Source organism: Bidens hawaiensis, unplaced genomic scaffold (genome assembly GCF_021521415.1).
Source record: "Bidens hawaiensis isolate Kalapana, Puna unplaced genomic scaffold, B.hawaiensis_p1.1 tig00002553_1, whole genome shotgun sequence".
Lineage (NCBI taxonomy): Eukaryota > Viridiplantae > Streptophyta > Magnoliopsida > Asterales > Asteraceae > Bidens > Bidens hawaiensis.
This window is the reverse complement of record NW_027491139.1, coordinates 1,866,221-1,997,225: the sequence shown is the minus strand read 5'-3', so window position 1 is coordinate 1,997,225 and position 131,005 is coordinate 1,866,221. Positions and strand designations below refer to the sequence as shown.

The 131,005-nt window shown below is 36.5% G+C and overlaps 9 protein-coding genes and 3 pseudogenes across 11 annotated transcripts; 3 read left to right on the top strand and 9 right to left on the bottom strand.

Moving 5' to 3' along the window:
• Window positions 1–11,395: 11,395 nt before the first annotated feature.
• LOC143620275 (F-box/kelch-repeat protein At3g23880-like) lies at window positions 11,396–12,472 on the bottom strand. Its single transcript, XM_077091987.1, has one exon. The coding sequence runs from the start codon at window positions 12,470–12,472 to the stop codon at window positions 11,396–11,398; it is 1,077 nt and encodes a 358-aa protein (XP_076948102.1).
• Window positions 12,473–19,228: 6,756 nt separating this feature from the next.
• LOC143620274 (F-box/kelch-repeat protein At3g23880-like) lies at window positions 19,229–20,433 on the bottom strand (annotated as a pseudogene).
• A 24,441-nt stretch (window positions 20,434–44,874) lies between these two features.
• Window positions 44,875–48,928, bottom strand: LOC143620273 (F-box/kelch-repeat protein At3g23880-like). Its single transcript, XM_077091986.1, has 2 exons — window positions 48,923–48,928; window positions 44,875–46,092 (listed from the first exon to the last, which is right to left on the bottom strand). Exons 1-2 carry the CDS (start codon window positions 48,926–48,928, stop codon window positions 44,875–44,877), a joined length of 1,224 nt encoding a protein of 407 aa, XP_076948101.1.
• A 1,281-nt stretch (window positions 48,929–50,209) lies between these two features.
• On the bottom strand, window positions 50,210–51,392 carry LOC143620272 (F-box/kelch-repeat protein At3g23880-like; annotated as a pseudogene).
• Window positions 51,393–53,041: 1,649 nt separating this feature from the next.
• LOC143620194 (F-box/kelch-repeat protein At3g23880-like) lies at window positions 53,042–77,379 on the bottom strand (annotated as a pseudogene). The gene is made up of 2 exons (XR_013151302.1): window positions 76,276–77,379; window positions 53,042–53,116 (listed from the first exon to the last, which is right to left on the bottom strand). The product of XR_013151302.1 is annotated as an F-box/kelch-repeat protein At3g23880-like (transcript).
• On the bottom strand, window positions 53,829–55,028 carry LOC143620271 (F-box/kelch-repeat protein At3g23880-like). Its single transcript, XM_077091985.1, has one exon. The coding sequence runs from the start codon at window positions 55,026–55,028 to the stop codon at window positions 53,829–53,831; it is 1,200 nt and encodes a 399-aa protein (XP_076948100.1).
• A 2,949-nt stretch (window positions 77,380–80,328) lies between the features above and the next one.
• Window positions 80,329–81,972, bottom strand: LOC143620193 (F-box/kelch-repeat protein At3g23880-like). Its single transcript, XM_077091932.1, has 2 exons — window positions 80,800–81,972; window positions 80,329–80,356 (listed from the first exon to the last, which is right to left on the bottom strand). The coding sequence occupies exon 1, from the start codon at window positions 81,970–81,972 to the stop codon at window positions 80,803–80,805; it is 1,170 nt and encodes a 389-aa protein (XP_076948047.1). The 3' UTR covers window positions 80,329–80,356; window positions 80,800–80,802.
• A 1,269-nt stretch (window positions 81,973–83,241) lies between these two features.
• On the bottom strand, window positions 83,242–85,443 carry LOC143620192 (uncharacterized). Its single transcript, XM_077091931.1, has 4 exons — window positions 85,371–85,443; window positions 83,971–84,276; window positions 83,714–83,896; window positions 83,242–83,472 (listed from the first exon to the last, which is right to left on the bottom strand). The coding sequence occupies exons 1-4, from the start codon at window positions 85,374–85,376 to the stop codon at window positions 83,440–83,442; spliced, it is 528 nt and encodes a 175-aa protein (XP_076948046.1). The 5' UTR covers window positions 85,377–85,443; the 3' UTR covers window positions 83,242–83,439.
• A 1,200-nt stretch (window positions 85,444–86,643) lies between these two features.
• Window positions 86,644–87,177, top strand: LOC143620270 (uncharacterized). The gene has a single exon (XM_077091984.1). It carries the CDS (start codon window positions 86,644–86,646, stop codon window positions 87,175–87,177), a length of 534 nt encoding a protein of 177 aa, XP_076948099.1.
• Window positions 87,178–105,598: 18,421 nt separating this feature from the next.
• LOC143620366 (putative methionine--tRNA ligase) lies at window positions 105,599–110,702 on the top strand. Of its 2 annotated transcripts, none has more exons than XM_077092074.1 (17): window positions 105,599–105,792; window positions 106,099–106,243; window positions 106,342–106,495; window positions 106,587–106,742; window positions 106,817–107,047; window positions 107,121–107,264; window positions 107,338–107,428; window positions 107,509–107,615; window positions 107,725–107,839; window positions 107,958–108,088; window positions 108,173–108,238; window positions 108,324–108,452; window positions 108,525–108,662; window positions 108,763–108,892; window positions 109,149–109,354; window positions 109,776–109,877; window positions 110,221–110,702. In XM_077092074.1, exons 1-17 carry the CDS (start codon window positions 105,660–105,662, stop codon window positions 110,449–110,451), a joined length of 2,409 nt encoding a protein of 802 aa, XP_076948189.1. In that variant the 5' UTR covers window positions 105,599–105,659; the 3' UTR covers window positions 110,452–110,702. The 2 variants fall into 2 exon arrangements, with proteins under 2 accessions (XP_076948189.1, XP_076948188.1); XM_077092073.1 differs by having other exon boundaries at window positions 107,952–108,088; window positions 110,221–110,701.
• A 719-nt stretch (window positions 110,703–111,421) lies between these two features.
• LOC143620191 (uncharacterized) lies at window positions 111,422–113,165 on the bottom strand. The gene is made up of 2 exons (XM_077091930.1): window positions 112,702–113,165; window positions 111,422–111,728 (listed from the first exon to the last, which is right to left on the bottom strand). Exons 1-2 carry the CDS (start codon window positions 113,110–113,112, stop codon window positions 111,558–111,560), a joined length of 582 nt encoding a protein of 193 aa, XP_076948045.1. The 5' UTR covers window positions 113,113–113,165; the 3' UTR covers window positions 111,422–111,557.
• Window positions 113,166–113,656: 491 nt separating this feature from the next.
• Window positions 113,657–114,610, top strand: LOC143620269 (uncharacterized). Its single transcript, XM_077091983.1, has one exon. It carries the CDS (start codon window positions 113,657–113,659, stop codon window positions 114,608–114,610), a length of 954 nt encoding a protein of 317 aa, XP_076948098.1.
• Window positions 114,611–131,005: the final 16,395 nt, after the last annotated feature.

Sequence of the window (131,005 nt, the reverse complement as noted above, 5' to 3'; positions counted from 1 at the left end):
GATTCATAAGGTAAGTAGTTATTGACAGTGGCCAAGTGTAATTAACTATTTACATTACTCCTCAGGTTCTACATATTTTCCTTTATGATTTCACTTGTGTTAGATCCTACTTCTCACACAATCATAACATGCATATAGCCTACATTCTTATCCCTAGCAATTAAGCTAGCACACACACATTCTTTCTTTAGCAATTAAGCTAACATTCAAAAATTCTTTCTATAGCAATTAAGCTAACTTTCTTACGCATTCTTACATTATACGTGAAATTAATCATATACATTACCTTTACCGAGCTTGCTTGAGTGACACATGGCTATCTTGAACTGGAATCTTCTTTCTTTTCTTACTTAAATCCCATTCTCTGTTCGAGTCTAAGCATTTAGGATGCTTAAATCTCTCGAACTTTGCTCTGATACCAACTTGTAAGGCCCCGTTACCGGTGCCTCACATTTGGACGTTGGATTTACTCATAAACATAGTTCTAATATCAGAGTTATTTAAAACATTCGCGGAAACGTTAACTTCGATCATTCGTTACAAAACATTTAATCATTTCCTTAAAACCATAACATAAAACATCGTATTCAAAACATCATTTCTTCCATCTCCAGATGCCAGCCGTTCAATCCATGCCATGTGCCATTCTCATGCCAGCTCAATAAACATATATACCTGCGTGCATACTAAAAGTCAGCTACGCTGAGTGAGTTCTAGTTAATCAGGCAACATACAATATATTCACATTCTTACTTATATACGTATCCGTAGATACATATTATATACTTAACCTATTCATCGTTCTTCCATACACATACTTTCATTCTTTCGTACTTTATTTCTTTAACATACACAATACACACGCAACTAACCCTACATTATAAAGAGCATTTCGCCCTACATACCTCGGATATTATTAGGGTCCGGTCACCCTCCATCCTCGGATATTATTAGGGTCCGGTCACCCTCCATCCACGGATATTATTAGGGTCCGGTCACCCTCCATCCTCGGATATTATTAGGGTCCGGTCACCCTTCATCCTCGGATATTATTAGGGTTTGGTCTCCCTTTGTTTCGTACTATTATAACATACCTGTCCTTTACATACTTTCCTTAACAATACGTGCAATCTCCGAAGAGCGTTCACGTACCAGCAACATATCATACTTACATCATACTTAATCATTCATACATCATTTATACAACATATATATTCATACATACAACATTCATACGTCATATATATCAATCATATCATTATATACCACCTGACGGTCCATGCAATACCCGAACATCGTTCATGCACCGTCAATCAATCATCATACATAATTCATACAGGGCATACACTTACCACTTAAGGTAAGTGTATTAACTATCACATCGAGTATGCACATAGCCCCGAAAACATAACAAGGAAGTGGGGCTAGAAACTCACCTGATCTCGGTTGCGTCCGCCGTTAAGGTTATTCCCTTCCTTTGTTGTGCGCGACTAACTTTTTGATAGATACAATATTAAATATTGTTCTAGCCCTTCTTATTGCTTACTTAACTAATCTTAAGTGTCTAAGCAGATGTTACTCCATTGAGTCATTACCCGGTTAGTTAATCGTTACACGCTAACCTTTAAAGGTATCTTTCATAAATTAGTAAAGTCTAGGGGCTAATATGTAATTAAACCATTCTATATCAAGTCCAGGGGCCATTCTGTAATTATTTCAAAGTCTAATTCGTTATTCAGAGTACAGCCTGGTTCGTTATCTGAACATAGCGAATCGGTGAATAACGAATCACCTAATTCGTTATCTTAACGTAACGAATTGGTGAGTAGCGAATCTCCTGATTCGTTATCTTGACATAATGAACTGATGAGTAACGAATCACTTGATTCGTTATCTTAACATAGCGAACTGGCTTTCTATAACGAACTTACTTTAACGAATGATCATCACGAACTGCTTAACGCATTGAAGCTAGTTCGTTACTCTTCCTTAGCGAATTGACATAACGGATTGACACGCGAATTGCTTAACGAACGAGGCTAGTTATTTAATGTTCCGTAACGAATTAGGGTTAGGGTTCGTCAGGTGTCAGATGTCACATCAGAACATTCCTTGATGTGACTTAACCTCCGGCGCCGCCTTTCCGGCGCCGCACTTGCCGGAATAACGGAATCTCGCCGGAAAAGCGAGATCTCGCTTGTTTTACCACCGTTTTACATTCGTTATTAACCCACCATCAAGAATCAACCTTATTCTAGCATAAAGCTTGAACCTTTATGGCTAAAACGTTCAAAACTAGATCTATGGTTCATTTAAACGAGCCGTTCATAACCATGAGTTCGTTAAGTCCATTTTAATCTTCAAGTTTGCAACTTTAAGATTTGTCTAGACCCGATCTATCATCCTACCAATTTTCATGTAAATCCGTTCATGAAAAGTAAACCTTTTTAACAAAAACGTACCTTTGAGGTTTTTGTATGAATTCACTCGAGATGCTCAAAACCATATCAAACGAACTCCGATTCGAGTGTTCAAGTAGCCACGGAACCGTCTTGTCCCGATCTACAAACCCATCAGATCAACTTCGCCGGAAACGGCCGCTATAGTTGCTCGAATAGTGGAACATTGGCTGCAAATATTCATGTTGAGCTGCTACGGTTTTGCTAATTAAAAGCGTACTTCCCGACCTCTGATCGAAGATCTAATCGGTGGTAATCTTCATTTATATACCGTGAATAGTCAGTTAAAATTTGAGACCGATCTGACGGCTAGATCTCCAGGAATATTTGTGTCTTTGTGGGTGGTTTTCTCCAAAACGAGAATTGGGTTAAGTGTGTGTTTTGATGGTGTAGGCTATGGTGTAGAGATGTATGAAAATGGAAAGGATTAGGGTTTTAAGGGGTATTTATACTCTCTTAAGCCCATGGGCCTTAGGCCCATCTTTCCTTTTTGGTCCATAATTAGTTACATCTAACTAGCCTACTTATCCTTCCACCTTTATTATTTTACCATTTTTCTATTAACTCAAGTAAACTTTTCCGTCTTGAATAAATAATATATTAATTATTTATTCTTGTAAATTTCGGGATGTTACACTTTCTCAAGCTTGTGACATCAACTTTCTACTTTACTCTATAAAAATAATGGGGCAATAAAGGGAGAACAAATCATAGCGAAGCGTTACAGGGAGGGCAACAAACCTACATGATGATGATGTGAAGGTGATGTAACACTTTGGAGGGGCTTTAAATCCCCATTCATAGAGGTACGTTTGGCAAAACTAGCTGGTAGCTGTAGTTGTAGCTGGAAGCTGGTTGGTAACTGATAGCCATAGCCTTTTAGATAGATTTAGATGTTTGGCATATTAACTGAAGCTTTTAATAAAATGTATAAAATGACCAAATCAGACATAACTAAAAATAATAATACTAAATGGATTTATTTTGGAAGGTTATTTAAGGTGCTGTTTGTTTTTGCAGACATAAACTGTCTGCAAGCTGATTTCATCTGTTTTCATGTCTGCAACTGAAGATGTGGTCTGAAGATCTGCAAGCTGAAAATATAAGACTGTTTGTTTTTATAAGCTGATACTGTCTGCATAACTGTCAAACTTATCTCACAAGATAGAAGTCATTTATTCAAGTTACATCTAGTTTTTAGTCTTTGCTTTCCATGCCGATTTGGTTTTGGTGGGTGGTGGAAGGTGGTGGTGGTGGATGGTGGTAGTGGCGGCGGACGGTGGGTAGTGGCGGTGGATGGTGGTGGACAATGGGTGGTGGTGATGGATGGTTTTGGTTGGTGGTGGACGGTGGTGGTGATGGATGGTGGTGGTGGTGGGTGATGGATGGTGGTGGTGGCGGTGATGGATGGTGGTGGTGGTGGCGGACGGTGGTGGTGATGGATGGTGGGTGGTGGACGGTGGTGGTGATGGATGGTGGGTGGTGGACGGTGGTGGTGGCGGTGGATGGTGGTGGACGGTGGCGGCGGGGTACGGGGGTGGTGGTGGCGGCGTACGGTGGGTGGTGGTGTTGGCGGACGGTGGTAGGAGCAGTGGATGAGAGGGTGGCTGCAAAGGGAGAAGAGTAGGGTTTTTTTGTGAAGATGTTTTAAGCAAGATTTCCTTGCTTTTCTTTTAAGATGAAAGAAGATAACTTCAGATCTGTTTTAAGAAAAAAAACAAACAGTCTTCAAGGGTAATGTCTGCGCGCCTGCAGACATTAGCTCCCTTGAAGATGTTTGAAGAAAAAACAAACACCCCCTAAGTAATTTAAAAAACTAAAAACTTGTAGCCTTTTCTAAACACTACTAGTAGGAGCCTCAAGCTTTTTCTCATGACTTAAAAGTTTCAAACTCCTTCAATCAAACAAGGCTTATAATTAAGTAACAGTTTTTTCTTAAAAGCTTGAAGCTAGAAGCTCTTACGAGCTTTCAACCAAACATATCCATAGTGGACGGCCTAAATAAAGTTGAGCTAAGGATAAGAAGGATGCTTTACCAATCAATCACAAAAGTTTGCCAATTTACTCAATTAAGGAATGGACATTATCCGAAGGCATTTGAAGTCATAGAGTTTGGGTCTTAGATCAAAAATAAGAAGAGAGAAATGTAGAATTGTTTAATGTTAAAGGTTTAAAGCTTTAAGAGTGAGTATATGTATATCGTCACTTTTCTTTTAAATGTTTGTTTATTGATAAGATAGAGAAGATCATCGTCTCATGAATAGGCCTAAGGAGGACTTTGCATTTGCAGTTGCTCAAATCGAATGAAGCTTTGAGAATTGTTATATGGTGTGCAAAGCTACAATTCAGGGTGCAAATGAGCCGAGCCAGAGCTCAGCTCGTTTAACTTACATAAAGCTCAAGCTCGAGCTCAGCTCGTGAGTAAATTTTCAAGCTCGAGATCGGCTCGTAAATTATTTATTAATTAGTTTTTATATATTCATTATTATTTTTATGAATTGTTTTCAATTATAATTTTATCTACAAAATAATATTTAGTTATTTTTTCATAACATTATATATATTAATTAATACTTACTAAATGTATATATTAAAAAATGATATAAATGACAAGTCGTTTAGGCTCACGAGCCGGCTCGAGCTCGATGAGTAAAGTTCGGGCTCTTTATTAAACGAGCTTACTTTTAGGCTTAAGCTCGGGCTCGATTGATCTTTTTCACGAGCCGATCTCGATTAGCTCGCTAGCGGCTTGACTCGTTTGCACCCCTAGCCACAATTAACTGCCTTCCTACAAAGATATTTGTTACAATTCGTCAAACTTGGTGCCATGATGGATGAATTTAACTTCAATAATTTGTGTGTATTGTGATCAATAAGGTATTGTTAGAGTTACACAAACCAGGTACTTTTAGGAACCAGTTCCGGGTATGGTTAACAAAAGTTAAAACCGGGTCGGGTAGGAACCGATTTATGGTATAGTCAAGTATTTGACTCGGTTCTCGAGTATGGAAGAGTTAGATAAGGCTTTTCTGAAGAGTAAGGATCCAAATCCATTTAGCGCCCTTAAAAAGAATTTTGTCATTACACTGAAGATGAATATGATAACAACCAAAATGTATTAACGAATTGAAAATCTCCAAATCCATTCATCAAAATACATTAGATTACTATCATACCAACATCTTTGGTATTATACCAAACCTAAGCAATATTTATATAAATTTTAAACGATCTGTTAGGTGCTGAAACGGACTGAAAAATCGCTTAAACGAGCTATTAGGTGCTGATACGGACTGAAAAATCGCTTAAACGAGCTGTTAGGTGCTGAAACGAACTGAAAAACCGCTTAAACAAGCTGTTAAGTGCTTAAACGAACTGAAAAATCACTTAAGCGAGCTGTTAGGTGCTGAATCGAACTGAAAATCGCTTAAACAAGCTGTTAGGTGCTGAAACGAACTGAAAACTCGCTTAAACGAACTGTTAGGTACTGAAACGAAGTGAAAAATCACTTAAACGAGTTGTTAGGTGCTGAAACAAACAAAAAAAATCGCTTAAACGAGTTGTTAAGTGCTGAAACGAACTGAAAAATCGCTTAAACGAGCTTTTGTTGTTAAAACGAGCTGTAACGTGTTGAAAACGCGCTGATTCGTTGGTCCAAAAAAAACTGACCCGAAACCGACCGTTTTGACCCTTTCCGACCTTGACCCGTTCTAACCCGAACCTATTAATCCTAACCCGTTCCGACCCGAACCAAAACAACCCTTTTTAAGTGACCCGTTTCAACCCTAACCCGTTTCAACCCTAATCCGTTCCGACCCATGACCCGCTTTTACCCAACTCAACCCATTTGCCACCTCTAATAACAGTATAACTAAAAGGATTGTAATTTTTTGCAAATCCAAAAAAATAAAATCTGAACATTTTTGCATTTTTTTTTTCAATTTTAATTTTCTAAACTTTTGTTGCAAATTCGGAATTTTAAAATTCTATTTCGCATTTTTACTAATTTTCGCAACCTTTAAAAGTTATTATGCAAAAGATTACATGCTATCTAGGTAAAATATCTATGATTGGAACAAAAATGAAAGTTCAATGACCTGATTGGAACAAAACTATTTATCAGTGTGACCTGACTGGAACAACTTTCAAAGTTGGTTACTATATTATGGAGTAATCCCATAAAAAACGATACTAAACTTGTGTATTTGAACAAACCACGTGTATCATAATGGCACTTAACTCAAAAAATTCTTTATGTCACCAACATATTTTGTTGGGCCAAAGTTTTCAAGCTTAAATAATAAAGCCGAAAACATCGAACCGAAACAAAATCAATCAATCATACCCAGTGAAGTCCCACCAACAGCAAAGCTATAAGTAGGGTCTAGGGAGAGTGGGATGTAGGCACACCGTATCCAAAGGGATAAATAGGTGCCTTCCAGAGAGACCCTCAGCTCTAAAGTACATATGTTTTTGGAGCAATACAAAGGAAATCAAAGTGCAACAATAATATATAAATATTAATAATACTAATATTAATAACAGTAATAATAATAATTCAAATATTATATATATGTAAAGAGAATATCATTCCGGTGTGTGACCAAAATAAGGGAAATATAAGTCCTAAGGTATTCCTTTATCCCTAAAAATCCTTAACTTTAATTCTACTTCTCCAAAAATTCATATCCTCTACCATGTCCTCGGAGAGGTTTAGGTCTATCAAATCACGCCTAATCCTCTTGTCCCAAGTCAATTTAGGTCGTCCTCTACCCCTCCTCCCTTCTATAGTAATGTTTTCTACGGATCTAACAGGATTCGTCGTCTGTCTTCTCTTCACATGTCCAAACTATCTCAATCTCCACTCTCTTATCTAATCTTGTCTGCTATGTTCGCCACCCCTAATCTCTCCCGAAACACAACGTTTGCAATTCGGTCTAACCTTGTGTGCCCACACATCCAACGTAGCATTCTCATTTCTGCTACCTCCATCTTCTGCACTTGTGTCTTCTTGATAGCCCAACAATCTGTTCCATATAGCATTGATGGTCTAACCGCCACCCTATAAAAGTTTCCCTTTAGTTTAGTTGGAAAACTTTTGTCGCACAATATACATGTGGCTGCTTTCCATCTACACCATCCTACCTGAACTCGATGGGTTACATCACTGTCTAATTCCCCATCACTCTGAACAAATGATCCTAGATACTTGAACTTCTTTACCTGTGGAACCACCTGCCCTTCAATGGTGATCTGCGCGTCTTCATTGTCATTAACCCCACCAAAATCACAGTAGAGGTACTCCGTCTTAAAGCGACTAATCCTTAAACCTTTTGTCTCTAAGGTTGTTCTCCACTCCTCAAGCCTCATGTTTAGATCTAGTTTTCTCTCAGCTAGTAACACAATATCGTCTGCGAACATCATGCACCACGGGAGCATCCCCTGAATCGACTTTGATAAACTCACGCAAGACTACTGCAAAAAGAAACGGACTCAGCGCTGACCCCTGGTGAAGACCTACCTCTACAAGGAAGAAACAGTATCCCCTACTGGCGCACGGAAACTTGTTGCACTCCTGGTATACATATCCATAATTATCTCTATGTATTTCCTGGGTACTCCTCTACCCTCTAAGCACTCCCAAAGCACCTGTCGTGGCACACTGTCATAGGCCTTTTCTAAGTCAATAAACACCATATGTAGGTCACGCTTCTTCTCCCTATATTTTTTCATCAATCTTCTTATAAGGTGTATTGCCTCTGTGAAGCAAAACAAAAATTCAAGAAAATCGAAACAGAAACCAAACGGTTTTCAAAATCTCAAAAACCAGAAATTCAGTTTTTGGTTCAATTTTAAGCCAAAACCGACTCGTACACACCACTAATGTTTATCGATTGTTAAAAAAGACAGAGGAAACTGACATTACTGTTATTTTTATAATATATAATCATCCTCGTCTCTGTTTCGTTTTAATTTGGGGCTCCTGGAGCTTGTGTTAATATCGGTTACAAACCAAGTACTAATATACCGGTTAAAAACCAAATTTTGTTTTGTTTTGATTCGATTAACCAATTAGGATTTGCACCTCCATAAGTTTAGGCTTACATTCAACCCAAAATATGTAATAAATTTTCATTTTTTTCATACTAGGGCTAGGCCATTTAACTTTGTAAAATTCAGATTTTAACCTAATATAACTTCATCAAAATCCAAATAATGGGTTTGTATTAACCCAACAAGATAAATATATAAAATCAAATTCAAACAAGACCATTAGAAACACTTATTAGCGGTACCATGCTTTATACCCAATTCTAATATGGGCCTAAATAAAGCCCAATCATAAATCCAGGCACCCCAACATAGGCCATGGGCCAAATCTCACTACTAAATCTTTTAATCTGGCCGGACCCAATATGCTTCAATAAACGTTGGTTGACCACCCGTTGACTATATGGTCAATATTGACCAATATAGTCAACCTTGACTTTTTCCAGCCCTAAAATACCATAAAAACCATTTAGAAAAGAATAATCAAGTTCCAACTCCACCATGTCTTTACTGCAAACGTAGTTCGGAACATCGAATTCCAGTAAGTATGATATCGGGTTAGATATCCACAAACATTCTAAATTGGGCAATTATGAGGGTTGGATCATGGTCCAACCATGTGAACTCTATCAAGTATTTTTGAAAGTTTTTATAAATGTTTTTTTTAGTTTTTATCACAAACGTCTCTGTATGCATGCAAATGCTATTGTTAATGTATGTTTGATACCAGTTAATTTCAAACCTAAGGCATAATTAACACATATCCATAGACTAATAGGTAATAACTAATTTGCTACCAGCCGCTCTATTCAACCTAATCATGGCAAGTTCATACTTCATAACACAAATATATATTATTCCCTCCATTGTACCTACATTTGTAAAATTTCAAAGTAAATCTATATGTTTGTTCGATCAATCCAATCATTACAGAAGTTAAGGAGGTAATGACTTTTTCTCAAAATATGTCCAGGTAACATTGCCAGTTGCAACTATTTTAAATACAACGGATGACCCATTTTGATACTTTAAAACTACTATTCATTTCGACCTTGACTCATTTTGGCCTGAACCAAATTTACATTTTTTTTTACAAAATTAAGGATGTTTTGAAACAAAAGGCTGCTCCAAGATCACACCTATCTAATTAGCAATCCTAGATCACACCTATAAACGAATCCGGTTATTTGTTTTACTATTTTATTAATTTATTTAAAAACTCAATACATTACAGAATATACATAAACTCATCTTTAACCATGTGAAGGCATATACTAATTCACTTTTTTCAGAATTGCTTTAATTTGCTTAATTTTGGGTGTGACTTTTAAAATGATGTGTGGCATTTATAATTAACTGAATAATAAAAATCTCAAACTCGAATCAATCACTTTATTTATTGTAAGGTTACCGGTTGGTGGTTGGTAGGGGACGTCTAATGGTGGCACACACTACTTCTTATTGTAAGGCAATAAATGCGCACAAATAGTTAATACACAACTTCTCCAATCCGATCAAGCCAATGCATAACTTCTCGAATCCGCACCTTCCATAACCGAAACAATTTTTTCCAATCTGGATTAGAGTTAGTATTGTTTCCTATAATATGATAGTAGCAGTGTTATTTCCCTAAAATTTTTATGGTTGATGGTAAGAGTGGTGGTGGTGTGCCTTGGTAGTTTTTCCTTGTAAGGCTGTGAATAGGTTGGTATGTTGAATGCTTTAAGCATGATAGAAATGAACTAAACCTTAAAAAACCACTGTCCTCTCCTGAATTATTCATATCACAATCTCTCTCGTTTGTACTCTCTCTCCGATCAGCCATCCCACGACCCAGCCTAAACTAATAGCAACTAACAAGGTGTAACCCATTGGTTGTCGTTTTAAGTGCACATCTTATCTACATATAAGAAACCAAATGAATGTGTTACAAACCGAATTCAGCGGCTGGTATTGAAGAATAAAAGATGACATGAAATGGTATTTTTCAAATTTGCTCGCTGATAACACACAACATATCCATAACTTAATCAATTGTTCATTTTGAATCATTCAACGACCAACCAATTAGCCATAACTGAAATACACAATTAACATACATGTTTCCCATACACCATTACACAAACTATCCAGCATAAAGCATCAAAGCGAACATTCTGTTTTAGTGTATTCTCTCTCACTTGAGCATGGCCATGGAACACTATAGCTTCCTGCATCCAAAAACAAACCACCAAAAATGAATAACCATCATTAGTTGGAAAAAGAAAACCAACAAGTTAGTTACTTTTTATTTAAATAATTGTGTTGTCCCTAACAATCCAAACAGGCCATGCAAATCAAGCCAAACCTTTAGCTAGAACATAATACTTTCATTGTACATATATATTCTATATCAACTGCACCTACCAACATAGGAATAACAACAATGGCAAGTTCACAGTAGCCATTAATATATAAATCACAAATATTAAGTAATGATCATTTCTCAAATTATGTGTCCAAATAACATTGCAGATATTTAAGGATTAGAAATAACACTTAATAACTTGTATTCCTCTCGATCATGACAGCACGTTTCAAAAAATTTAAGTGCATTCATCGATTCATCAATTATTTTCCCACAATGATAGGCAACAAATTTGTTATCGTTGCAAGTAGCATCACTAAACCATATGAGTAAACAAAATTTATTCTATTCAAAAGTCACAACACAATCTGTATGCAAGCTATCTTCAGAGGGTAAACATAAGTAAACAAACGGTTTATGACAACTGATAGAAAAGGAAAGCAAGCTGAAAGAGCATTTATTACCTATCTTCAAGACACTGCTTGTTGCTGGCATAGGTGAAACCAAACTCTCAACAGAAGTACAAGCTTCATAGTATCTATCTCTGAACTTCTGAAAATGAATTGTTCTTGGAATCATACACAATAAACTTCTTCCACCCGAATTCCAGCAAATATTTTCCATCATTTGAAATACACAAAGGAACTGAATGCAAATCCATCCAAGGATATGCACCACAGAAATATGGGATGGAAACCAATTTAGCCCAAGATTCTTTCACTCCATAATCCTTCATTACCCATAAATCCGCACGAATTCCAGGATAAATACAGACCCCACACAACCATTCTCCCAATGACCCCAACTTCATATTCCTATCACTTGCATCATATGGGGGCAGCAAAATTTCACGGTAAGTCTCCGTTGCTAAATCCAAAGAAAGTATAGTCGACAACTGGGATTCGTTCCTAGCAGACCAATGAAGAGCTCCATTAGAGAACTTACCAAAACCATAACATCGAAATCCTTGAGGAAAACAATAAACTTCCTTCCAACTTCCATCCTTTAACGAGTATATCCTAATGCATGTTTCACAATTAGTTGCATCTTTAACATTACAAGAAAGTTTAACAACTTTGTAATTATCAGTAGAGGCATCATACCCAAAACCGTATATAAAAATCCAATAACGCCCCTTAAATTGATGTTCGCAGTTTGGTAATATGTTAAACTTTCTAGTACTAGGGTTCCAAATAGATAAACCAAAACCCCCATCATTTATGCATACCAATCCATTGCAAGAGCCTACAAATCTAACATTAACTCGACGGATGTGTTTCGGTGGATAATAAATATCTGAAACATTGATGGATAAATTATAAAACACATCAGAAAGATTACATCTCTTCATAATCTTTGGCCCAGTAGTGAACACCAGTTGATGGCGATTTAAGCTTCCAGCTGACATTGCAAGATGAGACTTGACAAATTGAGGATCAGAAATTAAAGAGTACCATGACTTGCAAAGAGACTTACACCTTAACAGCGACTCAACCAGAAGCTTGAGGAGAATTTGGACAATGATCTCCGTAAAAAGCATAAGAACAGATGATTGAGGATCATCATCTTCTTCTTCTTCTTCTTCAGATCGTTGATGCTTGTGTTCGAGTGCCATTTTCAGTGCCTGCTTACCGACCTAGGGTTTGCAATATACTCGTCACTCATAGTATTTACTTTATACCCCTTATAGTTTTATTTTTATTATTATTATTATTATTTGATAATAATAATAATAATAAATATAAAACATGTAATAACATAAATATAAAGTTTAGAGACTTGTTGTCAAGTACTAAGAGCATTCCCATTCAATCCCTCAAAACACCCCCTATCTTTATAATTTAAAAAAATCTATCAAATATTCACTCCATCCTATCCCCTATTTACATTCACTGACTCTAAATAATAGAAATTTGCTACAGTAGATTTTTATTTATGAAAAGCTACTGTACACTCTCCATCTCAACTATACTGTACTTTCACCCGCCCTTGTCACTTTCTCCCGCTCATCTTTATAGGGTTCCTCAGCCCTCTCTAAAATCAAAGAGTTATGGGTTGAATCGAAGCAATCGGTGTCCATGTGTTAATCGATACAAGCTGCAACACGTACCTCTCTATCTTCATCTCTCAATTTCATTATGTTTATTGTAAGATTACAACTATTTTCATGAATTCACCTTCATTCATCCAAAATTAGGAACACCAAAGCTAAGACAACTAGTTTTATAAATTATTAAGAGTGCATCTTCTACAAACTACCAGTTTTAAGGCACCTAATTAGTAGGTTCCTTTTGTGTTGTTGCTAAAGGGATACACCACCACTTTATGAATCAACAAAATAAGGAACTGAACTACGATTTAATGTCAAATTATGGTAGATGTTGATAGAACATAAAATTAGGGCATTGGAGGTAATCTCTATAACAATCATCAGCAGTCTAGGTATTGAAAATTAACAAGTCTAGAATAATTAGAACTAGTAAAATGCCCACCCGCATTGCGGGGAGATCAGTGGCGGCCCAACTATTTTAGAGGCCTAAAGCGTAAAAAAAATTGGAGCCTTTATCCAACGTTAGATAGGTGAAATCACATCATTTATAAGCTTAATTTGTAGAATTTATTGAGTGATTGCCGTATTTCGTATACGAAACTATAAAATTTTCAATTTTTGTTTTCAAAAAGAGTTTGATTTATATAGATTTATTGGATGTTATTTCTTTATTATCCAGAAGTGAATTTCGGGCCCATTTATTGCAGCTGTTATTTCTTTTCCTTTAAATGTCCTTTCTAGCATGGATCTGCAAAAAAAAAATGTTGTGTATCCATTTTACCATACCAAAAACAGATTCAAACACAAACGGTATCCAAGCATGAACAGAGGAAGTAACTAATAGGAAAACGCAGCAGCTAACGCAACATATGTTACCAACGGACATATTAGCAGCTAAAAACAACATATATTAATAACGGACAGTAGGCTAATCGAAACTTACAATAGTACTGAAACATAATATACTAACGAACAGTAGATTTTTTTATTTTTTATTTGTGAACTACAAATTAAAATAACATTAAATTGGTTTTGTTTATTCTTTATTTGTGAATTACAAATAAAAAGCTATATAACTGTTCCTACATATTTCATCTTTACCGTTGATAAAAATTTATGTGTATTTTGACAGGTTGAGTTAATTGCATGTTTGATAACATGCCTCGTACATTCTTTCGCAAATTGTTGACATACATGTCTTCTGAAGATGATAGTGATGTTAATCTTAATACTTTGTCCAAAGAAGAGATCGCGTGGGAAGGCTCGGTCTATCTTCTATGCAAAAGATAACTGCAGCACTTAGAATGATGGCTTATGGGGTTACCGCAGATTTTATGGATGAATACATACGCATTGGTGAAAGAACCGCAATGGAGAGCCTCAAAATTATGCGAGACAATATTAAGTATTTATTCAGCTGAATATCTACGTTCACCAAACAACAATGATATTACCCGACAGGAAATAATGCAAGATATGGGGAGCATAACGTGGAGGTCAAAGGAATAAATTAAAGCAAATTAAGGATCAAAATAATATCCTAAAATAATGCCCCAATAAAGTTTGAATTGCATTACTGGTATTGTATCACAATCCACCAAAAACTAAATACTAATTTTGTTCGATGTAATACTTTTTTTGGGATGGAGTTATTTTGAACCTACATAAAAATTAAACTCATATTAATTATAATGTTTGGTTTTAAATATTATACGAGTTTGAGCCGAGCTTAATTAGACTTGTTTAACGTTTAATGCGATTTTTCTAAAAAGTATTAGAAATTTTTTAGAAGAAAAATATAATAAGACAAAATAGTATGTAGTTAAAATTATAAATGAGTAAAAAAAGAAAAAATAATATAAAAATAATATAGAGATAGATATAGAGGATAGGATGTGGGGTTTTTTTTTTAATGAGTAGCAAATTTTAAAAAGTAGTGATTTTTTGTTAAATTATAGGGTTAAAGATGGTGGATTGAATGGGAATACTCTAATGACTTGTTAGCCCTAAAAAACTTATTCATGTAAAAAAATGTAAATATTTTTTAACTTATAAGTCACTTCATACTAATAAACAACCATAATAGTATACCATCGCGCATCTTTTTCAAATCTTTTATGTACACCATATCCAGTCAAATCATATGGACTGTATGGTATGACGAAAAATTAACATATGGTCAATATGTATTAATCTGTTAGTGTTGAAATTAATTAGTCATTTTTTTGCCGGTCAAAAATAAAAAAACATTATACGAGCCTTGCGAGATTGTCGTGTTTTTTTATGGGTGATGCTAAACGTACCCCCCCTTACAGCATTTTTACTAAATATACACTCTCTTACCTTATTAGATAAATTACTATTACCTCTTAATATTATTTATATACATATTAGTCCCTACAACATATTTTTCACTTAATAATCTTCACTACATATATCAAATTAAAAATTATCAAGTATTACTATTAATTTATTTTTTTAGTATTAATATTGTAAATATTTATAATACTTTTTTTAAATTTTAATAGTATATATTATTATAATATCCTTATTTTACCTCTTTATCTTTTACAAAATAAACCCGAAACTCGAAAACCTAAAACCTAAACCGGAAACCCGAAACTCGAAACTCTAAACCCTAAACCGGAAACCCGAAAACCCGAACCCTAAACCCTAAACCCGAAAACTCGAACCCTAAACCCGAAACCCTAAACTTGAAATCATAAAAAAAAACACAACTTGTAAAAAAAATATGAAATCCTTATTTTTGTGCTAATTTGATAATTATATGCTTTCAAGGGGTAATATTAAAATTAGTTTTTTCCAAGGGAGGGGTGTATGACAAGAAACCAGGGGGGTACACTTAGCCTGACCCGTTTTTTTCTGTCATAACATCTGCCAGTATTACACACCAGTGATGTCTGGTCTGGATATTTTGCTCTGAACATGACAAATTAATGTGTGCCACCATTTATCTTAACTATATTTGGCTTAACCCAAGTCACACATTTGGAATCAAAAGTTTCAAAGATTTTCAACACACATGTTTACCTGGTCAAGATGAATTTGCACTCAAGCGTGAAGGATTGATTGGTTTCTTTTGTATCCGTCTTATTTAATCGTTTTCGTCTGATATTATATCATTGTTATGTTACGAACTGAAACCATTGCAAGGTTGTATGGGCAACTGATGTGGGGTTTATAAGCCAAATGGGTTTCCTCACTCATCAGACTAGTCTTTTGGGTTGAGTTCTTCTGTTTGGCTTGTAACATGTTAATTTAAATTATGATACTTAAATGATATTTTGCATATTTAATGTGAGAATGAACTAAAACGAAGTGATTGTATATTTAATTGAGGGAAACACGAATTATAAAAGAAAATTATGAAATCTGGTTTTAAATTAAAGATCAAGCAAGATGTCATGTAGTTTGAATTAATATGAAGAAAGAACAAATGAAATTTGAACTGTTGGTTAGCTACGGTAGTTTATTTCTACAACGTGCCGCTAAATGGGACTTGCGCTTGAGCATTCACAATGAGAATTAAAAGAAAACTCAAAATATTTAGTGGTGATGAAGATGGGTAGAATGCAGGGCGTTCATTATTCGAATGAGACTTGAAAAAACCCGAAATCATGATTCGAATAAGCGACTAATGAGTTCATAGTCAAATTTCCCCTCTGATTTTTAAAAATAAAAGTCGACGACTATATCATCATCATCATCGTACTCAGTATATCCCGCCAATAGCAAAGCTATGATAGGGTAAGATGTAGACAACCTTACCTCTACCCCATAGGGATAGAGAGACTGCTTCCGGTGAGACCCCGGCTCGATAGTAGTTTTGCATCAAGCCTTGGACATAAGGCACATAACACTCAATTATCGGGACACCGGCTGATCGGTGCATGTATCATTGTCTTTCAGCCGGTGTTCCGATGATTGAGTGTTATGTGCCTTACCAAATCGACGACTATATATATATATATATGAGTTCATTTCTTCTTCGATCTTGTCAATATAATCTTTTTACAGATTGTTACGGTTATGTGATCACAGAGATCAGAATAGTTAAACTTTCAAAGTTATTGTTATTTCTTAGAAGGGTTTTTTTGTGATTATTATAAATCAGATTCGTTACGAATATGTGTTCACAAATTGTTTTGTAACTTAGGTGCGCATAAATCATTTCAAAATTTTGTGCTCCCTAGATCCATATATTATTGTTGGAATAACCTTTAAATTATGACTTCTAATTATCTTGGAGTTTATTTGGTGTCTTGAGGGATTTTCGGTAGTGCAAGAACAAAATTATGAATTCTAATTATGTTGGAGTTATGTGGATTTATGGGTGATGAAGGCCTATGAAGTGAGAATCTAGGACTAAAGCACGCTTTATGAATTATAAATCTAGACGAACTCGGTGATTACAAAGCATACACAACCATTCTTTCAAAATACTGAAGTAATATGTTGGGAATATATTCAGATAAGCAATATATCATCTGTTTGGCTCTTAGATAAAATAGGAAAAGAAAATTGGTTCATGGAGAGTTGTAAGTTAAATGGTGATTGTTCAAAGCTTTAGGATGAATATATGCATACCATTACTTCCCTTTTCTTTTATATGTATGCTTATTGACATGGTAAACAAGTTGGGGTGGAAGATCGACCGCCTCGTAGGCATGTGAAGTACCTTGCATTTGTAGTTGCTCGATTTTATCAACGCGGAGGAAGCTTTCAAATTTATTATATGGTACGATAAGTTACACTTATTTGCCTTCCTACAAAAATATTTGTTAACGTTTAAACAAACTTGATTCTTTAAGAAGAAGAAAAACACCCTTAGAAAAAATCATCACTAGTTATGACTTATGACTGATAAACATGTTACAAATACAATAAATAGGAATATGATAACGACCAGAACGTATCATCGATCACACTGAGAATCTCTAAATCTATTCATCAAGATACATTAGATTATTATCATACCGACATCTTTGGCATCATACAAAACATACTATACATAGCAATATTTATATAAATTTTTAAACGACAATACTCTTTTGGCAACCGGACCCAATTAATACACCCATCCATGGCTATATTGAAAACTACTTGTCAAATTGATGCATAATTGTATACTATGTTTCTCAAAACAAGACTAAACATATCCATATAAAGTATTGTTTCTCATATGAATATGGAAAAGATATGGATTCCAGCTTCCAGAAACATACCACCAAATTTATTACTCAAAACAAACATCAACACATAATCATCTTAATTTTTGGTTACTGATACTTAAATTCATACAACAATAAAGCACAGTTGACCATCATTTTCTCAGTCAATCCAGGGGAGCATTAACCGCTGCAGTAGCCACTCAGAGCCTGCATTAATAGAGAAAAAACCACCTGAGTTAGTTACCTTCTTTCTTAACTAACTTGTGAGTCCCTAAGAGTTCACATGTACAATGCAAATCAAGACATGCTTCTTTCATTAACAAGTACTGTTGTTGGAACAAAAGCTAATTTACTATCAACTTATCCATTCAAAACAACCACCTTTTCATATTCACAGAATCACAGTAGCCATTACCTTTGCAAATTTTCAAAAAAAAGTAACAGATATGTTCAATGTAATCATTACAAAAAACAAGTATTGGACTTCTCTTAAACTATGCGTCCGATTAACATTATAACAGTTTTAAGGAAACAGAATCAAATGTATCAAACTTGTATTATTCCTCTTGATGACAACATCTTTTTTTTCAAATGGGAAAAATGACCAAAATGGCTATTTTGACCCATTAGATTCCTAAAATGGTCAACCAATATATTTTCAAATTCTCTAAGTGACCGTTTTTCTATTCTGTCGGATCCAACCAAATAAATTTGTCGTATCCAACCAAATAAATTTGTCACCTGACAGATTAGACAAGTACTTAGAAAATTTTAAATAAGCAACATATTTGTTCAATGTAATCATTGCAGAAAATAAGTATTGTACTTTTCCTAAACTATGAGTCCAATTAACATTATAACTATTTGAGGATATGGAATCAAATGTATCAAACTTGTATTCTTCTTGATGACAACCTTTTTTTTCAAATTTGCATAACATTAATCCATTCATATATGTTCATACAATAATGAACATTACTATATGAGTACAGTAAACAAAACTTCCTTCTACTCATAAATCACAACACAATTTGTATGCAAACTTCTAACAGTAGACATAGCTTCTTTAGAGGGTATAAAGAAGTAGACGGCGTATGGTTTATTACAACTGACAGGAAAGGAAAACATCTTAAAAGAGCAAATTAAAATTACCTATATATCTCCAAGACCTGCTGCAGGCAGAGGTGAAACCAAACTCTCAACAAACGTACAAGCCTCAAGACATCTATCTGAGTTCTGAATTTCTGAAAATGAACCGTTCTTGGAATCATACACGATCAGTTTCCTCCATCCGAATTTCAGCAAAAATTTTCCATCATCATTTGAAATACATAAAGGCATAAAAAGTTGATCCCTCCCAGGATCAGTCAAACACGGGATGGAAACCAATTTAGTCCAAGAATCTGCCACTCCATAAACCTTCATCACCCATACATCCGTACGAATTCCGCGATAGTTACAAAGCACACATAACCATTCTTTCAAAGACCCCAATGCCAATTCCTTATCACCTTCATCATACACAGGCTGCAAAACTTCCCCAAAAGTCTCCGTTGCTAAATCCAAAGAAAGTATAAACCACGTATAGGATGATGATGCAAACTCTTTCATAGCAGCCCAATGAAGAGCCCCGTTACAATAATTACCAGAACCAAAGAATGAATAACAATGAGGATAAACACCAACCTTCTTCCAATTTCCACTTTTCAATGAGTATATCTTAAATAAGGTTTCATGCTTAATACTATCAGTCTCATAACAAGATAATTCAACAACTTTGTAATCGTCAGTAGACTGTTGGTACCCAAAACCATACACCACATAACCAAACTGCATTTTTTCACAACCAGTGGGTGGCAATCTGTATGATGTTCTAGTACTCGGGTTCCAAATAAACGGAACACCAAACCCAACATTCGTGCATAGCAATCCATTGCAAGAACCAACAACCCAAACACTTTTGAAAGGGTGCTCGGATGGATAATTAAGCTCTAAAGCATTAATGGAATTGTCATACAGCACATCACGAAGACTACAAGTCTTAAATTTTATTATTTTCGGTATGCGAAGGGACCGACTGTAGCTGATTGAATTAGTGTTATAAATTAGTCGATGGCGATTAATGTTTGTAGTTGAGATAGCAAGATGAGACTTAACAAAATGAGGATCGGAACTTAAAGAGTACCATGACTTGCAAACAGACTTACACCGTAACACCGATTCAACCGGAAGCTTTAGGAGAATTTGGACAATGATCTCCGTAAAAAGCAAAAGAACAGATGATTGAGGATCATCTTCTTCTTCAGATCGTTGATGCTTGTGTTCGAGTGCCATTTCAGTGCCTGCTTACGGAACTAGGGTTTGGTAATGTACTAATTTCAGTCCCAACTGCTTATATATATATATATATATTACATGTTAATTTTTCTTGCAGATTAATAATAATATGCGTCTTACCCCCTTCATGTTTTCTTAGTTGTTTTAAATTCACTAGAGAATGTCTATGGACCATTTTGGCCTTCCATTTTTTAAAATATCCCTAAAATGTCCACTAAAGAATCGACGGTCAGCCTCTTTTGTATCTGTAATCCTTAATATTTATGAAAGTTTTTATAAATGTTATGTGTTTTTAGTTTGTATCCAAATATCATTTCCTTTAAATTGTTAATGTTAGTAGTAGCCGGCATTAGTTACGTACTAATGACATAGTTCACCGTCGGTAATTACCATTAAATACCGATAGATTGTTTAATGTACATGTAGGTCCCAAAACGACCACCGAACGGTTTTGCTCTCAATAAACGTGTCGAGACGGGTGCGGTAAATCAAACGACCGAACAAAATAATATAAATATAATAAGGATAATAATTAGTCTCGTTATCGGTAAAAGATTAATACATTAAACTTGAACCGACCCACCCAAGGTGAGCTCCCCTTGGGTGGTGATTTACAACATCAAACACACACATACAAAGACATAAATATGACATATTTATAGCCTAACACAACACGTACATATAAACTAGAAGATTCCCGTTGATGCTAAACTCGTGTACCGAAGCTATCGTCTCGTATTCGGATTTCGCGCACTTTAAATATTAACTTGATCATAATAAGTTTAACAGGTTTCATAATTTGATATTGAAATTCACTAAAATTGGCCTTACAGTACACATTTTTGATGTATTGTTGTTACTAATACTCTTCTGTTTGATAGTGTAATCAATTAAACAAACTCTTTTAAATACTTACCAAAACCATCATAGAACAAATAACGATGAGGACAAACACCAATGTTCTTCCAATTTCCACTTTTCAACGAGTATATCTTAACAAAGGTTTCACGCTTATCTTTATTATTAAAAGACAATTCAACAACTTTGTAATCACCAGTAGACTCTTGGTACCCAAAACCAAGCCGCACATGCCAATCTGGGAGCATATTAATATAACCACTGGGTGGCAATCGGTTTGCTTTTCTAGTACTAGGGTTCCAAATAAACCGAGAGTCCACCTCAGCATCCAGCATGCATAGCAATCTGAAGAAACACGGATCTGCTCCCCACTAATGGGTCCTAGATCCAATGAGTCAACAAGGTAGGATACAGTTAACTGTCAATACGATATGAACACAATTCCCGAAGTCTAGTGACGTGAACCTGCAAAACAGACACCGTGAGCTCATTACAGGAAGGACAAGAGGGGGGTCTTCCCGTAACCACCCTCCGGCATGAGAATAAGCACAGTTCTGACGAGAGTAAAGTACTTAAGTAAATTGAGAGAGTACTGTGGGAGTGAATGAATACCTCTTGGTGATCGAGAGAGTATTTATAGCCGAAAGGTGTGGGAAGGTGATTGGGCCAGCTGTCCTGAGGACGTGGTACCGGAAGCCATGGTCCGTCGCGCTATTAATGATACTCTCATTGACATTACTCCTGCTGCCCATAAGAAGCGCAACTGGTTCCACAAGCTGACTTCCTCACCGACCTCAATGCGGGCACTTCCTAAGGAGTCCCTTGTATGGGCGGGCATGAGCCGGTTATGGCCGTCTCCGTACCTGGAACCCGTTTTCAGTGAGCTAGACGGCCATAATTTCTACTACTCTGTTTTTTGTCTTGTCTTTTTGAGGTTCTATCATTAATGTTTGCATTCATTTTCAGGTTTTGGATCGATGTTGAATGCCCTAGATGACGGCAAGGGCTGCGTGGGTAGGAACATCCGCGACGCGAAGGATACGCCTGCTCTTGAGAAGACTGCGAAGTACTTTCTCTTCCCGATCAAAGTGCGTGCTGAACCGGTTGTTTCGGAGGCTATTTTTGAATCAGGTGCGTATATCCTAAATCCTCCTCCTCTTAACGCGCTTACCTCCGACGGGACGATCGTCATTTTAAGCGACGATTCTGCCACCCTTGAGGAGGAAAGCTCAGATGATGCTCCTGAAATTTCATCTGTCTCACATTTACTAGCAGAACTTTATCGGAAGCGATCTCTTCGCGTTTCCCAAGCGAGCGACGCAGGCGCTAGTTTTGCGGACGCCGAAAAGAAGCCGAAGACGAAGAAACTCCGGACACATCGTCCGAGGAAGCCACCACCGCCCTGCCTTGCGGAACGTCTGGAACGGTGACTGGTTAGTTCTTACTTGTTAATTTTTGTTGTTTATGATAATGAGATCTGACTATGATTTTTCTTATGCAGATCCGTCCATTGCTAAAGGTCATGCGGTTGGTAGGCTATCGACGCCGACACCAAATGTTGAAAAACAGCCGTCGCCTCCTCCAGAGAAGGAAGCGGATAGGCCTGTTACCCCTTCTATTGAAACGACTATTGAGGGCTCTAACGTTCAGCCGGTGACTACCGGATCCCTGGATTATCTTTTCCAGGGTGGGTATGCCACCGGTTCTCAATATGATAACCCTGAAGTCAATGCTGAGGGCTTCAGGGTTAATGAATCTCCTCTACGCTCTGGTCCTCAATTTTACTCTACCTCCTCGCCTTTTACGTCGGGCGGGGAAGGTGATTTCTTATTTGGACCCTCTGTCCATGGAGCTGGAGGGGGTTCCTCACAAGGCGGTCCACAACAGTCTTCCTCCACTCCTGTTCGTCTTAGGACCTCAAGTTCTCAATATTTCGGGAACGTACAGTTGGGAGAGACTATGACTTATTTGTCCCGTCTTGGGACATTGTCAACGGGTCTCGGGTTTCTAATCCCAAGACCTGTATGAGTTTTGTTGAGCATTGTATGCCGCCTGCTGAAGTGGCGTATCAACAAACTCGTTCCCGCCAGGAACTACATACGGACCTGTCTATTTCCTTGACTAACAGCTTAGCCTGTAGTCAGGAAATCTTACAGGAATGGCGAACAATGGGCGGGAAGCTTGGCGCAGCTTCCGAGGCCGTGAAGGTTGCAGAGAAGGAAGCCGAAGAGCAGCGGAAAGCAGCGGTCGCGGCTAAATGGAAACAAGTTGACGCCGAGGCTGCTCTTAAACTGGAAAAAGATCGCAGTGCTGCTGCTGCTAAGAGTTGGAAAGAGGCCTGTGAAAGGTCTAATGCCACTCTTGAAGCTTCCCGAGCTGAAACCCAAAGGAAGAGGGATGAGTTGGGGAAGGCACAGGACGAAGTGTCTAGTCAAAACACCCGGATCCAAGAGCTCGAGGAAGAACTGAATTGCAGAAGGACAATCTGAGCTCAAGGATAAGACTGCTACTGAAATGCAGTCTGCTTATGACTCCTTGCTGCAGTCTAAAACTGAAGCAAGCAACCGCACCTCCGCCGAGTTCCAGGAACTTCGTGGTTGGGCGGAGCGTGCTGAACGGGAAAGGCAGTGGTTCCTCAACCGTGGTCTTGACTTTGTAAGTTTTCCTCGTATACTGTTTATTTTTTGTGTATTCAATTCCATGATGTTGACGAATCTCGTTTACAGGTCATCCGTCATATCAAGAGGAGCACGGAACTAACTGACTGCTTCGTGAACTTGACAACTGCCTCGGAAGGCGTCGGCCGGGTAAAGGGCTTTAATGAAGGGTTGGCGTTTTCCCAATCTGGACATTCTATTGAGAGCCACCCTCTTCATGGCCTTGATGCGGAGCAAGAACTTGGTATGCGGGTCAAAGAATATGACGACCTAATCTTCCCGCTGTAACATATGCTTCCAGAATTTGCCTCGGCTGAAGATGGCGTGAAGCAGTTGGGGTCTACATAGACGAGTCAGAGGATGATGATTCTAATGATGACAAGTCTGAGGATGCTTCTCCAAAAGCTCCGGAAGGCACTTCGGCCCCTAACCCATAGGATAGATGTAGGAGCTAAAACTGAACTTTGTAATTTCTTTTCATGTTTTTTGTAATCACCATTTTTGAATATTAATGAAAAGAACTTCATGTGGATAATATCTTTATGAGATATTTTTGAATTTTGAATCTTTGGTGTAAGTTGGATAGTGTTGATGACGTGGCGGAAAGAGAACTTTAGGCGGTGGCTGACAAGACGTGTAAAACGCCTGTTTGACAGCCTGTAAACACTTTTTCGAGTCTCCTGCCTAATGTGTCACTCATCCCCTGGTCCACATTTCCTCTTTCCTCTGTCAGTCAGACGGTCGCATTAATTGCGATGGGTATAAATAGGCCTTGATGTCTTCAACCCATTCTTATTACTTACAAATTTTCTCCTACGATCAAATCAGAGAACTTTGCTTTCTTACATTCGTTTCCATATTTTACACAAAATGGCTGCCCAGAAGAGAAATCCACCCGCGATCCATGAAGTCGGGTGTGATATAAAAGATAAAGATTTCCAGGATGTTAAAAACGTATATGGCTTTCCACCGGAATGGGAGGTCGAATGTCAATCTAAAGGGGCGTTGGCGACCGCGCCTCCGGCAAAAAAGATTGCCGTTTATCTTGATCATTTTACTATGGGTAATTTTCGGTTACCCGTGACGAAGTTCGTTCGGTTGGTTATGAAGGCTTACGGGCTTCACTTGTCCCAAATTCACCCGTTTGGGATGTTAAGAATTCGAAACTTCGAATTCTGTTGCCAAGCCCATAACTACGACCCATCCGTCAATAAGTTTGCCATTTTTTTATAAAATGACGTACCGTGACGGATGGTATGGTTTCGCCATCACCGGGAAAGGTCCAATTGGCTACGAATGGCTTCGGAGAATTCATGGGTGGAAGTCCAAGTTCTTTTGGATCCGATAAGATGTCATTCAGTTTACTATGACCCGGCGGAAGACAGAAGACGCGACTCCTGAGATCCCAGCCATTGAGTATGAGGGTTATAAATGGTTTGACACATTGACCAAAACATCGACGCCCATGCGCCCTATTCACGAATGAGCAATGGTTCATGCGAAGATGAGTCGGTTGTGGCCGTTTCCTACTTTGGAGCCCTATTATGAGAATTCTGGCGGAGGTAAGTCTTCATTTGCAGCAACCTGGACTTTCCATTTTCTTACTATTAACGTTCACTGATTGCAGGTGAAGGTACGGTTTTTTCTACCCTGCTGGATAGGGTGGAGGCATGATGGTACGCCGCCCTATTGCACGGCATGACGTGCCGTTTTTGGATCGCACGCGGAATAACTTTCTTTTCTCTACTACCCTCACTCCAGAACCTGTTGTCTACGAGGCGATGTACGCGCAAGGTGAGGAATTAGTCAAAAAGTGCGAAGGTATTCCCCAACCCCGCCTTATAACTGTCGTTGCTTCGAGCGGAGTGATAGTACTTCTTTCATCCAATGAGGAGTCATCACTCTGTGAAGAAGGATTATCAAGTGGTGCTATTAATCCTTCACATTCAACTGTAGGTTTGACCCGTAAGCAAGATTCGAAGGCCACCACTGACCCGACTATAGGTGAGGAAGGTGGTCCTCAATCCCTTGAGGGTGAATCTCAAGTTATGGAAGTGGGTGCATCAAAGGTTGCTGGCAAGTGGAAAGCACAACATTCCGATGCTGCCCCTTCCAAGAAGAAGAAAAAGAAGAAGGAGAAGGTCAAGGTTCCGGACTTGGGAGCTCGGCTTCGAGAGCTTTCCGCCCAAGACGTTTCTAAGGGTAAGAGTTGAATCCTTATAATTATATTTGAACTTGTCGCTCCTCGACGACTTAAAAAGTTTTATTTTGGAAATGTGTCAGGTTTTAAGGGTTCAACTGCTGCACAACTTTCGACTCCACCAACCTCTCCATTAAACACTATTCAAGATCCGATCAATTTATCGGATACTTCTCCTACCAAGGAGAAAGAGGTTGGTGAGTTTGAAAATCTCCCCACATCTCCACCTCATCACGAGCACCACTTCCAGAATCAAGGTGGAGTTAGTGTGTTCAAATATGGTGGGCAAGCTTCCTCATCTCGAGTGGATGAGGATACTGCTCCGCACAATCCTCACTGGTCACTGCATCGGAACTCGGTGTTAAGTGATGCGGACGTCTGTCATGAATATCTTCAAGAAAGTCTCCCTCCTGCCGAGTGGGAGCGACAACGTCGTCGCATCCGCCAGGAGCTTTTAGACTCAAATTCTTATCACATGGCGAACACTGTTTCCACCAATCAAGAGATACGTCGTGATTGGTTGGCCATGAATGAGGAGCTAGAAGAAACTGAGCGCAACTTGTTATATGCCAAGAAGGAAGCTCTTAAAGCGTTTACTGACGCCCGGGATAGTCATCGGGCCATGGAGATAGGGAAAGCCGGACACCTTGCTGCTGAGGAAGCTAAGACTGTTCTCCAGAAACTGCTGGATGAACAAGCTGAGCTGATAAAAACCCTTCAAGCTGACTCAGCAGCTAAGGACAATCCGACCTCAATGCCAAGAATCGAGACCAAGCCCTGGAATGTGCTGGTCACAAGATGGATATCATCCGGGCTGAGGCAAATAAGAAGTGGTTCTTGACGACGGCAATTCCTAAGGTATCGAATCTTTTGATTGGCACAAGTGATTCGGACTTATGTGTGCTTACCCATGCTTGTATGACTTAACAGGTTATCACTGACATTCGGAATAGTGACGATCTGGGGACTTGTGTTGCGGTGCTCCTCCGTGCCTCCGAGCAAGCAGGTCGACAAATGGGCTTTGAGGAAGGATATAAATTTGGTTCCGAGGGCCGGGTTCCGGAGGAATATGTGCTGGCCGGCAAGGACACTGCCTCTATCCTTATTGAGAAGGAGTTTGATACTCTGAAGTTTTCCCTTTCCGCCCATATATCGGAGCTCGCGGATAAGGAGGATGACATAGAACAATTAAAGGAGCTACTGGAACTTGATGAGGAGGAAGAAGAAGAGGAAGCCGATAATACTGCGGGAGACGAAAATGTTGCCCCGTAGATGTATATATACTTTCCTTTGTAAATTTTCATTCTTTTGTAATCTCTTTTAATCAATAATAAGAAGTCTTGCTTTCTTCCGGTGCACTTTGTCTTATGTACTATAATATAAGTGTCTGTCCGGAACTTCGTTTTTGTCAATAAAAGATTACAAATTATCGAAATAACATGAAACTAACTCGACATTTTTATACATTAGGAATAAGCCTTCTTACAATAAAAGAACTTGCATAACTTGCTAGTCTATGTAGGCACGCAGGCCAAAATAAAAGAGTAAATGAAACTGCTACATATATCATTTCCTTAGCTGTGCTGCGTTCCAAGTTCGAGGGATTTCAGTCCCGTCTATCTTTTCCAAATTGTAGGCACCTTTAGACAACACTTGTTTAACTTTATAAAGTCCTTCCCAAGTTGGGGCCAACTTGCCCGGAGGTTCCTGACCGGAAGCCTCGTTATTGCGGAAGACGAAGTCTCCCGTATCGAACTCGCATTTCTGGACCCCGGGAGTTGTAATATTTCTCAAGCTGTCGCTTATAATTGTGCTCGCGAATCAATGCTAGTTCTCTTCTTTCCTCCAACAGATCCAGATTCATCCTGAGTTCGTGATCGTTATCATTAATTAGCAGAACTCTTGCCGATTGAATCCCAATCTCGCCGGGGATCATGGCTTCAGTGCCATAGGTTAGGCTAAATGGTGTTTCCAAATTACTGGAGTTCTTTTGGGTGCGGAAGGCCCAAAGTACATGGGGCAATTCATCAACCCAACCCGTCCGTTTAGTACCCAACCTTGCCTTGATCCCTTCTTTGATAGTTCGGTTGGTCCTTTCGACCAGACCATTTGCTTGCGGATGAGCTACGAATGTAAAGACTTGGGTGACTTGAAGTTCTTTCAACCATTCCTGTAGTCCGCTATCAGCAAATTGGGTTCCATTGTCACTTACCAATTCTTGCAGGAGACCGAACCGGCAAATGATGAATTCCCAAAGGAATTTTTCACGCTTGAAGCCGTTATTGATGCAACCGGTTTGGCTTTCACCCACTTGGTGAAGTAATCAATGGCCACTATCAAAATTTAACCCGTCCCGGGGCTTCTAGGAAAGGTCCCATAATATCAATAGCCCATTTTTGGAACGGCCAGGTGGATGTTACTGGAATCAGTTCATTCTTTGGACGCAGGGTGTTTGGAGCATGGCGCTGGCATGAATCACACTTTCTGATTTCTTGCACAGCGTCCAAATGCATACCCGGCCAGTAGTACCCTGCGTTCATGATTTTTGCAACTGTCATTCTTGGTCCCGCATGCAATCCTCAAATGCCTTCGTGAATTTCTCGGATCAAGTAATTTGCATCTTCTGCGTCTACACAACGTAGTAGCAGACCAAGGAATGATCTCCGGTATAAAATGCCATCAGTCAACTGGTAATTCAAGGCTTTATGCTTAATATTCCGAGCCTCAGCCTTTTCTGCTGGGAGTGCTCCGGAAGATAAGTAAGCTTTAATTGGCGTCATCCAAGATTCAACGCATGTTTGGATTACCAGGACTTGATTTTTTGGGACGGATGGATGATCTAGAACTTCCACACGAATATCTTTGGCAAAATGCTCAAAATTCGTTGAAGCTAGTTTGCTAAGAGCGTCCGCCGATTTGTTCTCACTCCTCTTAATGTGAACAATATTGAAAGAGGAAAATTGGCGAATCAAGACCCTTGCTTGCGACAAATAAGAAGCCATGATATCATTCTTGGCTTCATATGTTCCGTTTATTTGTCCCGCAATTAGCATGGACTCCACCCGTGCTTCCAAATGTTTCACCCCAAGCTTTTTCGCTATCTGCGGTCCTGCCAGAAAGGCTTCATATTCTGCCTCATTATTGGTACTTTTAAAGTCTAGCTTGATGGTGTATGTAAATTCATGCCCCTCAGGGTTGACTAGCCTTAAGCCTGCACCTGACCCTTCACTGCTCGAAGCTCCGTCCGTGAACAGTGACCAAACTTGCCCTTGTTCCAGAGGTGATTGGGGTTGTTGTTCAATTAAACATTATTGTTCTTTGTTCTGCAGGACTTCTGTAACAAAGTCCGCCAGCACTTGCACTTTGATTGCCAGTCTTGGTTTATATTCTATCGAATGTTCACCCAATTCGATAGCCCACTTTGCCAATCGCACAGACAATTCGGGCTTACTCAACACGTTCTTGAGTTTGTATCCGGTTAACACATTGATGGGGTGACCCTGGAAATATCTGCGGAGCCGTCTGGCGGCATAAACCAATGCCAAAACCAACTTCTCTAACATCGAATATCTTGTTTCTGGATCTGGAAATGTTCTACTGACGTAATAGATTGGAGTTTGAACATTTTTCCTATCTGTTAATAGGACGGCCACACGGCAATGTCGGATGCCGACAAATATAGTGTTAGTGGTTCACCCGCGTGAGGAGCAGTTAACGTGGGTAATTCCATTAAGCACTTCTTGACTTCCTGGAATGCTTGTTCGGCTTCCGGGGTCCATCTGAACTGTGCCTTTTTGAGGCAGTTCCTCAATGTTGAAATGAACGAGTAAGACTTAGCAGCGTGGTTTGCCAGAAACCTGTTTAATGCTACCAATCTCCCGTTAAGTGTTTGGACTTCTTTGAGGGATACGGGAGATGGCATGCGGGCTACTGCTTGTATCTTTTCTGGATTAGCCTTAAAACCCGTGCCTGTAACGATTACTCCGAGGAACTTTCCTTCATCCATTCCAAAGGAACACTTTGCTGGATTCAGCTTCATATTGATGCTCCTCAAAGTTTCCTCTATATCCCTCAACATTTGATCTTCTTCAGTGCTTTTGATCACCAAATCGTCCATATAGACTTCGAGATTCCGAATTATTTGACCCTTGAAAGCCTGTTCCATCAATCTCTGGTATGTGGCCCCCGCATTATTTAACCCGAAAGGCATCATTCTGTAACAGAATGTTCCCTGGTCAGTGCGGAATGCTGTCTTGTCCTCATCACCAGCTGCCATATGAATCTGGTGATAACCTTTGTAAGCATCAAGAAAGCATTTGAACTTAAATGGGGCCACATCATCTACTTTCAAGTCGATCTCTGGAAGTGGGTAACAATCTTTCGGACATGCCTTGTTTAGATCTTTATAATCTATACACATTCTCCACGTTCCGTTGCTTTTTGGGACAATTACTGGGTTGGCTACGTTTGGTACTTGATTTCCAGTATGATCCCGGCATGAAGAAGATCTTGCACCTGCTCATTCATGGCCTTTGTTTGTTCCGAGCCCATCTTTCGCTTCTTTTGCACAATTGGGGTGATTAGTGGATTTACCTTTAGCTTGTGCTCCGAAATGCCCCGCGGGACACCGGTCATGTCCGCGGGCTGCCATGCGAAAATGTCCATGTTCTTTGTCAATAATTGCTTTAAAAATGTTCAGACGATTTCAGAAATAGCCGGACCAATTACTACAGTTTGATTAGGAAATTTCTTGTTAAGAACCCATTTCTCCGGTTCAGTCCTCTAGTTTTGTTTTGGAAATTTATTTGGCCTTGAACTTTCGGTTGTAAAACAGTGTCGATTAACAAGAATTATTTCTACGCCCGTGCAGGCCGGGACCCCTACTGCTCCGTGAGCTGTGGACGGATGGGCATTGAAGTCACCGATTGCCTCTCGTCCGAGAATAATATCATGCTAGGAAGTTGCCGGTAAAACTAAAAATTCTACCTCCTCGGTTCTTGAGTAGACCCCGTCACTAAGTGTGACCGGGAATGTAATGACACCACGTGGGTGCATTATTTCTCCACCAAAACCAGAAACGGGTGCATGAATAGGTCGTAATCTTTCTTTATCATCTTCCTTGAGCTGTTCGAAGCATTGTTCGTACATAATGTCGGATGTACTCCCAGTGTCAAAGAACACATACTGCGACCGATAGTGTCCAAACAGAGCAGTGATTATCAGAGGATTATTATTGCACGGTCCTCCTCTGATACGCGGAAAAATGACGGGCTCGTTTTTCCACTCTTCGTCCGCAAATTCTTTTCTCTTACCACTGATTTGTTGACCTCCCTGAATCATGTGGACGTTCAGATCTTTTATTTGCCTTTTGGCCGCCCTGGTTATCTTTTGCGGGAGGTTTACCAGCCCCTGATCGTACACTTTTGACCAAATGATCTAACTTCCCGTTCTTTACGGCTGCCTCTATTTCATTCCTTAGGGCCACACATTCATTTGTATTATGCCCTATATCATTATGGTACGTGCAATGTTTTTTTACTGTCGAGGAATGACTTCCTCGGTAATGGTTGTGGTTTGCGGAAAGTCAAGTTCTCCGTGGTGAGGATTTCTGAGGGGGATTTTGACAACCGAGTCCGACTGCTGTTGGAAGACCGCCCCGGGAAATTACGTTTGTTTTTGTTGCCAATCAAAGATCTCGCATCGAACTATTTTGGTTGTTATGTGGTTGGTTGTAGTCTTGACCAAATTGTTCCTTTATCTTGTCTATTCGGCCTTGAGGTTTGGAACTCGACCCTTGGCAATTGCTTCTGACTACCGGAACCCAATGTTTTTTCAGTTCTTGCGTACAACTTAGCTGCTGTAATAACTTCATCCCAGGAATCAGGCATTCCGTCTTTTCCGGTTAGCGTGCGAATCAAGGCGTCACTATGGACATTTTTACGAAATGCTCCTCTCAGCATGTCCTCACTAACCCCTCCGATGTTTAGGCTCTCGTTATTAAAACGAGTAATGAAGTCCTCAATGGATTCATTATTTCGCCTTTCAACATCCAATATTTCCGAAGGATCACGCGTATGCTTTCTTTGTTGGCTGAAGTGTTGAGAGAATTTTGCTACAAATTCTTTCCAACTTTTAATCTGTCCACATGGTAATTTCTCAAACCATTCTCGCGCCGCCCCGGTGAATGTTAGTGCAAACATGTGGCACCAATATGGAAGAGTCCAACCACTGACTCCTCCGACTGCTTCAAACCATAACAGATGATCACTAGGATCAGTCATTCCATTATACGTTCCAACCGATGTTGGAATCTTTGCGTTAATCGGGAATGGAGCTGTCGCGATGCTTGAAATATATTTTGATTTTTCTACAAAAGATTCCTAGCGATATGGTTTGGAAAAATCATGTTCAGCACTACTATAGTACTCCGCATGGCGGACGGCTGGTCTTGGGTAGCTAGCCCCTCCATATGAGGGGAGACGACTATCCCGCTGTACTAACTACCTTCCGGACGATATGTTGAATCATGTCCGTCTAGTTCGTCCTCATAAAATGGTACTCGCATATCTATGCGGGGGCGAGGACGTAACCTTGGGATTTCTCCCAGGTTTTGCTCCACTGGTTGACTATATTGAATATGACTTCCCCTTATGGGAGGAGAAATGGATCTCCTGGGAGAGTCATTATACGTTAGGGTGCGAGCATGGAAACGCTCGTTTCGTACCCTACGTTCATACTCAGCTACCAGACTTTCTAGTTGAATGCGGAGCCAGTCATCTGGAGATAAGAGTCCTCCATATCTAGAATTATGCTGCCGAACTCTCCTCTGAGCAGAATCACCGGAATTTTCGTCCAGGCCTAACTCTGTGTGAGTTCGATTAGCATATCTCATAATTCGGTCCAGATCTCCAAGATCGGAACCTCTTGGGGCTGTAACGTGCCCCAAATCAGTAGTTGGTGTAACAACATTTCCGGTGTCTACTGGGGTAACACCTTCTTGTTGAGCAAACAAACCCCGAGCCGTCGAACCTCCTAAGGAAAAATTGTCGTGTTTCAAGGTTGGGAACACGTGAAGATTGTGCTGGAGTCTCCGTCGGCCCTTTAGGTAACCGATTCATATCGTAAAAGAGGACGGAAATTTTTTTTTGTTGTTCTAACAAAGACACGGATGGCGCCAATGAAGAAACACGGATCTGCTCCCCACTAATGGGTACTAAATCCAATGAGTCAACAAGGTAGGATACAGTTAACTGCCAATACGATATGAACACAACTCCCGAAGTCCAGTGACATGAACCTGCAAAACAGACATTGTGAGCTCGTTACGGGAAGGACAAGAGGGGGGTCTTCCCGTAACCACCCTCCGGCGTGAGAATAAGCACAGTTCTGACGAGAGTAAAGTACTTAAGTAAATTGAGAGAGTACAGTGGGAGTGAATGAATACCTCATGGTGATCGAGAGAGTATTTATAGCGAAGGGTGTGGGAAGGTGATTGGGCCAGCTGTCCTTTTCAGAAGATGCTCTCCTAACCGTCTGGACACGTGTCCTCATATGATAGCTTCAGTTTATACGTTGCATGTGCATGTATAACAACCTAGACACGTGTCCCTCAGGTATTGGTTAAAGGAGTAATATTAGCCATGTGCATGGTTATAACGGCCTTGCCAGGTGTCACTGGCTGATTGGTCAAAGGATCACGTATTGCCCAAGAAAGCATCTTGGCAAATCTTCTAGAATGTAATTGGTTATTGACAGCTGTCCCGGAGCATTACCTCATGGTTATTTACGCGGAAGGGTATTCCTTTTTGCGGATGACTTTTGAGCATGCTAGGATGCTTCTGCATGTGCTATGAGAGTGTTTCTTCCTCAAATGATTATGCGGATGGTTCATATGCCCCGCGGGTGCCTTATGAGGGACTTCTGGTTGACCCGCGGACATTACATAAGGGTATTTGGGTCTTTTTGGTACCCTACCTCTATACAATCCATTGCAAGAACCAACAATATAAACATAGTTTGGGAGTACTCTCAATGGCTAATCAAGCTCTAAAAGACTTTTAATGGAATTTTCAAACAACAAATCATGAAGATTGCATGCCTTAACTTTTAGTATTGGCTGACATGTAACATTTTGAGAATACCGACTCATGTCGCGGCTTCTAGTTCTATAAATTAGTCGATGGCGATTAATGTTGGTAGCTGATATAGCAAGATGAGACTTGACGAAATGAGGATCGGAAATTAAAGAGTACCATGACTTGCAAACTGACTTAAACCTTAACACCGATTCAACCAAAAGCTTTAGGAGAATTTGGACAGTGATCTCCGTAAATAGCATAAGAACAGATGATTGAGGATGTTCTTCATCTTCAGATCGTTTATGCTTGTGTTCGAGTGCCATTTTCAGTTTTTTGCTTACGGACCTAGGGTTTTCAACAGTTGTTGGGGTAGGTATATATATATATTCCTCATTTGTTTAGTTTATACTTTATAATATGCCCCTTGTAATTGGCTTGTTTGCATATTTTAACAAAGCATATCTAGGGTGGCAAAGAACTATATCATTGATGGATTTATAAATAAAGCTTACTTTTTTTCCATTTTGGCATTAATCAACATTATGTTAAGTTGTTCATTTAAACATGGGAAAAGATCATAGATGAGTTTTAAATTAAAAAGACTTGTAGAAATGGTTAACTTTGAAGAGGAGGATCAAAGCCATGATTCCCGTTATGGTACCTAGCTTTTGTTGGTGGATATTGAGAGAGAATAATGAATAGCTAGAGTTCTTAATTAGCTCTCTACTCTTAGAGAGGTGGAACCCAATGTTTGGATCTACGTGGTGTACGATAAACGCGGTGGGTTACAAACTTTCTTGTTGTGGAGCAAAGTCTTTGGACCAAGGTTTGCTCCTACAGACTAGTGGTAGGCAAGTGATGCGGACCACAATCTCTCTCTATCACTCACATACACATATAGATATATTATATACATAAATATTAATTATATATTATTTTAATAAGGTTTGTTGTGGAATAAAATTAGGATTTTTGAGAAAAATTTGAAATATGACATGAAACTACGTGACTGTTTGTCAAATTTGTTGTTTTAAATGCTCTTATGATCAATACTAATTATCAGCTATGATGATCGGTTATGAAAACGTTTTAATGAAATATGAATTAAAACATGTAATAACATAAATAATAGAGTTTAGAAACTTGTCATCAAGTTCTAATGACTTACTAGCCCTAAAAAACTTATTCATATAAAAAAGGTGTGTGATTTTTTTAACTTATAAGTCACTTAATTCAATATAGGAATATTTTTTGATTTGGTTCTTCAAATCCAAATATTTGTATTAGTATCTAAAAAGTTCAAAAACAAAAGTTTAATTATATGTAATCTCAATTAAGATCAGATATAAATGACTACATGTCAACATAGAGACGTGTCATATTCTTTCAAATCAGTTAATTATGTGCACTAGATTCGATCAAATCATATAAACCATATGGTATAACAAAAAATGGTCATACGGTCGGAATCTTTTAATTTGTTAGTGCTCAAACTTCAAATTGTCATTTCTTTGTAAGTCAAAACTTTAGTGGTGTTTAGACAAGACAAACTTTATGCATCTAACAAAAGACGAGGGTGTAATTGAAAATATCAAATTGCATACCAAGCTTATCATCACCGTGGGCAAAGGATAGTGATATCCCCCCCCCCCCCCTTCTTATTTTGCACAGTAATGTAGTTGTTTTCGTCAAAAAAATCTATATTCAGTGTGAATTTACTCGTTTTCATCAATAACGTAATACACATATCTATTTTATATTAAATGTGATAAAAAGTTATACGATGATATAACTGCATAATCTTCTCTTTTTTTTCTCCAACTACATCACTACATGGCTATCTATTTAAAAATTAAACTTGAATTAGGCCCACCTCTCCTCCTCTTAACACGCAACGTAGGCGTTACATATGTACTATAGGATGACCATTTAAATAAAATATCCATGTAGTAATATCTCATTATTTTAATAATATAACAAAATGACCCGAAATTAAAGAGTGCCATGACATGCAAACAGACTTACACTGCAACAGTGACTCAAAGGGAAGCCTCGATAGAATTTCAACAATGATGTCCGTCAGAAGCGTGAGAACAGATGGAGGAGATGTTTCGATTACATTTGGCTGTTCTTCGAGTGCCATTTAATACACCGGTAAAGTAACCAGTATTTCAGTGATTAATTACAAACTCATGCTTTGCTCATTTATCATATATTATTAATTTAATTAATAATTAAATAATATAATTCTATATTTTAATAGTGTTTATCCAAATTTACCTAACATTTTTTTCAGCTCTCACAACCACGCTCTAAAAATAGAGCAAACTCACATCTTATAGAAGAGCTATGTGTGAATTCTCTAATGCTTATCGACCAGTATACATCACGCATAAGGGAAAATAGTCCTACGTGACCATTTGGTCATTGAGTGAGACCCCTGGAACACTGCCCACCATTTGGTAACTAGTGACATGAGCTTATTAACCATGGTTACGCTCCTCATTTCAATTGTGGGGGGTGGGGGGGGGAGGGCAATCACATGTTTTTTTTTTCAATTTTTTATAGACAATAACAATGCTTGTCTTTTAAACATAGACAAATTATGGATTGAGTCCTTTAAAAATTTTAGTTTCACTCGTTGTCCTTTATATGAGAATTGCCTCGCTTTTTAGTCATTTACACTAACGATCATTCAAAAACTCAGTTAAATCTGGTCATGTGTCAAGAACATTAAGGTATTAGGGTCAATCATTTTACTTTTTAATATATATTATAAAATTATAGTAAAGAAAATAGATGAAATTATAAGGTGGAGAGAGAAAAAATAATGATTTTTTATAAATCTGGAGAAACAAAGTTTGCCCCTAACAGAAGGTGTTGAGAGGAATTAAGGGACCGGGTGTTTTCGAAACCCATACACAAGTGTGGTTAGGGGTCTTATAATGTTCGCTATAACTTGTAACGGATTCTGATTAATTATGATGAAGTGACGGTTTCAAGTTTGTTCAATCCGAGTCAAGTCAATGATTTGTTAAAGACGTAAATTAATCGTTGTAATGACCTTTTAATACATTCGTATTGCGTTTGAATAAATAATTAACAATTAACAAGGCTGTCAATAATCGATTTTGTATTTAGAGATGTGGCCGGATGGGAGCTGGGTTTAGCCGACACCGAGAATGATTGGCAGTTGGGAAAACAGGAGAGAAAGGAGGCGGGGGCTGTTTGGTTTGGGATTTGACACCATTAGTCCCTAGGCTTTTAAAATGTTAAAACTACACAAAGCTTTAACAAAAGGGGCGTTTGATTAAAAATATGATAAAATAATTGAATTCACAAGTTTACCCTGACTTAAAGAACAAAAATAGACAAGGTTACAAAAAGATACTAAAGGTGGAATGTTTTAGAAACGTGAAGTAGTCATTTGCAATAAATTCAAAAAGGGATTACCCCATAAAAATGGTAACCAACTTTGAAAGTTGTTCCAATTAAGTCACTAATAAAAACTTGGGATATTGGTTTATAATACCCCCAACTTTCACACGTTGGTTAATACCACTCCCAAATTTCGATTTGTTATCCACCACTCCCAACTTTCATCACATTTGTTTTTGTCACTCCCTCACTAACTGAAGACTAACGATGTTAGTTTTTTTTGCTGATGTGTCGTTTTTCAATGACGTGGAACGCCTATGTGGCGGGTTTTAAAAAACTTGTGGGGCCCATCCATAATCAAAATCACCCACAAGCCATCTCTACCACTACCACCATACAATAAACAGCTACCTACAACTAATCAATTTCAAATCAAATAACTATAACACTTAGTGGAATTCTCACTTGAAGTTGAATTAGTTCTTCAAATTCGAGCACCCATCACCATTAATATCAAACCTCCTATCATTGTCATGCCGTTCATGGTGGCCGATCCGTCGTTAATTTCACAAAATACATCACAAACGCCCCTCTAAATTCCTTCTCCTCACCTTCCTTCGTCATCTTCTCAAAATACCCAACCCTAACACTCCATCTTCGTCTGCATCTGATGGCCTCAAACAACCATCTCTCCACCTTAAGGATCGCATGAAACCTACCACCAACCACCGCCACCATTTGCTCCGATTAAGGGTTTTTGCCTGAGAAGAAGCGAACCAATTGGAAAACGTTAGAGCTTAGGGTTTCATAAATTGATGATGATTGTTATATGGTGACGAAGAATGAGAGGATTTATTGCTTGATTTGGGGAATTTGTGATGGGATTTAAGTGATTGTGTAATTTAGGGTTGTTACACCCTGCAAATGTTGCTCAACTGATGTTTGATTAGGATAAAAACATAACCCTGCTAAAATAAGTGATTTCCAAGTTAGCATGCCATGTCAATTAATAAAAGCCACGTCAGCATCATCACTAACGTCGTTAGTCTTCAGTTAGTGAGGGAGTGACAAAAACAAATATGGTAAAAGTTCGGAGTGATGAGTAACAAATCGAAAGTTTGGGAGTGATATTAACCAACGGGTGAAAGTTGAGAGTATTAAAAACCAATATTCCTAAAAACTTTTGTTCCAATCAGGTAATTGAACTTTCATTTTTGTTCCAATCCTAGATATTTTACCTGGATAGCGGTAATCTAAGTTTTTTAAAAAAAAACCTAAAAAAATTCAAAAAAATTAATAAATAACCATAATTCAAAATATAAAAAAAACAAAAAAAGTAAAAAAAACTAAAACATTTCGTCCGTTGTCCTCGTTCAACAAACAACAAAACAAAAAAAACCGACCCGAAACCCGTTCTGACCTTTCCGGCCTGGACCCATTTTGGTCAAAACCGACCCGAACCTGTTGACCCTGACCCATTCCGACGCGAACAAAACAACCCATTTTGATCAAAACGTGCTGAAACAAGCTGTTAAGTGCTGAAAAGAACCAAAAAATTGCTTAAACGAGCTGTTAGGTGCTTAAACGAGCTGAAAAATCATGTAAACGAGCTGATAGGTGCTAAAACGAACTAAAAAATCGCTTAAAAGAGCTGTTAGGTGCTGAAATGAACTAAAAATCACTTAAACGAGCTGTTAGGTGCTGAAACGAACTGAAAAATCTGTTAGGTGCTGAAACGAACTGAAAAAATTGCTTAAACGAGCAATTTGGTGCTGAAACAAACTGAAAAATCGCTTAAACAAGCTGTTAGGTGCTGAAAAATCACTTACGAGCTATTAGATGCTGAAACAGACTGAAAAATCGCTTAAACAAGCTGTTAGGTGCTGAAACATACTATAAAATCGCTTAAATCAGCTATTAGGTGCTGAACGGACTGAAAAATCGCTTAAACGAGCTGTTAGGTGCTGAAACGAACTAAAAAATCGCTTAAACGAGCTGTTAAGTGCTTAAACGAACTGAAAAATCGCTTAAGCGAGTTGTTAGGTGCTGAAACGAACTGAAAAATCGCTTAAACAACCTGTTAGGTGCTGAAACAAACTGAAAACTCGCTTAGACGAACTGTTAGGTGCTGAAACGAACTGAAAAATCGCTTAAACGAGCTGTTAGGTGCTGAAACGAACTAAAAAAATCGTTTTAAACGAGCTGCTAAGTGCTGAAACGAACTGAAAAAATCGCTTAAACGAGCTTTTGCTGTTAAAACGAGCTGTAACGTGTTGAAAACCAGCTGATTCGTTGGTAAAAAAACTGACTCGAAACCCGTTTTGACCCGTTATAACCCGAACCTGTTGATCCTAACCCGTTCCGACACAAACCAAAACAACCCTTTTTTAAGTGACCCGTTTCAACCCTAATCCGTTCCGACCCATGACCCGCTTGACCTAACCCAACCCATTTGTCACCTCTAATAACAATATAACTAAAAGGATTGTAATTTATTGCAATTCCAAAAAAAAAAAAAAAATCTGAACATTTTTGCATTTTTTTTTTCAGTTTTTGCAATTTATTGCAATTTTCTGAACTTTTGTTGCAAATTTCGGAATTTTAAAATTACATTTCGTATTTTTACTAATTTTCGCAACCTTTAAAAGTTATTATGTAAAGTAAAAACATTGAAAAATAAAAAATAAAAACCTAGATTACCTGCTATCCAGGTAAAATATCTATGATTGGAACAAAAATGAAAGTTCAATAACCTGATTAAAACAAAACTTTATATCAGTGACCTGATTGGAACAACTTTCAAAGTTGGTTACTATATTATGGAGTAATCCCATCAAAAACAGTACTAAACTTGTGTATTTGAACAAACCACGTGTATCATAATGGCACTTAACTAAAAAAATCTTTATGTCACCAAAAATTTTGTTGGGTCAAAGTTTTCAAGCTTAAATAGTAAAGCCGAAAACATCGAACCGAAACAGTAGGGTCTAGGGAGGGTGGGATGTAGGCACATCGTACCTCTATCAAATGGGATAAAGAGGGGGCTTCCAGAGATACCCTCAGCTCTAAAGTACATATGTTTTTGGAGCAATACAAAGGAAATCAAAGTGCAACAATAATATATAAATATTAATAATACTAATAATAATAACAGTAATAATAATAATTCAAATACTATATATATGTAAAGAGAATACCATTCTGGTGCAAAATAAGGGAAATATAAGCCCTAAGGTATTCCGTTCTCCCTAAAAATCCTAACTTTAATTCTATTTCTCTAAAAATTCCTATCCTCCATCATGTCCTCGGAGAGGTTTAGGTCTATCAAATCATGCCTAATCCTCTCATCCCAAGTCAATTTAGGTCGTCCTCTACCCCTCATCCCCTCTATAGTAATGTTTTATACGGATCTAACAGGATTCGTTGTTTGTCTTCTCTTCACATGTCCAAACCATCTTAATCTCCACTCTCTTATCTTGTCTGCTATGTTCGCCACCCCTAATCTCTCCTGAAACACAACGTTTGTAATTCAGTCTAACCTTGTGTGCCTACACATCCAACGTAGCATTCTCATTTCTGCTACCTCTATCTTCCGCACTTGTGCCTTCTTGATAGCCCAACAATCTGTTCCATATAGCATTGCCGGTCTAACTGCCACCCTATAAAATTTTCCTTTTAGTTTAGTTGGGAAACTTTTGTCGCACAATATACCTGTGGTTGCTTTCCATCTACACCATCCTACCTGAACTCGATGGGTCACATCTGTCTAATTCCCCATCACTCTGAACAAATGATCCTGAATTCTTGAACTTCTTTACCTGTGGAACCACCGGCCCTTCAATGGTGATCTGTGCGTCTTCATTGTCATTAACCCCACCAAAATCACAGGGGAGGTACTCCGTCTTAGAGCGACTAAGCCTTAAACCTTTTATCTCTAAGGTCGTTCTCCACTCCTCAAGCCTCATGTTTAGATCTTGTTTTCTCTCAGCTAGTAACACAATATCGGCTGCGAACATCATGCACCACGGGAGCGTCCCTTGAATCGACTTTGACAACTCATCCAATACTACTGCAAAAAGAAACGGACTCAGCGCTGACCCCTGGTGAAGACCTACCTCTACAGGGAAGAAATCAGTATCCGCGCACGGACACTTGTTGCACTCCTGGTATACATATCCATAATTATCTCTATGTATTTCCTGGGTACTCCTCTACCCTCCAAGTACTCCTAAAGCACCTGTCGTGGCACACTGTCGTAGGCCTTTTTTAAGTCAATAAACACCATATGCAGGTCACACTTCTTCCCTATATTTTTCCATCAATCTTCTTATAAGGTGTGTTGCCTCTGTGAAGCAAAACAAAAATTCAAGAAAACCGAAACATAAACCAAACGATTTTCAAAATCTCAAAAACCAGAAATTCAGTTTTTGGTTCAATTTTAAACCAAAGCCGACTCGTACACACCACTAATGTTTATCGATTGTTAAAAAAACAAAGAAAACTGACATTACTGTTATTAATATAGTATATAATCATCCTCGTCTCCGTTCCGTTTTTATTTGGGGCTCCGGGAGCTTCTGTTAATATCGGTTACAAACCAAGTACTACTATACCGGTTAAAAACCAAATTTTGTTTGTTTTGATTCGATTAACCAATTAGGATTTGCACCTCCATAAGTTTAGGCTTACATTCAGTCCAAAATATGTAATAAATTTTCATTTTTTTCATACTAGGGCTAGGCCATTTAACTTTGTAAAATTCAGATTTTAACCTAATATAACTTCATCAAAATCCAAATAATGGGTTTGTATTAACCCAACAAGATAAATATATAAAATCGAATTTATACAAGGCCATTAGAAACACTTATTAGCGGTACCATGTTTTATACCCAATTCTAATATGGGCCTAAATAAAGCCCAATCATAAATCCAGGCACCCTAACATAGAGGTGCACAAAAAACCCGAACCCGATATGCTTCAATAAACGTTGGTTGACTACCCGTTGACTATATGGTCAATATTGACCAATATAGTCAACTTTGGCTTTTTCCAGCCCAAAAATGCCATAAAAACCATTTAGAAAAGAATAATCAAGTTCCAACTCCACCATGTCTTTACTGGAAACGTAGTTCGGAACATAGAATTCCAGTAAGTATGATATCGTGTTAGATGTCCGCAAACATTCTAAATTGGACAATTATGAGGGTTGGATCATGGTCCAACCATGTGAACTCTATCAATTATATTTGAAAGTTTTAATGAATGTTTTTTAGTTTTTATCACAAACCTCTATGTATGCATGCAAATGCTATTGTTAATGTATGTTTGATACCAGTTAATTTCAAACCTAAGGCATAATTAACACATATCCATAGACTAATAGCTAATAACTAATTTGCTACCAGCCGCTCTATTCAACCTAATTATGGCAAGTTCATACTTCATAACACAAATATATATTATTCCCTATATTGTACCTACATTTGCAAAATTTCAAAGTAAATCTATATGTTTGTTCGATCAATCCAATCATTACAAAAGTTAAGGAGGTAATGACTTTTTCTCAAAATATGTCCAGGTAACATTGCAAGTTGCAACTATTTAAATACAGAGGATGACCCATTTTGATACTTTAAAACTGCTACTTATTTCGACCTTGACTCATTTTGGCCCGAACCAAATTTACATTTTTTTTTACAAAATTAAGGCTGTTTTGAAACAAAAGGCTGCTCCAAGATCACACCTATCTAATTAGCAATCCTAGATCACACCTATAAACGAATCCGGTTATTTGTTTTACTATTTTATTAATTTATTTAAAAAACAAATACGTTACAGAATATACATAAACTCATCTTTAACCATGTGAAGGCATATACTAATTCACTTTTTTCAGAACTGCTTTAATTTGCTTAATTTTGGGTGTGACTTTTGAAATGATGTGCGACACTTATAATTAACTGAATAATAAAAAGCGCAAACTCGAATCAATCACGTTATTTACTGTAAGGTTACCGGTTGGTGGGGGACGTCTAATGGTGGCATACACCATTTTTTATTGTAAGGCAATAAATGCGTTATAAATAGTTAATACACAACTTCTCCAATCCGATCAAGCCAATGCATAACTTCTCGAATCCGCGCCTTCCATAATCGAAACATTTTTTTCCAATCCGAATTAGAGTTAGTATTGTTTCCTATAATATGATGTTATTTCCCTAAAATTGTTATGGTTGATGGTAACAGTAGTGTGCCTTGATAGTTTTTTCCTTGTAAGGCTGTGAATAGGTTGGCATGATAGAAATGAACTAAACCTTAAAAAACCACTGTCCTCTCCAGAATTATTCATATCACAATCTCTCTCGTTTGTACTCTCTTCCGATCAGCCAACCCATGACCCAGCCTAAACTAATAGAAACTAACAAGGTGTAACCCGTTAGTTGTCGTTTTAAGTGCACATCTAATCTACATATATGAAACCAAGCAAATGTGTTACAAAATGAATTCAGCGACTGCTATTGACGAAAAAATAAGACGACAATGAAATGGTGTTTTTTTTCCAACTTTGCTCGCTGATAACACACAATATATCCATAACTTAATCAATTGTTCATTTTGAATCATTCGAGGACCAACAAATTATCCATAACTGAAATACACAATTAACATACATGTTTCCCATACACCATTACACAAACTATCCAGCATAAAGCATCAAAGCGAACATTCTGTTTTAGTGTATTCTCTCTCATTTGAGCATGGCCATGGAACACTATAGCTTCCTGCATCCAAAAACAAACCACCAAAAATGAATAACCATCATTAGTTGGAAAAAGAAAACCAACAAGTTAGTTACTTTTTATTTAAATAACTGTGTTGTCCCTAACAATCCAAACAGGCCATGCAAATCAAGCCAAAACTATAGCTAGAACATAATACTTTCATTGTACATATATATACTATATCAACTGCACCATTCAACATAGGGATAACAACAATGGCAAGTTCACAGTAGTCATTGATATATAAATCACAAATATTAAGTAATGATCATTTCTCAAATTATGTGTCCAAATAACATTGCAGATATTTAAGGATTAGAAATAACACTTAATAACTTGTATTCCTCTCGATCATGACAGCACGTTTCAAAAAATTTAAGTGCATTAATCGATTCATCAATTTTTTCCCACAATGATAGGCAACAAATTTGTTACCATTGCAAGTAGCATCACTAAACCATATGAGTAAACAAAATTTATTCTATTCAAAAGTCACAACACAATCTTTATGCAAGCTATCTTCAGAGGGTAAACATAAGTAAACAAACGGTTTATGACAACTCATAGAAAAGGAAAGCAAGCTGAAAGAGCATTTATTACCTATCTCCAAGACACTAGTTGCCGGCATAGGTGAAACCAAACTCTCAACAGAAGTACAAGTGTCATAGTATCTATCTAAGTTCTGAACTTCTGAAAATGAATTGTTCTTGGAATCATACACAATAAACTTCTTCCACCCGAATTCCAGCAAATATTTTCCATCATTTGAAATACACAAAGGAACTGAATTCAAATCCATCCAAGGATATGCACCACGAAAATATGGGATGGAAACCAATTTAGCCCAAGATTCTTTCACTCCATAATCCTTCATTACCCATAAATCCGCACGAATTCCAGGATAAATACAAATCCCACACAACCATTCTCCCAAAGACCCCAACTTCACATCCCTATCACTTGCATCATATGGGGGCAGCAAAATTTCCCGGAAAGTCTCCGTTGCTAAATCCAAAGAAAGTATAGTCGACAACTGGGATTCGTTCCTAGCAGACCAATGAAGAGCTCCATTAGAGAACTTACCAAAACCATAACATCGAAATCCTTGAGGAAAACCATAAAATTCCTTCCAACTTCCATCCTTCAACGAATATATCCTAACGAATGTTTCACAATTAGTTGTATCTTTAAGATTACAAGAAAGCTTAACAACTTTGTAATTATCAGTAGAGGCATCGTACCCAAAACCGTATATAAAAATCCAAAAACGCCCCCTAAATTGATGTTCGCAGTTTGGTAATATGTTAAACTTTCTAGTACTAGGGTTCGAAATAGATAAACCAAAACCCCCATCATTTATGCATACCAATCCATTGCAAGAGCCTACAAATCTAACATTAATTCGACGGATGTGTTTCGGTGAATAATAAATATCTGAAACATTGATGGATAAATTAAAAAACACATCAGAAAGATTACATCTCTTCATAATCTCTGGCCCAGTAGTAAACACAAGTTGATGGCGATTTAAGTTGCCAGCTGGCATAGCAAGATGAGACTTGACAAACTGAGGATCAGAAATTAAAGAGTACCATGACTTGCAAACAGACTTACACCTTAACAGCGATTCAACCGGAAGCTTTAGGAGAATTTGGACAATGATCTCCGGAAGCTGACATGGTTTTTTTTTTTTCCAATTCTAACAAAACATATGGCAAAAATTATAATCATGAGTTAGACATAACTTTTGTAACTTACTCGTATTGAAACTTCAAAATAATTAACAATCCATCGTTTAAAGCAGGGGAGACTCTGAGGGTGGGCAATATGGGCGTCTGGCTGGGGGCACGTTTATTTTTGGCACAAAAGTTTTAAAATTTTCCCGATATTATGTATATATATTATCAAAATACCCGAAATCTTACGTTTATTGCTATTCGGTATGTAACAAACTCGTTCTAATAGCATGATTTTGCTAATTGTTATGTTTATTGTTATAACTTTAATCGTTGTTTAAAAAATAGTTTACATTATTTAGTTTGTTAAGGCTTAAGGGGCTTATTTTTTCCGGCTCGGCCGGGCATGTGATCGAATTCTCAGAGCCACCATTGGTTTAGAGGGTGTACGCGGTGGTTTTGACTTAGCTCCCGCGCATTAACGGTCCTCTAACGATCAATCATTGATAGATATATAAAAAGTTACTTTTTTCCATTTCGGTATTAAGCAACCTTATGTTGTTGATTCTATATATTTTAAACATGGGTCAAAGTCGTAGAAAACTAATCATAGTTGATAAATCAGATTCTTAAACATGTTAAACTTAAAATACTTACTACTTGTAGAAATGGTAAGAGGAGAATGAAGCCGTGATTCCCGTTATGATACCACGTGTTGATGGATATTGAGAGAGAATAATCATTGGTGTTATTAAGGAGTTCTCTACTCTTATGATCAATACTAATGATCAATGATGATAATCGGTTATGAAAACTTTTTTATGATATTTGACTTAAAAGTTAAAACATGTAATAACATAAATATAAAGTTTAGAGACTTGCTGTCAAGTACTAATGACTTGTTAGCCCTAAAAAACTTATTCATGTAAAAAAAATGTAAATATTTTTTAACTTATAAGTCACTTCATGCTATAAACAACCATAATAGTATGCCACACATCCTTTCAAATCAATTATGTACACCATATCCGGTCAAATCATACGGACCGTATGGTATGAGAAAAATGAGCATATAGTCAGTATGCGTTAATCTGTTAGTGTTAAAATTAATTAGTCATTTCTTTGCCGGTCAAAAAAAAAACATTATACGAGCCTTGCGAGATGGTCGTGCTTTTTTCTCTCTTAACGTCTGCTAGTATTACACACTAGTGATGTCTGATGTGTGATTATTATGCTCTGAACATGACAAATTAATGTGTGCCACCATTTATCATAACTATATTTGACTTAACCCAAGTCACACATTTCGAATCAAGATTTTCAACACATGTTTACCTGGTCAAGATGAATTTGCACTCAAACGTGAAGGATTGATTAGTTTCTTTTGTATCCGTTGTATTTAATCATTTTCGCCTAATATTACACCATTGTTAATTTAAATTTTAGATGCTTAAATGATATTTTGCAGATTTAATGAGAGAATGAACTAAAACGAAGTGATTGCATAGTTAACAGAGGGAAACACAAATTATAAAAGAAAATCATGAAATCTGGTAATAAATTTAAAGATCAAACAAGATGTCATGTAGTTTGAATTAATATGAAGAAAGAACAAATGAAATTTGAACTGTTGGTTAGCTATGATAGTTTATTTCTTCAACGTGCCGCTAAATGGGACTTGCACTTGAGCATTCACAATGAGAATTAAAAGAAAAGTAAAAATATTTAGCGGTGAAGAAGATGGGTAGAATGCAGGGCGTTCATTATTCGAATGAGACTTGAAAAACCCAAAATCATGATTCGAGTAAGCGACTAATGAGTTCATAGTCAATTTACAAGTTCAATTCTTCTTCTATCTTGTCAATAGAATCTTTTTACAGATTGTTACGGTTATGTGATCACAGAGATCAGAATAGTTAAACTTTCAAAGTTATTGTTATTTCTTAGAAGGGTTTTTTTGTGAATATTATAAATCAGATTCGTTATGAATATGTGTTCACAAATTGTTTTCTAACTTAGGTGTGCACAAATCATTTCAAAATTTGGTGCTCCCTGGATTCACATATTATTGTTGGAATACCTGCCTGTACCTTTAAATTATGACTTCTAATTATATTGGAGTTTATTTGGTGTCTTGAGGGATTTTCGGTAGTGCAAGAACAAAATTATGACTTCTAATTATCTTGAGTTATGTGGATTTATGGGTAATGAAGGCTTATGAAGTGAGAATCTAGGACTAAAGCACGCTTTATGAATTATAAATCTAGACGAACTCCGTGATTACAAAGCATACACAACCATTCTTTCGAAATACCGAATAATATGTTGGGAATATATTCAGATAAACAATATATTATCTGTTTGGCTCGTAGATAAAATAGGAAAAGAAAATTGGTTCATGGAGAGTTGTAATTGTTAAATGGTGATTGTTCAAAGCTTTAGGATGAATATATGCATACCATTACTTCCCTTTTCTTTTATATATGTATGCTTATTGACATGGTAAACAAGTTGGGGTGGAAGATCGACCACCTCGTAGGCCTGTGAAGGACCTTGCATTTGTAGTTGCTCACTTTTATCAACGCAGATTGAGGAAGCTTTCATATTTATTATATGATACGAAAAGTTACACGTATTTGCCTTCTTACAAAAATATTTGTTAACATTTACAAACTTGATTCTATAAGAAGAAGAAAAAACACCCTTAGAAAAATCATCACTAGTTATGACTTATGACTGATAAACATGTTACAACTACAATAAATAGGAATATGATAACGGCCAAAACGTATCATCGATCACATTGAGAATCTCTAAATCGATTCATCAAGATACATTAGATTATTATCATACCGACATCTTTGGCATCAAACTAAACATACTATACATAGCAATATTTATTTAAAACGACAATTCTCTTTGGCAACCGGACCCAATGCACCCATTCATGGCTATATTGAAAACTACTTGCCAAATTGATGCATAATTGCATACCATGTTTCTCAAAACAAGACTAAACATATCCATATAAAGTATTGTTTCTGATCATATGAATATGGAAAGATGGATTCCAGCTTCTAGAAACATACCACCAAATTTATTACTCAAAACAAACATCAACACATAGTCTGTACTAATAGTCATCTTAATTTTTGGTTACTGATACTTAAATTCATACAACAATAAAGCACAGTTGACCATCATTTTCTCAGTCAATCCAGGAGCAATAATCACTGTAGTAGCCACTCAAAGCCTGCATTAATAGAGAAAAAAACACATCAGTTAGTGACCTTTTTCTTAACTAACTTATAAGTCCCTAAGAGTTCACATGTACCATGCAAATCAAGACATGCTGCTTTCATTAACAAGTACTTTTGTTGGAACAAAAGCTAATTTACTATCAACTTATCTAATCAAAACATCCACCTTTTCAAATTCACAGAATCACAGTAGCCATTACCTTTGCAAAATTTCAAAAAAAGTAACAGATATGTTCAATGTAATCATTACAGAAAATAAGTATTGGACTTCTCTTAAACTATGCGTCCAATTAACATTATAACAGTTTAAGGAAACAGTATCAACGTATCGAACTTGTATTATTCCTCTTGATGACAACATCTTTTTTTCAAATGGGAAAATGACCAAAATGGCTATTTTGACCCATTAGATTCCTAAAATGGTCAACCAGTTTTCAAATTCTCAAAGTGACCGTTTTTCTATTCTGTCGGATCCAACCAAATAAATTTGTCACCCGACAGATTAGACATATTTGTTCAATGTAATCATTGCTGAAAATAAGTATTGTACTTTTTGAGGATTTGGAATCAAATGTATCAAACTTGTATTCTTCTTGAAGACAATTTTTTTTTCAAATTTGCAGAACATTAATCCATTCATATATGTTCTACAATAATGGCCAACTAATATGTTACCGTTGCGAGTAGTCTCACTACGCCATATGACCATATGAGTATAGTAAACAAAACTTCCTTCTACTCATAAATCACAACACAATTTGTATGCAAACTTCTAACAGTAGACAAAGCGTCTTTAGAGGGTAAAAAAAAGTAGACGGCGTATGGTTTATTACAACTGACAGGAAAGGGAAAACATCTTAAAAGAGAAAAAATTAATTACCTATATATCTCCAAGACCTGCTGAAGGCATAGGTGAAACCAAACTCTCAACAAACGTACAAGCCTCAAGACATCTATCTAAGTTCTGAATTTCTGAAAATGAACCGTTCTTGGAATCATACACGATCAGTTTCCTCCACCCGAATTTCAGCAAAAATTTCCCATCATCATTTGAAATACATAAAGGCATAAAAAGTCGATCCATCCCAGGATCAGTCAAACACGGGATGGAAACCAATTTAGTCCAAGAATCTGCCACTCCATAAACCTTCATCACCCATAAATCCGTACGAATTCCACTATAGTTACAAAGCACACATAACCATTCTTTCAAAGACCCCAATGCCAATTCCTTATCACCTTCATCATTCACAGGCTGCAAAACTTCCCCATAAGTCTCCGTTGCTAAATCCAAAGAAAGTATAAACCACGTATAGGATGATGATGCAAAATCTTTCATAGCAGCCCAATGAAGAGCCCCGTTACAATACATACCAGAACCAAAGAATGAATAACGATGAGGATAAACACCAACCGTCTTCCAATCTCCACTTTTCAATGAGTATATCTTAAATAAGGTTTCATGCTTAGTAATATCAGTCTCATAACAAGATAATTCAATAACTTTGTAATCGTCAGTAGACTGTTGGTACCCAAAACCATACACCACATAACTAATCTGCATTTTATCACAACCACTAGGTGGCAATCTGTATGAGTTTCTAGTACTCGGGTTCCAAATAAACGGAACACCAAACCCAACATTCATGCATAGCAATCCATTGCAAGAACCAACAACCCAAACACTTTTGAAAGGGTGCTCGGATGGATGATCAAGCTCTGAAGCATTAATGGAATTGCCATACAGCACATCACGAAGACTACAAGTCTTTAATTTTATTATTTTCGGCATGCGAAGGGACCGACTGTCGCCGATTGAATTAGTGCTATAAATTAGTCGATGGCGATTAATGTTTGTAGTTGAGATAGCAAGATGAGACTTTAACAAAATGAGGATCGGAAATTAAAGAGTACCATGACTTGCAAACAGACTTACACCGTAACACCGATTCAACCGGAAGCTTTAGGAGAATTTGGACAATGATCTCCGTAAAAAGCAAAAGAACAGATGATTGAGGATGTTCTTCATCTTCAGATCGTTGATGCTTGTGTTCGAGTGCCATTTCAGTGCCTGCTTACGGAACTAGGGTTTGGTAATTTACTAATTTCAGTCCCAGCTGGTTATATATATAAAATGTTAATTTTTCTAGCAGAATAATAATAATAATATGCGTCTTACCCCCTTCATGTTTTCTTAGTTGTTTTAAATTCACTAGAGAATGTCCATGGACCATTTTGGCCTTCCATTTTTTAAAACTGTCCATATAAATCTGAAATCTTTGAAATTTCCACTGAAGAACCGGTCCGTCGGCCTGCCTCTTTTGCATTTGTAATCCTTAATATTTATGAAAGTTTTTATAAATGTTTTTGTGTTTTTAGTATGTATCCAAATACTATTTCCTTTATTTTGTTATGGTTGATGTTAGTAGTGGCCGGAGTTAGTTACGTACCAGTGACTTAGTTCACCGTCGATCGGTAATTACCAATGAAATACCGATAGATTGTTTAATCTACACCTTTTTGATGTATTGTTGTTACTAATACTCTTCTGTTTGATAGTGTAATCAATTATGCAAACTCTTTTAAAGAAGGGCCGGCCTCTCTTTCGTTTTTACCAAAACAGGCTGCTTTTCGAAAAGTATTTATTGTGCCTTTTGATCAACGTACAAAATGTCATTTCGCATAGATTCGGACACATAATATTAGCAATATTATAGATCACACACATATATATACAAATCCAGGTATACGAAGGCATGTGGCTGGAGCGCATATTGTATGGGTAAGTTTCACATTCCACTCAAGCTAATTTTGGTATATCAAAACCTCTAAATAGCAAAATACACAACTTCTCCAATCTGAGCCAATGCATAACTTCTCCGAGCCACACCTTCTATAGTCGAAACACTTATTTTCCAATCTGGATTAGAGTTGGTATTGTTTCATTATCATTAGTAATAGCACAGTTTTTTTCCTTAAAATTGTTATGGTTGATGGTAGTAGTGTTTTTTTTTAGTTTTCCTTGTTCTTTCCTTGCAAGGCTAATAGGCCGGTATATAAGTTGAATGTTTTAAGCTACATAAAAAAATGAAGACTTAAAAAACCACCTTTGCCTGCCCTATCTTTCCGATCAGCCATGGGCAGACCTTAGTGGGGGCGGGCCGGGAGGGGCTGTGGCCCCATGGTAATTATGCTATGCTTTATATCTTTGACCCCTCCTATCCAAAAGCCCATATTCATTTATGAGCAAGAGCATGTTATCTTTTTGGAATTTATGGTCTTTTTTTATGAAAAAAAATTGTTAGGAATCTGATAGCAATCAAAATGTATCAATACGTTGAGAATCTCCAAACCGATTCATCAAAATACGTTAGATTACTTTCATACCAACATCTTTGGTATCATACTAAACATAGCAATATCTATATAAATTTTAAAACGATAATTCTCTTTTTGCAGCCTGACCCGACCCAACCTGCATAGCTATATTGAAAACTACTTGTCAAATTGATGCATAAGTTGCATACCATGTTTCTCAAAAGAAGACTAATTAAGCATACCCATACAAAGTATTACTTCTCACATGAATATGGGAAGATATGGATTCCGGCATCCAGAAACATACCATCAAATTTAATACTCAAAACAAACATCAACATATAGTCTTTACAATAATCATCTTATTTTTTGGTTACCGATACTTTAATTCATACAACAATGAAGCATCGTCGACCTTCGTTTGCTCAGTCAAGCCAGGAGCAATAACCACTGCAGTAGCCATCAGAGTCTGCAATAATAGAGAAACAACCACCAAGTTAGTTACTTTTTTCTATAAATAATTTGTTTTCCCTAACATTTCACATGTGCCATGCAAATCAAGCCAAACCTAAGACATGCCACTTTCATTAATATGTACTAGTTGTTGGTACAAAGGCTTATTCACTATCAACTTCTCTTTTCAAAACAACCTTTTCAAGTTCACAGCCCTTCTGCCAAAAAGTTACAGATTTGTTCAATATTGTAATTATTACAGAAAATAAGTATTGGACTATGAGTCCAATTAAAATATAACTATTTGAGGATTTGGAATCAAATGTATCAAACTGTCATCAAGAAGAATACAAGTATTGGCCTATGAGTCCAATTAAATTATAACTATTTGAGGATTTGGAATCAAATGTATCAAACTTGTATTCTTCTTGATGACAACCTTTTTTTTTCAAATTTGCAGTGCGTTAATCCATTCATAAATGTTCATATATATAATAATAGCCAACTAATATGTTACCGTTGCAAGGAGTCTCATTACGCCATATGGACTATATGAGTACCGTAAACAAAACTTCCTTCTACTAATAAGTCACAACACAATTCGCATGCAAACTTATATTAGTTATAGCAGTGGACATAGATTCTTTAGAGAGTAAAAAGAAGTAGACGGCGTATGGTTTATTACAACTGATAGGAAAGGGAAAACATCTTAAAAGAGCAAAAATTACCTATATATCTCCAAGATCTACTGCAGGCATAGGTGAAACCAAACTCTCAACCAAAGTACAAGCTTCACGACATCCAAATAATTCTAAGCTCTGAATTTCTGAATATGAACTGTTCTTGGAATCATACACAATATAAATCTCCCCCGCGGATTTCAGCAAACATTGTCCATCACTTGAAATACACAAAGGCATAAGAAATCGTTCCATCTGAGGATCAGTCGAATACGGGACGGAAACCAACTTAGTCCAAGAATCTTTCACTCCATAAACCTTCATCACCCATACATCCGCACGAATTCCACGATAATCACAAAACACACATAACCATTCTTTCAAAGACCCCAATGCCAATTCCTTATCACCTGCATCATAAACAGGCTGCAAAACTTCCCCATAAGTCTCTTTTGCTAAATCCAAAGAAACTATTAACCACGAATAAGATGACGATCCATCATCTTTACTAGCAACCCAGTGAAGAGCCCCATTACAGAACTTACCAAAACCATCATAGAACAGATAACGATGAGGACAAACACCAATGTTCTTCCAATTTCCACTTTTCGACGAGTATATCTTAACAAAGGTTTCACGCTTATCTTTATTATTAAAAGACAATTCAACAACTTTGTAATCACCAGTAGACTCTTGGTACCCAAAACCAAGCCGCACATGCCAATCTGGGCGCGCATGAATATAACCACTGGGTGGCAATCGGTTTGCTTTTCTAGTACTAGGGTTCCAAATAAACCGAACGTCCCCCTCAGCATCCATGCATAGCAATCCATTGCAAGAACCAACAATATCAACATAGTTTGGGAGTACACTCAATGGATAATCAAGCTCTAAAAGACCTTTAATGGAATTGTCATACAGCAAATCATGATGATTGCAGGCCTTAATTTTTATTACTGGCTGACAGGTAACATTTTGAGAATACCGACTCATGTCGCAGGTTCTAGTGCTATAAATTAGTCGATGGCGATTAATGTTGGTAGTTGATATAGCAAGATGAGACTTGACGAAATGAGGATCAGAAATTAAAGAGTACCATGACTTGCAAACAGACTTACACCTTAACACCGATTCAACCGGAAGCCTACACAAAATTTCGACAATGATCTCTGTCAGAATCGTAAGAACAGATGGTTGAGGATGTTCTTCATCTTCAGATCGTTGTTGATGCTTGTGTTCGAGTGCCATTTTCAGTGTCTGCTTACCGACCTAGGGTTTTCAATAGTTGTCGGGGGTATATATATAGTCCTCATTTGTTTAGCTTATACTTTATAATATGCCCCTTGTAATTGTTTAGCTTATACTTTATAATATGCCCCTTGTAATTGTTTAGCTTGTTTGCATCTTTTAACAAAACATATATATCTGGGGTGGCAAAGAATTATAATGTTTTTAACTTACTAACTGATACTTCAAAATCTTCATTGATGGATATATAAATAAAGCTTGCTTTTTTCCATTTCGGCATTAATCAGCATTTATGTCAAAATCATAGATGAGTATTAAATTACAAAGACTTGTAGAAATGGTTAACTTTGAAGAGGAGGATCGAAGCCATGATTCCCGTTATGGTACCTAGGTTATGTTGATGGATATTGAGAGAGAATTGTGAATAGCTAGTGTCTTAGCAAGTTCTCTACGTACTCTAGAGCATCCACAACGGGGTGCGGAAACCAAGGCTTGGATTTACGTGGCGTACGGCAGACGGGATGGGTTATAAAGTATAAACTTCATTGTTGTGGAGCAAAGTCCTTGGACCAAGGTTTGTTCCTGTAGACTAGTGGTAGACAAGTGATGTGAACCACTTTCTCTCTCTATCTCTCACATACATATATAGATATATTATATACATATATATATATTTATATATTAATTATATATTGTTTTAATAAGGTTTGTTGTGGAATAAAATTAGGTTTTTTGAGAAAAATTTGAAATGAAGCTGATGTGACTGTTTGTAAAATTTGTTGTTATAGATGCTCTTATTATCAATACTAATTATCAGCTATGATGATCGGTTATGAAAATGTTTTAATGAAATATGACTTAAAACATGTAATAATATAAATAATAGAGTTTAGAAACTTGTCATCATGTTCTAATGACTTACTAGCCCTAAAAAACTTATTCATATAAAAGGTGTATGAATTTTTTAACTTATAAGTCACTTAATTCAATATAGACATATTTTTTTATTTGGTTCTTCAAATCCAAATATTTGTATTAGTATCTAAAAAGTTCAAAAACAAAAATTTAATTATATGTAATCTCAATTAAGATCATATATAAATGACTACATGTCAACATCGATACGTGTCGTATCCTTTCAAATCAGTTATGTGCACTAGATTCGATCAAATCATATAGACCATATGGTATAACAAAAAATGGTCATACGGTCGGAATCTGTTCATTTGTTAGTGTTCAAACTTCAAATTGTCATTTTTGTGTAAGTCAAAACTTTATATGTGCCATAAATATGGTAATCACACAACCCATTTGCCCATTTTCTCTGTCATAATGCCGACAAGTATGACACATTAGCGATGTTTAGACAAGACAAACTTTATGCATCTAACATGGTAATATAACAAAAGACAAGGGGTGTAATTGAAAATAACAAATTGCATACCAAGCTTATCATCACCGTGGGCAAAGGATAGTTAACCACCCCCCCCCCCCCTTATTTTTTTGCCCAGTAATGTAAATGTAGTTGTTTTCGTTAAAAAAAATATTTCGTGTAAATTTACTCGTTTTCATCAGTAACGTAAATACACCTATCTATTTTATATTAAATGTGACAAAAAGTTATACGATTATATAACCGCATAATCTTCTTTTTTTGTCTCCAACTACATCACTACATGCTATATGTTTAAAAGTTAAACTTGAACTAGGCCCAACTGTCACACCCCCTCACCCCCTGGCCGAAGGCGTGCGTAGATTGAAATCATGCACATGGTATTAAATGTAAAAACTCTTATTAAAATAAACCAACACAATGTTTAAACCAAACATAATTCAAATAAGAAGCAAGACATAACAATTTATTTATTTAGACTTCTAGGTCTGACACATCCCTAAGTGATACTTCAAGAATCTTCCTTAATTTTCATTACCTGAAAAACATACGAGAGTGTTAACTAAAAATAGTTGGTGAGAACATAGGTTTTTAAACAGAAAATATGTATTATATTGAAAACATATGTGTTAAGTTACTTTATATACTTTAGTGATTACAACCAAACCTCTGACATGATTAGCGAGTCGCCTAATTCACGATTAGACTATTATGTTTAACGTTTAACGATCGTCGGATTCTGAACACACAGGTCTCTACCCGAGGCCTGAGTGGGCGGGTCGAGCCAATAGATCTATCATCATACTACCACGGGCTTAACAAGTTAATGGTTGTACATGCGATTAAGTATATACTCGTAATGATTACACACAATGAATATTATGAATAAAGCTTGAATCAAATAGCATTTATAAAACATAGAATAAATAAGTTGCATGTTTTCACCCCAAAGTATAAAACATTTAAAAACATGTAAAGGGGGCTATGGACTCACCTTGCTTGATATATGAACACGAACACGAGCAAGAGTTAGTTGAACCGGTCACGGGATGCCCTAGATTAAGTTTCGATTTTTAAATTAGTTAGAGTGTCGCATACTAGAATGTTCTAAACCAAGAGCATGACCTCCAGCAAGTTGATTCCCAGGTAAGAGTCACGGGTCAAATGGGATTATTTACGCCACTCTTGCCTTAGGCAGAACCGTTTGCTCGTCAGATACATACATACCCGGTTATACTCTATTTGTATACTAACTCAAAATGTTTTAAAACGATTTGATTAATCATAAAGTACAAGGTTAAAAGTGTACTATCATATAGTTTTGCGTATTTATTATCATTTAGGAAAGTATAGGGTTCAAAGTGTAAATATTATAGTTTAGGATGTTTATTGACATTTATGAAAGTATAGGGTTTAAAATGTAAATATTATAATTTATGATATTTATGATAACTTTATGAGTTTTTTGAAGATCATAAGAATATTCATAGATGTTCATGGAAAAATTATACTTTTGATCCAAGATCTTGAGAAAATAATTGTGATTTATTGGAATAACATGATAATCATAATCTTTAAAGCAAACAGTAATGGTTTTGTTAACAATTTATGATGATCATGGTGAGAGTTGTAGGGGTATGGTACTAAACCCGGTTTTACGACCCTAAATTTATTATGTTTGGCTTATTTTATTATATGGACTAATACAATGTTATTGGGCTGAGGGGGTTTTGTGGAGGTAACCCTAACTGGGCTAGGCCCATTAGGGTACCATGATGGTGGCCATGAGGCTCTCTATATAAGGAGATCTCCACCTCCTTATTAAGGGGGTCATGCTCAATAAGAGCCACCACCACTTTTTTGTGTCTGTAAACAAGAGATCTTTGAGATTTCTTAGCAGTCACCTCCACACCCCCGAAAAACCATTGCATGTCTCAAGCAACCGGAGAAGAAGATCAAGACGTGGTTCGTTCATCTCAAAAATCCGTGGAAACATCGTCATGGATCAGGTCAGATTCATTTCATGCTTCGACATTGCCGCCATCCGTGGGACGGCAACGAACTACCCTTCGATCTTCCTCTCGGCTGTCAGATCTCTCCCAGGAAAAACCCAGATCTGGAAGTTTACAGAAAAAGGCTTCAAGGCTTGTTCTATTAAAGCTCAAAAAGATCCATAGATCTAAAGGAGACTTCCAGATCTGTGCAAAAAGAAACTGCCTGATTCGAATGATCAAGTCTCCGGATCTGTGATGGTTTTAAATCTGCTCAGAGCTTTAGATCTATCTAGATCTGATTTACAGATCTAGATCTAGATTACAGACCTGGATTTTAGGTTTAAAATTGCAGATCTAACTCTTAAATTGCAGATCCAAAAATTACCAGACTTCCGCCGCCATGTACGCGCGCCCGCGGATTCTCACTCCGCAGCCATGCATGTGCCGCCGCAGGAACCACCATGTGGGTTTCGCGCAAAAGACCTCCACCATGTGGGTTTTGCGCAGAAGACTGCCACCACGCATGCTCGCCAGCGGGTCACCATTCCGCCGACATGCGTGAGCGCCCGTGGAAACCACCGCGGAAACCACCATGTGGGTTTTGCGCAAGAGACCTCCGCCACGCACGCGCGCTCGCGAGTCACCACTCCATCGCCGTGCATGCGCGCATCAGGCCACGCGCCAAACTTAAAGGTTGGGAATCCTCATAATATCCCATATGGCTACGCGCCATACTTAAAGGTTGGGAATTCTCATAATATCCCATATGGCTACACGCCATACTTAAAGGTTGGGAATCCTCATAATATCCCATATGGCTACACGCCATACTTAAAGGTTGGGAATCCTCATAATATCCCATATGGCTACACGCCATACTTAAAGGTTGGGAATCCTCATAATATCCCATATGGCTACGCGCCATACTTAAAGGTTGGGAATCCTCATAAACCCATCAGGCCACGCGCCAAACTTAAAGGTTGGGAATCCTCATAAACCCATCAGGCCAAGCACCAAACTTAAAGGTTGGGAATCCTCATAAACCCATACGGCTTCGCGCCGAATACAAGACCTAACGCGGCTCCGCTCCGTTCAACATGCGCACCACCATGATGCTTGAGCGCAGTCGCATATCACATGCTCATGCACCACATATGCTCACGCATCACATATGCTCACGCATATTACATGTGCTTACGCATCACATGCTCACACATCGCATCAGCGCATGCAACATCTGCGCGTGGCGCGGGACATAAAGTCTACGCGCACGCGCATGCGACATCTGCGCGTGGCGCATGACAAAACCAAAGCCTATGCGCAAGCGCATGAAACATCTGCGCATGACACACAGTCTACGCGCACGCGCATGCAACATCTGCGCATGGCGCATGACACAAAGTCTACGCGCATGCAACATCTGCGCGTGGCGCGGGACATAAAGTCTACGCGCGCGCACGCGCATGCAACATCTGCGCGTGGCGCGGGACATAAAGTCTACGCGCACGCGCATGCAACATCTGCACGTGGCGCATAACACAAAGCCAAAGCCTATGCGCAAGCGACACAGTAAATGAGAATAGTCTAATCCCAAATCAGGATAAGGACAACCTCATTTAGCAGCAATGAACTAGGGGACTATCGTGGTATACCACCACTACATTATCGCGATGGAAGACATCCGAATCTTAGGGCGGGAGCCTAACAATATCCCAAACGGCCACGCGCCAATGTTCGGCTACGAGTCGCACAAGCACCCATAACATTATTACTATGGCCGTTTGTGCCTCCATTATTATTTTGAAGACGAGCTGGGATAGTCATCCTGCGTAGAAGAGGCCCTTGTGGGCCAGTCATTATCATTATTATTATAGCTCGTAAGCCGCAACTCGCGCAAGCTTCATTACTCTTATAGCTCATAAGTCGCCTCGCGCGCAAGCTTCATTATTCTTATAGCTCGTAAGTCGCCTCACGCGCAAGCTTTATTATTCTTATAGCTCATAAGTCGCCTCGCGCGCAAGCTTTATTATTCTTATAGCTCGTAAGTCGCCTCACGCGCAGGCTTTATTATTATTATAGCTCGTAAGCCGCAACTCGCGCAAGCTTTATTATTCTTATAGCTCATAAGTCGCCTCGCGCGCAAGCTTTATTATTCTTATAGCTCGTAAGTCGCCTCACGCGCAGGCTTTATTATTATTATAGCTCGTAAGCCGCAACTCGCGCAAGCTTCATTATTCTTATAGCTCGTAAGTCGCCTCACGCGCAAGCTTTATTATTCTTATAGCTCATAAGTCGCCTCGCGCGCAAGCTTCATTATCCTTATAGCTCATAAGTCGCCTCGCGCGCAAGCTTTATTATTCTTATAGCTCGTAAGTCGCCTCACGCGCAGGCTTTATTATTATTATAGCTCGTAAGCCGCAACTCGCGCAAGCTTCATTCCTCGTAAGTCGCCTCACGCGCAAGCTTTATTATTCTTATAGCTCATAAGTCGCCTCGCGCGCAAGCTTTATTATTCTTATAGCTCGTAAGTCGCCTCACGCGCAGGCTTTATTATTATTATAGCTCGTAAGCCGCAACTCGCGCAAGCTTCATTATTCTTATAGCTCGTAAGTCGCCTCACGCGCAAGCTTTATTATTCTTATAGCTCATAAGTCGCCTCGCGCGCAAGCTTTATTATTCTTATAGCTCGTAAGTCGCCTCACGCGCAGGCTTTATTATTATTATAGCTCGTATGCCGCAACTCGCGCAAGCTTCATTATTCTTATAGCTCGTAAGTCGCCTCACGCGCAAGCTTTATTATTCTTATAGCTCATAAGTCGCCTCGCGCGCAAGCTTCATTATCCTTATAACTCGTAAGTCGCCTCGCGCGCAGTTTTTATTATTCTTATAGATCCGTAAGTCGCCTCGCGCGCAGGCTTTATTATTCTCATAGATCCGTAAGTCGCCTCGCGCGCAGGCTTTATTATTCTCATAACTCGTAAGCTGCCTCGCGCGCAAGTTATGTTACATTATTATCGAGATGCGCGCTCTACCTTTTATCAGGCCTCGCGCCACTATTGTTATGATGCGTGCTATATCTTATTCATGCCAGGGCACCATCATTATCATAAAGACCACAACATGTCACCATCATGAAGAAAACCTCCCAAAACTCAAAGACAATAAAGACAAGGCCGAAGAAAAGGGAAAAAACCGCCTCATGGCCTAACACACCTCATAAAGTCCAGCGCTCCACCTAGACGCTTGCGCGCCCAGGAGCAACGCTGGACTTGGGGGGCTTGTAGGGGTATGGTACTAAACCCGGTTTTACGACCCTAAATTTATTATGTTTGGCTTATTTTATTATATGGACTAATACAATGTTATTGGGCTGAGGGGGTTTTGTGGAGGTAACCCTAACTGGGCTAGGCCCATTAGGGTACCATGATGGTGGCCATGAGGCTCTCTATATAAGGAGATCTCCACCTCCTTATTAAGGGGGTCATGCTCAATAAGAGCCACCACCACTTTTTTGTGTCTGTAAACAAGAGATCTTTGAGATTTCTTAGCAGTCACCTCCACACCCCCGAAAAACCATTGCAGGTCTCAAGCAACCGGAGAAGAAGATCAAGACGTGGTTCGTTCATCTCGAAAATCCGTGGAAACATCGTTATGGATCAGGTCAGATTCATTTCATGCTTCGACAAGAGTATATGAACAACTATGAAGATTCAAAGGAAAACTCAAGAACATAAGAACAAACAAGAAGAAATTCTTAATAGAAAGCAAAAATGTATAAAAACATCAATGAAAAACAAAGTAATTATAAAGACTTACTTGATTATGCTTAGAGAGCTTAGAGAGAAAAGAGAGAATGTGATTTGGTGTGAAAAATAATGAGAATGAGAACCTCTATTTATAGTGGAGGTATGGAGGTTTGAATACAATTGAGATAGAGATAAAGATAGTTTAAAGATTAAATGATAATTATAATAATAAAATAAATAAATAACAAAAATCAAATATGCATGCACAATGTGAACGGCATATTTTTCAAATTTTAATATTTATTATTATTTTTTTTTCTTTTTCAAATTAAAAACTAGATAAGCTAAAACTTAAGGATTAAGGTGAAGTTAGAAGGTTCTAAAATATTATATTTTTAAATCACATGATTAATTAAAATACTTATGATAAAATTAATTATAATAAAGTATTTTGTTACATGTTATAAAATATTAATCTAGGCATTCCGGTTCAACGTGTCATATCAACGATTAAGCATGATTATGATGAAATAAACATAGGGTCATATAATTACGCATACAAAGTTAATGTTATTCAATAACATATAAATCAACAATAATAAATGTAGATGATGAAATGAATACGATAACTTTATTAAATGAGTAGAAAATTATTAACAAGAAAAAAAATCTATAGATGTTACATCACCCCTCCCCCTCTTCACACGCAACGGAGGCGTTACCTATGTACTATAGGATGACCATTAAAATAAAATATCCAGGTAGCAATATCACATAGATTGATACACCATTATACAAGTTAAATGCATCGTGCACTGGTGACCGGTAAGTTATAAGTATTATTATAAATCCTTATGCACTTTGTACAAATATAAGGCCTTATTATATTTAAAACAATATATGATACTATACTTCAATTATTCAAATTTAAATTATTTTATACTAAAGATTTGGGTAAAAGTTTAAATTTAAATGACATGAAGCGCAGAAGCGAAATTGATTTTGCAAATGGGCTAATGTATTGAGACTAAGGCATGGTCCAAACTGAGTGGGCCGCCAAAAGAGTCCGAAGAAAGATTTTTTAAATGGAAGGAAAGCCGATACAATCTTAATGGATTGAAAATCTTTCAAGAATAATCAACTATGTTCTTTTATCTTGCATACTTGCACAATTGAATTATTAATTTTAACTTTTTTTATTTGGTTAATCATATATCTCTGTTAGCCTTTAATATTGTTGAACGCCCCCTTATTTTATCAATCAAGGAATTTATTTGGTTTTTTGGTAGATTTTCAGTAGTGCAAGAACAAAATTATGACTTCTAATTATCTTGGAGTTAGTGTGGATTTATGAGTAGTGAAGGTTTATGAAGTGAAGTTTATAACCCATAAATCTAGAAGAACTACATGAAATTACAAAGCATACACAACTAGTCAACTATTCTTTCATATATTTAAGTAATATGCAGTTGCGAATTTTGGACAAAACATAGGGGGGTGTCCCAAAATTTAATACAAACAAGTATATTTATAATAAGTATAAAAAATTCGGAAGATATGCGTAATTTACCCTACTAAAAAACGGTGGTCAGGGTACCCCGGGGCCCGGGCCACCAATATCCTCCACCCACTAATATGTTGGAAAATGGAAATATTTTCAGACATACAATATTATGTTGGCTTGGGTCTTAGATAAAACAGGAAAATCGAAAAAGAAAATTACCATTTGGCTTCCTGGAAAATAACGTCGCGAGATGGAATAACCATTGAAAAAGAATTTGCGCATAATGTACCTCTGGATTTCTCGGGCGGTTTTTTTGACTCCTGCCGTCAGTTGACCTGTTAAAAAATGTTGAAATTATGTGTTTACCCCTAAGCCTTTAATTCAGTTTAAAAATAATCATCAAAAACCATGTAAATGCCAGGATTCGAACCCGAGACCTCCTGTTTAACATCCACCAAAACTACCAGTTGAACTAAGTTAGTGTTTTGTATAACTATACAACATAAACTATATATTATCACTTTTATCACTTCATTTTCCCCACTTATAATTAGGGTTTCTAAGAGATGACCCATTTTTCCCCACTTTTATCAGGCATCATGTGGTGGCGTTGATAGCCGAAAGACAAGGGCGCATGCACCAATCAGCCGGTGTCCCTGATGATTGAGTGCAATGTGCCTTATGTCCAAGGCTTGATGCAAAACTACTATCGAGCCGGGGGTCTCACCGGAAGCAGCCTCTCTATCCCTATGGGATAGAGGTAAGGCTGTCTACATCTTACCCTCCTCAGACCCTACCATAGCATTGCTATTGGTGGGATATACTGAGTACGATGATGATGATGATGATGATGAAGAGATGACCCATTTACCCATCCATCTTCTCTTCATCATCACATTTCTGAGATGAAGAACCCTAAAATCTAACCCATAATTCATCCATCTTCATCTTCATTTTTATCTTCACCAATTCATCCAAACCAACCCATCTTCACCAATTATCTAACCCAAAAATCAAAACATACAGGTGCATAATCCAAAATCTAAAATCTAGACAATAAAAGCATAAACATGGAGCCATTGTCGCCACATTATATGTCAAAATTAAGGCTGAATCAAACATCATTGATTATACTAACAATAATATGAAGGTTTAAACTCAATGAATATATTGGATATGTTGCCGGAAAATGAAGTGGTCGCCGTCGAACCGGTCTCCGGCATCACCATGGAGCCTGCCGCCACATCTCTTATACCCAATTTCTTTAAATCCAGACAATTGGTCGCCGACGAACATACAAATGAACGGCGGTGTCTGGTGGTGAGCCGTGGTAGAAGGTGAGGCATGACGGACAGAAGGATTCACGGTGGAGACGGAGGAGGCAGGTGGTGCAGAGGCGGCGAAAGGTGCCATTGAGACAGACGCTGTGGAGGATTTTGTGATCGATGAACACGCATTGGCTGCAGGCGGTGGTGCTGGTGGTGGAGTTAACTTCCATTGTGATTTTCCGGTTAATAGTGAAACGTGATTTATTTGTGACAATTTTAGGTCTTATTATTATTACTAGGTTATTGACCCGTGGGCGCCACGGGTGGAAAAATATAAATAATGTAACATCCACACTATTCTAGCATCAAGTGAAATATAAATAATGTAAAAACATAACATTCAACTAAAATAACATCCATTTTACAATTACAAATTAGTAAATAGTTCCTTATAAACCACATTTGTAGTTTTATTTGTAACTTATCTTCCTTGTCTAATATAAGCATTTTAACACCGTCTCTACTCTTCACTTGTGATAAAGCCACATATAGTTGACCATGTGTAAAAACCGGTTCTCGCAGGTATATGCCAACTCTTGCTAGTGATTGGCCTTGACTTTTATTAATGGTCATTGCAAAACAAACCGCAACAGGAAACTATCTTCGTTTCAATTTGAATTGCAGTTTCTTATCTGAAGGAGTTAGACCACTACGAGTTATATAAGTGCGAAACCCAATGCTAGTACCTGAAATAACCTTTACTTCGATAATACACCTCCCCAAGTTAATTACTTGTAATCTGGTTTCGTTGCATAAACCGTTCTTCTGATCTATATTCCTTAGTAATATTATTGGCACACCAACTTTTAGAACCAATATATGATTAGGCATACCAGACATATTTAAACCATTTAGAAAATTCGATTGGTGTATGCTGGATCGAAACCAAGACCAACACCATCAGACTTTTATATACTATCGGAACTGAGATGTTCAACTTCTTCTCCAGGAAACAAAGACAAAAATCTGTCATTAATGTCTTGGACAACCTCATTTATAGGTGCAAGTATGGCCCTTTCTTGAAAATATGAAATTTCATTAAAATTTTCCAATAATAATCGGATGAATCACTAATCAAAAGATCATCTGGTATATCTATAATGGCGATCGTCATTGTCACCGCCAAGTTTTCCTTCACCAAGCTCCAACAACCATTCGGAAAAATTTACTGGTCTCTTCCAAATCTGATGCCAGACATCCGACCATTAACCTCATGTTTTTTGTTAACCTAAGAACCTTGCATTTGGACCAAATGTGGGATGAACTAAGTGAAGCATTAACAATGTCACTACGTGATCCGTTTTGTACTACTGGTAGAATTTTTCTAAAATCACCTCCAAAAACAATAACTTTCCCCATAAATGGATGTTCATAAGTGTTACGGTTACCACTTTTTAAAACATCTTTTTAAGTCCTATCCAAGGCTTCAAAAGCATGTTTATGTATCATAGGAGCATCGTCCCAAATAATCAGATCCGTTTTACTCATTATGTTGCGAATATCTGGATTCCTTGTTATTGAACAGGTAGAATCCTCAGTTAGATTTATAGGAATTAAAAATCTAGAGTGAGCGGTTCTACCTCCCTCAAGTAACAAAGATATACCGCTGGAGGCAGCGTTTAAAACTATTTTAGCTTTAGATCTTATGGAAACCGATAATGTCTTACAAATAAAAAGTTTTCCCCGTCCCTCCAAAACCGTACACAAAGAAAATACCCCCTTCTTTGGATCATTTGCTTTCATCATTCCATTATACACATCTCGTTGCTCAGCCGTTAATGAAATAAAAAGTTGTTGAAACTCATCAGTCATGACTTGTGTATCATAAGCTAGCTCCTCGTTCATAAAATGATTTGTTGATGCAACGATAGAATCCTCATCAGGGAAAGGCATTGTAGGAAAATAACGCAGAGTATAATTATTTCAGAGTAGGAAGTTTTGAATTTCAAGTAACACGAGGTTCTTTAGTTGTGCCTTTGAAAGCACAAATCTATAACAAATCACAACAGAATAAAACTGAGTTTTTAACTAAACATATTTGGTAATTTCTTAAAGTATTAAAAAAGATAAGAAATTCTAATTATTTGATACCTGGATTTTTTTTGTTCATTTTGTTGTTTATAAAGAATGCCATCAATTAAATACGGCCAAGTTTTTTCCCATACATCATCCGGTCTAGATAAACTATATGTGATTAACATTGTAGCAAATAAACTTCGTAAATAATAACCACTTGCAGTATGACTTGCTTCTTCAATAGCTTCTATATACTCGTTGTCATCGTCTAAAAGGTCTCTTTTATAACAAGCATCTCTATAAGTAGCACACACTTCACCATCAACAGTACGAATATCTTCAAAGCACGTAGGGTCTCTAACCTTGTTTAACAAAATTCTTAGATAGTATGCTTCATTGAAAGCTGGAGGAACATGATGAACACAACCAATAGAGAAACCGCGTTTATGGTCCCAATGTCGTTCATCTTGTTTCCAAACAATTTTTTTTGGAAACTCAATGTAAGTTAGCGTTCGAGCAAGACCATATTTCTCATTACACTCCATCCAAGCAGTGAATCTTGAAGAACCAACAGTAAGCTTGTTTAAAATATCTTCCAGATCATCATCATCTACGAACACAACTGTTTGTTGTCCAGGTAAATGAAACGGAAGTCGGGTAATAGAAGGAACTCTATAACGGACGTCAAAAGAAAAAATTCTTCATGCAGATAGATATCTGCAATTATAAAACGCCTTAGCTTCGTCTACCACTTCATCTTGATTGTCAGTCTTTTCTTGTACAAGTGATATAGTAGCACGATCCGGGCCTTTATTAATGTACTTAAAAAAATATTTTATCGAACCCTCTTGATTACACCATTCAACATTGATTTGGGCCTGATATTTTTTTAACAATTTCTTGTTATATGGAACAACATGTCTGTTGTATAAATTGACCACAGACTTCACAACAACATTACCCGAATCTCTTCTTCGATAAACAGGAAACCCATTATAATCAATTGACGTCTCATTCTGAATTTTTTTGGGAATTGTTTAGAACATGAGTTATCAACCATGCAAGAGCATTTAGGGTTAGCAACACCACAAGGACCATACATCATGTGGTCGCTTACAAGCGAATAAAACTCCAGGTCTTCATTCTTATCTGGAATTTTGGCTGAGATAAATTTTTCTATATTCTTCGAATTATAAATTTTATGATCGGAATGCAAAAACAGGCATATATGTGCATGGGGCAATCCGCGTTTCTGAAATTCAATTGTGTAAACAACTACACGTGACAAGTAGTAGTAGATTATATAAGTTATTGAATACCAATATAATATATGTTAACGATATATGGTATACTAACATAATTTTGACAATGGTAATGAATATTAACATTTTAAAAATTATGATAATGAACTAAAACCACACAATTACCTGCTTGAAGCTTTCCAAACAAAGCTCTATCCTTCAAGTCTTTCATTAATGAATTAAGCTTCATCTTGAACAACCTACACAATATATCTGGCCTGTCTTCGGACTTGCGATTTTTCTTTTGTAAAAATCGTTTGATTTCGGGCCAGTTTGGGTGTAGACCCGTGTTACACACAGGTGGAAAAACATGTCAACAAACATAATAAATTTAAACAACAAATTAAGCAACACAAAATTTCTTCAACTTTCAGACCAAAACGTTAACCATTTACAATGTCTAGATATTAAAAGTTTAAAGTTACCATAAGTTGGTGTGCACCAAACCACCCAAAAAAGTCAACAAAAGACCTAAACATGTTCTTTCATATTAAACCACCATCAACTTCTTTAAATATTCTAACAAAAGAAACTCATTTTGCTTCACCACCTGAAACTTTAAAAAACCAATATCATCCAAATTATATATGTTATTAATATAATAACATGTTTAATAATGAAATCTCGTGTTACACACGGATGAAAGTTATAATAAAAGTAAAAAAATATTACATGTAATACGTAAATTGAGTTATATTATATAATTAGTTTTATTTATGACTTTTTTAATAAGTTTTTGACATATTTATATACTATTAGTTATAAATTATAATTTGCAAACCAAACCTTGGTGTTTGATTTATTTTAAAAGAAAACATTCATACTGATATTATTATACATTTTATGTGTATAAAAATGATTTTTAGAAAAAAAATGTTGTCACATATTAAAACATGTCTTTCTATAACGTTGGAAGAATTGGAGACGAAGACTCAACCAATAATAAACAATTTCAATATCTTTCAATGGCTAGTAACATGTGTATCATACGCGTGAAAATTGTATATAAATATATATGGCGACATTGATGATGATGATGATGATGATGATGACGATGATGATAATAATATATTGTTAGTGTAATATTTATAAGAACAAATAATTTTACATTCATTAGAAGGTATTACAATATTGTTTTTAGTAAAACAAAATAACATACAAAGTAAATTGCCAACTTAAAACATCTTTCTAACTTAAATCATGAGGCCAAAAAGATATATCAATCAAAACTACATCATGATATATGAAGTCATAAAGTCTTGTTTATTAAACAATCATCGAAATAGAAAGAAATGTGTTGTAATTTTTATACTTGCAAAGAAGAAAACTAAAATCACCACAAAATCAAATTCAGTGTATTGTTAATAAGAGAAATAAAGGTACAAATACAATTCACAAGCTTATAAACAAATCATAAATCTTTATATACATCCTTGGAATGAAAGAATGAATTTTATGATAAGAATTATATAGAGATAGTCATCATATTATCATACGCTTTAATAGAAGTTGTTTAACAAAATTATTACACGGTTTTTATTTATGGATGATTTAGATAAACTTTGTAAGGATGTGACAGAATTAATTATGATGTCAGTTTTTGTCTAAATCTGAATATTAAATTTGAATATTAATGTGTGTGAGTTTCGGTTTAATTTGAATATTCATATTTTGTCAAATTTGGTTACAAAATGATTTATATATGAAAAATGAATGTCTTTTTAGTTAAAAAAAAATAGTATAACTTAAAAATAACTTGTGATGACACGAATTCATACCGAACAAATTTGATATTCTTTTAAAATTAAAACAACATGTTTCAAAATAATTACAAAATATAAAAAAATGGTTAATTAGTCAACTTCAAAAAATTATGGAAATGTTTTTAATTTTTGAAGCATTATAATCGGGGGATTATTTTAGACATTATTTTTTACATTTAGGCATAATAAAAATGGTCAAATATAAAAGAATGAAAAGTTTGTTGAGATTGAAGACTATGGAAAGCTTTAAAAGCTTGTATTTAATTTGTAAAATTCCGTATTTAATCGGGTTTAAATATCTTATGACTACTAATCATAAATTAAGCAATTATAGTAACTATTTTAAAATTTGAAATTTAACTATAAATTCGAAATGATTTATCTCAAATTCCGTATTTAAGCAACGCTTACTATATTTTCAGTAACATTAAAACTAAAGTAAGTTATAATAATGATTCTAATTTGAATTTCGAATAGAAAATTGAAATTATTAATTTGAGGGTTTATTTTTAAACATTAATATTAACATTTATGAGTAATTGAAAATGGTCAAATATAAACAAATGGAAAGTTTGTTGACATTGAAGAATTTGGAAAACTTTAAAAGTTTGTTAGTAATTAATAAAATTCTTTATTTAATTGGAAATAAATATGTTATGAATATTAATTATTTATTAGTTAAGAATAAATTAAACAACAAAGATAATACTTATATTTTGGTCAAGCTATGTATTTAAAATCATTAATGTTGGAATTCGGTAATAATGTTGGAACATATTTTAGGCATCAAAAATGTTTTAATTTTATACGTATTTAATCTTGATTAATTATGTCATGAATATTAAACAAAATCTAAGAAACAAAGACTTGTATTGTAAGTAAGATTTTAAATAAAAGTCAAATGACTATCTTCATTTGAAATTTAAATATCAATTGAAGTCGTTAATTTGTATTTTAAAAGGTAATTCTATAATAAAGCTGGAAAAAGTTTTATGTAAAAGGTATATTATAAAAAGAATGACAAACATGTTTAAAATTGACAGAAATTTTCTATAACATCCACGCATATTAACAATCAAAACATGTTTACAATTAGTAGAAATTTTCAATAACATCCACACTCATTTGAGACAATTTGCTAATTCACAATCTTGGACCACCAGAAGCTGAAATGAATAAAATTAAATTAATGTTACATAATAATTTTATAATTTATATATACTAAATTAAAAATTAAAAACACATATTTTGGTTTAGCAAGAACTAACGGTGGATTTAACTGGAATATGTAAGACAATAATTCTAATGACCACCTAAATCAACCATATCTAAAAGAATAATTGTAAATAGCACATAAATCAGTTTAGGAATGCAAGGCTTTCTTACATAGGCTTGCATTCTGTTGTCCTGCAAATTATTATTAAGATTAGTAAAAAGTTGTATGAATAATATAGTAAATTAATGAATGTGTTAAAAATACCATTTCGTCTTGAACAATCATTTCGATGGACCAATCTTTCCCGGGCTTTGAGTTGTCCTTCAGCCGCCAAAGTTTCAAAATACGCGCCTTTAGAATACACTCACTGTTAAGAACATCCAATTGGTTCAACATGGTGATATTTTTTGACTCCATCTTGCTAGCAGTGAAAAATTTTAAAAAACACAAAAAAACTAAAAATTAAATAACAATAACACTTTTAAGACTCAAAAATGAAATACGAAAATGAAAGATACATAAACAAAAAAACCAAAAACCTTGGCACAATGCTAATCGTTTTTACTAAAGAGTCTTTGATGGTGTAAGAATATGCCTATCAAATGTACGTATTTATACCAAATGAATTAGGGTAGACTAAATTATAGAAGGAAGGTATAAATGTAATTGATTAGAAACATAAATGTAGGAATTTTCAAAAACTTTCAAAAAAATTATAGTAAGAAAGAATAGAATTGAAATCGTGATTAATGGATTTTAAGATAATATGAAATGTTACATAATTAGATTAGAATATAAATATAAATTAATTCCTAAATTTATAATTAATCAGTTATTTTTCCGTTCAATAATATATTATAATTTATTTTCAAATATATGTAATGGTTATTGTTTAAAATGTAAGTTACTTAGTTGGTCGTTCAAAAAAAAAATGTAAGTTACTAATTATATTATTATTTACAATACTATAATCTAACTCAAATAATTAGTAAATTATAAGTTATAAGTCAATGTTTACAATAATAAGTGAATGAGTGAATGGGTCAACAATGGATTTGTAACTCAATTGTTAGTGTTAAACAATAATAAGTCGATGGATTTGTATTTGAATTGTTAAAACTTATTGACTGTAATTAAGTCAGTGGGTCAATGGGTCAATGGGTCAATCGGTCAACTAAGATAATTATAGTAAAACTTTATGATTGTTAATTAATTAAAATTTGCATTCAAATTTAGACCATAATTGATACAATAATGAATTCAAATAGGAAGGGGGAATATCAAATTTACCAATTGTTTCCTAAATATTCTTTGAAAATTTAGACCAAATTTACCAATTTTATCATTTGGCCGTAATTAAATTTGATATCAATTTACAAATTTAGACCGTAATTAATAAAATTTATTATTAATTTAAGAAAATTAAACATGAATGGTAGAAATGGGTCATCCTTTCCTAAATGTATAAATATATAATGTAACTGATAAAATACAATTCAATACATGTTATAACATAAAAATAATGTATTATAACTGATAAAATACCATTATCGTAATTTTTTTATCATTTGTATCTTTAGCTTATGATAATATATAATTAAATTATATATTATATATTATCTAAAAAATTAACACAGGTGGTGAATGAAATCAACCAAAAAATAACAAAGGTGGTGAATGAAATCAACCAAAAATAATAAAATATTAAAAAAAAATTTATGTCAACTATGAAACTTTATCACCACTTTGTAATCTCTTCTATTGATGAAATAACAAATAATTAATTAAATTATATATTATATATTATCTAAAAAATTAGCACAGGTGGTGAATGAAATCAACCAAAAAATAACAAATGTGGTGAATGAAATCAACCAAAAAAAAAATAAAATATATAAAATTTTTTTAATATTTCGTATTTGAAACTATAGGTACGATTTTTTTTAAAATAATACATTAATTAGAATAATCAAAATGAAAAATTAAAGAATAAAAGAAAGATGAAAGATAATACTTTAATAGCATTGATGAATCTTAATTTAATATATTATTGATTTATTTTATTAACTTGAAAATTAGAAAAAGCATTGATATACATGGAAAGTATGAGAATCAACCAATAGGAAGGGGGGATATAGACTTAAAGCTTATTGCTTTACTAGTATAGTTAGATTATTATTATTATTATTATTATTATTATTATTATTATTCTATTGCTAACATATTAATACTATTATTATTATATTTATTATTTATTAGAAGAAGATTACTAAATTACCTTTATCATCCAATAGTCAACTGACGGCAGAGTCAAAAAAACCCGCCCGAGAAATCCAGAGGTACATTATGCGTAAATTCTTTTTCAGTGGTTATTCCATCTCGCGACGTTATTTTCTAGGGAGGCAAACGGTAATTTTCTCAAATATTAATATTGAATTGGTTCATGCAGAGTTGTAATTGATAAATGGTGATGGTTCAAAGTTTTAGGAGTATATATATATATATATGATTAGGATCATGTGAGAACCATTTTGAACCACAAAAAAAACTCACTTAAAAAATAAAAAAATTATAAAACAAAAAAAATGCAAAAATTTAAAAAGGTAAAAAAAACCCAAAAAAAATATTTTTCATCCCGGTTTCACAATAAAAATTAAAAAAAACTAAAAAAATATTAGTTTAGCAAAATTATATATGTATAATACTTATTTTTTTTATTTTATACATGTTATTCCTTATACACATATGTACAATTAAGATAAATGATGATGTACATATGTGTATATTATGTAAATGGAGATTAAATAAAAATATACAAATGTGTATAATTAAGTTTTTTTTTATTTTTTTTAACTTTTTAATGAAACCGGAATGAAAAATAAACATTTTTGGTTTTCCACTTTTTAAAAATTTTCGCTTTTTTTCTTTTTATATTTTTTTTATATATATTTTTAAGATTTTCTTTTCACAAAATGGTTATAAAAGTTTTCAATTTCAAAAAGTTCTCTTATGTTACTCACCATACATACATACACACACACACACACACACACACACACACACACACACACACATATATATATATAGGGGATGGTTATTTTGAGAACCATGGTGAGTTTTAAGAACTTTAAGAACTCAATTTTGAACCACAAATTTAATTAAATGATTTGAAATATGTGACTGAGATTAAATTTAGTTAAAAAATGAAGCATGAGAGAGAATAAGTATTTTTGATAATTACACAAGTTTAAACGTTAGTTACACATGTGTAAAAAGTCGATTCGGTGTGTAAAAAATACCGTAATTTTTTGTACATCACTTACACTTACGTATTACACATGTGTAAAAAATATTCGAAAAAAAAATTGTTACGTTGAGTTCTTTCGAGTTCTTAAAACTCAAAGTGGTTCTCAAAAGAAATCAATCTATATATATATATATATATATATATATATATATATATATATATATACCGTTACTTTTCTTTTTACCTTTATATGTCTGTTTATTGACAAGATATACAACTTGAGGAGGAAAATCACTGCCTCAATAAGCGTGTGGAGGACCTTGCAGTTATTACTTGCTCGGGTTTATCAAAGCGGAGGAAGCTTTGAGAATTATCATATGGTATGGTATGGTATGGTATGCTAAGCTACATGTTATGTGCCTGCCTTCTTACAAAAATATTTGTTAAAACAGTTCATCAAACTTGATTCTACGATGGATGAAGTTAACTTCATCAATTTGTTGTGATCAATAACGTATTGCCTTCTTTATGGATCAGGGTTTTTTTTTCAAAAGGGGATTTTAGATGGACTTCCATAGGCCCTAGTAATGTCATTAGTTATGATAGAGTCGTTGGCCTAATAATATGAAAATGTTACCCCAACTAAAATTGTCACGAGTTATGACTATGAAGACATGTTACATGTACAACGAAGAGGAATCTGATAACAACCAATACGTATCAACCCACTGAGATTAGTCTCCAAATAGATTCATCAAAATATATTAGATTACTGGCATACTAGCATCTTTGGTATCATACTATGCATAGCAATATTTATATCAATTACAAAACGATGATTATCTAATTGATGGCAACCCAACCCGAATGACTATATTGAAAACTACTGGTCAAATTAAGATGCATAATTTTCATACCATGTTTCTCAAAACAAAACAAAACAATACCAAACATATCCATAAAATGTAGTGTTTCTCATTTGAACACGAAAGGCTATAGACTCCGGCATCCAGAAACATACCACCAAATTTGTTACTCAAAACAAATACCAACACATAGTATGTACTAATAATCATCTTAATTTTTGGTTACTGATACTTAAAAATTTAAATCATAGCAACAATAAAGCACAGTTAACATCCGTTTGCTCGGTCAATCTTAGGAGCAATAACCACTGCAGCATCCATCAGAGCCTGCATTAATAGAGAAAAAACCACCAAGTTACTTACTTTTTAAATAACTTTTTTGTCCCAAACCTAAGACATGCTGCTTTGATTAACAAGTACTGATTGCGGGTAATAGATTATAATTGTATATAGATTATATTTGTATAATTAATGAGATAATCTTATCTCAAATATGTTTATCTCTTTGTATACGTTTGCCTATTAAAGGGGCTGAGATTAATGAGATTAACCAAGCATTCAATAATATTTTCTATCAGTGGGTACAAAGACTAATTCGATAGAAACAATTAACTTTTCAAGTTCACAGTGGCCATTCTACCTTCCTTTGCAAATTTGTTTAATGTAATCTTACAGAAAATAAGTAACATTATAATTAAATACGTATTGGACTTCTCTCAAATGTATCAAACTTGTATACCTCTTGATGACAACATCTTCTTTTTTTTCAAATTTGTCTGCAACCTTAACGGTAAACATAGCTTTTTAGAGGGTAAAAAGAAGTTGACCACTTAAGGTTTATTACAACTAACAACTTAAAAGAACAAAAATTACCTATATATCTCCAAGACCTGCTGCGGGCATAGGTGAAACCAAACTCTCTACAAAGATACACGCTCCAAAACAACTATCTAAGTTCTGAAGTTCTGAAAACGAACCGTTCTTGGAATCATACACAATCAGTTTCCTCACCCCGAATGGTAACAAAAATTTCCCATCATTTGAAACACACAAAGGCACCAAAAACTGATATCTCCCAGGAGCAGTCAAATACGGGATGGAAACCAATTTAGCCCAGGATTCTTTCACTCCATAAACCTTCATTACCCATAAATCCGCACGAATGCCAGGATATTCATAAAACACACACAACTGTTCTCTCAAAGACCACAGTGTCAAATACTTATGACCTTCATCATACAGAGGCTGCAAAACTTCCCCATAAGGCCATAAGTCTCCTTTGCTAAATCCAAAGAAACTATAGCCCACGATTCAGAATCTTTCTTAGCAGCCCAATGAAGAGCTCCATTAGAGAAGTTACCACGACAAGTGAATGAAACACGATGAGGAAAAACACCAATAGTCTTCCAGTTTCCAGTTTTCAACGAGTATATCTTAACGAAGGTTTCACACTTATCATAAAATTTACGAGATAACTCAACGACTTTGTAATCATCAGTAGACTCTTGGTACCCAAAACCATAACGCACATAACCAAGCTTCTTTTTATAATGATCACTGGGTGGTAACCTGTTGGATTTTCTAGTACTAGGGTTCCAAATAAACAGATCGTCCTCAACAACCGAGAATCCAAACAGAATCACAAGCGCTTTTAAATGGAAAGTCAAGCTCTAAAGCATTAACGGATTTATCATACAACGAATCGTAAAGAGGACAACTCTTAAGCAACCACCTAGTGCTAAAAATTAGTCTATGATGAGCATACTGATTGTTGCTTCTAGTTGATATAGCAAGATGAGACTTCACAAATTGAGGATCAGATATTAAAGAGCACCATGACTTGCAAACAGACTTACACCGTAACAACGAGTTAACCGTAGGAAGCTTTAGGAGAATTTCAACGATGATATCCGTGGGAAGAGATGATTGAGGATGTTCTTCATCTTCAGATCGTTGATGCTTGTGTTCGAGTGCCATTATTTCTTTCACTGCCTGCTTACCGGACCTAGGGTTTTATTGACAACATATATAACTTGGAGAGGAAGATTTCCGTCTCATGATTAGGTCTTGCATTTGCAGTTGCTCAAACCGGAAGAAGCTTTGTGAATTGTTATATCTATGGTATGCAAACCCACAATTAGGGGTGCATATAAGCCCGAGTTTTACTAGGCTGGAGCTCAGCTTATTTCAAACTTTAAATTTAAAGATTGAGCTCGGCTTGTGACTAAATTTTCAACGGCTCGGTAACTATCTATTTATTAATATATTTATAATTATTTTTATGATTTTTTTTAATTATAATATTATGCATAAAATATTATTTAGTTATTTTTCATTAACATTATATATATTAATTAATAAATACTAAATATTGGGTGAGTTAACGTACAATAATCGCTTATCGTACATTACGTACGCGACTTCCTGCTTCACTGATTCTAATTGAAATTAAAACTGCTTAGTGGCATAATTGTAATTAACCTAAAAATACTTAACGCATACCCGTCAAAGTCCACCGTCGCGAACATCATCTACTGTCATGAGCACCACCATCGTCCGTCACCACCATCGATCGTTGATCACAGGTTAGTTAAGCAATTTCCAGTTGAAATTGAAATTGATATTGTTAATGAGCCTAATTGATCAATTAACCTTGAAGTTGATCCAATTAATCATTAATTTGAAGCTTCCGTCAATCAATTTTGAGTTTTGAGTTCTGGGTTTTGACATTGAACGTATTAACATTAAGTTTATATGTTCTGTTTAAACGTTCAGAACAAAATCAATTAAACTTTAAAAGTTCAGTACAAAAAGTTTATACGTTTTTAAATAATGTTGTTTATAAGTCCAGTACAAATATTATGTTTAAACGTTCTGAAACAAAACGGAATACCTTTAAACGTTCTGACCAAAAAAGAGCATCTTTAAACGTTCTAATACATTCAAAGAAGATCTGGGTGTTCAAAAAAAATGAACATCTTTAAACATTCTAATATGTTCTAAGAAGTTCAGGTTGTTAAAAAGAAGTTTAAAAGTTCTGATAAAGTTTAGAAGTTCTAAGAAGTTCTAGGTGTTCAAAAAAGTTTATAAGTTCTGATAAAGTTTAATAGTTCTAAAAAGTTCTGGGTGTTCAGAACTTCTAAAACTAACAAAAAGAATTTAAACACCTGTAAACATGAAATTGAACACTGAAATCACTTCATATAATCTCATAATCATCAAACAATCGTCAATCGACCGTTAATTTGATCATTGATTCGATCATATGAACAAAATATGGAGCGTCTGCAACTAGGTTTTTGTAACACTCAAAATTGATTAATTGAAACTTCAAATTGATGATTAATTGGACCAATTTCAAAGTTTAATTGATCAATTAGTTCAACAATTTCAATTTCAATTGGGCAATTTTATCAACTGACATGTGAGCAACGATTGATGGTTGTGTCGGAAGAAGATGGTGGTCGCGAAGGTGGATGGCGGACGGAATCGTTGAACGGAGATGGTAAAGGTGGACGGAACCGACGGGAGAAGAGGTTGACGGAGGCCGGCTTGCGTAATTGTGATTTTAGGATTAGGATGGTTATTGAAGATGGACGTTCCAAAATGTCGCGCACCTATTGTACGATAAAGGATTTTCGTATTCTATCATTTATCTACTAAATATATATATTGAAAAATGTTATAAATGACAAGCTTGTTTAAGCTCACGAGCTGGCTCAAGCTACATAAGTGAAGCTCGGGCTCAGGCTCGTTTATCAAACGAGCTTACTGTTAGGCTCAAGCTCGGACTCGATTTAGCTCCGATCGATCGAGCTTTTTCACGAACCGATCTCGAGTAGCTCGCGAGCGGCTCAACTCGTTTGCACCCCTAGCCACAATTAACAACCTTCCTACAAACATATGTTAAGCAATTCATCAAACTTAATGCTATGATGGATGAAGTTAACTTCTATAATTTGCGTGTAATGCGATCAATAAGGTATTGTTAGAGTTGCACAACCGGATACTTTTAGGAACCGGTTCCGTGTATTGTCAACAAAAGTCAAAACCGGTCGGGTAGAAACCGGTTCCGGGTATAGTAAGGTATTTGACCCGGTTCCTCGGATAAGGTCGGGTTTTGGCTGGATTAAGGTGGAACCAGTTCCAGCAGGTCCGGTTACGGGTACAGGCGTACGGGCATCACATGGGGAGAAACCCAAAACCAGGTCGTACCCACGGGTCAGATACGGGTAGGAACCGGTTCCGGGTCGGGTCCGGAACCGGGTATTGTCTCCTTTATAGATTAGATTTTTTGGGGTGACTAATTTTGGGCAGTGGACTTCTAGAGACCCTAGCTATGTCACTAGTTATTAAAGGGTCTTTGACCTATTAGTATGAAAGAGTTAGATAAGGTTTTTCTAAAGAGTAAGATCCAAATCCCGTTAGTGCCTTTACAAAGAATTTTGTCACTACACTGAAGATGAATACGATGACAACCAAAATGTATCAACGAATTGAGAATCTCCAAATCCATTCATCAAAATACATTAGATTACTATCATACCAACATCTTTGGTATCATACTAAACATAGCAATATTTATATAAATTTTAAAACGATAATTCTCTTTTTGCAACTCGACCCGACCCAACCCGCATGGCTATATTGAAAACTACTTGTCAAATTGAGATGCATAATTTGCATACGATTATTCTCAAGAGAAAACTAAACATATTCATATAAAGTATTGTTTCTCATACGAACATGGAAAGCTACAGAATCCAACATCCAGAAACGTAACACCACATTTGTTACTCAAAACAAATACCAACACATAGTATGTACTAATAATCATCTTAATTTTTGGTTACTAATACTGTAGATCATAGCAACAATAAAGCACGGTTGACATTCATTTGCTCAGTCAAGCCAGAAGCAATAACCAGTTAACCACTGCAGCATCCAACAGAGCCTGCATAACAGAGGAAAAACCACCAAGTTAGTAACTTTTTTAATCCCTAACAGTTCTCATGTACCATGCAAATCAAGCCAAACCTAAAGTCTAAGACATGCTGCTTTCATTAACAAGTCCAGTTGTTGGTGCAAAGACCACTTCACTATCAACTTCTGTATTCAACATAGGAACAACAACCTTTTCAAGTTCACAGTAGCCATTCCGCCTTTGAAAAAATTCAAAATAAAGTAACATATTTGTTCAATGTAATCATTACAAAAAATGAGTATTGGACTTCTCTTAAACTATGAGTCCAATTAACATTATAACTATTTAAGGATTTAGAATCAAATGCATCAAACTTGTATTCCTCCTTATGACGACATCTTTTTTTTTCCAAGTTTGTATAACTTGTAACAGTAAACATGGCTTTTCAAAGGGAAAAAAAATGGGTGCTTTACCAATCAATGACCTGCTGTGGGCAATGGTGAAACGAAAGTCTCAACAAAGGTACAAGCTTTAATGCATCCATCTAACTTCTGAATTCCTGAAAATGAATTGTTGTTAGAATCATAGATAATCAATTTCTTCCACCCGAATTGCAGCAATATTTTTCCATCAGTTGAAACACACAAAGGCATAAAAAACCGATCCCTCCCAGGATCAGTCAAATACGGTATGGAAACCAATTTAGTCCAAGAATCTTTCACTCCATAAACCTTCATCACCCATACATCCGCACGAATACCAGGATAATCACAAAGCACAGACAACTGTTCTCTCAAAATCCCCAGTATCAAATCCTTATAATCACCTTCATCATACACAGGCTGCAACACTTCCCCATAAGTCTCGTTTTCCAAACCCAATGAAACTATAGTCCACGGATAAGATGATGACTTACTAGCAGCCCAATGAAGAGCCCCGTTACAGAGCTTACCATAAGCAGATAACCGAAAACGGGGCGGAAAAGCGTCAATCGACTTCCACTTCCTATTTTTTAACGAGTATATCCTAACCAAGGTTGCACGCCTAAAGCTACAAATAACTTCAACAACTTTGAAATCATCAGTAGAGCGTTGGTACCCAAAACCATACAACACATAACCACAGAAGGGCATTCGATAATAACCAGTGGGTGGCAATCTGTATGATTTTCTAGTACTCGGGTTCCACATAAACAGAGCGTCCTTGTCAACAAGTATGCATACCAACCCGTTACAACAACCGACAATCTTAACAGGATTATTCGAGTGTTTGAATGGATAATCAAGGTCTAAAGCATTATTAATGGAATTATTATAATTATTATTATTATTATTATTATTATTATTATCATACAGCACATGATGAAGGCTACAAGTCTTAAGCTTTTCTCCTTGCCCAGTGCTAAAAACTAGCCTATGTTGTCTATAGTAATTGTTTCTAGTTGATATAGCAAAATGAGACTTAACAAAGTGAGGATCGGAAATTAAAGAGCACCATGACTTGCAAACAGACTTACACCGTAACAGCGACTCAACGGGAAGCCTCAGGAGAATTTCGACGATGATCTCAGTCAGGTGCGTAAGAACAGATGATTGAGGATCTTCGGATGCTTCACTTCCGTTGTGTTCTTCGTCTTCCACCGCCATGTCAGTGCCTGCTTACGGACGGACCTAGGGTTAATTAGTAATCAGGAGTGGTGGTTTGTAACCATACCGTCAATGACTCCTGACAAATTATTGTGTCATCATAATAATCAATAAGTGTTATTTTCTTCTAATGATATAAATCTTTTAAATAATCATTTTAAATATATTAAAAAATATATATATTCATCATACGTACTTAAATGATTAATATTAATTTTATATTAAAATATATATTTTTTTAAACTAACTTATTTTTTTAATAAAATTTATAACGATGTATTAAAAAAACTGAACATAACTGTGTTTATAGATTTTTTAAAAACTTAATTATTAAAAGTTATAATAAAAAATCAAGATTATACCTAAACCTAATTATTGTAAAAGAATAAAGAACAAGAAATTAAAAACATGTCAACTCATTGATTTGTGACATCAATATAAGTTGTAAACTAGTCTATGATTATTCCACTCACAACTCAACCAAACTAATTATTTATAAAAAATTAATTTCTCATTTTTCCACTCACACAACCAACAAAACTCAAAATTTTTACTCCCATTCACAATCCAACCAAATCAAATTTTTAATACATAATAAATATATAATATGACTAGATTTATTGTATTAAAGAGTAATAAATTCTATTTATGTATATAATATTTTTATGAATCAGGTAGGTAATGATAATAAATATTATAATGATCATGTGACTCATAATGAATTATGATAATATCATCTCTCAAAAGAAGATTGTGTCAGAATATTGCCATAAAAGAGAAATGAAACTGCTGTGGGAGTCGAACACACGATGCATGAAGGAGAAGGGACGTGAATTATATTTAAGAGGTCACTTTAAAGATCGGGTTCAATCCAAATTTTCACATCAAATTTCAAAATCATTGGGTTCGATCACTTTAACCATACAATACATTATACATGTAGCTTTGCCCCTGCATAACAAGGAAAAAAAGTGGTTGGCGTCGCACCACCATAGCCCGTCACGTAGTTCAATCACCTATGTCACAAACACCACCAAACAAGGGTGTAAACGAACCGAACATTCGACAAACCGTTCGTTCATTACACCAACAATGCCATCCCACAATGCCAGCGCCACAAGATAAAAGTATAACAGTGAATCCATTCTGATACATTTTCTTCTAAAACAACTTAATTCTACCCGTTACGACAAAAACAAAAGTGAGAAAACATAAACTATACAGACTCAACTAATCATGGTCTCATTTTGTAGTTTGTATCCCAAAAAGAACAGAAAATACTATTCACCCAAATTCTTCTTGATTTCTTCTTTCAGATTCTCATTTTACAGATTAACAATACAAACATCATGTGGAAACAATGGAATGAATATGAAATAAATTAACAAGAAACAATGCAGTTTACAGACACCATACTTATACAAGAAATACAATCCATACAACTTCACTACAACAGCCACCCAGAAATCACTTTTTGCCCCATGGAAAGCAGCCACATCCCTGCACAATCATTTTAAAACTAGTAAAATATGGGACACGGGTCAATCGATATGATTACAAAAACTATATCGTTACAGTAATAACACAATTTGGATATCTTTTGATCTATATAACCCCAATAGGTAAAATTTGCGTCTCATGCATCTAGAGATAAAAACATAACCCAAATCAACTCATTCACTAGTTATCTTTTCATAATTGTCGCTTCTAGTAACTAAACCATGTAGAAGTGGGTGTTTACCTTTTTGGCCCCGGGTCTTTGACCATAATAGTAACTATCACTTGTTACCCTCGGTGACTTTCCACCACCACCACCATGCTTCTCCTCTCTTACTTTGTCAAATATGGTTGAGTAACCTTCAGCTGAAGCGGGATCGTTGTCATCCCAGTCACCAAATACTGGGACAGCAGTGCTGTCATCAGGCTGCCACATCATACATTTGTCCAATTAGAATCGTATCACAAAAACCGACAAATTAATTAGTCAAAGGAACTTACACTTTCATCACCAACAGTAACCTGTCTCAACCGTGATCTACCAGGAGTCGAAGAGGCTGCACCATTGATACCTTCCGATGAAACCTTTCTTTCCCACATCGGAGAAGCCGTGTTACTCCGGGTCCCGCCTTTTGCCTGCTGATGTGGTAGTGTGGCGACCTTTTTAGGGGAATCAAATGATTTGCTTGAGTCACCATCTTGGCTAACACGAGTTTCATTTTTGGGTCTTGATGCATCTGTGTTTTTTGGTGTCTCAGATTCTGACTTCTTGGATTCTGCATACTTTAGTTCAGCTTCTTCTTGCGCCTGAAATGAAGGTTTATTATTAGAAAGATCACGGATATTGTGGTAATTTTGACTTTCATGATCAAAAGGTTCATCTTGTCAATCCCACAAGTCATAAACTGTAAGCAGGAGACCATTCACATGTGAATCTTTCGGACATACACTAAAGAGCTAAAACCTTAATACCTTTTAGAATCACGCAATGATCTACCATTAAACCTTAAATTATTTTTGACCCCGTTTATCTTTGTAATCATGAGAACTTGTTACCAGAAAACTCACATATCCTGCCAATTAGGGCTGTTCACACGCCGAGCCCAAGCAGGCCAGTAGGCTGGTATGTTTGTGTATGTATATGCATATATATGTGTGTATATAATAAATTAAAAAAATAAAAAAATGGGCCAATCGATAGCTCGGGCTTGGCTCGTTTACAACTGAACTGATTTTGTACAACCTTTTTCAAGCAATTTTCGACCCATGAGCTATTTATTGAACAACCCTACTGTCGATACCCTGCTAACCAGTGGGATCAAGTAAATCACAGCTTATGCTGTGCAGGTGGCCCCTAAAAGGTTATAACAGGAAACAAGTGGAAGCAAGATTCAAACCCGAGACCTCTGCTAAAGGGGATCACGCGCTTACCACACACAGATCTACAGTTAAACCTAAAACTAGGTTCGATCACTTAAGGTGAATTAACAATGGAAAACTCTCTTGTGTTAACTGCTTGCAGATCTTAGAGCTTATCCAATTAGCTAAAAACATATTATCCGGTTAAACCTAAATCATACAGATTTAATTTCAATTTTGTCAGTGCTTGTGCTTCATACACAATCCACACAGTACAGCTTCTCATCATCCACATTAAGTAAATCAAACTCAAAATCTCAATCCTGCAAACCCTAGCTGAAAATAGAGCTAAACAATCAACTTGCTAACAAACAATAAGAATCAATCAATAGACTAAGATCACAATAACCTAAACATTAAAATTAATATTTCTCTCAGAATAAATGCAGACTCAAAACTAGAATAATAATCATGAACTGTATGTAGCTTCAATACATTGAATCCTGAATCAATAATTAAATGATTGAAAAGGTGAAACTTACTGCCATGGCTGGTGTAGGTTTGATGTATGAAAAGAAAGCAGGTGTTAATGAGTGGGTAGATCAGAGTATGTATAGGATCCAGCCACAGAGAGAGAATGAAATGAGATGAAGGTAAGGTAAGGTAAGGTAAGGTAAGGTAATGTGGCGGCCACCGCTGACATTATATATATTTTGACATTTCTATTTTCTTTACTCAGCTGGGAAGGAAGACCAGTTGTTGACTCAACAGTAAACGATTAGTGTGTCTATTTTAAAATATCTTCTATTCTATTACTATTCTATTATTAATGGTTTTGTTTTTATGTTTGATTTTTTTATAAATAGAAACATTGAACGTATGCCGTGTCGTTTGATGGGCGTGGGGATCGGATTTTATCTGGGGAATCCCTCAATAGGTGGACCGCTAGCAGCTCCGTCTGTTCGGACCCGTTGACGGCTCGGGCTACCTTTAGCCAATGGGGGGGGCGCATACAGAGTACCTAGCGTTACTTAGTTGGTCGTTTACAAATTGCTTAACGGCATAACAGATTTTATAAATTGCTTAACGGCATAACAGACGTTTACAAATTGCTTAACGGCATAACAGATTTACAAATTGCGCAACGGATTTGTTAAATTGCTTAACGGCATAACAGACGTTTACAAATTGCTTAACGGCATAACAGATTTACAAATTGCGCAACGGATTTGTTAAATTGCGTAACGGCATAACAGACGTTTACAAATTGCTTAACGGCATAACAGATTTCCGCATTCTGGTATCAGAGCCTCGTGCTTGTTTTTAAAAAGTGGGATTAGTAATCAAAAAATTACTATTAATCAAATGTCTCTTAAGATAGATCATAAAGAAACTGATTGTGAAACATCTAACAATCAAGAAATAACCGAAGTAATAAACTTTAGAGAAAATGAAAACGGTTTTGCTTCAGATTATATGATTAATTTTAATCAACTAGAAAAAATTAACAGACTTAAATTCAAGCTTGGCACAAAAACGGTTTTTAATCAACCTAATCACTTACAGAGTTTAGTCTCAAGAACTTTCTCTAGAAAAAATAAGATTTTCTACTGCTTCAATACTGAAGAACTTTCAGTAGATATAAAAGATACTTCAGGAGAAGTATATCTACCTCTTCTAACTAAAGGAGAAATAGCAAAAAGACTTTTGACTATGAAACCTGAGTTAAGAAGAACCATGAATATGGTGCATATAGGAGCAGTAAAAATTCTTCTAAAAGCACAATTTAAAGATGGAATTAATTTTCTTATAAAAATGACTCTAGTTGACAATAGAATTGTTAACAGACAAGATGCTCTTTTAGGAGCAGTACAAGGAAATTTAGCATATGGAAAATTTATGTTTACTATATATCCTAAATTTGCCTTACATCGGGATTCAAAAGATTTCGATAAAACATTATGTTTCATACATCAATGTGAAAGAACCGACCTTATGGAACCGGGTAATAAAGTATTTACGATTAATTATTTAATCTCGTATGCTTTGACAAATAATACTCATTCAATTGAGTATAAAGAGAAAGAGAATATAACAATCGAAGATATATTCTCAGAAATTGGAACTGTCGAAGGAAGTAAATTTTCTGAACCTTCACAGTTACAAGAAGATTGGGCAATTAATATTGCTCGCAATAAACAACCTCTAGTGTCCCGACCTAGACATAGTTTCACTGGAAACCCTTTAAGAATAGGAGAACCCAGTTTTACTGAATCACAATTAATAAGATCTATGTCTGAAAAGGTTGACAGATATAGTGAAATTCTTAAGGAAATAACTGAAAAATGACTTCATCATAGCCAATCCTTAAAAATTTAGAGCTTCTAAATGAAGAAATTATTCAAGAAGAAGCTTCAATACAAATTTTTCTTATAAAAATTGAGCAAGTTAGAGTAGATTTTATGACAAGTCATAAAACAAAAACTCTAAAAATAAAAGCTTTAAAAGAAGAAATTCTTGCTATTAGAAAAAGAATTGACAATCTCAAGGCTAGAAAAGCAATAATTTCTATAACATGAGTCTAATAAAAATCGAAGAATCGATTAAAGAATTGATCAAAAATGTAGAAGAATTAACTACCAATGAAGGCTTAGAAGCCATAGCGGCAAAAATTATCAAAGATGTCTCAGACAAAATTGATAAGATTAAAGAAGAAAAAACACTAAAGACTGAAGAACATAAAGAAAATACTTCTGATGAGAAAAAGAGATTTCAAAAATACTCTTTTCCCAACTTTAATGTTGGAAATCCTTCATTAGGAAGTTCTAAAAGTCCAAACGCTCTTGAATGGCCTTTCGGATCTACCTCAAAAGACTAATAAAAGTCAGATGAGAAATCCTATTCAAAAGATAAATCCAGAAATTAGACTTCAAAATATCTTTCAAAAAATAAATGAGCTTCAAAATGACTTAAGCATCTATCCATGTGATAAGCTTAAAAAACTGGATCTTTTGATGCAACAAAAACGAAATTTCGAAAAAGAAATACAAAGTCTTCAAAATAATAAAACTATTTTGTCTTGTAAATAAATGAGTTCTATCACGCAAAGAATAGAACAAATTTTTGACGAACAGCTGGAAAGCTATTCAGCCGAACAAATACAGGAACTCGTTCAACTCATGACCTTAAGCGATCAAGAGTGCGAAAAGAAATTTTATGAAAATAAAGAATTAAAAGAAAAATATTTTCCAGAAAATAAAGAAAAAATTTTTGCTTTAAAAGAACCCGAAACTGAAGAAGAAGATTCTTCAGAAGAAGAAATTCCAAAACATGTGATGAATCAATCCAGCGCTGCTAGTAGTAGTAACCGCAAGCCATCCTACAGGAAAGAGAACACAAAATATGAATTCTCTATGCCCTACCATAAGGGGATACCAAATTCAGATAAAAATAATGGTAGTTCAACTGAAATTGGTACCATAAAAATTGATTGTATTTTTGATTTTAATCAAAGAAAAGAAACAATCGACAAATGGAACACTGAAATTAATCTGATTATCCAGTCTAATCCAGAAGAATTTTCCAATGCCAAGGCCTTATTGTTATTAATAGAACATAAGTCCGCAGGAATAGTCCAAGATTTTATTAAAGGAACAACTTGGAATGAAAATCTACATGGGGATTATCTCTTTGATCAAATTATTAATGCCATGTATATGATGTTCGTAGGTATCGATTTCCTTACAAATAAAGATCGTGAGAACCAAAAATTGCTTGAAAAAGCAAGGCAGATATTAACCCAATCACAACTTTGTGATATATGTCTTTTAGATGACTTTACTTGTCTTTTTGAACAAAACTTATATAAGCTAAGCACAGGTGAATATCATTCTTGGATAGAAGTTTACCTAATGAAAATTCCTATTGTTGGCGAAAAAGCCAAAGAACGATGGAATAAAGAAAAGAACGATTTAACAAAGCACTCTCTAGGTTTTACTACAAGAATCGTTAAAGAAGAAATTGCTGTTTACTGCGACTTTTCCAACAAGCAAAAACAGTTAAAAAGATTTAACAAAAATTGTTGCCATAGAATTACTGATACACCTCAATTATCTTTCGGGTGTGAAGAGGAGAAAAACAATTATTTCAAAAAGAAATATAAAAGAAAATATAAAACTAAAAGAAGGTTTTGGAAACCCAAGAAAAGAAAATTCGTCCCTGGAAAATACATTTCAAAAGAAAAACCTAAAGTTTGTCCCCAAGGAAAAAAGAAATGTCGTTGCTGGATATGCTCGGAAGAAGGGCATTATGCCAACGAATGTCCTAATAGACAAAAGTTCCCAGAAAAGGTAAAGCTCATTTCTGAGGCAGAAATTGAAGGATATTATCCTTCGGAAAATATTTTTGATGACTATATGCAGATATATTCAATTGAAATAACTTATGATTCATCTTCAGACAGTAGCAATAGCTCTAATAGATCGAGATGAATAAAAATAAAACTTTTAAACGGGGGGGGGGGGGGTGAAGATGAAGACCCGGACAATTTTTATAAAAATCTTCAAAAAAATCTTCAAAAGAAAAATGAATTGGTTTATTTAAATTCAAATTCCAATTATCTCAAAGGATGTCTAGTCAGATGGCAAATGTGGTTTTCTAGATATTCTTTCGACATTGAGCATCTCGAGGAAACCAAAAACGTGCTGGCTGACTGCTTGACACGAGACTTTCAATAATCGTGAATACTATTCACACATTTTTTCTCCTATTTAAGGAGCTAAAACCTTCCTCAAGTGGAGTATACAAATCTTTTCCATAAAAAGAAAAAACTCATGGAAGAGCTAAAGGCATTACGTCTCAAAGAAAAAATTCTTCTTATAGAATTAAAGTCTATTCAAGAAAAAATAGCACTCTATGACGAAAGTCCAGAAACAACTGCTAATTCAGAGCAGGAATACGAAAGGAGACAATCTGAATATATTCCCTTTCAAACGGCAAAGGGTAAAGAAAAAACAAGTCCGTTTACTCCTGTTGCTTTGGAAAAAAGCAAAAGAAAAGTTAATGAAGAACTAAGATCTTCATCTAGTCCAGAAGCAAATGGCTCTGGTAAAGACAAATCAAATCCGTTGATGGCTGACAGTTTGCCAAAAACTGAAGAGGTCTCATTAAGACCAAGTTACTCTCAAATCATACAGAGACCAGAAAATCCAAAAACAAGGTTCTATGTTATATTTGACGGTGAGCATAGAGGGATATACGAAGACTGGTCAACAGTCAAAAGTTACGTGGATGGAACCAGCTATCCATTCAAGAAATTTGGGACGTTAGCACAAGCCCAACAAGAAGCCACTCGCTATTCAGCAAATCTTGGAAAAAGAGAAATACCTTTGAAGGTAACAATTTTTCCTGAACCTTTAAAACCAGGAAAACAAGAAAAAACCGTTGAGTTCAGAAAAGCTTCCCCATTTCCTTCAAAATTAAAATTTACTGAAGAGAAAGAAGAAGAAGAATCCCAAGATATTGTATCTCTTGATGAATTTAGATCATTATGGTCTAAAGCGCGATCTTTAAGTCAAAATGACTTTGAATCCGAGCACATTTACACAGAAGATAAGGCTACTAAAAGTTTAATTGTCTTTTGTCCAGGCGCAAGCCCATAACTTATCTCCTTAGCATTCTCTGTTGGGTTAGTTAAGTATATTTATCCCTCCTCTAATTTACAAGAAATTAATTTAATGGCCGAAGGAATGAAGAAAGCTATAAAAAACTTTCGAAAAAATATTGCAGCAGCAAAAGATGCTAACATCTTCATCAAGTGTACCTCTACACTCCCAGATTGGCACCAAGGAAAGTCCTTCCAAAGTTACCACCATCTGGAAATCGGTCTTGCTAAAACAAGAGGCGTGAATCCATCCAAAGTCATGGAAGAAAAATATGAAGACCCAAGCAACTGGGTTGAAATAAGAGTCAAGAGTTTTCTAAAAATTCTTGAAAACTTGCAAAAAATAAAAGTTGGAAGCTTTAATAAAGTGAACTATTACAGTCACCACTGTGTAATTACCAGCTTTAGTAGTCTTCCACTACCAAAGCACGAGAAAGAAGCTTTAAAAAAGATGGAGCAAAGAATCATCTTTAATAAAGTAGAAGCGGGGCCAGTCACAAAAGAAAGACTATGTCAGGAGCTTCAACGCACTTATGAAAATCATAATTGCGAATACTGTTCAGACAGTACAAAAGAAGATAATAGCTCTCAACTTTACAGCTATTACTCGGATGAAGACACCAGGGAACTGGACCCAACACATGGGTATGTCGATTAAAAAACATCATGCATGACGAAATTAGAAGGGCATTTTAGTCCATTGTATAAATCTTCTCCTCTATATAAAGGAGATTGATTCTTAAGTTTAGGCATCTCATTCTCGATCCCGTTCTATCTTTCTTTTCTCTCTTGTAATCATGTGTATTAGTGAGTAATCTCCTTGCTAAAGGAGTATTATGTAAGTACTAAGAACTTCTTCCCTCGGGAAGAACAGTTGTGAAATAAATATATCAGTTCTTATTATCCATCAAGTTCATCTTTAAGAATTTTGTAAAACCTAGAGCCCTGGAGCCATAAGAGTATCGTTGAGGCAGGAGGCCGTAGGGAACAGATTGGTTGGGTTGCTCACTTGTAAAATTCAACTTAAAATGTTCACTTAGCTGGATAAGAAGAAGAGGTATGGTTTATTTCATAAATGTTAATTTACTTTAAAAAGTATTTATTATAATCTCTCCTTAAGCATCTTTACAAAATTTGATTTCTCAAAACAAAACTCGATTAATCTTTATCGAAACTAAATGATTTCTCATTGGGAATTTAATAAACCTAAGAACACAAATGAAGACTTCATGTCTTTTATAAACCCAAAGACATATACTCATGTCTTATAAAAAAATTAATAAACAAAAGGTTTTCAAAAGATTTCATGCAATTAAAGACTTTTTTATGATGTCTCTTACAAGGACAAAATTAATAAACGAAGGTTTTCAAAAAACTTTCAAGCATTTGAAGACTTATTGTTGTCTTTCAATAATAAACTCCATAAATTGTTTAACGGCATAACATATATTTATAAATTGTTTAACGGCATAACAGATATTTATAAATTGCTTAACGGCATAACAGACGTTTACAAATTGCTTAACGGCATAACAGATTTCCGCATTCTGGTATCAAAGCCTCGTGCTCGTTTTTAAAAAGTGGGATTAGTAATCAAAAAATTACTATTAATCAAAATATTACAATTTAAAAAGTGGGACTCGTGGACGGCTCGGGCTACCTTTAGCCAATGGGGGGGGGGGGGGCGCATACAGAGTACCTGGCGTTACTTAGTTGGTCGTTTCAAAAAAAAATACTTTGGTTAAACAAGTTTATGTTTCCATTGGAAGCTAACCGGACAATTAGAAATGAATCACTGGTACATGGTAGTGAAAACTGTCACACCCCCAATCTAGGCCTAGGAGTATGAACCATAGTTGGTACCATATTTGTAAATAAATCAGAGTTATGGTTATTAGCGGAAGACTTTAAAATATAAGGATCGATATTATAAATATTTACAATACAAAAGACGAGACAAAAGTCTCGTTTGGTTTTACTTGTTTATATGTTTTACAAAACCACCAAGTTTTAATATTTACATAAAACTATCCGAGCCATCGGATACTTGAGCTTCTTCGTTCTCTCAAGCTCTAATCTTGATTACCTGCACAATGTTAAATAAAATACGTCAGCAACGCATGCTGGTGAATATGCTGCCGCAAAAATATTTTCTTTACTTAATTACCCCTCGAGACCACGTAAGCCTCGGCCCATCTTGGCTTAGGAATAATCAAGTTAAAACAACAATCATTATAAACTCGAGTCTCTGCACTAGGTCACCTCAGCGAAACACCGCAACGTTTATGACATAACTTAGGTACCATAAATATACACATGGCCATTCCCCACTCGGACGTAACTTAGGTCCGGCTCATCGTGGCTGGAGGTCGTGACCAAGCGTGGTGCGATGTGCCCACCGTGTTCCACATATGAAAGGATCCAGACAAACGTATACCATAGCCTGAGGGCTGGCTTATACTCTTATTTACAATGTTTTTAGAGACACGTAGCCTCATGTAAAGTTTTACACATAACACATTTGTTTGTTTGAAATCAAGTTTGTAAAAGAATGGCGTATTCACCTTTCAATGGGATCGGCTTCCAACACCATCCGTTAGTTCTTCCTTCGCTATCTCGCACCTATAGTACGAGTATAACATTCATTAGTCGGATACACGATCCGGCTTAAGACATTTAGTCTTATCATCTCGATGAACCTTTAGTTCATTCTTTTATTTATTTTAAAACCTTTAGTTTTAATAGTAACTTATAAACCTTTAGTTTATATTGAAAACCCGACGTTTCTTCTTCTTTAAGAAACATATTTCTTTTATTATTTAAGTATATTCATAATACTTAAATAATATATTTCTATAACAAAGAATAATCTTATCTTTATATATATTAATATACATATTTTATCTTTCTTTTCTTTGTTAAATATTTCTTTCGTTTATCGAGAATAATATTGACTTAGGGTATTAAGCCCTTTCAATATTTTATTATTATTTTGGTCGGGCATTATGCCTACCTTGCTTGGCTTGGCAACACCCTAGACACTTGGGCAGCACTTCGACGCCGCTTGCTTATCAACTTTTACTTGATCAGCACCTTCTTACACTTGGCACGCCTTTCGAGACGTCAACACCTTTGGCACGTACTTCGAGAAAATCACCGGGTCGTCAGGCAGTACTTCCTTCTTGTTCGGGATGTCGGGGAGTGGCACGTATATCCAGGTAACGGGCACGAAAAATGAGGCTCGGGGCACGTTTATCGAGACGGATCAAGGGCACGCTTTACGAGGTAGTGTGAGAGTCTAGAGAGAGTATGTGTGTGATTTTTGAGGTGAGAATGGCATGAACTCGTAACCCCTATTTATAGGGCTGATCTTGACCCCATCGCGGTAGGCGATGGGTCTCTCGACTGGCCCGTAGCGTACTGCGACGTAGGCCTGGCGAGTCAGACCCCTAGACCTGCCACGTGTCAACACGTGGCAGGCGCCGCCACACGTGTCAACACGTGGTGACACGTGGCAGCAGACGCTGCCACCGTGTGCCACGTGGCACACGTGTCAATCCGTGTCAGACACCCCATCGCGGTACGTGATGGGTGTCTTTTTGACCCTGTCGCGTAGCGCGATGGGCTCAGAAAACAGAATTTACATTTTAGTCCCTGAAGTTTGGAAATTGACAGAATTGGTCCCTTGGCTTTGAAAACTTGACATTTTTGGCCCGAAACTTACGTGATGTTACAAAAACTGAAAACTGCTCATTAGCAGTTGCAGACCCACCGACAATGGCAATTGATGTCCACATGGACAGAGGCTGCCATCGGTGGTAACATCTCATTAACCACCAAATTTAGACGCAACTGATCAATCAATGACAATCTAACCTCGTATCGGCAACTGATAACTAGTAACAAACCAACTTAGCGGCAAACCAAACCAGTGATATAAAAAAAACAAATGTGTCCCCCGGTGGCACGAGTGTGCGAAGTGCAACCATCACTCGCACCATGCGCGCTAATGTGAAGTAAAAAAATAAGAAATAATACTCAACACCTTGTAAATGAGAAACATGTTAGACGAAGGTCCCACCCATAGTGTCACAAACACTTATAAATGTTATGGAAGGCCAATCGTGTTATGACCATCCGATAAGTTGATAGTGTTATACAGCACCACTCACATGATTGATCTTATGAATCATGTATACACATTTTTTTATATTGCGGGTCTAAATATCTTTAATATGCTTGAATCATTCTATTGAACTTTGTTTGTCAAACCTATATTTTGCTAATGATACATGAACAAAAGTAGATATGTACATGGGTGCTTATTTGTGTAAGAATACTTTTAGGCCATATTGACAAGAATAAATGTAAATAGATTACCGAAAGTAGATGCACGAGCATAGATTATAAATACTTTAAACGTAAACATGTGGCATACCAATAGAAGTATTGTACTAGAATTTCTCAATGTATATTATAATATCTTTATGTAGTGTCATTTTCTTTTCTTGTTTTATAATATCAAGGGGCTATTGGTATTTATACATGCTATCCTCGTGTTGCGTGTCCTCGTGACATTAGTAAAATATCTAACTCACATTTATTTCCAAGGGTCACGTTGCATAATTCGTGTGGAAAATAATCTTTAATATACATGTTGTCAAAGTGACTACCCAATGGAGACTACAATGCATTTCTTTTTCTTTTCTTTTTTTATTTTTTTAATCCACTTGCAAATATTTGAAAGAGAAAACAAGGATTAATAAATTATTTGTTCTTTCAACAAATATCCTATATCCGAAAATAAGTAGTTTAACGATTAAATAACAGAATATATATATATATATATATATATATATATATGATAATTACAATCTCATACTTGGTTATATAATCATATTTATTAGTCATTGAAAATTTTAGTAAAAAATGTGTTTTTCACTTATTTGGACACAAATTATTATTGGTATTTGTTTTTAATATACTGATTACTAACATGTTTAAAACAAAGTTAAAATGAATGTGACATCGATACTCTAAGTTGTATGGTTGTGACTTTGAAACTATGGAAAACAGGTTTGTCTTATATCGGTGGAATGATAAGCGTTTTACAAGTGAGAGGGCTTACAAAAATGATTTCTTGTATAACAAGACACATTTAGTCAAGGTCGTTTTCGAAAATCTCTTAAAATTTTGGGGCTTGGACGAGTATGAAGAAGGGCCTCTGAAATCACGTTTTTATTTATGCGATAAATAAGTTGACAAATTTATTAGTTGGGTTACATTTCCAAAGCCCAATGTACGGACCAAATCAAAAAAAAATAAAAATAATAAAATGTTACTAATAACTCATATAAAACACAAAGAAAACTTTTTCTATAAAAATTAAAATACCACCAATTAAAATTGAATAACTCATGACCTTTGATTTTATAGACTACATTCTTTTCATTGCAACAATGAGTCATTTCTATACTTACGTTTTAAAACAAGATTATATATAAAATATATAAAACATTTTCTAACGATGATGGGTCTCTTGGGAGAATGGGTCTACGCTAGGGATGAGCATGGTACCGTACCGGTACCGATCCCGAAAATCGAAAATTCTTGGTACCGGTACCGGTACCGTACCGATCCCGAAACCTAAAACTTTGGTACCGATTCGGTACCGGTACAAATCGGTATCGGTACTGATTTTGCTCATCCCTAGTCTGCGCCTGTTGACCTCTTCGACCTCCTATGGGCCGAGCTTGCATTCAGTGGCATTTGCAACAGTGCAAGACACCCGCCGCGCTCAAACTGGGGATGGAATCGGGACTAGTCAAGGAGTGATGTGTGTAATATGCATTTTGATTGTGCCTTTAGTATTTCCACTCATGGTTCGAGTGTGTTTGTTCGAGTTCCATGAGTTGCATAGTTAATTGGTCATTAATTACAAGGCTCTTGAAACTCCTTATCTCTGCTATACGTGCAAAGATTGAGCACACACGGAAAATCGTTCATGCAATCAGATTCTCAACCAGTCATTTGTTTTTGGTTAAGTGTTTCATTTTCCATTGTAATTCGTTTATGTATTGTAATTTTATTTCAGTTTTGTAATAGTTGTAGTTTTGTTTTTTGTTTCTGGTTTCCTTTTCTCTAATGTAATTTAAATAAGTTTTTATTAAGGCTATTTTTATTTTCTGTGAACGGTTGCCCTGCATCAAGTTGAAGTTTGGTGACCATGATTGATAAACACAAAAACGAAAATTTAGATCATAAGCTCGATCTCTGTAATTCTCATTATCTCGAAAAATTAAAATACTCAAAACTCTTAATGATCTTAATGATATAATCCACAAACTCAGGTATATATACTAATTTAGATTTCAAAACCCATTTAGACTAGAATACAAATATCATAATCATATTCAAATACTAAATGGTAAAAAAAAATCTAAATAATGAATAAATAAATTTCTTCTTGTCCAAGTCATTGGCTCGACTTGTTCGCCAAGTAATTTATTTCATGTAAACCAAGTTGCGTGCTCAACTTGATAAACAAGACACCAACTATCATATGCTCGATGAGTCGGCCCAACGAAAATTACATCCAACACAAGTACCCGTCAAGTGGATTTCCAAATGCATTTTTACCATTCCAACTTTTATACAACTTTTTACGTTTTTAAATTATAAACAAAAAATGAAAATAACAATAAAATGTAGTGAATCAAAACGTAGTGAATAAGTAGATTATTTTATTACTAAAAGACAAAAGAAAAATAACAATAAAATGAGAATGTTTTACGTGTACGATTTAGGTAAACAAGCACGCATGTTTTGGATTGTTGTGTAAGGCATCACTTAATACCAAATTTCACATAAAACATTGTCTTTAACATCCCGAATTTTATAACGATAAATAAAAGAGGCCTATGATTTTAAAGCGAGTGCTAATATTTAATTAATATTAAATATAGAAAGAATCATGGACTTGGGTAATTAAATGGATTAAGATGGTGGGATGGACCTTAGGTCCATGGGCTTTAAGGGATATAAATACCCCTTAAACTATCCTAAAACCCTAACTTCTCATTTCATCTTTCCATAATCCCTTCACACACCCAAAACACACACACAACCCGAACCAAGATCCGAAGGCGAAAACCCGAGCTTGTTGGTGCTGGAACGTCGTGACAAGCCAAACCAATATCAAGACTTTACCGTGTTCGTAGTTCGACTCGTTTAAGGTACGTTATAATTATGAATCGTTCGTTTAGGTTCGGTTTTGTTTGAGAATTCATAGATCTGTTTTAGTAGGTTAACAACGAATCCAACACAACAAATCCTACTAAAATCCGTTAACATTTGATAGGTTTATTGATAACCTAAAGGAACCCGTAATATGAATGTATAAATCGCACCCCTTGAACATGAATGTTTGGTTGATTTGAGGGTTAGGGTTCGTATGCGCTTGGATTCCGAATCCATTGATACCTAAATCGAGTTATTTGGTTAAGAAACGAAGATGATTAGGGGGGGTTAAGAACGAACAGTAGCTGCAGCTGGGCAACTTCGCCGCAGCCAAGTTCGCTGCTGTTAACTTCGCCCAATAATAAGTTCGCTTCAGCTAACTTCGTTACTGATTGGACTTCGCTGGTTAAGTTCGCTACTGTTAACTTCGCCAGTAGTTAAGTTCGCTGATGTTAACTTCGCCATTAGCTAACTTCGCTGATGTTAACTTCGTCATTACCTAACTTCGATGATGTTAACTTCGTCATTACCTAACTTCGCTAATGTTAACTTCTCCAGTAGCTAAGTTCGCTTAAGTTAAGTTCGGTAACGAATCAGATAGTGAATCAGACTTAATTAGGAAATAAATTAAAATCCTAATGGAAAATGTGTTAAGACAGCTTAACCCCAGCCAGGGGATCTGCCCCTTGGACCCCGCTAGGGGCTGCCACCCCTAGAACCCCGCTGCCAGGGGCGCTGCCCCCGGACCCCCGTTCGTTGTGGGTAATAATTGAACTAGAAAGACGATATGGGTAATGATAGTTAAATTGATACGTGTAATTGTTATACAGTTAGTCGTGCACTACTCAAGAAAGAAGTAACCATTAACGGAAGAAGTAACCGGGTTCAGGTGAGTTTCTAGCCCCACTCATTGTTATGTTTTTCGGGGCTGTGTGCATACTCGATGTGATTAGTTAATACACTTACCTTAAGTGGTAAGTGTATTCCATATATGATATACGTGATAGATATGAATGATTGATTGTGTCACACCCCAGCTTAAGGCCTAGGCGTATGACCAATAGTTGGTACCTGTTTTGTAAATACATCAGAGTTGTGTGTTATTTTAGCGGAAGATTTTGGTTGAATAGAATATTAATTTATTTGAAAACTTCTCGGATAATAAATACCCGGTATTTGATTTATAAAGCTTGTTGAAATACCGTTTGTAATATTTTAATAATTAAAAACTGAGCCATCATTACCTTGCGAGCATCTAACTCCATGAATGTCTTGCTACCTGTACTAATCTGTATTCCCTGAAATGTGGGAAAAAAATACGTCAGCTATATGCTGGTGAACACGTATGACTCAATAAGACATTTTGAATGACATTATAATACAAATATAGTTTTCTCTACAAGCTCAGCAGAACCATTTCTATTTCTGGTCTATGTACCACTGCCCTACACACACAATTGTTCCCGAGCCACGTAACCCTTACCGGGAGACTAGTTATGACCATTAGCCCGCGGCCACGTAGCCTTAGAATGATTAGGCTGAACGGTTATGTTTGGACCCAGACACATGTGTATTCGGTCTGAGTTGACTTTATTTTCTACTTTGTATTATAAAGTTTTAGAGATAACTCGATCATGTAAACATTGATTGACTCGCTAAGACAAACTCCCGTTCGTCTCATTGAGTATAATATGTTTTGACTGATTAAAAAGGTTGACGTATTCACCTGTGATTGTCTGTTCTGAATGATTGGTGATCTCGTTTGAAACCTTGACTGTGAATGATTGATTGGTTGATTGATTGATGATTGACCTATTATAAAATAGGTTTATATAAATATCCAGATCGTTACTTGATCCGGCTACAGACCCTTAGTCTGGTTTTGATAGCTTTGAACCTTGATTGATCATTTGTTTGAATAAAATATTGAGACATACCGTCTTTTTATTTATTTACCAAATCATATGCTGAGTTTCTTCTTCTTGAAGAAACATCTATAATCTGTTTCTTCTTCAAGAAGAAACATTCATTGACTGCTAGTATTGAATGTAAAATCTTATGTTTCTTAATCATATAGAAACAATGTTTTTACTATATTCATTGCGTATGAAATGCTATGTTTTTTAATAGTTAATAAACTATATTTTGACTATATCCTTATGAATGAAAATATATGTTTCTTAATTGTAAAGAAACATTAATATAATCCTTGTATGTTAAAGCTTATGTAAAAATATTTATGATCAAGGTTTTGGGCTATATCTCTGCCTATAGTCTAAGCCATATAATATAATAATAAAATAATGACTTAGGCAGAACCCCTACCTTACACGGGTATTCGGAGTTTGATTACTAAGATTGATTGAGCAGCACTTCTATTTTCTAACGCGTACTAGAGCTTACACAGTCGGGGCCTTATAGCTTGGCACGCAAAACAAGGCGACATATGGTGGTCGTCGTGTTGTGCACGTACTTCGAGGTATTGTCGGTATGTGGAACGAATTACGGGGTGACGATTGTCGGGTCGGCACGGAAACCGAGGTAGTGAGAGAGTAAATCTAGAGAGAGAAACAATTTGGTGTGAAATGGAAATGAGTCGTGACCCCTCTATTTATAGGTTGATCTTGCATCCCATCGCGATACGCGATAGGTCTTGGTGACCCCGTCGCGTATCGCGGCGCCGCAAAAGTACGCCGCCATACTCAGTGCTGACACTTGTCCGCTGACTCATCAAGGTCCATCGCGATACGCGATGACCTGTGTTCTGGGCTCATCACGTAGCGCGATGGTCCATGAACTCAATTTTTCACTTTTAGTTCTTTTTCTTAACTTGTCATTTCCGGGTCTAACTCTTAGCTCATATCTACTTTTGTTTTTACTTTGAACTAGTGTTATGTATTTATATTACATGCAAACCGTCATATCTATAGTAATAAATTATTATGTTGATAGGTGTAAGTAATATGAGTTATAGGTAAGTTTCGTGTCATCCAAATATGTCTTTCAATTTGTGATTGACAACTCACAGTTAAGGGATAAGTTCTTGTTTTATCCAAGAATTCAATCATTATATGATATACATTTTCTTAGCATTTAGCATTCTAACGCAGTAATGTGTGTATATATATAAATATATACATACATATTTATTTATTATCCTTAGACGATGTTAGATGGTTTTAAATGTTCTTTTATAATATTTATAACTCAACTGATCATTTCTTTTATTAAACGTTTGACTTACGATATTACCAATATAAACCGAAATACATATTTTAATATCCATGTAAATATTTGGACCCATTTTTATGTCATTATAATTATTATTTTAACCTTTCAACTTTTAAAGTTGACATTTTGACATGTAATTTTGGCGGGTGTTACAGATTGTCGGTACGCGAACGATCTTCGGATATTGCGCGTACTGTCAGGTTATAAATAAAGGTATGAACATTATATATGGAAGATGTATGAACATTACAAATGAACACTTGTCGGGGCGTGAACGCTCTTCGGATATTGCACGTATCGACAAGGGGTATGGTTGTTAAATGAATGATGTGAAGAACGACTAGAGTGTTCTTATGATATAAATTGTATATGTGGAGTATGTGTATGCAGGTACAGGAATGGTATGTGAGTTCTACGTCCGACGTAGTAAGTTAGGATGGTGAATCCCTCTAACTCGGTTGGACATAGATTTGGCAGGTGATGGCGTAGTTAAGGACTGCGGGTCTTATACGTAATATAGATGATAGATGTAATAGGGACAGTGGGCCTTATACGTGCTATAGGTATAGACGTCAACGTAGATAAGGACTGCGGACCTTATACGTATTGTAGATAGGCGACAGCACAGGAAAGGACTGTGGACCTTATACGTGATATATTTGTGTTGTGGTAGCATAGGGGAGGACTGTGGACCTCGTACGTGCTATGGTTTAGGTTGCAACATAGGGAAGGACTGAGGACCTTGTACGTGTTGTTATAATAGGATGGTACAGGGAAAGATTGCGGACCTTGCACGTACCAAAACTTGTGAACACAGGTAAGGACTGCGGACCTTTTACGTGTTCACGACCTTGAGTACAGGTATAGACGGCGGACTATGAACGTACTCTCGGTAGACTGAGGTTAGTGATTGTAGATATGTATGCATGTATGGTAGTAGGGTAATTGACTAAGTATGTATATGTATTTTCGGGTATGTATGTATGTATGTATGATATACGTATGTATTGTGTGTCGCCTGATTAACTAGAACTCACTCAGCGTAGCTGACTTTTAGTATGCACGCAGGTATACATGTTTATCGAGATGGCATGAGGATGACACATGTCATGGATTGAACGGCTGACATCTGAAGATTGAAGAAATGATGTTTTATGTTATGGTTTTAAAATAAAGATTAAATGTTTTGTAACAGATGATTGATGTTTTATATTCCGCGAAAGTTTTAATAAACTTTGATTTATAGAACTGTGTTTATGAGTAAATCCGACGCTAAAGTAGGACTACCGGGAACGGGGCCTTACATTATCACTTTTCAAAAGCATGATGTGACATATAGGAGATCTCTCCAAACTTTTGACTATACGGGTTGTGTATTCGAGTTGTTATAATAAATATATAGGAATGACAAACGGACTCAAATTTATATACATAAAAAAAAACATTTTATATCCATTCTCGTAGTCAAATACCAATCCCGAATGTTTTGGATTTATTCGTCAAGTTTGAGTCTGTTTGTCATCATTATATATGTATCATAACAACTCAAATATACAACTCCCATAGTCAAAAGTTTGGAGAGGTCTCCTATATGTCACATGCATTATGCTTTTGAAAAGTGAGGAGGTTTTGTGTGAAATGAAAGTGACAAAAATTTTGTTTAGTTGACTATATGGTTTAAGGTATAGTAAAACGGGAGGCGTGTGGAGCAAGTAAACTTGATGGCCAAGTTTTTAACTTGGGGACCAAATTGGGTTTATATGTATATTATATATATACACTTGAGTCTCCAACTCATTTAATAGTATCTTAACGGTTTGCCAAAAGAAAATAAAGAGAAACAAAACATTATTGTTTGGAAGATTAAGAAGAGGTACGGACCCTTAATTACGGTATACATAAATTTCATTACATGTGCTTATACGGATCTTCAAACTACATATTTATTTAAGTTTGTTTTTTTTTATATATTACACCTGTCCATATGTATGTGTGACTGGGGACAAGAGGGGGTTCAGTTTTTATTTTTATTTTCACATTAATTTGCTTTAGCAAAACTTTTTAAAAAACAAAAATATTAGATACCATGACAACGATTCCACCATGTGAATTTTTGGATTCTTCCTCAAAAAGTACGATTCACCAAATTTGAATAAGATTACAAGCATATTTTTGATAAAATTCGATGCTCCATGTGATTAACATGCATATGACTTTTCATTAGAGATGGACAATTGTCGTCGATCCAAATCAGTAATACCAACAAAGCAGCACGGTTTTGTTCTATTTTATTATGTATATTGTTTGAAAAACCTGTTAATATTAGAAAATGAATAGGAAGTCGATATTTAAAGATGCGCTATTGTATCCCTAACTTTTAATTATTTTTTTCTATTTTTAAAATTAGATGTAAGATTGATTTTGATAGCTTTTAGTAGGGGCGTCAATTACTGACATGACCCGAAACCCTACACGAAAAAATATAAGTTTTGGGTCGGCTGACACGACCCGTTTTCTTAAACAGGTCAACTCGAACTCGACACGTTTAAAAAACAGGTCAACCCGAACCCGACCCGTTAAAAAGTGGTTGACATGTTAACCCGTTTAACAATGTTAGAGAGCAAAAAAATTTATTTTATAAATAAGATGCTTTAATTTTTAAAATTAAATACTTAGTTTTTTTAATTCATATATGAATTAACTTTTAAAAGTAAAACTAATTTTTTTTACACTACTTTTATCTACTTTATACTTCTTAGAATTTCATTTAGTAGTTCTAACTGTATACTCTCTGGTTATTTCATTCATTTGTTCTTATTTTGAGTTAAATATGTGAACCTAAGTATGTTAAATGAGAATGAGATATAAATACACAAAAACAATTAGATTTGTCACAAACTATTAACAAGTTATATATGAATAAGAGTAATAAATTGTTTAATTTATTACATAGTCAATAGATGTTACTCATATTCGTCTGTGAATGTAAAATGGGTTGACCTGAAACACAACCTGAACACGACACGAATTTAAATTGGTCGACACAACCCGACACGAATAAAAATATGGGTTGGGTTTGGGTTGAAAAATCTTAACACGCTAACCCGCCAACCCAAAACCCATCAACCCGTTAACCCGCCAACCCGACACGATTAACACCCCTAACTTTTAGTGTTGAACTTAAAATTAGAATATTATATACAGGATCAATGTGACTATGTGAGTGCTCTAAGGCATAAATAAATATTCCAAACAAAAAACCAAAGTGGTTGACAAAGATTCCACCATGTGGATGCTTCCACAAAATACTTAAGAATCTAATATTTATGGTAAACTAAACAAACATGATAATCGAACGTGTTATTGATGACATGATATATTTATGAAATTCGATGCTCCATTAATCTCTTTATAACTATTATAATTTGTTTGCCTGTTTTTAAGGGTAAAGTTACAATAGTCCTAAAACTCCTACATAAATGATTACCTCTTGCATATGAGGTAGAACTCAAGTCTTTCCATTAAGTAAGCTAGCCCTATGTTTGCCTGTTTTTTCTAAGTTACATAATATTGTATTTATCTAGCCGTAGAGTATAATATTAACTATACGTATTTAAAAGTTCATATTTGTACATTATATTAAGTAGACACTTTTAAATATAACTCATTGACCAATACTACAACCTTCAACTTTCGTTGTTAAAGACAGTCTCACTCATATAATCATAGATTATACTCAAATGACACTTGATTTAACTCGATTTTAATTACAATGAAGACACACTTCCTCGTTTAACTCATAAGTTATAATCATATAGGTAGACTGTAGACACCGAGTGAAAATCAGGAATAAGTATGACAACACAAATGAAAGTCTGTAATGTTATTACGTTGTCAATATAACTTACTATTTTATTATTTAAAAAAGTCATGGTTTATTTGGATCCGATTTGCTTATTAAATTTAATTTATTACGACTACCGTATATTTATTTTTGCCTTCATAATGATTTTTTGAAGGCAAATGCAAAATAATTTGAACTTGTATACTCTATTTTGAAAAAAAAAATTTACCTATCGATTTGAAGAAGATTATTAATAGTTACTTTTCAAACGTAGGTGTATTGATAAACAAATTATTAAACTATCCAATATTTTTCTATTCAATAAAACCAACTTAAAAATTTAAATTACAAACAAATTATTAAACTATCCAACATTTTTCTATTCAATAAAACCAACTCAAAAACTTAAATTACAACCTATACTCTAACTCGATAGTTATTACTAATATATAGACTTGTTACACTATAACTAGGATTGCTAATAATTAATTCAAATAAGTAATCATAACTTGATAATTATCTTTGATTAATTAACTTTACGTACACCCAATACTCATTTTTTGTACCGCAAGTCACGTATAATTAAAAACGTTCAGTATTTAAGTCCACCAACTTTTTATTAGGAATCAAAAAATAAATTGTTATGTGATATATTAATTTTGACTGGGTAAATATAATAATAATAATAATCAAACTTTTATATTATTTGTCATTTCAATGTTGTCAAAAGCAGAGAATCTGTTCGAACCCAAGTTAACTCAGGCGGCAGTGGAGCCTTATTAATATTAATACGAGCTTATTTCAGTTACAACAAACTACTACGCTACCGACTTCAAAAGTCTCCGGTGGTTTACGATGGCAGATACACCGGCCATCTCCGGCTCCGGCGACGTTCAGAAGCTTCCAATTGCCGGCAAACGAAACATACTTATTACCAGTGCTCTGCCTTACGTCAACAACGTACCTCACCTTGGAAATATCATCGGCTGTAAGTTTATTATTATTATTATTATTATTATTATTATTATTATTATTATAATTTATGTTTGTTTATTTTTGTTCAGTTATGTTCATTTATGTCGGTGACCTGCTCATTTAGATTTTAAACAAATGTTCATAAATGTCATCGAACATGTTCATTTTTTAAACAAACAAACGAACACCAGCACACATATTTGTTCGATTAAGTGTTTGTGTTCGTTTAAAGTTAAATGAACGTCGATTCGTTTACAGGCCTAATTGTGATCGACTGATCGAGTAATCATTACCGATGAACTATATTTGTCGCCTGTAGGTGTGTTGAGTGCGGATGTGTTTGCTCGATTTTGTCGATTGAGAGGTTACAACGCTATATACGTCTGTGGAACTGATGAGTATGGAACCGCCACCGAGACGAAAGCTTTGGAGGAGAATTGCAGTCCGAAAGAGATTTGCGATAAGTAATTAAGTTTATTTGTTTCATGTTATTTGATATTTTGGGATATAGTTACAAAAATATGTTGATTCGTTTTCGTTTTCCTTTTATCTGTCTATGTAGATATCATGCGATTCATAGAGAGGTTTATAAATGGTTTGACATAAGTTTTGATAAATTTGGGCGAACTTCGACCCCGCAGCAGACAGAAGTTTGCCAATCAATCTTTAGAAAGTTAATGGAGAACAATTGGCTATCTGAAAATACAATGCAGCAGGTATACATATATATATATATATATATGTTTGTATTCATCACTTTTGGTCTTCGATGTATATAATAAGTTGAGTATATGTTATATGCTGCAGCTTTATTGTGATAAATGCCAGAAATTTTTAGCTGACCGACTTGTTGAAGGTAGCTGCCCAACACCGGGTTGTTATTATGATTCTGCACGAGGTGATCAATGTGAAAACTGTGGTAAACTATTAAATCCGACTGAACTCGTTAATCCTAGATGCAAGGTAAACTGCTTCCTAAAATCACATTAATTTTGTTTTTAATTACTGTTTATGACTCCAATTTGGTCTGCAATTAGGTTTGTGCAAACAGTCCACATATCCGTGATACAAATCACTTGTTTCTTGAGCTCCCATTGTTGGAAGACAAACTGAGGGATTACATCAGCAACATGTCGGTAGCTGGATCATGGAGTCAAAATGCAATTCAAGCTACAAATGCGTGGCTTAAAGAAGGACTAAGGTCACGATGTATTACTAGAGATTTAAAGTGGGGTGTTCCTGTCCCTCATGAGAGGTTTAAAGACAAGGTTGTTTTTCTGTCATACTTGCATTATATCTGTATTCACATAATAATTTGGGAACGTTTGTTGTTCTGTTTAGGTTTTCTATGTCTGGTTTGATGCACCGATTGGTTATGTCTCAATCACTTCGTGTTACACGCCTGAGTGGGAGAAGTGGTGGAAGAATCCTGAAAATGTTGAGTTGTATCAGTTTATGGGCAAGGATAATGTGCCTTTTCACACGGTAAGTGCATTCATTTAGTATTAGTGCACAACGTTTTAATTCAAATTATAACCTTTTAAGTTAAATATTTCAGGTAATGTTTCCCTCGACGCTTCTTGGAACCGGCGAAAACTGGACTTTGATGAAGACCATCAGTGTTACAGAGTACCTAAACTATGAAACAGGTATGCTATATACTTATATACTTGTGTTTTTCTTGACTTAATATGTTGGTGTAATTTTCATATTTGGAGGTTATGTGTAGGCAAGTTTTCAAAGACCAAGGGTGTAGGAATTTTTGGTAATGATGCAAAGGATACAAGTATTCCAGTAGAAGTATGGCGATACTATTTGTTAACTAATAGACCAGAGGTACATATTACAACACAACACTTGTCTATTATAACATTAAAAATGTGATATCTCACTCTTAGTGGCTTGCTTTTTTTTCTCTGTCTGATTATTTGGTTTGCAAGTATAGGTATCGGACACGTTATTCACATGGGCAGATTTGCAGGCAAAGCTAAACAATGAATTGCTAAATAATCTAGGCAATTTCATCAATCGTGTCTTGACCTTTATTGCTAAAGATCCAGGTTAGTAGTTGGCACAAAGGGGTGCAAATTCCTTTTAACATCATTTTATTTTATTTTTTTATTTTATCATCTTTGAAACTGATATTAAAGTTATTAACAATTCCATTGACAGATTCAGAATCAGGGAAAGGTTCAGGATACAATTCCATTGTTCCGGATGCTGCAGGTGCTGAAACACATCTTTTATCAAAGATTTTAGGAGACAAAATTGGTAGTTATGTGGAACAATATGTGGAGGCCATGGAGAAGGTAATTAATGATACTGGAACATTATAGAAAATTCTACTCGGCCTACACTGGAATAACTCACTATGTGTATTACAATTGACATAGGTCAAACTAAAGCAAGGATTGAAGATTGCAATGAGCATCTCTGGTGAAGGAAATGCATATTTACAAGTAAGTCCACACAGTTCTGCAACACTGTTATAGCTACCCCCCCCCCCTTCTCCTTTTCTCAAAGAAAGTTGTTACTTGCATGTAGGAAAGTCAATTTTGGAAGCTTTACAAAGAAGACAGATCTTCATGTTCTATAGTCATGAAAACTTCAGTGGGAGTTGTTTTTCTTCTTGCTTGTCTCCTTGAGCCTTTTATGCCATCATTTTCCATTGAGGTAAGTAATTTATGTGTTTTTGTGAAATGACATTTCTATCCCTCCTATATCATTTCAATTTGCTTGTTACAGGTACTCAAACAGCTTTCTTTGCCCCTTCAACTTTCTCTCTCTGATGAGAAAGGAGATGTAGAGAAGGCTAAAAGACCATGGGAGATGGTACCTGCTGGACACAGAATCGTGACCCCCGTGCCATTATTTAAAGAACTGGTATATATAAATGCCTCAGATGTCTCTTTTAATGATCACATCACATGTGCCATTGTGAGAATTATGCATCTGGCTTACTGTGGGTGTGTGTTATGTGCAGAAAGATGAAGAGGTGGAATTCTTTAGAGCAAAGTTTGCTGGCAGTCAAGCTGACCGAGCAGACCGAGCTGTCAAGGCAGAAGCTGAAGCAAATAAAACTGCTGAACAATTAAAGAACTCGAAAGTTTCTGGTTGACCTTTTTCTCCTTGTTACTTATAGTTTCTACTAACTGATACCATTTGTTTTTTCTTCTCTCAAAATATAGTTGTTTTTTGCTTGGTGATTGAGTATATGCTTGCTTGATTTCATCTGTTGTTTCTATATATATTAGTGTCTATATTTAATATTTATAGACAAGAATTCCTCTTTAAGATTGACGTGTGCTAAAAAGTAATCAATTTACTTATATATTTGGATTGCAGCTTGCTCTGTTTATACTTCTGCAGATAAAAGTGGAAAGAAAGAACGTGTGACTGCAGCTGAACAAGAAATTACTATCAACCAACTTGATATCCGCGTTGGATTAATTACAAAAGTTCAAAAACATCCTAAAGCTGATTCTTTATATGTAGAAGAAATTGATGTTGGTGAAGGTCAACCAAGGACTGTTGTCAGTGGCCTTGCCAAATTTGTTCCAATTAATGAGATGCAGGTTTGTTTCTTTTAAGCACCGTAACCTCTATTTAAGACCGATTTCAAACCGTTTAATCTTAAACACTTTCTTTGGGATGATTTTCTCTCAAACTGGTCAACTAAATATTTAGCCAAGAGGGAAGCAGGTGAAATGGGTCGAACAGGTCAAAAATAAAAAAGTGAACAAAGTCTATTTTCAATACATTTTCTTTAAACCGTTTTATCCAAAGATTTATATTAGTATCGTAATTATATATATATTTTTAATTATAATGACAACTTAATTATCTACTACAAAATTGAACTTTGGACAAAAGGGTTGTCATAATTTTAATAATCAGGTTGGGACATGAAAAGGTATAATTACCAAAGTGAACCATTTTGAAAAGTATGTTTATTATACTCCATTTGTGTTCATGGCGTTCGTGTTTTTTTCTCAGAACCGGAAGGTCTGCGTTCTGTGCAACTTGAAACCCGCAACCATTCGGGGCATTAAATCACAAGCAATGGTTCTTTGTGCTTCCACCAAAGATAACACCAAGGTAAGCTATTCAATACTTCAACTATGGTTTCAGTTCTTTAGCCTGTGGTGGTCACCTATTGCTTTTCATTGTTGCAATGATAAATAAAACATAATTTCATATATCCCCTTGAAAAAATATACAATACAAATTCAAACATTGTTGCAAGTGTTTTGAACAGGTATATCTGACAATATAATTTATTTTTGTTATATATAATGATGTTATGTAAGTTTTTAGGAGGATATATGACATTGCCCCGATCTGTTTCTTTTTACATCAAATTTATCATAAACAGTTCACATTCTAAACAAATGTAGCGTTTGTTACTTCTGTCTTTAATCTAAACGACGCTAAATTTCAGGTCGAACTGGTTGATCCACCACCATCTGCCATTATTGGGGAGAGGGTTATTTTAGCGGGGTTTGATGGGAAGCCTGATGATGTATTAAACCCCAAAAAGAAAGTTTGGGAGACATTACAGGTGGATCTACATACAAACAAGGGTCTTGTGGCATGCTATAAAGATTTTCCGTTTACCACCTCAGCAGGTTTTTGCACGGTTGCATCCATTTCTGATGGATCAATAAGATGACGAATAAACAATTTACCAGCAAGATTATCAGTGCGATGATGGCTTATCTCATAAAAGTAACAGATTTATAAGAAGCTATAACTCCTACTTTTAGTTTTCTCAAAATGTATAAAGCGCAACTTAAAGTCTTGAACCAGAGAATAAATTGTATAAGGATCGTGTTGTTTATATAAAAGGGTTCCACAACATAGATAATATAATCACACTTGGACATCTTTTAGACATTATATACAACTAGTCTTTTAACCCAGTATGGCATGTAGCTTGAAATGTAAAGAGAGAAGTTGTTCTTATTTTTATTTCTTTTTTGGTATTTTTTAATTGCGTTTGGATTAGAAATCGGTCGTTGGAGGCAGGTAGACAGCTCGATCAGCGAAGCACGGTCCAAAAAGCATTATGTTTAGTTTCTTAATTCTCGATAAGCCCAACAAATCGATTATCTTAAGGTTTCCAACAACTTGTGATGACGCTGGGGTTTTGAAAGCAAGTCTCGTCTCATCAGGTGAACGACCAGGAGCTAGCTGGATAACCGATCCAATCCAGTTGAGGCCTTTTGATAGAACTTTGCGAAAACCAGAGCAGCCATTTGAGTCGATTAACCAGCTAACCGGGCTAGATTTTTTTTTTTGATTATCTTCTTTTTAACTTCCATGTTGATTCATTAGCTACTTCACACTGTATACTATTGCATCATGTTTCATTAGCATTGCAAATTCATATTAGAAGATTAATAGTTCCATATTTTATATTTCAATGGACCAAAACCAGTTACAAAAATATTGATCAGACTCCAAACATGGACCTAATGCCTAGATTTGCCCAAACCCGTTTTCGCCCTTAACGGACATAAAAATTCCTGCCTCATAAACTAGGCTGGCTTGGCTTTCTTTTTTCCCTTTCTCAAATTTCTAAGCAATTACTACTTCAAATATGATTACAAACATATAAGAATAAAAGAATATAACTATATTTACCAACTGTAAAAACAGATTTATCAACTCACCAAAATCACAATTATGTCTGATATTAATCACACGTAACATGTTAAGAAAAGATGGACATTAAAAGCAAATAAAAAGGATGCTTTTTGCAATGAAAACTAAAGATTAATCGATGGTGCTTCCAACAATGGCCTCCAATATCTTACCTTCCAGTTCAGACTCATCAATCCACAAGGAACTTTGTTGCTTCAGGAGCCGAGTTTTCTCAGCCTTCTTCTCCATGATTTTGTTCTCTCTCGATTTGTGATATTCAAGCTTCTCGGCTCTTTCCTTTAACTGCAACCACAAGAAATTGGAAACATTATTTACAGTATGTAGAGGGTTTATATGGCTTTATGTGGTCTCACTGTTCTCTACTTAAAATTGGTTTTGTGTGTGTGTGTGTCGAGTCATCATGTAAGACTACAATAAAGTAAAAATCAAGAAACAAACAACAGAAACTGAAATATCGTCTTCATTAATGAGTCATCATGTAGCATACAATGGAATTATATCAATCCACACACACACATACACACGGGTCATCACGTAACAACACTGAGGTGGCACATCAGCAATTACAATAAAAATAAGCATCAAGATACAAGCAAAAAAACTGAACGTTAACTTCCTTAAATGAGTCATCATGTAGCATACAATGACAATATATCACTATCAGCACAACTGCACACACACACACACACATATATATGACATATGTATACTTAAGCCCTGTTATAGGTGAAAACAGTGTGTGAAAATGGCACACCAGCAATTGCAATGAAATAAGCTTCAAGATAAGATCAAAAGACACTGAAAGGCTGTCACTTATCTAACCCAAATTTAGGGTCGTAAACGAACCGAACCAAACAAGGCATTGTTCATGTTCGTCCGTTAAGCTTTCATCAGATAAACAACAAAACAATTCACAAACACCTACACAAACGAAATTCCTTGTTCGTGTTCATTCATTGAGAAAATGAGCTTGACCGTGAACGGTTCACATACACAAATGAACACCGACAATGCTTTTTTTTTTAATTTGGCTAACCACTAATGGTCCGTGTCAACGGTTCGGTCTGGCTACCAAGTTTGTGTTGGTGTTTTTTTTAACATTCATATTCATATTTATATTTATATTTATATTCATATTTATATTTATATTTATATGTTAATTAAGAAAAGTCATTAAAAAATATTAAAAACCCTTTATTGAACAAACATAAACGAATGTATATGAACACATTATCAAACGTTCACGAACACATACCAAGGTTAGACGGAACTCCTCCTCCGCCACTTCCCGCTCAGCCGCTTTCACCTTCTTCGCCGCAGCCTTCACAGCTTTACGCTCCTCACCTTCAATTCTCATCGCTTCCTTCTTAATCTCATCCTTCCTCTGTTTCTCAATCCTCATAACCTCCATCTCATCTATGTATTCCTTTCTTACCGCCTTCACCTTCATCGCGTACTCTCGGCGAAGCTGACAGAGCTTCGATTGAGCCTGTTTCGGATCCTTGGGCGGCTTCCAGCTGTTGAGATAGTCGCTTTGGGAAACATATTGGTGGTTGCGTTGGTGATCGTTGTGATGTGATACTGCGGTTGAAAGAGATCGGTGTGAGTGTTGGCGTATGGTGTTTAGAATGGTGGTTGAACGGTGGAGAATACGTGAGGTTGCCATTGCCGCCGGTGACACCACCACCAAGGGTTTTAAATGTTTATTTTTATTATTATTTTTTTTAAGACAATGCTGGATAACCAGGCCCACACAATCTTTTGTTTCGGGGAAACCCGTACTTTTTTTAAATGGGAAATTATATAAATGCTAGTGATAGTTTATAGGATATTCGTCATTTGAACTATATATAGACCTTGTGAAATGACGGATCTGATACATATTTGAAATGACGAATCTGATGGGTTGGACATTAGCAAGCGGTCTTCTAGAAACCATCACCAACCTTTCTCTCTTCTATTAAATTCAAATTTAAGATATATATTTATTTAATATATATCTTTCACCGTTCATGTTATCTCCATTATTTTAGGAATATCTTAGTTTGAGTTTGAGACCTTTTATGATGCCTTATGTATTTAAACAATGTACAATTTATTGTTTAAAGATGAATGAAAATAAAATCCTTCTCTGATATCGAAACTTTCATGGTATCAGAGCAGGGGTTTTGAAGATACAATAAACCCCAAAGCTCTACAAAGAAATCGCCATGGCTGGAGATGATGAAACAGCAGGCGGAATCAAGAATGTTCACAAGACCATCGATCCAAGTTCACCATACTACATACACACTTCCGATTATCCTAGACAGATGCAAGTCAACGATCTACTCAATGATACCAACTACAACGATTGGTGCCAAGAGATGACGAATTTCTTATTTGCCAAGAACAAGATGGGTTTTGTCGATGGATCTATGTCGAAACCGGATCAAACTAAAGATAAGTACATGGCATGGCTACGTTGCGATGCCATGATCAAAGGATGGTTGACCACCACGATGAAGAAGGACATTCGAGGAAGTGTGAAATACGCTAACACTTCGTTTGAGATTTGGTCCGACTTGAGAGAGCGTTTTGGCAAAGAAAGTGAACCGCAAGCTTATGAACTGAAGCAATCTCTTACGATGACGCGACAAGATGGATCATCGGTTTCCACATACTACACTAAATTGCGTTCGCTATGGGACGAAATTCAAACCGTCTTGCCTCCACCGCGCTGCAACTGCGGTAATTGTACATGTGACATTGGCAAGAAGGTGACAGAATTCAAAGACAAGGAGCGATTATATGAGTTTTTGATGGGGCTAGACATCGAGTTCACGACAATAAGAACGCACCTTTTGTCGATGAAACCGACTCCCACGTTGGGAGAAGCTTATCGTCTAACTTCAGAAGACGAGCAACAAAGAGGAATTGCCACTGCGAAAAGATCGCAAACTGACTCTGTAGCTTTTCAAACGGGCTTGCATGGCAGACGCGACAACGGTAGTAGGCAAAAATACAAAGGTGGTATGAAAGATGCAAAATGCAATAGTGAGGCTGATTTGTGCACCCATTGTGGCAAGACTGGCCATGTCAAGGATGCTTGCTTTGAAAGAATCGGCTATCCCGATTGGTGGCCGGGCAAAGCAAAAAGGGAAAAAGGAAAGTTGAAGGCATGATGCGTTGAGGCAAATCAAAGCACAACGGTTGGCGGTTTGAGTGAAAAACAGTATCGGACCCTTCTCAAACACTTTACAGAGAATAAGGAGAACTCACAAGGTGATAAAATACCTAAAGCTAACATGACCATGTCAGGTAAATCAAAAGATGACGAGTGGATTATAGACTCCGGATCGACGGAGCATATAGTCCATACTCTTAATTTACTTGAAAACTATACGAAATGCACGAACGAATCACCCGTCATGATCCCAAATGGTGACAATATATCTGTTAAGGCCATGGGCGAAAGCCTGTTAACAAACCAAACAAAAATTAATAGGGTTTTGTATATTCCCGATTTTAATTGCAACTTACTTTCGGTTGGTAGATTAGCCTCCGATCTTCAATGTGTTGTGAGTTTTTTTCCCGAATTCTGTTGTATGCAGGACTTACATTCGTAGAAGATGATTGGAGCGGGTAAACGTGTGAATGGTCTTTATCGCATGGGCATGGTGGTTAGAGAAAAGAAGGTAATGATGTCAAAGACGGATGCAGAAGTTTGGCACAAGAGATTGGGTCATGGTACGATAAATTATGTCGAATTGGTTTTTTTAAGAATAGCTGTTTCAATTTTAAAGACTATGTTTGCGATTCTTGTAATAAAGCCAAATTTACCCGATTGTCTTTTCCAAAGAGTTATATTAAAAGTAATGCGTGCTTTGATCTAATTCATTGTGACACATGGGGAAAGTATCGAAAACCTTCGACTTCACACGCTAATTTCTTTTTAACCATCGTTGATGATTTTAGTAGGGCTGTGTGGACCTACCTCATCAAGCACAAGAGTGATGCAAGTGAATGTTTGATGAGTTTCCAAAGGATGGTGAAAACACAGTTTGGGAAACCAATCAAGAAAATAAGATGTGATAATGGTGGAGAGTTCACCTCGAATCGAATGATGGAGTTTTATTCACAAGAGGGAATATTATTGGAAACTACATGCCCGCACACTGCACAACAAAATGGAGTGGTGGAACGTAAACATCGACACTTACTTGAAACGACTCGCTCACTCATGTTTCAAGCAAGTTTACCGAGAAAATTTTGGGGCGAGTGTATACAAGCTGCCACATATATTATAAATCGTTTACCAACGAAGGCGACCAAAAACAAGACCCCATATGAAGTTGTTTTTGGAAGACAAGCCGATTACAAAAATATTAAAGTAGTTGGTTGTTTAGTATATTATCGAAGCACAGAGACGGGAGGAGACAAGTTTCAATTAAGGGGGAGGCCCGGGGTATTCTTAGGGTATCCTCAAGGCACAAAAGGGTATAAAATATATGACATCGAGCATGGGAAACTTATAACGTCTCGCGACGTACGGTTTTTTGAGGAGCAGTTTCCTTTTGAAGAAGTTAAGTTGAGGTCAAATGATCAACAAATATAGAGCCACCACCTATTGATGAAGAATATTGGCATTCCCTGGGTAATGAGCTGATGGTCGGTTAATTTGTATATATTTTAGTTCGTTTATTATTTAGTTTTAACTATTTATTCTAGAACTATCGATACTTCATACATGTTTTATTAGATTTCAGGTCATAGGCGTTAAAGTACTCAGTTTGGTCCTGTTGTGACATGGAATGAAGACCCGGGATGTCCAGCACGCGAAACGATGACATTTTGTGAAGTTGGCTGTATCAGAACCCATCGCGGTACGCGATGGGTGTGTTGAAGATCCCATCGCGGTACGCGATGGGAGGTTAATGAAGTTTGACTCATGGTCAACGGCGGTACGCGATAGGCTGTAGAAGACCCCGTCGCGTACCGCGACGGGAGTGCAGACGAGAATTTTAGGTCATATCTTCTTTTTCATCAACACATAACCCTAACTCCGTTTTGACGAAGCAAAGGCGATTCTAGCAGTCCATAGAGGCGATTTTGACCATCATAGCTTGTGCCGAGACCTTCCGCATGATCCATATCCTCCGTATCGAAGATTTGATGATGTCTAGGCTCGGCTAATCTCCTAGAATCGCACCCTGGATGTATAGTTGGTAACCTTTTACAGTTTTTCTCATGTGATTAAGAACACTTGTGTATTATTATTGATAATTTATATATGATTATTGATGTTTAGTATGTCTGTGTGTTCGGTCGGTTTAAGTTTACGTTGGTCTGAACGATCTGTTACTAGTTGCTAGATAATTAGTCATATAACTGTTTGGTTAGATTGAATACGATAAAACATACAATTACCCTTAACTGAGTCACACTGGCAAGGACTGTTTGATAACCAGTGCCGTGTGTAAAGTAATTGTTGATGTCTAAGGTTCTGTCTGATTGATCAGTTTTCAGTTAATCGTTAATAATTAATCTGTTAGGTTGCATGAGATGCTGTTGGTTGCTTATTTGAATTCCCGGGTGTGATTTGCTTTGTTAACTGTGTGAAACTCGTTTATTTGTTCGTTGCTTAATTCTTTATATTTACTAAAATTGCTTGTGTGATCAGCACTAAAATTCAGTTACCTCATAATTAGAAATCTGTTACACGAATACATTGACCACATATTCCTTGTGATACGATACCCTACTTGCTCTAACTATTTAGAATAATTAGGTTTTTGATTGACTCAAACGACGGTCATCAAAATGGCGCCGTTGCCGGGGAGTTAGTGCGCTTAGTGTTTTTCGTGTTAATTGATTTTTGTGTTTATTTTCGTTTTAATTTTAGTTTTTTATTTTACGTTTTTATTTATCTGTATTTTACGCGGGTTGTGTTAGTTGTGCAGACTACAGGTTTATGCGCACCCGCCATTCGTGCCGACAGTCTCCATTAGCTTACGAGCCCGAAATCGAGAGGTTAGCTCGGCAGAACCGAGTACAAAACAGAAATTCTGAGATGGAAGACCAAAACCAAAATCAGAACCGAAACGAAAACCAGAACCAAAACCAAGACCCACTCCCATAGAATAACCAGTTTCACCCAGATAACATACCTCCATCACTCAATTTCAATAACCAAAACGAGCAAAATAACCATAACGCCCAAAATAACTCAGCTCGTGCATCCAGAACCCGAAATCAAACCCGAAACCAAAACCTTAACCGAAACTTAAACCTCAACTTTGACCAAGCAGGACCATCAGTTCCAAACAATAACCCCAACCGCCGAGTTCGAATAAATATTGACGATGTTAGATCGAGTGTTCCGACTGAAGATGAGGATGAGGGGGAAGATAATAATAGAAACGAAGGTTTTCGGGCAGCTGATGATGAGGTAGATCGATGGGTTAGAAGGAATCGGGCGGCTGAGCCCGAGAACGAGGTTGGTGAACCAGAGATTGAGGGTGATAATAATTATCAAGATGAGGTGGAGGAGCCTGTTAATCGAAGACGGGCTGAAGCAGACAACAGAAACGGGAGAGGTCAAGAAAGGGTAAGTTGGGCAGAACGGCCCGAAAGAGTTTGTGGTATTCCAGTTAACCGGGGCAGTATGTGAAACCCCGCGGGGGGGGGGGGGGTGCAGAGGAGAAATTACATAGCCTTGACTCATGGTGTTAACAGTCGGTTCAGACCGGCTATCTCAGATGGAGCATCCCCGTTGGTTCCACAGGAACGAGTGCAGGGACAACCAACTTTCAAGTCCCGGCCATCTTACATCAACATCTTTCCTCACTTCAACGGGATGGCTTCGGAAGACCCGTATTCACACTTAACTGATTTTTCGGCTATCTGTGGGTCTATCGGTGACGGTACGTTTGATCAAGATGAAGTCCGGTTGCGGTTATTCCAATTTTCCCTAAAATACAAAGCGAAACTTTGGTTTAAATCGCTGCCGATGCACAGTATCAGAAACTGGGCCGAGATGCAACATGTTTTTCTAAACGAGTTTTATTCACAGTCGAAGACTACCGAGGCCCGTTCAGAGATTCGTCACTTTTCACAGTTACCTGGTGAGTTATTTCATGAAGCCTTTACTTGATACAAAGACATGATCAGGAAATGTCCACATCACCAGATCGAACTGTGGGAACTGGTTAAGTGCTTTGTTGATGGTTTGACATACGAGGACCGAAAGCATCTTAAGGCCTCGTGTAATGGTCTGTTGCTGAATCAGCCTGAGGAAGATGATTGGGATTTTTTGGAATTTATGTGTGAAGATTCCAAGGCAGAAGCAGCAGCTGAATGACGAAGACGTGGTAATTCCTCCAGGTCAGTTAAGTCAGTCACGAGTGAATCTGAAAGAATTACTGAGTTGGAACGCGAACTGGCTGAGTTGAAAAGGGGTAAGAAAAGAGAGATCGGGAAAGTTGGTGTTAAATTCCCGGTTTGTGAAGATTGTGGTGAAATCGGGCATAAGGCAAAAAATTGTCCCGAGTATTATGATGATGTGGAGGATGACACCGAGGAAGTTAATTATACTTACGGGGATTCCAAAGGCCAAGGTTTCAATTCGAACACATATCACCCAGGCCTGAGGAACCACCCGAATTTTCGTTACGGGAACGCGTCTTCTCAGTTGAACCCGAACTTTCAAGGATCGAGCCAGAACAGATCGCAGGGTAATTACCGCCAGAGTGGTTATCAGCAGGGTTCGAGTAATCAGAATCGGGGGTATAACAGAGACAGTAATCGGGGTGAAAATTTTTCGGGTAATCAGGATCAGCAGAAACGGTCCTCGGGTAATTCGGACGACTCAGTACACTCGAAGTTGGACGCGTTATTGAAAGTTATGACTGATCAAAAGGCTGAGACGAAGCAACAGTTCGAGTTACGGGATAAATCTTCGGAGGCAATGATGAAGCAAATTGGTCAGCTCGCTTCAGACATGGCGAAATTATAAAAGAATGCGGACCAACTTCCGAGCGACACCACAGTCAACCCGAATCATCACAGTTCAAGTTCGAAAAAGCACGTCAACTAGGTAAGTATTTTACGTAATGGTAAGAAATATGATAATAAAGTTGGGGGTCCACCACCGTTGGTTGATGGGGTGGTGGAAGAATTAGATGAAATTCTCGTCAGTGATGACGAGCCGGAACCGATTGAATTAAATAAACCTAATAAAAGTGAAACCAAAAATAACAAGTCGATTCCGAAGGATGACACCAACAACTCTAAGGATAAGGAAAAAGTGAAAACTGTTCCATATCCCGATGCTTTGTTGGCGCCATCAAAGGCGAAGATGGCATCAAAACGGGGCCCGCAGCAAGAAGAAATGTGGGAAACTTTTAAACAAGTTAAGATTAACATTCCTCTTTTAGATGCCATTAAACAAATTCCCGCATATGCCAAGTACTTGAAAGAGCTGTGCACACAAAAAAGGAGTCATAAGATTCCTAAGCAAATTGATTTTACCGATAATGTGAGTGCAATTCTTTCGGGTTCGCTTCCACCAAAGCTACAAGATCCGGGAACGCCCATTATACCCATTCAAGTGGGTGATTTTAAAATGACTCAGGCGCTTTTAGATCCTGGAGCTAGCATCAGTATTCTCCCGGGCAGTTTATACGATCAGTATGACTTTGGCCCGCTTCGTGCGGCTGCCACCACGGTTTTCTTGGCTGACCAGACACCGAAACTTCCCCGAGGAATACTGACTGATGTTATTATTAAGGTGGAAGACTTTTATTTTCTAGTTGACTTTTTGGTCCTCGATTATGTTTCGGGTGAACGGACCAAACAGCCTACGGTTATCCTCGGTAGACCATTTTTGGCTACCGTGAATGCCAACATTAATTGTAGAAATGGTACTGTTGACATGGATGCTTCGTTTGACTTTAATGACGAATGTGCTATGTCCTTTGACATTTTGAAATTTAAATTAGTTGAAGCCCCGATCTTGCAATCACCCGACTGGAGTTTACCTTTTGAAATAATGTGTGAAGCAAGTGATTATGCGGTCGGGGCTGTTTTGGGTCAACGGGTTGACAAGAAACCCGTTGCTATATACTATGCGAGTAAAACCCTCTCGGATGCTCAATTAAATTATACCACAACCGAGAAGGAGTTACTAGCAGTAGTATATGCTCTAGATAAATTCCGGTCTTATATTTGGGATAGTAAAGTTATTATATATTCGTACCATTCTGCTGTCAGGTACCTCATGGACAAAAAGGATGCAAAACCGAGGCTTATCAGATGGGTTTTGCTGTTGCAGGAATTTGATCTAGAGATTCGGGACAAGAAAGGGAGTGAAAATGTTGTTGCAGATCACTTGTCCCGAATTATGGTGGAAAATGAGGACACATATGGGCCCATTAACGAATCCTTCCCGGATGAGCATATTCTGGCAGTTTCACAAAATCCCTGATTTACTCATATTGATAATTTTAAAGTTGCAGGTGATTTACCAGAGCATTGGCCGAGGAGAAAGAAGAAACAGTTGATATTCCAAGCTAAACAGTACATTTGGGACGATCCGGAGTTGTTTAAAATCGGTGCAGATTAGATGATCAGACGATGCATACCCGAGGAGGATGTCAGAGCGGTGTTGGAACACGCACATTCGTTTGCGTGTGGTAAAGTGAGGAAATTGGCTTTGTGCGAGATTGAGGAGTTGAGAGACGAGGCATACTATTGCGCGTCCGCTTACAAAGCAAAGATGAAGAAAGTTCATGATGCTAATATCCGGTTGAAGAATTTTGAAGTTGGTCAACGAGTGTGGTTGTACAACACGAGAATGAAACTCTTCCCGGGCAAGCTAAGAAGTAAATGGACGGGCTCGTACTCGATTGTAAGAGTCGGGAATCATGGTCAGTACGAGATTGAAGATTTTGATGATCATTTGAGATAAGTGGTAAATGGCTATAGACTAAAGCCATATTTGGAGATGAAGGACATACACGAGCTGGAGGAGGAATCGGTGAATTTTATTGTAACTTCACCGGTTTATGAAGATAACTGAGTTCGAGGCACTATCGAGCTGTAGACTTTAAATTCAGCGCTTACGGGAGGCATCCCGGGGTTTGTAAGTGTCTGTCCAGTTTGTTTTTATTTTATTGAGTCTTGTACTTAGTGATGTCTCGAGTTTTGTGCAGTAAACGCCAAGTGTGGGGAAGCTTGTTGAAAAATGGGTAATTAGAGAAGTTCGGTAAGCTTTGGTGTAGTACACGTCACTTGTCACACCCTCAAATTCCACTAACGGAGTTTTACCGTCAGAGGGTGTGAACTAACAGGATCAGAATCATTAGTTATAATCAAACCATAAAAACGTTTAAATGAAATTAAGTGCGGAAGCGTAAAAACCAAAAGACAAAAGTTGCGTAACGCAGGACGACTTAAAAACCTAAGTAATAATAGTTAAAACATGTTTGCATATCAGAATGTTCAAAAACCATGCATGATCCTATACCGCGCGCCCGCCTCGGCTACCTGAGAATAACATACTAAAAGTGTCAACACAAGGTTGGTGAGTTCACAAGTTTAAATAAAATAAAGCGTTTAGCGTTTGCGTTCAGCGTTTTGCGTTACCAGATAGTGTTAAATCAATTATATATCGATAGGTAGCTAGCCTATACAACAAGTATTACTAAGTGTTCGACACCGAAGCTGACTGTTTATCAAGTGCCTTGTCACCAGGTCATCCAGACCATGGTACGTGTTAGCCAAAATTACACCCGCTCGACCTCCAGTCGAGTTTAGCGTTGGGTGGGGTTTGTCAAACCCAGTAGTACTACTCAACAGTGACTCGCTATTCCAAATATTAACCGGTTCGATGTGTAGGACTTCAAATGTTTCGTTTGCCACTTAGCCTTTACAAGTGATATATAATTTACTAACAAAATCTTAAATGCGTTTATCGGAGTATGTTATCTCCCCCAAGTGAAAAGCGTTTAAAACAGTTTAAAGGGGTAAGTGAAACTCACTGTTTGCGAAGAATTTCCCAAAAATAGTTCACCAAGTGATGCGCGTCACAGAAAACTCTCTCTAGCGTTCTAAAATAACAAAGAGATTTTCTAAGTATTCAAGCTATTAACAAGTCTCTAGACCCGGCACGTAATACCTATGCAAATATTACGTTTCGTGTTTCGTTTGTGAATCGTGTGTGACTTTAACAAGTACATTTGTGATACGTTACATGTTGTGAATGACTATCTACGTGTCAAGTACTTATAGTTTACATATTTAGCAACTATTCCCTGCAAGGGCAATTTGGTCAAAACATAACAATTAACTAGCAATTAGCACTTTTCATGTATTTTCACCAAGTTCAGCAGCTAACTTTTCCGAGACAGAATTCTACTAGTAAAGATTACTCTAATTCACAGATCACAACTCATCAATTAATTCATCAAAAATCACCACAAGAGAACACATGTGTTAGGTTTCCAGAACATATTTTATTGTATTTTTATTCCGCATATATTTCTCACAATGATCAAAACATTACAGCAAACTCATAACAGTCAAATTCATGCGCAACAGAATGTTATTTGAAATTCCTGTTAAATGAAAAATCCAACAAATGCAAGACCACTTGGGTTAGGTTCCTAACTCAATAAGTCAACTTCCAGAAGTGGAACCAACCCAATTGGTCTCGTAGTTCATGAGATATAACATTTACAAAACAACCTAACAGCAGGTCTAACAACTCAGCTTTGCACAACGTTTTTGTAAAATCATAAAGGTTAACTTTTACACGTCCAAAAATTGAAAATTTATATTCTTTAGAAACTAGACTCAACCTAGTTTACTGTAGTATCAATAATCTCAACCAATTTTCACATTTACACCCCGATACAGTCAATTGAACATCAACAACACAATCTGTCCAGAAACTGTTTGCAACAAAACTCAACATATTAACCATCTATAGACTATAATCCGTTCATATAACACTCTAGACACCATATCACTATCCATGCACATAAATTACACCATACATACATGGTTAGGGTTTTATTTGATCTCAAAATCAAGACACAACGATTAACATGTAACAATATCAATTCTAGTTATCAAATCATCATCAATACATCATCAAATCAAACAAAGATCATATGAACACAATATATGAAATTTCCAGATTTTAGGGTTTATAATTAACCCATTCAAACTCAAAATTAAGCATGTAAAATACATAGGATAGTTGTTTATACCTTCCTAGCACCTTAATCTTTGATTAAACTTGAAATATCTTGTGTATATGTGTTTGTGTGATTGACGGCAGCCAAGAACAAGGGGGGAGGGGGGGCCGATCGGTCTAGAGGGAGGGAGAGGGAGTGTTAGGGTTTAGGTTTATATTATTATTTATAATAACATGTTACATCTAGGTCCCTCAACTTCTAATTTGCACTTTTCTAGCTTATTTTAACTAGCTCTTGTTTCTTGTTTAGTATCATACATAATATAATCAAGTAACACATATGTCTAACACATAATTATTGTTTTGACATTTTTCGTTTATTCACCAATTGTTTGCGTCAGCTCGTTTGCGTTTCGGTGCAATTCCCGAAAGACTACATATGTAGTAAGTGTCAAGCGTCATTTAAACCCTAGTTTAAACGTAATGAGGTGTGCGTTACAGATTCAATGATCTTAAGTTTGAATTGATGAAGTTGAGTTAACGGAGTTAACGGAGTTAACCTGAAATTGACGATTGTCACATCACTTCAGGTATGTAAAGGTATTTTCAGTTTTGAACGTGTCCAGGGTGATGTCGGGATGCCAAATCAGGTGCGTTTTCGAAAAATTTCAAATCTGACTTTTGGTCCCATCGCGGTACGCTCCCAGTCCACTTTAACCCCATCGTGGTACGCTGTGGGGTTAAAACCTTAATTTCCTCTTTTTGGGCGGCGCTACGCGATCAGTCCCTTTCAACCCATCGCGGTACGCGATGGGTCATGGATCACCGCCTGACCCGATTATTAATAACTCATCGTCTTCTTCTTTCTCTCTTGTTTCTTCTCTCTGCTCTCTCCTTCCTCTCTCTTCTTTCTTCTCCGGTGAACTCAATCGCCGATCACCGCTCAACTCCACCCATCACCACCTACTTACCACCATCCAACCACCAACCACCGCTGTTTCCCCTCCACAACTACTACCATCTCTGATCATCGTCCACCACCACCAAATTCACACCACCATCATCCTATACCTCCGACCACTGTCCAACCACCACCCGTCGCTGCCGCAACACCACCATCCAACTAGCCTCCACTACTGACTCAGTCAACACCACAAACCCACCGCCACTGCCGTTTCCGTCTCCGCTATTATTATTATTATTATTATTATTCTGTTGACTTTCAGATCCGACATCGAGGTAATGGTTTATTATTGTTATTTTATATATTGTCGGTTTATTGAGTTGTCGAGTAAGTAGTTTAATCAAGTTGCGGGATGGTTGGGTTTACAATATCGGGTTACGGGTTTGACTTTGAAGTTAGGTTTTGAAGTTTGGGTGCGGGTTTGGCAGATTCTTTGTGTTACTTTGGGAATATGGTTAACGTGTTGGTCGGGTTGATTATTCGGTTGAGTAATCGGAATTGTTCAATGTCTCGGGTCGGGTTTTGATTTTCACATTTACAAACCATTATTTTATTATAAAATAAATGATAGTGTTTGTTCGATATTAAACGATTTATGTGAAAGTATTTTTAAAATATTTTATTAATACTTCAAAACCAAACTCGACATATTAGTTGTTTGCTTTGCACGTTTTTCGAGACAGTTGGTCAGTTGTGTCAAGTATGACAGTTTGTCTTTTGTTTTCTTTGTTTATGTTTTGTTAATCGAGTCTCGGGGATACCTTGACAGTTTGAATTGTTAATTGATTACCCGCCCGTACTCAATCTCCATTCGGGCGGGTTAATCTGGTTTTTAGATATACCAACAGGGTGTCCCCGAATTTTTCGTCTTTATTTATTTTTATTTTATTTATTTATTTATTTTTATTACTTTTAATATTTTAATATTATTTTTATTATATGGGACGACCGCGACCGAAATGCTATACGGTCGTCGCCATATTAACATATCTAACTTGTTTGCTTGAGTTTGCAGATATGGCTGATGCACCAGAGTCCTCGCGCACCCGGCGCAAGAGGCAGCGGACTGACCCTCGTGTCATCCGCTATGACAGTGAGGAGGTACAGATTGTAGAGGGCATCGAGCCAGCGGATATTATGGGAGATGATCATATACCTCATCAGGTTCCCCGATTCTATTTGACATCGGAGGAGTATACGAGATATCAGCGGGTCCGACAGATGCAGCTGCTTCGCCATCGTTCTTTTGACTGGACACTGCTGCGTCAATTGGGGATATACGACCAGGTACGTGATTTATTGACAGGTCCGTGGGCAGCTGTACTCGCGTGTGACTCGTGTTCATATGTCGAGCTCACACGTGAGTTCTACTCGAACTTTGACTTTATGCCCACGGACTTCAGTGGGCCACGCGCGGTATCATTCTCACTGGGACGACAGCTGTACGAGATGTCAGTCCCAGATTTTGTCGTGGCCACTGGATTTTATACGGCCAAGGACGTTCAGGCGCCTGCATTTCTGCAGAGTATACGAGGTTACACCACACACGCTCAGGCACCCTGTGAGCACTGACTCACGGAGACCCAGCTCGGCTTGTATTGGGCGGAGATCGCCGACGGGGCCCACTCCAGTTCTGTTGTGGAGTCGTTTATTTGGGACCCCGTCCATCGCTACATTCACAGGATCGTTGCTTGTACTCTCGTAGGCCGACATTCGGGCCACGAGAAGTGCAGCAACGTAGATCTGCTGTGTTATATTCTATCCTTGGCCAGCGACCGGCCAATGTGGCGATGCTCCTGCTCACATCTTTTGCTCGGGGTAGCAGACTTCAGGGATCCTCGGCATACTTACCCTTAGGGCCTTATCTTACGAGGATTGCTGAGCGACTTGGGGTATTTGAGCGCTATCCGACCAGATACTTTACGTTAGGGCCAGCCACAGATGTATTTGGGATATCGGAGGCCCGTGGGGCCGGGATCGCTGAGGAGCAGGATCCAGTTGCTTTAGCCCCTGTCAAACAGGGTCCACAGGCACCACCACCAGAGGGATCGGAGGCTGCAGTTTCTCTTCAGAGAGGTATTTCGACACATAGGCAGCGTTGTCCGACTCCACATATTGAGCGGCCTCAGCAGCAGCATCACCTGAGACAGACATCAGCATCATCATCTTCACAGCCGCAACAGCCAGTCACATTGGCTATGATTTATCAGCAGCATCAGCAGATTTTAGAGACCTTGGCCCGCCATGATGACTACTTTCGGTTATTGTTTGTTGCTTCGCAGGTACCGCTCCCACAGTCATTGATCATTGCAGTGGACCCGCTAGTGGATCCGCAGGACGAGACAGATGATGATCCGCCAATACAGTAGCTTTTTGGTTACCCTTTTTCACTTTATTTTGTTTTTATTAGTATCATGGTCTGTATTATATTATATTATATTTTGGGGATTTATGTGTGGGTAACCGGTTGGGTGTATAAGTTTATATATCTTTTGATTACTGCGGTGTTTGATTTATTTGTATATTTTGTTATAACCGAACTTTGTGGGTGTCGTTCGCTATAAACCCTCACGAGACCCCACTCGTCCTCCCGGGCTACCGGGGGGGGGGGGGGTTTACAGGGCTTGTTGCATACGCTAAATGCAATCGTGATTCCTACGAAAGTGAGTTAGGTCTTTTAACGTTTTTAACTAATTTAACAGAATTTTTTATGAAACGAATTAATTTGGCTCGGTAAGTGTTTTAATAAAATTAACAAATATTCATTTTTGTAACTCTTAAAAGACCTATGTCTTACACTTGTGAGAAGCTTGCTTCTACACATCTCGAGATTTTGCAGGTTCGATTGTCAGTTTGGTAATTGGATGAGACGAGAGTATACGAGTGTTATGAGAGTTCACGAGCCGACTGGTCCTTCTCCAGTCACGTTGATATCAGATGATTTCAGTTTCATAATTTATTTTGTTTTTATTACTTTAAAATGTTAAAAGTGTAATTGTATAATTGTTAGTAGAACCGCCACATTTGAGCCCCGAATTTTAAAATTGCTTATTAGTCAAAAAGTAAATTTCAACCCCGTCCCTCAAATGTTTATTAATCATTATATCTATTTTAACATTGAGGACAATGTAAACCTCAAGTGTGGGGATGGGGGAAATTTAAAAAAATTTTGCCCGATAGTACCTCGAAGAGTGTTCAAAAACCAAAGTTGTTAACTGTTAATTATTGCCATTAATGCCAAGTCATAGGTTTCTGGTCATGGTTGGTTTTTGAGCGTCTCATTAGTCTTGCTCACAAATGTTTTTATTACGAGAAGTTGAAAATGGGGTCGTTTAGGCGGGGATAATGAGTCATGGGAACAGGTACACATGTTTATATCGTCAACTCTATTCCTCCGGTACGTGTGTGAGTTGACCCAAATATATATAATACACATATAATATATAGTACACACATGTCATTTGAGTGCTTTCACTGATGTTCATGGATTACGGGATCGTAGTTGGCAAAATGCAAAAGTGATAGAGGCAATTAGGTTAAGCCTCGTCTGGATGAGCGAGAGTGTGGGTACTGGGGGGTTGGGCCTCATACATTATACATATGAGCGTGGGTAATGTGAGGGGCGGGGGGTTGGGTCCCTTAGAAAACATTTCTTGGACTTATTTTTCGTTTGTTTAACCCCGACATTATGTTACGAGACGATCGGCCTTACTAGGTTTATTTGTAACCGTAATTGTATTTGTTTTTGTAATTGTTTTTGTATTTGTTCCATTGTTAAGCATCACGTTATTATGCTTAAAAAATGAGAAAAAGACAAAAAGATGTCTGTTTATATTCAGTTATGTATTCTGCAGTTCGTTGAAGTTCGTTTATGTTTAAAAAAAAATTGTGAAATCAGTATGTTGATAGTTTGTTTATTTAGATGTATATAATCAGTCAGTTAGTTGAACATTAGTTTTGTTTATTTTGATGTTTTGTAATAAGCCGGGTCGGATCGTTTGAGCTACTTAAATATTTCCCTTCCATACCCTTACACCTGGCCCCGTTACAACCCTTTTATAGATCTCTTGATTTGCATTGGTGCCAAAGCAGCTTGATGGATTAATATGTACTTATGAGTGATATTGAGAGCTGAGTGATACTGGCACATCTTTTGCTAGTCCATATATTAAGCCGAGAGGAGAGATGTTATATTACGAGTGGTATGAGCATGTGTGCCTTAACCGGAAACAAAGTACACTTGTCTGGGCGGCTCTATTGTTTTTATTATAGCATTTAACCGTATTTGTGAGATGTCATCTAAAAACAGTTTCAGTCTGGGAAACTGGGTATGACCTTAAACCTTACTAGTATTAATGGCGATAATCTACATACATATGATGGAGGTCGATGTTTGCTTGAGGGCAAGCAAAAGATAAGTGTGCGGATGTGATGGTCGGTTAATTTGTATATGTTTTAGTTCGTTTATTATTTAGTTTTAACTATTTATTCTAGAACTATCGATACTTCATACATGTTTTTTGGATTTCAGGTCATAGGCGTTAAAGTACTCAGTTTGGACATGTTGTGACACGGAATGAAGACCCGGGATGTCCAGCACGCGAAACGATGACATTTTTTGAAGTTGGCTGTATCAGAACCCATCGCGGTACGTGATGGGTGTGTTGAAGATCCCATCGCGGTACGCGATGGGAGGTTAATGAAGTTTGACTCATGGTCAACGACGGTACGCGATAGGCTGTAGAAGACCTCGTCGCGTACCGCAACGAGAGTGCAGACGGGAATTTTATGTTATATCTTCTTTTTCATCAACACATAACCCTAACTCCATTTTGACGAAGCAAAGGCAATTCCAGCAGTCCATAGAGGCGATTTTGACCATCATAGCTTGTGCCAAGACCTTCCGCATGATCCATATCCTCCGTATCGAAGATTTGATGATGTCTAGGCTCGGCTAATCTCCTAGAATCGCACCCGGGATGTATAGTTTGTAACCTTTTACAGTTTTTCTCATGTGATTAAGAACACTTGTGTATTGTTATTGATGATTGATATATGATTATTGATGTTTAGTATGTCTGTGTGTTCGGTCGGTTTAGGTTTACGTTGGTCTGAACGATCTGTTACCAGTTGCTAGATAATTAGTCATGTAACTGTTTGGTTAGATTGAATACGATAAAACATACAATTACCCTTAACTGAGTCACACTGGCAAGGACTGTTTGATAACCAGTGTCGTGTGTAAAGTAATTGTTGATGTCTAAGGTTTTGTCTGATTGATCAGTTTTCAGTTAATCGTTAATAATTAATCTGTTAGTTTGCATGAGATGCTGTTGGTTGCTTATTTGAATTCCCGGGTGTGATTTGCTTTGTTAACTGTTAGAAACTCGTTTATTTGTTCGTTGCTTAGTTCTTTATATTTACTAAAATTGCTTGTGTGATCAGCACTAAATTCAGTTACCTCATAATTAGAAATCTGTTACATGAATACATTGACCACATACTCCTTGTGATACGATACCCTACTTGATATAACTATTTAGAATAATTAGGTTTTTGATTGACTCAAACGACGGTCATCATGAGCCCATCACTAATGAACTAACAAATGTTCAAATGGAGCATCAATGTGATGATGCAACAAGTAGTGAAGGCATATATGAGCAATTCACACCTCATGGCCTAGAAAATGAAATTAATCTAGATAGTGCAGAACATGAAATTAATGTTCATGGCCCACAACAATCCTCTACATCTGAAAATTTGCTAGAGGAACAAAATCAACAAACAATTGGTACTGAGACAATTGGCCAGACGAGAGGAAAAAGAAACATACCTCATCCAAAATGGTTTGAAGGTTTTGACATAAAGCTACCCCCGTCTATTGACCATTCACGCTCCACAGACAATCGATCTTCTTCCACGGTACATCCTCTCTCCCACTATCTAACTTATGAAAAATTTTCTAATTCTCATAAGGCGTTTTTAGCGGCCATCACTCGCAATGATGAGCCGAAACATTTTTATCAAGCAGCGAAGGATAAGAATTGGGTCGAGGCTATGAAAAAAGAAATTGAAGCCCTCGAGGAGAATAAAACATGGACACTGGAAACCCTACCAGATGGCAAACGTGCCATAGATTCCAAGTGGGTTTACAAGATCAAATATAAACCAAATGGAGAAATTGAAAGATATAAAGCACGATTGGTGGCAAAGGGTTTCACACAAATGGAAGGGATAGACTTCCACGAAACATTTGCTCATGTTGCCAAACTTGTGACGGTAAGAACTCTTCTCGCTGTAGCTGTAAAAAGGGACTGGGCGATACATCAACTTGACGTAAATAACGCATTCCTACATGGAGATCTTGATGAAGAAGTGTATATGAAGATACCTCAAGGTTTTGTCAAAAAA

Bases quoted from the DNA above. Each gene is read 5' to 3' on its own strand.
- LOC143620269 (XM_077091983.1), top strand. From the start codon at position 113,657: ATGGCTGGAGATGATGAAACAGCAGGCGGAATCAAGAATGTTCACAAG.
- LOC143620193 (XM_077091932.1), bottom strand. From the start codon at position 81,972: ATGGCGGTGGAAGACGAAGAACACAACGGAAGTGAAGCATCCGAAGAT.
- LOC143620366 (XM_077092073.1), top strand. From the start codon at position 105,660: ATGGCAGATACACCGGCCATCTCCGGCTCCGGCGACGTTCAGAAGCTT. The intron at 106,496-106,586 runs GTATACATATAT...TATATGCTGCAG, and splicing joins CTGAAAATACAATGCAGCAG to CTTTATTGTGATAAATGCCA. The intron at 107,429-107,508 runs GTATGCTATATA...GGTTATGTGTAG, and splicing joins GTACCTAAACTATGAAACAG to GCAAGTTTTCAAAGACCAAG.
- LOC143620275 (XM_077091987.1), bottom strand. From the start codon at position 12,472: ATGGCACTCGAACACAAGCATCAACGATCTGAAGAAGAAGAAGAAGAA.
- LOC143620270 (XM_077091984.1), top strand. From the start codon at position 86,644: ATGACTCTAGTTGACAATAGAATTGTTAACAGACAAGATGCTCTTTTA.
- LOC143620271 (XM_077091985.1), bottom strand. From the start codon at position 55,028: ATGGCACTCGAACACAAGCATCAACAACGATCTGAAGATGAAGAACAT.
- LOC143620191 (XM_077091930.1), bottom strand. From the start codon at position 113,112: ATGGCAACCTCACGTATTCTCCACCGTTCAACCACCATTCTAAACACC. The intron at 111,729-112,701 runs GTATGTGTTCGT...TTGTGGTTGCAG, and splicing joins AGGAGTTCCGTCTAACCTTG to TTAAAGGAAAGAGCCGAGAA.
- LOC143620192 (XM_077091931.1), bottom strand. The intron at 83,897-83,970 runs GTAAGTTCCTTT...ATGATGTGGCAG, and splicing joins TTACTGTTGGTGATGAAAGT to CCTGATGACAGCACTGCTGT. The intron at 83,473-83,713 runs GTAAACACCCAC...ATGATTGTGCAG, and splicing joins AAAGACCCGGGGCCAAAAAG to GGATGTGGCTGCTTTCCATG.